Source organism: Schistocerca serialis, chromosome 9 (assembly GCF_023864345.2).
Source record: "Schistocerca serialis cubense isolate TAMUIC-IGC-003099 chromosome 9, iqSchSeri2.2, whole genome shotgun sequence".
Taxonomy (NCBI): domain Eukaryota; kingdom Metazoa; phylum Arthropoda; class Insecta; order Orthoptera; family Acrididae; genus Schistocerca; species Schistocerca serialis.
The window spans coordinates 227,437,928-227,567,347 of NC_064646.1; the positions used below are offsets into that span (position 1 = coordinate 227,437,928).

General features: G+C 43.5%; 1 protein-coding gene and 1 non-coding gene across 2 annotated transcripts; both read right to left on the reverse strand.

Moving 5' to 3' along the window:
- Positions 1-8,671: 8,671 nt before the first annotated feature.
- Positions 8,672-117,011, reverse strand: LOC126419507 (putative odorant receptor 69a). Its single transcript, XM_050086696.1, has 7 exons — positions 116,760-117,011; positions 102,030-102,170; positions 81,417-81,895; positions 74,839-74,938; positions 64,808-64,921; positions 39,127-39,282; positions 8,672-8,776 (listed from the first exon to the last, which is right to left on the reverse strand). Exons 1-7 carry the CDS (start codon positions 117,009-117,011, stop codon positions 8,705-8,707), a joined length of 1,314 nt encoding a protein of 437 aa, XP_049942653.1. The 3' UTR covers positions 8,672-8,704.
- On the reverse strand, positions 78,222-78,296 carry Trnat-ugu (transfer RNA threonine (anticodon UGU)). The gene has a single exon. It is a non-coding gene; the product is annotated as a tRNA-Thr (tRNA).
- Positions 117,012-129,420: the final 12,409 nt, after the last annotated feature.

Here is a 129,420-nt window from a genome sequence, read left to right on the forward strand (position 1 = left end):
AATTCGTTAGGCCAACGTCCTTTGAAATTGAGGATTGGATGTTTAGGGAACTGAGGATAGAAGAGGATGAACTTGAGGGACTGATGCTGGACTTCACAGTATACAGTCTTTTCATTAAATTAAAAACGCTCGTACGATGTGAAACCTTGGTGACTACCCACGGTGGCACACACTTATTGATACAATGTTGGTCAAAAGCTAAAATTTTCTCACAGTCCATAAAGACAGTCCTGATCATTTATCACAGTAAAATTACAGTGTTTTTCTCAAAGGCTGAGCAGTAAAAGAAAATGCACACGGAAGTAGTGGATTTCCATGCAGTCTTGAAGAAGTAGTGTTGTCCTTCCAACGGAAAGACAGTGCTGACTCTTGACATGCAAACAGGTAATGGTCCACAACAGAGCAAACCCACAGCAGAGTCAGTCGAAATTTTGAAGAGTATTGGTAGGTAGGTCATCACAGAGCGGACCCACTGTAGTCCTGGTAGAGATTACGGTATTGGTGGGCCACCAGAGGTGCAGACCCACTGCAGTCCTTGGAGAAATAATGGTACTGGTGAGTCAGCAAAGGTGTAGACCCACTGTAGTCCTTGTAGAAATGGCCAGCAGCCATCTGTTGTGACTGTGCAGGTGCACAATCACAATTGAAGAGTCTTGCGGATAATATAGCGAGTCCATAACCACCACTTGTGCATTCACAAAGTTTTTGGAATTGTCCTTAGAACCAGCAATGCTGTTAACCAGTCCCTTGCTGAATTATCAACACACGTCCAGACACTAACAGTTCTCTTTTTTTTTCACATATTGTGCATATACTATGACCAACAGAAATGTGTGCAGTGAAATGAATGCTTACAAGTTACTTAATTTGATGAACTGGTGTCAATTACAATATTATAACATGAGAATACAATAACAAAGGTACAAAATACATCATTAAAGAACGTAACAATACAGATAACATTTGTAGGAATACAGGCTTTACAAAAGAATAGAAATATACATATACATCAGTGTTACAGGAATTATGACATGAGTACATACATAAAAGATCAGAGTAACTTTCGAAACATCAACTTCACACATGAGCATTAAAACAGAACAGAATAAATAATGTCTAAACATCTTTACAAAGAAAATAACATATTATCAGAAAAATTCTACAACATGACTCTTATTAGCTAAACACATAAAGACAGGAAAAACATAAATATACAAGAGTACACAAACACATAGGGGGATAACGCAATGGAAAGGACAGGGTTCGTTTTCAGTGTAACATTTGTTACTGCAGTCCAACCCAAAACTTCATTCCATATATCGTCCCTCTTATTTAAAATATGCTCCAGCAAAAAAAAAAAAAAAAAAAAAAAAAAAAAAAAAAAAAAAAAAAATCCTATCCAAGCATGCTTTCTGTATTCTGTTCACATCCTCTTTCAAAAATAGTTTTTCTCCACTGTGCACTACTTTTTTTGACCAAACCATTTTCTTATAGCTTCTCAATGCATTTCTTCCGATTCATCATAGTTAGTTTCTTATATAGTCTACCCCCTCTTAAGCTAACTTAAATCTACTGAGCTCAGATATATATACCAAGGAATGAGGCTATGCAGCAGCACGTAACAAAGTAACACAAAAGCAAGGACAAAAAAAATACAAATTGGCAAAGTAAGCAACAATATTACAACTAAAATAAAGCAATGAGCAGCAAACAAGAAAAATAAATCAGTAGTAAACTGGCTTAGCAGAGTAACACAAAGTCAAATTCAGTAACACTATGCCTGGCAAACAGCAGCAGCAAATGAAATAACTTATATCTAAACATGACATAGCTCAAGCAGAAAAAATATTACATTAAAGACAACAATGCAGACAAGGGAAATGTATATTCACTTCTTAATGTCTATGTAATTAAAGTGGTGCACCACAAGAAGGTATTCTACCAAAAAAATTACCAAGTACTTGAAAAGAAAATTCCATATGCAATTCCTGTGAAGGGAAATGTCTTTTTATGCTCCTTCGTTTTTTTTTTTGAATAGATCATAAAATTATTTACTGGATCTGTAGGCATAAAATATTTATATTAGTACATCTATTAAATTTTATTTTAACCAATGCTGCAGTGCAGCTAGAAACTAGATATTAAACAAAATGAGTAAATAAATACATAAAGCAAGCCATATGGCATTTCTCTCAACTAGCAAGACAATAGCCATGAAATGTTTCTCATCGTTTCATTAGGCATTTTAGTAAATATCATAAATTAAGAGCTCCACAGTATAATCATATGTTTTCAAGTTTGAGCGTGTCGTATTTGCGATGCTTTCTACAAAGGAATGTCAATAGCGAGGGTAATAGCCTCCCCTTTTTTTTCTACCTGTGCCTCTAAAAAGGCACACACTAATGGCTTTTTCTCCAGGCGTCTGACACAGCTGGGTGCCCACGACGCATTACATGCAGGTGGTCACTTAACTTTCTTACGGAAATATTTACGACAGCAGTTTCCACTACAGTGACAGTCTCATATAAAAATATTTCACAGGTCAAGAATTTGCGTTACAAATCTGTAGAAAAAAAATCCTATTGATATAACAGGGTCCAAAAAATTTTCGGCGGCATTGTAATACATTCACGCATTTACATACATTTCATAACTCTTAAAGTACGATTCTTGGTTTCCAACAACCTTTTTCACAAACCAGAGTCCCTAACCACCACTCGTTATTCCTTACCTTATTCGTCGACACTTCTTCAATATTTCATCATAACAGATATGTGGCATAATCAAATAACACATATAGCATCAGCTTATTGATCATAAACATACCGCAACAGCATAATACACATAGTCATCGTAATAATAACATCATAACACCTCAGTCAACTCTCAAAATCGTCGTAGCTTCCCCCAATAATTTCAAAACCTAAAAAAAAATTCTCTGCTCATTTCAGTAGTGTCATCTACCTCAAACGTACTTTAAAATCATGATCCCATACCAAACACATCATTCAAAGCTCTCATAGTATCACAATGGTTCCAAAAAAATATGAACAGTTCACAAAGTACAGACAAAATACAATTTCATAAGTGTGAAATTATCCAACTGTGTAATTGCGTAAACATGTGTCACTGACATAAAAAAATTTTTGTTTCTCTGTTAAATAATCAGATAGCTGTGTAATTCTGCATTGGAGAAATATGGTACTGATGTGTAAAGTTGTATAAGCAAATACCATATTAGCAAGGGATCCTTGTGCTTGCCACACACATGGTGCACAAAGTAAGCGTGTACCCCCCTGAGGATTAATGTAATTATACCCTCAGGTGTTACAGATTACAGCAATGGAATGAAATGTATAACGGAAAACCTTTGTATCATTGTACTTCAAATATCTTTAAAAATAAATGTTTTAATTACAAAATTAATTGCTCAAATACGTGTACTGTAGCGCTAAACTGTGCGTCTTGTTGTAAGATAATCTCTGTGGAAGTGTCGTAGTTATCGTCCTCCGAAAGCTAAGTTCTGCAGAAGTCAATGTACTTACCTCATGATAAACAAAAGTGAAATGTTTTGTGTATAGATATCTTAGTTATTACGCTTACTGCCGTGATTAAAATTTCAAAATTAGTTTTTTTGTGTTACTTTGACTTCAGATGCACCAAAAAAAGCAACTGAAACATTTTTCCATTCTTTGTTTACCTTCGGGACTGAAGAGGTTAATCTCGTAATATTTCAGGTTGGACTTAGTACATTTCTGGCTGTCTTGCGTGTGATATAAGCTGCATGAACTAGTAGTAGATGTACTATCGACGTAAATGTGGGCTTGTTGACACCATAACTAAAAGACAATAAAAAAACATTAGTATCGGGAAGCAGACATTTTCAATTAAGTAAGGAAGCATCTACTTTCGCCCGTTATTACTAGAGATTTACGGGTTTATTTTGTTACCTGAGTTACACGGACTATTCAATCGTAAGTATGGACGATGGTTTTCTTCAACGCTGCTTTTAACATCGTCTACGTAGTAACTATGAATGCAGAGCAACGGATGGTGAACAAACGCTGTACGGAGGTAGGTGTACATTAATTTGCAGCTTGCTTCACTCAATGCTAGCGAACTTTCAAGTGTTCAAATGTGTGTGAAATCTTATGTGACTTAACTCTAAGGTCGTCAGTCCCTAAGCTTACACACTACTTAACCTAAATTATCCAAGGACAAACACACACACCCATGCCCGAGGGAAGACTCGAACCTCCGCCGGGACCAGCCGCACAGTCCATGACTACAGCGCGTGAGACAGTTCGGCTAATCCCGCGTTTTTGTTTTTTTTTCCCCCCCCAGCGTTACGCCGCAGGTCGGTGTATGAGGCGGTTCCTGGCGTTGAGTGGGGGGGGGGGGGGGGGGAGCCGTAAGAGATGAGGTCTGCGACATCAGGCCACAGAAACACATGAACTAAAATTTAAACCCAGAAAAAAACATAAGCAGTCGACTGTGCAGTTCCCCTTGCACACATTCAAGTCGCTGGCCTGGACATGTTGGTACACCGCACCTTACAGTACAACTGAGCTACCTGAGCACGACTCACGACCTGTTCTCACAGCTTTATTTCCGCCAATACCTCATCCCTTACCTTCCATACTTCACCGAAGTAATCCCACGAAACTTTCGGAACTATTTATTCTGGAAGCAATCTCAAAAGACAGTGGCTAAGACATGTCTCTGCAGTATTCTTTCTTCGAGAAATGCTAGTCTCTCAAGTATCATAGGAGAATTTCTGTGAAATTTGGAAGGTAGGAAATGAGATACAGACGAAAGTAAAGCTCTGAGAACGCGTCCTGAGTTGCGCTCGAGTAACTTAGTCGGTAGAGCACGGTTTCAAAAAAGGCAAAGATTCAGGGCTCGAGTCCCGGTCTGGCACACAGTTTTAACCTGCCAGGAACCTTCATGTCATTGCACACTGCTGCAGAGTGAAAATTCATTCTGGAAATTTCTTTACATATTTAGAGTTTAGTGATGAGGCTACATTTCATTTATCAGTAAATGGAAAACGGAGTCGGTATAACGTAAGAATACAGGGAACATAACAGCCACGTACCATAGTCGAGCACGAGAGACACTCTGAAACTTCCTGTGTTTTGCGCTGTTTGCAGGGCAAACATTTACGAGGCATTCTTTTCTGCACAAAAGACAGTTACAAGACTCACTTTCCTGCATATGTTGGTGATCTGGCTTTTTCCACAATTGTGAGAACACACTGAAAATTCAATTTTTCAGCAGGAGGGATCACCTCTGCACTGGCTCCTACATGTTTGGGCATTTCCGAACAATGAACTTCCCCAGTGTTGGATTGGCCATGAGGGCATATAAATCTCGAATTTCACCATTGGGCACCAAGCTGCAGGATATCACAGTATCCGGAAGTTTTGGTTTGTGGAGCACTGTGAGTGATTTCATCGACGTGCGTCCACTTTCAACAACTTTGGGTGAACTGCAATGCCGCGCAGGAACGTCAGTGAATGCAGTGGCTCCAGGCATGCTCACAAAAGTATGGGACAAGTATGACGAGGGGGGAATTAACTAAAACTTTGGTCCTAAAAGAGTGACTGTGAAGCGTACGTCATAGTGATATGGACATGCACGTAAAAGACGTACCCTTGTAAAATCGGATGGTAGTCTTGAAAATAAAAACTTTGTAGTCCTTTACATGTGGAAAATTCATCCCAAATTTCTGTCTTCATTCATATAGAAAATGCGGTGTTGAGAACTTCGATTAATCTTCTCGAGAAACCATTCATATTTAGCGTCTTGAGACAGGGCTCGTGCCATTTGGCGCTATTTGCCAATGTCCAAGTTACGTGTCGTTTAAAAAATGGTAGAGTTGTTGGGTAGGAAAGTCAGAATTTAATCTTCCGTCGACGGCTATATCATTAGAGACAGGGCTCAGGCTTGGACTGGACAAGAGTGATGAAAGAAATAGGCAGCAGTGCCCTTTAAGACGGACCATCCCGATGTTTGGCTGAAGCAATTTAGAGAAATCACTGAAAATCTAAATCTGGATATCCAGATGGAAATTTGAATAGCTCCTCCCAGATGCGAGTGCAGTGTTTTAACCACTGGGCTACCTCAATCGGGTACTCAAAGTAACAGCTGGTTTAAATAATTAGAGCATTTGATAGTTACTTGTGATAGCATGGGGACCGGCTAATTCGTTTTTACAAAGATGCTACTTGAAATACCGAACTACACTACTTGCCATTAAAATTGCTACACCACGAAGATGACTTGCTCGGCGGTTATTCCATGCTGAGCACACAGTCACTGTCTTCTACATGCTATCACATACTGATGGAAGTAAACATTGTATTTGTATTCAATTCGCCATTCCTCGCAGTTGCTTTCAACCCTGAATACAGACGCGAAATTTAACAGACAGGAACAAGAGGCTGTGATATGCAAATGATTAGCTTTTCAGAGCATTTACACAAGGTTGGCGCGGGTGGCGACACCTACAACGTGCTGACATGAGGAAAGTTTCCAATCGATTTCTCATACACAAACAGCAGTTGACCGGCGTTGCTTGGTGAAACGTTGTTGTGATGCCTCGTGTAAGGAGGAGAAATGCGTACCATCACGTTTCCGACTTTGATAAAGGTCGGATTGGAGCCTATCGCGATTGCGGTTTATCGTATGGTGACATTGCTGCTCGCGTTGGTCGAGATCCAATGACTGTTAGCAGAATATGGAATCGGTGGGTTCAGGAGGGTAATACGGAACGCCGTGATGCATCCCAACGGCCTCGTATCACTAGCAGTCGAGATGACAGGCATCTTATCCGCATGGCTGTAACGGATCGTGCAGCCACGTCTCGATCCCTGAGTCAACATATGGAGACGTTCGCAAGAAAACAACCATCTGCACGAACAGTTCGACGACGTTTGCAACAGCATGGACTATCAGCTCGGAGACCATGGCAGCGGTTACCCTTGACGCTGCATCACAGACAGGAGCGCCTGCGATGGTGTACTCAACGACGTACTTGAGTGCACAAATGGCAAAACGTCATTTTTTCGGATGAATCCAGGTTCTGTTTACAGCATCATGATGGTCGCATCTGTGTTTGGCGACATCGCGGTGAACGCACATTGGAAGCGTGTATTCGACATCGCCCTACTGGCGTATCACCCGGCGTGATGGAATTGGGTGCCATTGGTTACACGTCTCTGTCACCTGTTGTCGCATTGACGGCACTTTGAGCAGTGGACGTTACATTACAGATGTGTTACGACCCGTGGCTCTACCCCTTTATTCGATCCCTGCAAAACCCTACATTTCAGCAGCATAATGCACGACCGCATGTTGCAGGTCTTATTGGGGCCTTTCTGGATACAGAAAATGTTCGACTGCTGCCCTGGCCAGCACATTCTCCAGATCTCTCACCAACTGAAAACGTCCGGTAAATGGTGGCCGAGCAACTGGCTCGTCACAATACGCCAGTCACTACTCTTGATGAACTGTGGTATTGTGTTGAAGCTGCATGGACAGCTGTACCTGTACACGCCATCCAAGCTCTGTGTGACTCAATGCCCAGGCGTATCAAGGCCGTTATTACGGCCAGAGGTGGTTGTTCTGGGTACTGAATTCTCAGGGTCTATGCACCCAAATTGCGTGAAAATGTAATCACATGCCACTTCTAGTATAATATATTTGTCTAATGAATACCCGTTTATCATCTGCATTTCTTCTTGGTGTAGCAATTTTAATGGCCAGTAGTGTAGATACTGTGTCATTGCTGCGATTGTTAGTGACAAGTCGTATTACCTCACACCGTGACTTACTGGAAACCAGATCCAAAAAATGGTTCAAATGGCTCTGAGCACTGTGGGACTTAACTGTGGTCATCAGTCCCCTAGAACTTAGAACTACTTAAAGCTAACTAACCTAAGGACATCACACACATCCATGCCCGAGGCAGGATTCGAACCTGCGACCGTAGCAGTCGTGCGTTTCCTGACTGAGCGCCTAGAACCGCATGGCCACCGCGGCCGGCAAACCAGATCCGGAGTATGTTGTAACAGATAATATAATGGCTAACAACATTGTTTTAATTTTCCTTCCCAGTAGAAAGTAAATCAGTTGAATCCCCGCCGCGCTTAATTTAGTCTGAACAAACGTAACTGTCTAATATACCATGAGACGAAAAATTCATCTAAAAAATATGACGTATGGTGCATTTATTATTATTGAATTTACGAAACTGAATACATAATTTACGGAACTAAATTCGTAATTTACGAAACAGAAACCGGCTAAACGTGCTGCCTGAATAAAACTTTATAAATAAGTCATGAATTATTTATATCTAATTTCCTTCAGAGAGAATACAAATTAAGAGCTCTTTAAATAAATGTGACGTCTTCGTTTTATCTAGCTACACGAAAAAATACGTGGATAAAGTAATATATGCTATCAACTATTACGTTGCCTAACGAAAAACATGGATTGTAATTAATTTTACTTCAGATGTATGTTACAAATGTTGTTAAACGCTTATGCGCAACGTTTTACAAATTATTAAGGCAACAGTTTTCAGTATAGTATAGCGGCTGCAAATTACATCTGTGCACATCCATGAACATGAATTACAACAAAAATGAAAAAATCCTTGTTTCTCAATATTTCTTCTTTCTCAGAGAAAGTCCGTTTAGTTTAATGGTTCTTCTGCACCGACTGTTTGGTATACAAAGTTGAATAGGGTGTAGGCAGCTTTCAAAACCTGCAAGAGATGAGAAAGCACATATATAATTTATTACTGTTGTGACAGATGCGTCGTCAGGGCATAAATTCCTAAAATAAACTGAAGAGACAAAACGTTAGGACCACAGCCCATCGCGAATTGATGCCGCCTGGTGGCGTTCCAGGTACGTCACGTAGTGAGGAAAGTGTACAGCGTGTTAACAGTGCCATATTTATACAGGAGATAGTATTGTTCAAAACTAGTAGAAAAGTTAATGATATGTCGGGAAACCAGTAAGTACAGGATATTTTGTACTACTTTTGACCAATAACACCCTGTACGAAAATGTGACACTTTTTTAAACACCTACAAGTGGAGGAGAGACCAGTGGGGAATCAGTGTAGCGATGATACGGGTCTCTAATGGGGAAATCCACTGATTCTGACGAAGCGCACATTGTTAAGGCCTAGCCCCCTGGGAACAAGCATCTGGGATACGGCGAAGCTGTTGTGCCCTACGCTAGTGGGCATCCATGGAAAGCGGTTGAAAGACGGTGAACCTACGAGCAGGTGACAAGATGTTGTACACCCATGTCTCAACACATAATGTGGTTGTTGGAGGCTTGTTTCCTCGGTAAAACAAGATAGGCCACGATCCGGGTCATTTACGATAAAGTTACAATGCTGTTGCAGGCAAAAGTGTTACGGACCACACTGTTCAGCGCACGCCATTGGAAAAGACGCTCCGCAGCAGACGACCCACATGTGTTCCTATGTTGACCTAACTACATCGTTAATTAGGATTGGAGAGAGCACTTGATTATCGAGGTGAGGCTGTGGATCGATGGAAATGTGTCGACTGGTTGGTGAATCACGTTCTTTGTTACAGCAGGTCGAAGACAGTACCCTGATTCGCCTTCATCCAGGCGAACAGGTTCTCGAAACGTGCAGTGCACCACCGATGCTGGCTGAAGGGTCTGTATTATGCTATGGGGTGCATTCACCGGGGATGATAGCAGCTGCAGACTATGTGAACAGAATTGAGACCATCTGATTTCATTCGCGCTTCCTGTCTTCCCCGACGACTATGGTATTTTACAACTGCATAACTGTCCGTGTTACAAGGCCAGAATCATATTATCATTATTTGAGGGGCGTTATAGTCAACTTATGTTGATGCTTCGCCATCAAATTGATCTGACTGCACCCAGTGGAAGACATTTGGGGTGTGATCGGGTGCCAGCACAGCGACCACAAAACACCGGCCCGTAATTTACGGAAATTGCGTGGTCTATGCGAAGATACCCAGTGCCACATACTTCCAGAAACTTAGCAAAGGTTTGTCCAATCTATGGCACGCAGAATCGCTGCTGTATTGCGTTCCAGAGGTGGATCAACATGCTATTAAGCAGGCGGTCGTAATTTTTAGTTTTATCCGTGTAAGTTTGATTCAAAGCTGCGTATGAATGCAGACGTAGATTTACGCGGCGAATATCGGGCTGTTTTATTTCTGGGACCTCAAATGCATATCATGCAGACATTCAAAATTAATATTGCACATCGTAAAGCAATCTAACCTTTATCAATATACAGGGAGCCCCCAAAGTTCGTTAGATCTGAAAATCCACTAATTCACGGATTGTTGTTGTTGTTGTTGTTGTCTTGTGCTGTTCAGAGGAGATCTCCACCCCTTCGTTGTTGTTGTTGTTGTGGTCTTCAGTCCTGAGACTGGTTTGATGCAGCTCTCCATGCTATTCTATCCTGTGCAAGCTTCTTCATCTCCCAGTACTTACTGCAACCTACATCCTTCTGCATCTATTTAATGTATTCATCTCTTGGTCTCCCTCTACGATTTTTACCCACCACGCTGCCCTCCAATGCTAAATTTGTGATCCCTTGATGCCTCAGAACATGTCATACCAACCGGTCCCTTCTTCTTGTCAAGTTGTGCCATAAACTCCTCTTCTCCCCAATTCTGTTCAATACCTCCTCATTAGTTATGTGATCTACCTATCTAATCTTCAGCATTCTTCTGTAGCACCACATTTCGAAAGCTTCTATTCTCTTCTTGTCCAAACTATTTATCGTCCATGTTTCACTTCCATACATGGCTACACTCCATACAAATACTTTCAGAAACGACTTTCTGACACTTAAATCTATACTCGATGTTAACAAATTCTCTTCTTCAGAAACGCTTTCCTTGCCATTGCCAGTCTACATTTTATATCCTCTCTACTTCGACCATCATCAGTTATTTTGCTCCCCAACTAGCAAAACTCCTTTACTATTTTAAGTGTCTCATTTCTTAATCCAATTCCCTCAGCATCACCCGACTTAATTCGACTACATTCCATTATCCACGTTTTGCTTTTGTTGATGTTCATATTATATCCTCCTTTCAAGACACTATCCATTCCGTTCAACTGCTCTTCCAAGTCCTTTGCTGTCTCTGACAGAATTACAATGTCGTCGGCGAAGCTCAACGTTGTTATTTGTTCTCCAAGGACTTTAATACCTACTCCGAATTTTTCTTTTGTTTCCTTTACTGCTTACTCAATATACAGATTGAATAACATCGGTGACAGGCTACAACCCTGTCTCACTCCCTTCCCAACCGCTGCTTCCCTTTCATGCCCCTCGACTCTTATAACTGCCATCTGGTTTCTGTACAAATTGAAAATAGCCTTTCGCTCCCTGTATTTTACCCCTGCCACCTTTAGAATTTGAAAGAGAGTATTCCAGTCAACATTGTCAAAAGCTTTCTCTAAGTCTACAAACGCTAGAAACGTAGGTTTGCCTTTCCTTAATCTATTTTCTAAGATAAGTCGTAGGGTCAGTATTGCCTCACGTGTTCCAACATTTCTGCGGAATCCAAACTGATCTTCTCCGAGGTCAGCTTCTACCACTTTTTCCATTCGTATGTCAAGAATTCGCGTTAGTATTTTGCAGCTGTGACTTATTAAACTGATAGTTCGGTAATTTTCACATCTGTCAACACCTGCTTTCTTTGGGATTGGAATTATTATAGTCTTCTTGAAGTCTGAGGGTATTTCGCCTGTCTGATACATCTTGCTCATCAGATGGTAGAGTTTTGTCAGGACTGGTTCTCCCTAGGCCGTCAGTAGTTCCAATGGAATGTTGTCTACTCCCGGGGCCTTGTTTCGACTCAGGTCTTTCAGTGCTCTGTCAAACTCTTGTCGCAGTATCGTATCTCCCATTTCATCTTCATCTACATCCTCTTCAATTTCCATAATATTGTCCTCAAGTACACCACCCTTGTATAGACCCTCTATATACTCCTTCCACCTTTCTGCTTTCCCTTCTTTGCTTAGAACTGGGTTTCCATCTGAGCTCTTGATATTCATGCAAGTGGCTCTCTTTTTTCCAAAGGTCTCTTTAATTTTCGTGTAGGCAGTATCTATCTTACCCCTAGTGAGATAAGCCTCTACATCCCTGCTTAGCCATTTTGCACTTCCTGTCGATCTCATTTTTGAGACGTTTGTATTCCATTTTGCCTGCTTTATTTACTGCGTTTTTATATTTTCTCCTTTCATCAATTAAATTCAATATTTCTTCTGTTACCCAAGGATTTCTTCTAGCCCTCGTCTTTTTATCTACTTGATCCTTTGTTGCCTTCACTACTTCATCTCTCAGAGCTACCCATTCGTTTTCGACTGTATTTCTTTCCCCCATGCCTGTCAATTGTTCCCTTATGCTCTCCCTGAAACTCTGTACAACCTCTGGTTTAGTCAGTTTATCCAGGTCCCATCTCCTTAAATTCCCACCTTTTTGCAGTTTCTTCAGTTTTAATCTACAGTTCATAACCAATAGATTGTGGTCAGAGTGCACATCTGCCCCTGGAAATGTCTTACAATTTAAAACCTGGTTCCTAAATCTCTGTCTTACCATTAAATAATCTATCTGATACCTTCTAGTATCTCCAGGATTCTTCCATGTATACAACCTTCTTTTATGATTCTTGAACCAAGTGTTAGCTATGATTAAGTTATGCTTTGTGCAAAATTCTACCAGACGGCTTCCTCTTTCATTTCTCTCCCCTAATTCAACCACTATGTTTCCTTCTCTCCCTTTTACTACTCTCCAATTCCAGTCACTCATGACTATTAATTTTTCGTCTCCCTTCACTACCTGAATAATTTCTTTTATCTCATCATACATTTCATCAATTTCTTCATCATCTGCAGAGCTAGTTGGCATATACACTTGTACTACTGTAGTAGGCATGGATTCACGGATAGAGAGGTAAAACTCTACAGGCATGCCTCCAATGACATGGTGTTTTACTGGAACCAAAAAACAGTGCAAAACCTTGCCAACAGATGACGGTGGACAGGAACACGTCAGTGACACCACCTGAGAATCGTGTATAAAGTGAACTGTTGTGAGAGGGAGTCAGAACATCCGTAGCGTGGCTGATAAACACTTGATGGAGGTTACGACTTCTATGCAGGATTGCGCTCCGCACCGTATTGCTACACGTGTGAAAGATCTCTTGCGCACGCCCTTTTCTGAGGATCGGGTGCTGAGTCGCGACGTCTATCATGCTTGACCTCCCAGATCCCCAGACCTCAGTCTGTAGAATTATTGGTTGTGTGGTTACCTGAAGTCGCTAGTCTACCGCGGTCATCCCATTTCATTAGGGACGTTGAAAGAGAACATCCGACGGCAATTTCATGCTGTACCGTGCTGTTCACAGCATTGTCCGTCAACTACAGGTTTTGATAAGTGAAGGCCGATATGTTGAGCATTTGTTATAAAGAACATCGCCTTTGCTAATAATGAATTGTTGTATTGATTATTGCTTTTGTATCATATGCAGCATCATCTGTTCACCATTTAGTACACTTTTATTGGTTCCAAGACAACCCCATGTCATGTCAAACATTTGTGTCAATTTTTACGTGTCTACTGACATTATTCAGCGAAGTATTCGATTTTCAAATGTTAACGGATATTTGGGTCACCCTATAGACGCTAGGCTGCAATACATTTGAAGGGAAAAGCAGGGTGTTGGAGCACCGGGTAGAAGCATTATCAATCTAATATCCCGCGTGTGAAAGGATAAGCTAATGACCCAGAATATACTAATCATCCACTAATAACGAGGCGGTTGAGATCTACACCAATCGAGATTACCCTGAGGTTATTTTAACGCTATTTCGCCGTTCATGTTTCCCGTGTTTTTCCTAAACCGCTTGAGGTGATAGCCGGGGTGATTACTTCCATCTCGCTACAGTCAGTTTCCTCTTCCAAACTTGTTCAGTGGAGTCTGGGTTACGCTATACTTTTTTCAGTCTTATTTCTCACGTCGTAATGGCATCTGCACTTCATTCACGAAAATGTCGAACACAGACATTACGGCTATGAGCATTTGCACCAAGGGCGTCGATTTAATCAAGACGTTTTGCCATATCGCCAAATTTTTGTGTTGAGTTCTTAAGGTCTGTAGTTATATCCACTGTCATCGACACTGAGTGTTGCGAATAGTGTTTATGTTAAGGAAACTAAAATCTCATCTTCGTAATGCTCTCGCGTCAGCTAAACGATCCTGCGACAAAATGCGCCGCTCTTCACAGGACTGTCTCTATCTCGTCTATTAATCTTTTTCAATTAATCCAGGTTGGTAATGATCACAGACTAATGAGCAATACTCAAGAATAACTGTTTTGTCAACCAGCTCTTTCGTGAACGAATTACATTACTCTAAAATTCTCCCAATGAATCTAAGCCTGGCATCTGCTTTTTCTACATTTAGTTTTATGTGGCCATTATACTTAATGTTACTTTTGGTTACTCCTAGGTATTTTACTATATTTAACTTTTTCAATGATTTGTCGCCAATAGTGTAATAGTGCAGTAGTGAATATCTTCGCCTATTTAATACATCACATCTATGTACATTCAGTGTCAACTGTCAGTGTGTCAACTGTCAGTCCCTACACCAATTGTCTATCGTCTGAAGGTTTTCCTGCAATTTCCCACTGTTTTCTGGCTTGGCAGTTTTCTTATAGACAACACCATCGTCCTTCTGATCTGAATGCATGCAATGATCCGATTGGGAAGGGTGTCATAAAGTCATTCTATTCCCTCCTGAGGCAAGCTGCCCCACAACTCTTGTAACTGGTCCTTGATATACTGGATACTGGCTCTGGGATGGGATGACATCCCATCTGGCCTCATAGATTTTCTATCGAGGGCAGATTTGGGGATCTTGTGGGCCACGAGAGTACGTCAACACCATGAAGACAGTTCATAGAGTTAAAGCCCATGTGTGAACGATCACTGTCCTGCTGAGAAATGGTACCACGATCCTGTCGCTTGAGAGATAACACCCAAGCACGTAGGATGTCCCTGATGTACCCTTTTACCGTCACCCTCAGTCACTGCCAGGCGCCACCTGAAGCTATACCCGACGGCTCCCCAAACCATGTATTTGTGAATAACACCGCTGTGCTTTTCGAAAACAGTTGAAGAATGGAACCTCTCGCCACGGCGCTGCTTGCACGCTGACGATGATCAGCCAGAATAGTGCAAAACCACGATTCATCCCTAAACACAATGTGATGCCATTCATCAGCAGTCCATGCTTTCTGGACATGACACCAGGTCAGATACTGCCATTTGTGGCGTTAATGGCAGCTTACACATGGGGCAGTAACTGTGTACACCAGTTGCAGCAAGACTCTGACTAATGATGTGGGATGACATCGAATGTTGCAAGGAGTTTGTTATTTTTTCTCGGGTGGCAGCTACGGTGTGCTTGGTCCGAAATACGGTGATACTCCTTGTGCTGGTCAGACTTGGTCGACACGGATCTTGACCACGAGTATGCCTGTCATGTTCTCGTGCAGCCTGCAACAGGCTGTTGTCACATCGGAATTCCCCACAAATATGGGCACATCATGATTCAGACAGGTGGCCAAACATAGACCCACAGCAAGGCTTCTTCCAACTCCATCGGATCTTGATAATGTTGTCTCACACAAGTATGTGGCATCTGTGTGTCCTTTGCAGTAATAACTCAGCATCTGACGCTGTCCATTCCCTTTACATGCCCCTCCGAGCCTGGTTACAACACTAAAATCGAAAAAATGCTAATGCAGTTTGGTAGCCATTCTACATGTCACAGAAAATTGTAGTTCTTTAATGATTTACGTACCCACTGATGGTGTGTGCTTGTACGAAATTACATTGACATACGACCATGTCTTCTCGGTGCTTCATTTATTTTCTCAGGCAATGTATTATATTCACGGTATTGTTGTTCTGGCTGTAACTGAATAAATTTTTCGAGTGATGCAAATCGTGAGCATCTCACGTGCGAGGGTTGCCCAGAAAGTGACGTGCCGCAATTTTTTCTTCAACAATTCTTTACTGAACAAAATGAGAAATACACAAACAAAAGAATGGTGTTTTATCTATACACCCCATTTTTCCACGTAATCTCCATCCGTTGTATCGCCTCCCTTCGGCGCGAAACAAGGGTGTGTATGAGCGGTCGGTACCAATCTTTGTCCTGGTGGCGGAGCCAATACTTCAATGTGTGAATCACCTCCGCATCGTCCTCAAAGTGTCTTCCACGAATGCCATCCTTTAATGGCTCAAACAAGTGGAAGTCCGAGGGCACTAGGTCAAGGCTGTCGGGTGTGAGAACCGTGGATGGACCCCCAGACCTGCGACTGTAGCGGCCGCGCGGTTCCGGACTGAAGCACCTAGAACCGCTCGGTCACAACGGCCGGCTTATGAACTTACCCTCCGTGCCCAGTGACTAACTGTACTTCTGTCGACGGCAGATGCTCCATAGATTTTGCACAAGTGTTTATGAGAGTTCCCCACAGTTTCTTTCTCTGCAGTAGAAATTCAATGACGGCACGTTGCTTGTAAGGTACAGCACCTACAAACGCCATTTTGAAACTGTCCTACTGCTACGCTATCTTTCGGGAGTGACGGAAACTTGGCGCGCTCACTCAGGAGACTTCAGATAACACATACGTAACTTTTCGCATTATTAGCATTGTTTTCGGGTGAAAAAAAAATGCGGTTCATTATTTTCTGGGCAGCCCTCGTATAACTGGCTGTGAGAAAACTATCATTGCTTCAAGTTGATATCACAACACCGTAGTGATCGCCTTTGGTTTTTTGTTGTCCTACCGTAGGCCAGCTATACTAGGAATTGAACTATTTTGAAACTGAAGAGCAATTTGATCGAAATAAAAGGTTTTCACCGCATCAATACTGTTTTCTCATTTTTTTTGCGGTCGTTGTACTGACCTCGATAAAATTATTCTTGTATAGAGTCTTCTGCCATTGCGCAATTTCGACGAATTCAGATTACGCAGGAAAACGACTAGCCAATCAACCTTCACTTTGAGATCGTAGAACGGTAGTCATGGCACATTTAATGAATTCAGAAATACGGTTGCTAAGTTTACACTTTGGTTTTCATTATGACGGTGTTGATCGAAATTTATGTTTCTTTTCCATCAGGAGTAAGGTCTTGTGTAATCTTGTGGATGTCACTCGACTATTCCATGTTTCTTCTCCAGAATTTCTCGTTCGTAAGGCCATTCAGAATCGGTGTAACTTTCGGTGAATCCAGTTAGAATCTGCGGATAAACTGTTCAGGTTTTTTTAAACGTTGTTGCACAAATCATTCGTCAATACGATTTGACCGAGATTTTTGTATTGGGTAAGTGCCCTGTCCTTCCTGCAGGAATTTTCCGACAAATGATTGGGCTGCTTTCTTTCTCGAGATTTCCATTCTCATATTTCTTGTTAGTTTCATTTTTTCACGTACTGCCAGGTAGTCGAGTATTCTAAGCACGAATTTATGTCGCCGCTGCCGTCGGACTTGGAATGACAGGTAGCGCTTGACGAAAAACACTCGATAATGTTAAGGAGGCGCGTGCCACTAGACTCGCGTCGTCTCGTCAAATAGTAGATGTGCCTTGCAAAAGGTGGGGTAGATGATTTTATTTTTTTGACTTGTTCATATGGTTGGAAGGTTGGAAAACCAAGTTTTGTCAACAAAATCTCGGTTCCCTGTGCTCCTCGCACTTTGACGGGTTTTCCTCTTTAGAAGAGCACTAAATTGTCGTCATATCTGATTACTACAACTTTTTCTGCATCCAAGACGAAGGACGGACAGTTCGTCAAAAATATCACTTTTCCAAATTTTGAGGAAAATGGCAAAAACCTAGTTTTTGAGCACTTTTATTTCAGTTTCTGTTTATATATTAGTAATACGTTTCGTACGGTATTATGTATTGGAATTCAGCATCTCACTTTGTCATATTTAATTACTTCCCATGTAATCGAATACTTCCTGGGCAGCCATCTAATGATTCCTACATCACTAGTCGATGTTTAGCGCCAGGGTATTTCAGGCCTGACTCATGCACATTTCTAATACTACATCATTTACTCATTATGTTATGTGTATTAAATAAGCAGCGACAGGCCGGCCGAAGTGGCCGTGCGGTTAAAGGCGCTGCAGTCTGGAACCGCAAGACCGCTCCGGTCGCAGGTTCGAATCCTGCCTCGGGCATGGGTGTTTGTGATGTCCTTAGGTTAGTTAGGTTTAACTAGTTCTAAGTTCTAGGGGACTAATGACCTCAGCAGTTGAGTCCCATAGTGCTCAGAGCCATTTTTTTTAAGCAGCGACAGAAAACTCAACTATAATTAGCTGAATAGGGCAACCCAAAATAGGTAGCTAATTTTACTTGTATAAAGAAAACATGCACTAAATGAAACGTAGTTAGCTTTATTATAATTAAAATGAGATTAGCGTTTAGTAACACTTATTATTATCACTTCTGAATGCATAATACGTCTGTCAGTGTATTGGCAACTTAGGCACACACGAGTTGGATCTGTGAGACACTTCTGATGTTTTGATGCCTCAGATTCCTCGGTGTCACCAAAAATTCCTTGCGTAATAGAATTAATGTCAGCAAATCGAGTGGGTCCCAGAGCGATTTGTCCTTCTTACAGTGAGTCAACCTCTTCCAGTTCATTAACTTAAACATCTAGTTCCTCATTAACTTCCATAAAATACACTTCTTCTTCACTTTCTTCATAAAAGTTCTTGCACGTTTTCAAGGTTGACTCCACTGCATTTGTCACAAATGGAAGAACGTTTCAAACCCACTTTCCTGCAGGTGCACGCTCCGCCACAGCTCAGCTCATGTGAACAGGAAACAGCATGAAGAACTGACTTAGGTGCTGGCCCTTGGCTCATTACAACAGGCCTTGGACTGCATTTACTGTGAATCGCAGCCCTATTTCTCAGGAAGTTTCCAGTTTCCCATTCAGCATGGGACTTGCTGGTAGCTCCGTAACAAGTGAAGTTGCACAGCAACTTGTTGATGGCAGTCTTGAATGATTAAGTTTGCTTTTTGCGTCAGAATATCTGATGCAACTACAACTTCACACGTAGAATGTTCTTAGCACTCTTTGTGCTACATTGCTGTCCTTTGTATGGGTACCCATTAGATAAAATAGCAAGTTGAGATCCAAAATGACGTTGCAGGTAAGAATCATAACTTTGGCCTACTGATTTGACGACCGAGTTACGTTGTATGTAAGAAGCTCTAGATCAACGTGAACGTGATAGCAGCTAGGTACCAATTCTTTAATTGCAATAAAAGGTCAGTACAAAATTATCGTCAGTGGGTAACGGATCTGCAGGGTATGCAAATTCAAGTGTGCTTGTGGTGCTTTATATTCAGATGTGCTGTTGCCTGATGCGATCGTGTAAAATGTCATTGATGTCAAACTTAGAGAATAGATTTTGAAACAGCCCAATCCATCATTCCAGCACATAGTGCAAATCCTAGATCAGTATGATTCAGGTGCCGTGTCGGCCAATAAATTTGAGCAGCCACCAGTTTGTCATGTCGAGTCGTCCCTTGTTCGTGACCAGCCCAATAGGCAGCAACAGTTCGCATATGCTATGCCGCATAAACAGTTCTCCACGCCGAATACGCAGTTCTCTAAACAGGCGAACAGGATAAAGTCATGCCCTCGCTGCCATTCACGGCACAGACAGCGAAACTGCCCGTCACGACAGGCACAGTGCCATGTATGATCCACATGTTTGCAACGGAAAAAAGCATAAGAATTGTGTCCACTCATGTAATTCTCATCACAAGTCCCATGTAATCAATGCAGTGTATTCAAAGCCTGTTGCAGGCATTAGCAAAACTAGCAAGTGAACAGTTTCTTCAGTGCTACGCCAGTCCAACAAACGTTTTGTTCATTTGGATATTAGTGGAAAACGTGTGAAATTTCAGTTGGACACAGGTGCTTCTGTTACGTAGCTGAATCGTAACACATATGAACTGTTAGGCTCCCCACGCCTGTCTAAAACTGGCACGCACCTGACTGCTTATTATGGACAAGACATTCCCATTCTCGGAAAATGTTCTTTGCCTGCCCCGTATCACATGCATACACGAACTGTAACTTTCATTGTGCTCCAATCACACGATTGCGAGAACATATTTGGCCTTAATTCGTGTGATCTCTTTGGCTTTCAAATTCAGGATAATGTGTAGTCAGTGTCTGCATTCAATGCAAAAGACAATGTAGCTAGCTTGCTGAAAGAATTCCCTGAACTCTTTTCTGAAGATTTAGGCAAAGCTAAAATTTTTGTTGCACATATTACTATGAAAAGCAGTGCAAAGTCGAAATTTTGCCGGGCCAGAACTATTAGAACAATTCCCATTGCATTACGGGATAAAGTAGCAGCTGAACTTAAAGAATTGCAAGATAGCGGAGCTATTGCGCCCATAGAAGCTAGTCAATGGGCAAGTCCACTGCTTTTGCTCCCCAAACCTTCAGGTCGCATTCGCCTCTGTGTTGACTTTAAATCTACAGTCCACTCACGAACTGTCATTGATACTTATCCATTGTCACGCCCAGAGGATCTCAGGAACAGGTTAGGTTCTCGTCGCTACTTTTCAAAAATTGTTTTCCGCGACGCATATCTTCAAATACTACTAGATGGAAAATCTCAAAAAGTGTGTATTCAAAATACTCATTTAGGCTTGTTTAAATATTTGCGTTTGCCTTTTGGCAGTCCTTCCACACCCACCATTTTGGCTGGTTCAAATGGCTCTGAGCACTATGGGACTCAACTGCCGTGGTCATCAGTCCCCTAGAACTTAGAACTACTTAAACCTAACTAACCTAATGACATCACACACATCCATGCCCGAGGCAGGATTCGAACCTGCGACCGTAGCAGTCGCACGGTTCCGGACTGCGCGCCTAGAACCGCGAGGCCACCGCGGCCGGCCCCACCATTTTCCAATGGTATTTGGAACAGCTAACTGCTCAAGTACCAAACTGTTGAAACTATTTGGACGATATAGTCGTAGAAGGTCATACACCTGAAGAACACACTGCAAATTTTCATGCTTTGTTTCGTGTGTTATCTGATGCAGGACTTAAGCGTAGACTGGACAAGTGTGTTTTTTAATAAGTGAGTTGCAGTATCTTGGTCATGTCATAAACAGTCAAGGTGTACATCCTCTTCAGTCACATCTATTAGCCATACGTGACCTGCCAATTCCTCGCAATGTCACAGAATTGCAGTCAGTCTTAGAGAAAATGAACTATTAATTCGGTTCATACCAAATGCTGCACAAATAGCTGCTCCATTGCATCACTGGTGTCGCAGGAATGTCCTCTTTGTTTGGACAGATGAGTGGCAAGAAGCTTTTACTAAACTTAAAGATGCATTGCTCAGTGATCGATCCTTGGTTCACTTTGATCCTGACTAATCAGTTGTATTGCAAGTTGACGCTCCCTCTTACGGAATCGGTGCAGTGCTTTCGCACAGATTTGGTGATGGGACAGGCCTATTGCTTTAGTACCTAAAGTGCTGTCCAAAGCTCAGTGTAACTATTCACGAATAGAGAAGGAAGCATTGGCTGTTGTGTATGGTGGCACCAAATTCCACCACTATTTTTATGGCAGAATATTCTACTTAGTAACGGATCACAAGCCATTGCAGTCCTTGTTTCATCCTACAAAGTCGGTTCCCGTACGAACTGCCCAAAAAATGCAACGATGTGCTTTGTTGTTGTCTCAATACCTGTACGATACTGTGTGTCGTCCGACAGCTCAATATGGTAATGTGGACGCACTTTCATGTCTTCTGATTGCCCCTGATACAGACTTTGACGCTTCTACTGCATCTTGTTGTCACGTCGAAGCTTCAGTCCTTTCTTCCGAACTATCGGAAAATTGCACAGGCCACGGAAGCTGATTTAGACATAAACATTTTGCTAAAATACATTTGCACGTCTTGGCCTCGCTCATTGCATAGCATAAAGAACTCTGTAGTGCGCCGATTCTTTCCACCTCGGCATAGCCTCGCTATACAGCAAGGTGTGATTAGTGTTCAATACGACAGTGGACAGTCATGTGTGTTGATCCCCAAAGGTTTGCAAAAGTAAGTGTGGCAGTTACTTCACCAAGGACACTGGGGGATTGTTGGTACGAAACAGTTAGCGCGTCGACACTGTACTTGGCCGGGTATGGACACCCAAATACAACAGATAACGTCACAGTGTCACACACGTGCGGAAAATCAGTCTGCTCCACCACAAAAATTCTCTGCTTGGCCTTGGCAACGTGTGCACATAGACTTTGCGGGACCTTTTGGAGCACTCGTTGGCTGATTGTGGTAGACGCTTATAGTAGGTTTTCTCTTGCTGTGCCAATGAACTCGACAACGTCACTAGCACAGTTCAGGCATTTTCCTCTATATTTTGCCTCGAGGGGTTGCTTCAAGTCGTAGTGTCGGACAACGGCCCTCAGTTCACGTCAAATGAATTTGAAACATTCTGTCAACGTAATGGGATACAGCATCTAACTAGTGCACCGTTCCATCCTCAGTCAAACCGCGAAGCGGAACGTTTTGTCAGTACCTTCAAGCAGCAGATGGCCAAACTTCGCTCCGCACACGCCAGGGATCAAACATTGCAACTGAAACTTCCTGGCAGATTAAAACTGTGTGCCGGACCGAGACTCGAACTCGGGACCTTTGCCTTTCGCGGTCAAGTGCTTTACCAACTGAGCTACCCGAGCACGACTCACGCCCCGTCCTCACAGCTTTACTTCTGCCAGTATCTCGTCTCCTACCTTCCAAACTTTACAGGAGCTCTCCTGTGAACCTTGCAGAACTAGCACTCCTGGAAGAAAGGATATTGTAGAGACATGGCTTAGCCACAGTCTGGGGGATGTTTCCAGAATGAGATTAGAGCCTTTGCCCGCGAAAGGCAAAGGTCCCGAGTTCGAGTCTCGGTCCGGCACACCGTTTTAATCTGTCAGGAAGTTTCATATCAGCGCACACTCCGCTGCAGAGTGAAAATCTCATTCTGGATACATTGCAACTGTTTCTCGCCTCCTATCGTTCGCCTCCATGGGCTGGACCATCGCCCGTGAAACTGCTTTACGACCGCCGCCATCGGACACTGCTCCACCTGCTCCACCCGCCTCAGCATCCGGCGCCGAAGGATGGCTTCAAGTATCGCTTCGCTTCTCGTGATATTTTGTTTTTCAGGGTTTTTAGCGCCAACAGACGGTGGGCGCGAGGCGAGATCTTTCGTCGACTTGGTGCATGCATGTATCTCATTTCAGACCCAGACGGATTGCAGCGCCGATATCACAATCAAGTTCGCCATTGTCGTGTGCACAGTGATCCTTCTGTGTCTCTTCCCCCAGATCCACGGATCCAAGGACAGTGCGGCCTCAAGAGCCGCCAGACGGTGACATCGCGACACCGCGGGACGACCGCAAGAAGACGCAGTCTTCGCGTCCGGAGATGTCTACGCTGTCTACGTAATGTGTTGTGCAAGGGGGCACAGGTCAACAACGGGCTACTGATATAGCTGTTCAAAAACTTTGTTCGGGTTTCGCCGGAGAAGATTAACAAGCGGAACTGCCTGTATCCTGTTCACAACATCGTAACCCGCCGACGTGCTGCCCAGCGCAACGCTTCGTATTCAACGAAAAGTTAAGATATTTCGCCGAACGCTATCCCCTTATCTAAAAATTTTCTTTCTCTATTGGAAGTAGTAGAATTATGGACTCAATTCAAATCAATTTTTCGCTTGTTTATGTTTGCTTTCTGCTATCGAAAATAGAAGTACCATTAGTGAACTAATAGTTGCACGGTAGCCATTGTTGAAACACCCATAAATACAAACTTCTTCCTCTCATTAGAACTATTTCTCCGCGCATGTCAAAATTACTGCAGCCGCATTATTGTAGGTGAATTTATACACTCCTGGAAATTGAAAAAAGAACACATTGACACCGGTGTGTCAGACCCACCATACTTGCTCCGGACACTGCGAGAGGGCTGTACAAGCAATGATCACACGCACGGCACAGCGGACACACCAGGAACCGCGGTGTTGGCCGTCGAATGGCGCTAGCTGCGCAGCATTTGTGCACCGCCGCCGTCAGTGTCAGCCAGTTTGCCGTGGCATACGGAGCTCCATCGCAGTCTTTAACACTGGTAGCATGCCGCGACAGCGTGGACGTGAACCGTATGTGCAGTTGACGGACTTTGAGCGAGGCCGTATAGTGGGCATGCGGGAGGCCGGGTGGACGTAACGCCGCCGGCCGTGGTGGTCTCGCGGTTCTAGGCGCGCAGTCCGGAACCGTGCGACTGCTACGGTCGCAGGTTCGAATCCTGCCTCGGGCATGGATGTGTGTGATGTCCTTAGGTTAGTTAGGTTTAAGTAGTTCTAAGTTCTAGGGGACTGATAACCACAGTAGTTGAGTCCCATAGTGCTCAGAGCCATTTGAACCATTTTGGACGTAACGCCGAATTGCTCAACACGTGGGGCGTGAGGTCTCCACAGTACATCGATGTTGTCGCCAGTGGTCGGCGGAAGGTGCACGTGCCCGTCGACCTGGGACCGGACCGCAGCGACGCACGGATGCACGCCAAGACCGTAGGATCCTACGCAGTGCCGTAGGGGACCGCACCGCCACTTCCCAGCAAATTAGGGACACTGTTGCTCCTGGGGTATCGGCGAGGACCATTCGCAACCGTCTCCATGAAGCTGGGCTACGGTCCCGCACACCGTTAGGCCGTCTTCCGCTCACGCCCCAACATCGTGCAGCCCGCCTCCAGTGGTGTCGCGACAGGCGTGAATGGAGGGACGAATGGAGACGTGTCGTCTTCAGCGATGAGAGTCGCTTCTGCCTTGGTGCCAATGATGGTCGTATGCGTGTTTGGCGCCGTGCAGGTGAGCGCCACAATCAGGACTGCATACGACCGAGGCACACAGGGCCAACACCCGGCATCATGGTGTGGGGAGCGATCTCCTACACTGGCCGTACACCACTGGTGATCGTCGAGGGGACACTGAATAGTGCACGGTACATCCAAACCGTCATCGAACCCATCGTTCTACCATTCCTAGACCGGCAAGGGAACTTGCTGTTCCAACAGGACAATGCACGTCCGCATGTATCCCGTGCCACCCAACGTGCTCTAGAAGGTGTAAGTCAACTACCCTGGCCAGCAAGATCTCCGGATCTGTCCCCCATTGAGCATGCTTGGGACTGGATGAAGCGTCGTCTCACGCGGTCTGCACGTCCAGCACGAACGCTGGTCCAACTGAGGCGCCAGGTGGAAATGGCATGGCAAGCCGTTCCACAGGACTACATCCAGCATCTCTACGATCGTCTCCATGGGAGAATAGCAGCCTGCATTGCTGCGAAAGGTGGATATACACTGTACTAGTGCCAACATTGTGCATGCTCTGTTGCCTGTGTCTATGTGCCTGTGGTTCTGTCAGTGTGATCATGTGATGTATATGACCCCAGGAATGTGTCAATAAAGTTTCCCCTTCCTGGGACAATGAATTCACGGTGTTCTTATTTCAATTTCCAGGAGTGTATATTGTTACGAGTACAGCAATGTAATAGTGACTACTAAAAGTATTTTGGCGTGAAATACGGCTGTGCGCGTAAATTATGGCGACCACCATAATTGCCTGAGATCCGACCAATGACATAAAAGCTGCTACCTCACCACTGGCGTATTTCCGGCACTGAGCGCGAATCATATGTCAATTGTCAAAACACGGGGGAATGTTTACACATTATTAAAAGCTTTTATATTACATAGCTACGAGTCGTAGTATTGAGAGCTGCTGGTTATACTCAAAAGTGAGTAGATGTATGGTGAATCCTTGAATCCTCCCCCCCCCCCCCCCTCATGTGTTAATGTAATTATTAACAGTGTTGTATGCGAATCACGTAATTTTGTCACCTTTCCTAAATTCAGTCCGATATTGTCTTTGATGTTTTTGAATTTTCGGGTGGTATATAAACAATTTTGTTGATAGGTTATTTTTAGAGCAGTTCCTCGTAAACATTCAGTTTTTCAGTTCATAAATAAAGTGAGGTTTTGACCAATTGAGAAATATAACAAATAGTTTGGTTTTCCCACTAGAATTTTGGGTGACTTCACAGTTTAGATTTTGATAATTATTTTTTCAATGGGGTGAATCCATCACAATGGCCGAACGCGGAATGGAACCGTCGTGACCCTGAATGCGAATCCAGTGTGCTAACCACTGCACCATGGCGCTAAGACGGACAGAGTGCTTGCATTGTGCATATAACACTTAGAGTATATATATCTATGGAGTGAGCATAGTCTACTAAGCATTTTCTCAACATCATACCGGGCTAGTTACGTGATTTTGGAACGACGTTGATTGTCTACAATTTGCGGTAGTATCGAAACTTGAATATTGCACTATTCGCCTTGTTTCATGTACGTTTCTGTATTTTTGAGTTTTAGTAACAACTATGTATTGTCGTTGCTACGGATGTAAATAGAAGTATGTGAAACGAGGACCAGTGCCTTTTCACAGGTATGTATAACAAATGTACCACTGTAAATGTCATATTGATATGAGGCACTTGGTACGTTGAAAAATATCGAGGCATGTTATTAAAAAGCCTTGTATTGTAGAGCCAATTTCTGCGATTTTAGGGCTATGTGTTTTTGAGACAAGTGTTAATACTAGACAAATTTGGAAGCCTGTCTGAGTAAACCCAGTCAGTATGAAGGTAATGTTAATATGCAGACAAAAATTTATACATGATAGCCTGATTAATTCCTCCAATTTATGCAGGTTCTCAAATCTTGTGTGCACCTGCAGGGTGACTATTATTGAACTATATGAAATAAAATAGTCATAACTTCTGAACGGTTTCCGTTAGAACGTTCAAACTGGACGGCCGGCAGCGGGGCATGATGGGAATTAGTATCCGCATGTATGGTGTGGTTTAGCGACGAAGCCCACTTTCTTTTGGAGGGGTACGTCAGTAAGCAAAACTGGCGGATTTGGGGGACTGAGAATTCGCATTTCACCATCGAGAAGTCTTTTCACCTCGATGGGTGACTGTGTGGTATGCAATGTCCAGCCACAGAATAATCGGTGCGACACCCCTTGATGGGACCGTGACTACCGAATGGTACGTTATCCAAAGTGACCCTAATTTCGAGAAGATGTGGTTCATGCAAGGCGGAACTCGATCCCACCGAAGCACGAGATGTGTGATGACCTGGAGACTTTGAAGACCACATTCTGTTAGCCAGAGGCCATTGGCATTGGCCTCGATTGACCGTCATATTCCCCGGATCTGAACACATGCTACTCCTTTTTGGGGCTATCTTAAAGACAAGGTGTACAGCAATAACCCGAAAACCATTGCTGAGCTGAAAACAGCCATTCAGGAAGTCATCGACAGCATCGATGTCCCGACACTTTAGCGGGTCATACAGAATTTCGCTATTCGTCTGCGCGACATCATCGCCAATGATGGCAGGCATATCGAACATGTCATAACCTAAATTCGAATATCTGTAGTGATGTTTAGATGCTGAATTAAGTGTGCACGCCGCAGTTTGTAACTAATTTTCGTTTTTTCTTGTAGTTGAATAATTGTCGACTTGTTAGTATTTGTGCATGAGATAGCTTCTATATAGCGTCTTTGTAACGTAATGAATTAGAACAGACTCGACAGTATGAATCACTGCAATAGAAAACGTGAAAAAAAGTATTGATGGCTGTCAGTTCTTTTATTACTTCAAAATTCGACCATTGATCTTGTATTTTTAATTTTTTGTGTAAAGCACATGGTTTTACTTTCCTGAAGAGATGGCGGAAAAATGTTGTAGTCCAGATTGCTTACCGTATTTACTGTAACAATTTCGTACTTACAAATGCATTGTCTTTTCCTGACACTTTGGCGTCGTCTGCAGTGTCATTGTAACATAATTAATTAGAACAGAGATTCGACGATATGAATAAATAGGGCCTATCACAGAAAACGTGAAAAAATATTGTTGGCTGTCACTTCTTATTCCGTTACTGAAAATCCGTAAATAAAGTGGAATCTGATCTATGATGCGGTGACGAAAATGCGCAATACCATTTCTCTTCACATCTTTAAGGCAACTTCAGTTCCTTGTGTCAAATTGGTAAAGATGTCTGTAAAACACGTATGCAAAGTTTCACGGTACTTCTGAAGTTGATCTATCCGTAGCAACGAAGTAATAACAATCAAAATTTGCTAGGGGCTATACGGTCCCAAAATCACGTGGCTTGTGCTGCAGCAGATGTTGCGGACAGAATTCTCGTTCTGCACATCCGAATGCTCACTCCATAGATATTTATACTTTGTAGTGTGACACTCTGTATGTGTTTGTTAAGTGTGAATTTGTTGTTGTAGTTTGAATTATGTTTTGTTGTTGTACTTGCTGAAAAGGATCCACTTCTCTTGGTCCTTTTTTTTAAATTTAATTTCTGAATTGGAAAGAGACTCCTATCATATCATTATGTAGCATCTAACTTACTAAGTATATTACTATCAACTACATTTGATATTTCGCTTCCGGCTTGTGGTTGACCAACAGGCAAACACGCTACGTAATTTTGTCCATTCGTGAAACACATTACTTTTAAGTTCACTCGGCAACATTGGAATATTTGTCCTTTTATTTTACTGACATGCGTAATGTACACTAATCTTGTACGAAATTGGAACCTTTCAAAGTTGAATGGTAAGTTAGCTGAAATGAGTGATATCGTCGGTATGAATAACTGACGTGTCTTTTTCTTTTTCGGTTAATCTTCTCGGTTCTGTGATGGTATTTCGGAATTTAGTGCGAGAGCATACAGCGAAATGTGAGCGAAATCAGAAATTATTTTGGGAAATATACGCTTTCGTCTCGGTTCAGCATTGTATGAATGGATTTAAATTTTTTTTCCTCTGGTATCATATTCAGTATTCGCTGATTTGTTTTTTTAAGCTATGTCTTTTGTTTTTGTTTCTAAAACCATTCATTCACACAATCGTTCTTCTTTTACGTAGTTTCTATAAGGGGATACACTTTTTTGGGTATGTTGTACTTGAATCTTTTCTACGTTGTACGTGCCGTTTCCAAATCGTATTCTACAGCACTCGAGAATATTCCAGAACATTCGACAACAACTGGGAATATTCGTAGAAGCTCGAGAAAATTATAGAACACACTCGAATTTTTCAGTTGAAAAATACACTGCTTAACAAAAGAAGTGAAACACTCAGAAGAGGAGGAGGGAACGAAGAGGCGATATGAGATGTTATTCCAAAGATTACTAAACAGTCAGATTTGCAAGGAACATGGGTTTAGGACCACTTATCAGTATGACGATGCATCCCCTCTGGCCTGAATACATACACTGATTTCCGATGGGAAGCCGTTGTGTTCTCTTCTGAGGCAAGCTGGCCCGAAACTGTTGAAACTGGTCCCTCAATAATCCCGGATACTGGCGCTGCGGCGGAGTGGAGGTCTGAGCTACACTGAAGCGCCAAAGAAACTGGTATAGGCATGCGTATTCAAATACAGAGATTTGTAAACAGGCAGAGTAGGGCGATGCGATAGGCGACGCCTGTATAAGATAACAATTGTCTGAACATGGTGTTATAGTCGGCGCACGAGCGATGAAACACAGCATCTCCAAGGCAGGGGTGAAGCGGGGATTTTCCCGTACGAGCATCTCACGAGTGTACCATGGATATCAGGAATCGAGTAAAACATCAAATCTCCGTCATCGCTGGGGCTGGAAAAAGAATCTGCAGGAACGGAACCAACGACGACTGAAGAGAATCGTTCAACGTGACAGAAGTGCAACCCTTCCGCAAATTGCTACAGATTTCAATTTTGGACCATCAACAAGTGTCAACGTGTGAACCATTCAAAGAAACACCATCGATATTACCTTTCGGAACCGAAGGCCCACTTGTGTACCCTTGATGGCTGCACGACAGAAAGCTTTACGCCTCGCCTGGTTCAAATGGCTCTAAGCACTATGGGACTTAACATCTGAGGTCATCAGTCCCCTAGACTTAAAACTACTTAAACCTAACTAACCTAAGGACATCACACACATCCATGCCCCAGGCAGGATTCGAACCTGCGACAATAGCAGCGCCTCGCCTGTACCCGTCAACACCGACATTGGACTGTTGATGAGTGGAAACATGTTGCTTGGTCGGATGAGTCTCGTTTCAAATTGTATCGAGCGAACGGTCGTGTGCGGTTTATGGAGACAACCTCAAGAATCCATGGACCCTGATGTCAGCAGGGGAGTGTTCAAGCTGATGTAGACTCTGTAATGGTGTGGGGCGTGTGCAGTTGGAGTTATATGGGACCATTGGTACGTCTAGATATGACTCTGGTAGGTGACATATACGTAAGGTTCAAATGGCTCTGACAAGGGAACCTCCCCATCGCACCCCCCTCAGATTTAGTTATAACTTGGCACAGTGGATAGGCCTTGATAAACCGAACACAGATCAATTGAGAAAACAGGAAGAAGTTGTGTGAAACTGTGAAAAAATAAGTAAAATATACAAACTGAGTAGTCCATGGGCCACATAGGCAACATCAAGGAGCACGGGAGCTGAGGAACGCCGTGGTCTCGTGGTAGCGTGAGCAGCTGTAGAAGGAGAGGTCCTTGGTTCAAGTCTTCGCTCGAGTGAAAATTTTACTTTCTTTATTTTTGCATAGTTATTATCTGTCCGTTCGTTCATTGACGTCTCTGTTCACAGTAATTAGTTTAGTGTCTGTGTTTTGCGACCGCATCGCAAAACCGTGCGATTAGTAGACGAAAGGACGTGCCTCTCCAATCGGAACCGAAAACATTTGATCGAAAGGTCATAGGTCAACCGATTCCTCCACAGGAAAACACATCTGATATATTCTATACGACACTGGTGACGGCATGTGCGTCACATGACAGGAATATGTTGTCGACCCACCTAACTTGTACACTTTGCGAATGGGTAAAAAGATTCTTCTACCTTGCCCGATTTAGGTTTTCTTGTGGATGTGATAATCACTCCCAAAAAAGTGATGAAAACATAAGAGTTTGTCACATAAACTGAAAATAAAACATTAAAGTTTTCACTCGACGGAAGATTTGAACTAAGGACCTTTCGTTACCACGAGACCACGGCGCTCCTGCAATCCGAGTGTCCTTGATGTTGCCTATCTTCCCATAAACTACTCAGTTTGTATATTTTGCTTATTTTTTCACAGTTCCACACAACTTCTTCCTGTTTTCTCAATTGATCTGTGTTCAGTTTTTCAAGGCCTATCCAATGTGCCAACTTATAACTAAATCTGAGGGGGGTGCGATGGGGAGGTTCCCTTGTGAGCACTATGGGACTCAACTGCTGAGGTCATTAGTCCCCTAGAACTTAGAACTAGTTAAACCTAACTAACCTAAGGACATCACAAACATCCATGCCCGAGGCAGGATTCGAACCTGCGACCGTAGCGGTCTTGCGGTTCCAGACTGCAGCGCATTTAACCGCACGGCCACTTCGGCCGGCACATATACGTAAGCATCCTGTCTGATCATCTGCATCCATTCATATCCATTGTGCGTTCCGACGGACTTGGGCAGTTCCAGTAGGACACTGCGACACACCACACGTCCAGAACTGCTACAGAGTGGTTCCAGGAACACTCTTCTGGGTTTAAACATTTCCCCTGGCCGCCAAACTTCCCAGCATATCTGGTACGCTTTGAACGTACTGTTCAGAAGAGATCTTCACCACCTCGTACTCTTACGGATTTAGGGACAGCCCTGTCGGATTCATGGTGTCAGTTTCCTCCAGCACTACTCCAGACGTTAGTCGAGTCCATACGACGTCGTTTTGCGGCACTTCAGCGTGCTTTCGGGGGCCCTATACAGAATTGCTGGTGTACCAGTTTCTTTGGATCTTCAGTGTATGTTCTACCAGGGACTGATCTGGTAATCTTGCTAGCAAAGAGAGTACCTCAACATCACGCAAACAGTTCTTCTTAGATATATGCGCCACCTGTGGATCATTGTCCCATTGAAAAATGGAACCACGATACTCTCGTATGAGAGGTAGCACGTGAAGACGCAGTAAGTACGCAACGTATCGGTGTGCTGTCATAGTGCCCTTAATCACTACCAGGTGACACCTGAAATCGTACCTGGTGACTCTCCTCACCATGGCGCCAGGAGCAACACAGTTGCGCTTCTCCAAAACATTGAAAGCTCCCCGCAATACTCACTGACTATGGCCATCCACTGTAGTTCAGAATTCATCTCTGAACACGATGTGATGCCATTCATCAGCAATCCTTGCTTCCCAGTCACAGCACCACTCTAGACGCAGAGGTTTGTATTGTGATGCTGACGGCAGCCTACACATCTGACGATAATTGCCTAGTCTGGTTGTTGCTAATCTCCAACCGATAGTGCTTAGCCTTGTTCTCGGATGGCAGGCGCACATGCTTGGAGGTTACCATGTACTTGGTGCACAATATGGCGATATCCCCTTGTGGTGTCAGATGTAGTTGACCGGAATCTTGACGACAAGTATGCCTGCCTTCACATTCTCATGCATCTCAGCAGCGGGCCACTGTCACATACGAATGCCCCACAAATCTGGATACTGCACGTTTCGACCAGCTGGCCAAATAGAGATGCACAGTGAGGCCACTTTCACTCCCTCCCATGTGCTGATAACTCTGTCTCACACTAGTATGGGGCATCTCCATGTCCTTCACAGTCATTACTCAACATGTGACTCTGTTCGCGCCCCTTATATTAAACCCTACGAGGCCACGTAACAACATTATAGAAGACCAACATTAACGTACTATATTGGTCGTTCTACCTGTCACAGAGGATTGCATCATTTACGTACCCGCCGATGGTGTGCATATGAACGATGCTACACTGACATCCAACCATGTCTTCTGGGCGCTTCACATTTTTTCATCAGGCATACATCGATGTGAAAGAGACAGTTGATGTCCCAGTGACCACCACGATGTGACGACGACCGCTTCAAAAAACAGTTATTATCACCACAGCCACAACAGTTACCACCACAGAACCACTATAGTGCACAAGATGGAAACGAAGGATAGCAGTGGACACAAAAACCAGTGATTGGTGGTGGCCGGTTTTGTAGGTATCGTGAACTTCACCCACAAACACATGATGTTAGGTATCCACAGGGTGCCACATTTATCTCTGCCGCCCCAAATAACTTGTTGTCCACAAGTAAGTAAAAAATATACCAGGGGCCATGAACTCAGATGGTTAGCTTTCTTGTGACTTTGTTCTTTACGAAGATATGAACAGTAATACTTCTCTATTAAGTGACAGCCCATGTTTTTTACTCGGTTATCCACTTCGTCTGCTCGAGACCTGTTCACAGAAGTATCACATGGTACCAATCACATAACCATGACGTTATTACAAACTTAATAGAAAACTGACTAGAACGCATTGCAGAAGTAGATTACTGTTTAACGTCTCATCATCAAGGAGGTCATTAGAGACGAAGCACAAGCTCTTTCAGAGGAACCATCTCGGCAGTTGCCTGAAGCGATTTAGGAAATTACGGAAAACTCGGACCCGGGTTTGAACCGTCGTTCTCCGAATGCGTATCCAGCGTGCTAACCACTGCGCCACCTCTCATTGCAGGTACTCGCCCAAACGTAACTCGTCCACTTGCTGGAGTTGACAGTAAACAAATGGAAACAAGGAAAATGGACACAGGTTATTCAGTTAGCGATCTTCAGTTGAAGGTTTACAATGTACACCGGCGAAGAGAACGTACAAATGCAAACTCATCTATGGAGAAAGGAAGTTACCAGAACAGTAACTGCAATAATGTTTTCTCATTTACAAGACTGGCACATGTAGTAAAGTAAAAATGAAATGAAATTATCGTATGGCATTGTTGGTCGGGACGCTCCATCGGGGAAGTTCGGCCGCCGAGTGCAAGTCTTCTTCCAGTCGACGCCACATTGGGCGACGTGCGTGCGGGGGATGGGGATGAAATGAAGATGAGGAGAACACAACACCCATTCCACGAGAAAATTTCCTTCCCCACCAGGAATCGAACCCAGGCCCACTGCTTGGGAGGCAAGCACGTTAGCACTCTGCTCAGCAGACGGACTTTAGTAATATACTTTGGTACCTTCAAACGAAATTTTGTTAGCAGTAACTGCACTCCTTAACAGAGAACTGTATCATAATCACTTTTCTTTTAATGAGGCTGAAGGCAGGCTTAACGCTACTCAGGTAGAGGAACTACAAGAGAGCGATATCTTGACAAGAACCGACCTCCCGACAGACGGTTTCTTGGCCCGTTGTGACGGTTCAGGAAACGGGAAGTTTTAGCCCCAATCAACGCAATCGTAGAAACACAGACGAAACCGCCGAAGTTACTATTCCCAATTCTGTTTCAATGATTCCGCATGTGAGCTCGCATCAGCTTGAACAGGAATTTGGCGTTCCTAAAACCTATGCACATCGCATTCTAATACATCACCATTTCCACCCCTATAAAGTGCCGGATGATCAAAAAGTTGCCCGCATCTCGTGGTCGTGCGGTAGCGTTCTCGCTTCCCACGCCCGGGTTCCCGGGTTCGATTCCCGGCGGGGTCAGGGATTTTCCCTGCCTCGTGATGGCTGGGTGTTGTGTGCTGTCCTTAGGTTAGTTAGGTTTAAGTAGTTCTAAGTTCTAGGGGACTGATGACCATAGATGTTAAGTCCTATAGTCCTCAGAGCCAGAGCCATTTTGATCAAAAAGTCAGTATAAATTTGAAAACTGAATAAATCACGGAATAATGTAGATAGAGAAGTACAAATTGACACACATGCTTGGAATGAATGGGGTTTTATTAGAACAAGTAAGATAAAAAAGTTCAAAAAATGTCCGGCAGATGGCGCTTCATCTGATCAGAACAGCAATAATTAGCATAACAAAGTAAGACAAAGCAAAGATGATGTTCTTTACAGGAAATGCTCAATATGTCCACCGTCCATTCCTCAACAATAACCGTAGCCGAGGAATAATGTTGTGAACAGCACTGTAAAGCATGCCCGGAGTTATGGTGAGGCATTGGCGTCGGATGTTGTCTTTCAGCATCCCTAGAGATGTCGGTCGATCACGATACACTTGCGACTTCAGGTAACCCCAAAACCAATAATCGCATGGACTGAGGTTTGGGGACCTGGGAAGCCAAGCATGACGAAAGTGGTGGCTGAGCACACGATCATCACCATCGACGCGAGCAGGAGATCTTTCACGCGTCTAGTAATATGGGGTGGAGCGCTATCCTGCATAAACATCGTACGTTCCAGCAGGTGTTTATCAGCCAGGCTGGGGATGATGCGATTCTGTAACATATCGGCGTACCTCTCACCCGTCACGGTAGCAGTTACAAAACCAGAATCACGCATTTCCACGAAGAAAAAAGGCCCGATAACGGTAGATGTGGTAAACCCAACCCATACCCTGAGTTTCTCGTCGTGCAATGGAGTTTCCACGACAGTTCTAGGATTTTCGGTAGCCCAAATTCTGCAGTTGTGGGCGTCGACAGATCCTCGGAGCGTGAAATGAGCTTCGTCGGTCCACAACACGTTACTCAACCAATCATCTTCCGCCATCTTTTGAAACGCCCACACTGCAAATGCCCTCCGCTTCACTAAATCGCCAGGTAACAGTTCATGATGCCGATGAATTTTGTACGGATAGCATCGGAGGGTGCGCCTCAGTGCCAACCAAACAGTAGTGTATGGAATGCCGGTGCGACGTGCGACCGCACGAGCGCTGACTTCCCCGTGCGTAGACGAACCCGCTACAGTCTCCATTTCTCCCTGAACTGTCTCAGCATCATTACGCCTTGTGCTCGGTCGGCCACTACGGGGTCTATCGTCTAAACAACCCGTGGCTTCGAACTCCGAAATCATTCTCGCCACAGCTGCATTTGTCAATGGACCTTTACCCTTTCGAATCCCCTTCCTATGGCGATAGGATCGTAACGCTGAACTAGCACATTCCCCATTCTGATAATACAGCTTCACTAAAAGCGCCTTTTCAGGTAACATCAACATGCTGCGACTGCTGGCGCATGTAATTCTCTCTCTCATTACAGGTCTTTTTATACACGATTGTCATGCGCAGGCTCTGACGTTTTGTTGTCCAGCGCCATCTGTCGGACATTTGTGAACTTTGTTTTTTTTTTGTTCTAAGAAAACCCCATGTCATTCCAAGCATGTGTGTCAATTTTTACCTCTCTATCTACATTATTCCGTGGTTTATTAAGTTTTTAAATTTATACTGACTTTTTGATCACCCGGTACATTTACCTCAGTTTACCAGTGGACACAGCAGCAAACCAGAAATTTTCCTCCCATGTTCTTTTCACTGGTGAGTGTTCATTCTCAGACGAAGAACAGATAAATTCCAAGAACACACGTTATTGATCCAGCGAAAAACCACGATTGTTTAGAGAGGTGTAACTCCAAAGTTAGTGGATAGATCTTGAAGAGAGAAGGTGGATTACCGAATAAAAGTCTAGAGCATTATTTAAAAAAGACGGAGTGCTATTTATAACATCATAACGAACAAAGCTACAAGAAAGGCATCATGGTTTTAGTGTCCCCTGGTAGGTAGCAGGTAAGCGACATCTGCTTGATAATTTTTTTTTTTTTTTTCTGTGGTGGACAAAAAGCTATTTTGAGACATCAAGATGAGACAGCATATATAGATGACTTGTCTAATATTATTGTAAACTATGTTGGCGCCCGCTGCTTCGCACGAGTCTGGGTAGCAATTACAACAAAAATAATTTTATAAACATATGTTAGACCACTCAAAAATGAATCTGTTAAAGAACTGTTGCTTTTTCTATGCCAATTTGTCGTGATGACTGTTAAATGGCTTTCATTGACTTAGTTCACGAACTGCAACACCTTCTAAACGTTGTACGCTAATTAAGGCCATAGAAGCATGGTCTTTGCCGAATGTGCTTTTGACCAAAAAGTGATTGTGGTAGCTGGAATAGGAGTTTTTTCGTTAATCCTGCCTTTTGGCTTCCTGTGGCAACAATTCTATAGAAACTTTCGTCCCCTAATACACATTTCTAACAGAGAGGTCTGATACCAATTTTCATTGATTTAGCTTTAAAACTTATTCAGTATAACAATATATTTTAAAAAAAAATTTCATCACCTATTTCACCCCCCTCCAGAGGTTGAATTTCCAAAAACAGTGAAACACTTACTCGTATTTGTTTATGTTTAACTGTGAAGATACATTCGATTTCTCATATACTTAGATTCAAAAATGCTTTCATAATGATATATTTCCATAAACACTTTCACCCCTTTAATGACTGATTTCCGAAAACGCTGAAACGCGTATTTTACTTATTTCTAACCGAGAAGACAAATATAAATTTTCATAGATTCGGCTTTAAAAATGTTTTCATTCCCTATTTCGCATTTTTGGGCATTCAACCTCTAGTTGAATGCCCAACGAAACTGAAACCCTTATTTTTTGCATCTGACCGAGAAGTCAAATACCAATTTCAATAGATGCTGCATTAAACTGCTTTACTAGTTCTTTAATAGTAATTTATTTTAAAAAACTGAGTTTTGCTTCAGTAAGTATTGTTGTTGTTGTGGTCTTCAGTCCAGAGACTGGTTTGATGCAGCTCTCCATGCTACTCTGTGCTGTGCAAGCTTCTTCATCTCCCAGTACCTATTGCAACCTACATCCTTCTGAAACTGTTTAGTGTATTCATCTCTTGGTCTCCCTCTACGATTTTTAACCTCTTCGCTTCCCTCCAATACTAAATTGGTGATCCCTTGAAGCTTCAGAACATGTCCTACCAACCGATCCCTTCTTCTAGTCAAGTTGTGCCACAAATTGCTCTTCTCTCCAATTCTATTCAATACCTGCTCGTTAGTTATGTGATCTACCCATCTAATCTTCAGCATTCTTCTGTAGCACCACATTTCGAAAGCTTCTATTCTCTTCTTGTCTAAACTATTTATCGTTCATATTTCACTTCCATACATGGCTACACTCCATACAAATACTTTCAGAAAAGACTTCCTGACACTTAAATCTATACTCGATGTTAACACATTTCTCTTCTTCAGAAACGCTTTCCTTGCCATTGCCAGTCTACATTTTATATCCTCTCTACTTCGACCGTCATCAGTTATTTTGCTCCCCAAATAGCAAAACTCATTTACTACTTTAAGCGTCTCATTTCCTAATCCAATTCCCGCAGCATCGCCCGATTTAATTAGACTACATTCCATTATCCTCGTTTTGCTTTTGTTGATGTTCATCTTATATCCTCCATTCAAGACACTGTCCATTCCGTTCAAATGCTCTTCCAAGTCCTTTGCTGTCTCTGACAGAATTACAATGTCATCGGCGAACCTCAAAGTTTTTATTTCTTCTCCATGGATTTTAATTCCTACTCCGAATTTTTCTTTTGTTTCCTTAACTGCTTGCTCAATATACAGATTGAATAACATCAGGGATATGCTACAACCCTATCTCACTCCCTTCCCAACCGCTGCTTCCCTTTCATGCCCCTCGACTCTTATAACTGCGATCTGGTTTCTGTACAAATTGAAAATAGCCTGTCGCTCCCTGTATTTTACCCCTGCCACCTTCAGAATTTGAAAGAGAAAGCTTTCTCTAAGTCTACAAATGCTAGATACGTAGGTTTGCCTTTCCTTAATCTATTCTAAGATAAGTCGTAGGGTCAGTACTGCCTCACGTGTTCCAACATTTCTACGGAATCCAAACTGATCTTCTCCGAGGTCGGCTTCTACCAGTAAGAATTATGACAAGTTAAATATTTACGTGGTTGAATTGCGTGCCCAATGAACAGTGCTGCTGAAAGCAATAAACGGTTCACGAGAGGCGACGTAACTAGTCTACGGAGAGAGTGGCGCTCACCTGGAGCAGCGTCTCCCTGGACAGCGAGTAGAGGCCGCAGACGCGGATGACGAGCGCCTGCGAGGAGCGGACACAGAAGACGATCAGCAGCCGGCGGAAGCGGCCGTCTGCGGCCGGCCAGTCGCAGCTGAACGCCGACGCGGGCAGCCGCTCGCTCTGAAGCAAACGCGGTACCAGGTAACACGTGCACCAGCTCAGCCACTCAAACATGAGTTACTAGACGTTTTGTCAAACCTGCAAGATTATTACTAAATTTACATCTTAACAGCCGTGGCGGAGGGTACTATGTACTCTGTCACCTAATCGCTCTCCTGCTCCAGCCGCGAATGCTCCTCGGGAGAAAGTATGGTGACATTCGAATACTAAAGTTCCAATAAAACTAAAAGATTATACAGTGTGTAAAACCGAAGAGAAAAGAAACTGATACACCTGCCTGATATCGTTTAGGGTCCCCATGAGCAAACAGAAGTGCCTCAACACGACGTGGCATGGACTCGACTAATGTCTGAAGTAGTGCTGGAGGGAACTGAGACCATGAATCCTGCAGGGCTGTCCACAAATCCGTAAGAGTACGAAGGGGTGGCCAGCAGAAGTGTATAAATTCAGAAGAGTGTTCGTGGCTCATTGTTTTCACCAATAATCATTAAAACATGTTTGTTGTTAATAATGAATTTGGTAAAAGTTTACCATATTTTGTACTGCCTGCCATCGGGTTCCCCTAAATGGCAGGCAGCACCGCATAACAGCCACGATTTGAGGGAAACAAACCAACAGCCAAACAGGCGAAGACATCAGGTAAACACATCGAAGATTCCAGTCGATTAATAGGAACCTTTCCTTGCAGAGGTCGCCGCGACATATCCGGCCACGGATTTATACGCCGGGTTTCCATTGGCTCCACCTCACTATATACGCCCGGCCGGTCGAAGGCAGACCAGTCTTCGTCCGCTGCTAATGGCAACCGCTATAGCAGAGTCTCCGAGAAGATATCACCGAAGCCGCTGTACTGCAGCGCCGATCGAAGTACCAGCCGACCGAGAGGAACTTCATCTCCGGCTAGATCGACGGACGCCTACATCTATTGTACAGCCAGCTACTGTATTGTAGAAGAAGTTACGTCCAATAAACTGTTGGAGAATTCAACATATTTGTTATTTGATTTATCTTCTAGAATTCTTATTTTCGGTTCCCAATCAGTTTTCATTTAATCAAATAAATTTTTAATAATAAATGAGTAGAGTATTTCAATTGACTGGTAAGTCATCTGTTCTCAAAAGAAAATTTACTGAACCCATACAGGACAGCTATAGTAAAGTTGCATTAGTCGGTTTTTATTAAACTTTTTTAACTCCAAACATCACACTGAAAAATAATAAACTTTGCTGCAATTGAGAAACAACAGAGATTCCAACAGGTCTGTTTAATTTGGGAAACTTGGAAAAACTTATTCATTCGAAGAAGCCTAATATTCACATGAAAGCCGATGAAATTTTGAACAGAGTTGTCATTGCGAGTGATGTAAAATTTTATATGCATATAAAAGGTAGTATTGGCAGTGTACTAGGATTTAGTAATCAAATTATTGAAGCTAATGAAAAGACTGTTGCTTAAGGTGTTCCTAAAATTATTCCATTCGAATTAATAAATATAAATTTTAATTTGGTTTATTTGTAAAGCATACTGATCATTTTTATCAAGAAACTAATGTTATTGCCTCATTCAAGCCTAGTGATGGATTTGGTGGGCCAATAATTCACGAACCATGGTATCCTGTAAATATTCCTATTTTTGATCTGATTCAAGGTTTAGAAATTACTATAACCGATGAAAATGATAATTTGATTGACTTTAATGTTGCTTGTGTAACAGTTATTTTAGAAAGTTCTTAATTTTTTATTCTTAAATAAATCAGAGACAGCTATGAACAGACTCAAGAGTTAACAATTTTATTCATTCCCCATGAATGAGAAAACAAAAAAATAAAAAATTGAATCCCCCCAACAAGAACATAGAGATTAATATAAATATTGGAGATCGTTGGGTTCCTCCTAATCATGCCCAATTATACATGAACTTCAGTATTATTTGAACTGATGATACAGATTATCCAAATTATGATAGTAAATCCAATAAAAAAATTAATTGATTATTATGTAGCAAAACTGTTTAATGTCATCATCATAAAGAAAGGAATCAATATTGTGTCTAGATTAGAATTTCCATTTATTTCTTCATCAGCTCTTATTCGATTGACTTCGACTCTAGCCAATGAGCTAACCATGGAAGGACATATTCTTAATAATGGAAAGATAAAAAATAAGTAAAATGAAGTGCTTTATCCATTAGAACTGTTTGGGGATTTTTTAAAGATTATAAAGAAATAGTGTGGGAAGGAGAATAAACACTAATTTTCACATGGTCGTCAAGTGTTGGAGATTCTATTCTTTGTTGGGCAAACCGTACCCAAGCTGGAGTTGACGAAGTGACAACACTTCCAAAAGAAGGAAAAATTGTCGTAGAATCGATGGAAATTCGTGTTTCTGTGGTTAAATTTGAACCAGGATACTTGCTTGAATTAGAGTAAGATAGACTTAAAAATCCGAAAACTCCCATAACTTTCTTTGAACTATAAATTATAGAGATTGCTGGATTGGATGAAAAGAGAAATTTTGAGTTAGATAATACAAATTTCTATAACTATGCAGAATTTGATACGCCTTATTTCATATTAATTGTTTTCCAGACTATAAGGAGAAATAATCAGTTAGTGGACTCTTCCTTATTCGATCATGTTAAATTACAGAATATCTACGTTAAAAAAGGAAGAAATGAAATTTTTCTTCAAGAAATGTGGAATCTACATCCACCAAATAATTATCTAAAAGCGTATGACGCTTTCCTAGATTTTAAGAGAACTACGCAATTGAATGGCGCTGTTAATGCGAGTCCGTTCAATTTTATTGAAAATTATCCTAATATGTCATAAATATGAATAGGAGAACGAATGTGTTAGCTACACCGAAAACTACAAGCAAATTGAAACTTCCAGGCAGATTAAAACAGTGTGCCAGACCGAGACTCGAACTCGGGACCTTTGCCTTTTGCAGGCAAGTGCTCTACCGACTGAGCTACCCAAGCACAACTCACGCCCCCGCCTCACAGCTTTAATTCCGCCAGTACCTCGTCTCCTACCTTCCAAACTTCACAGAAGCTCTTCTGCGAACCTTACAGAACAAGCACCCCTGGAAGAAAGGACATTGCGGAGACATGGCTTAGCCACAGCCTGGGGGTGTGGCTAAGCCATGTCTCGACAATATCCTTTCTTCCAGGAGTGCTAGTTCTGCAAGGTTCACAGGAGAGCTTCTGTAAAGTTTGGAAGGTAGGAGACGAGATACTGGCAGAAGTAAAGCTGTGAGGCGGGGGCGTGAGTCGTGCTAGGGTAGCTCAGTCGGTAGAGCACTTGCCCGCGAAAAGCAAAGGTCCCGAGTTCGAGTCTCCGTCCGGCACACAGTTTTAATTTGCCAAGAAGTTTCATATCAGCGCACACTCCGCTGTAGAGTGAAAACTTCATTCTACAAGCAAATTGGGTTGCCTCTTTTAATGACAAAATTCCGAAAGACACAATGGCATATTTAGTGACGTATGGTAAGAAAAATTTGACAGCCGGCCGCGATGGTCTAGCGGTTCTGGCGCTGCAGTCCGGAACCGCGGGACTGCTACGGTCGCAGGTTCGAATCCTGCCTCGGGCATGGGTGTATGTGATGTCCTTAGGTTAGTTAGGTTTAAGTAGTTCTAAGTTCTAGGGGACTTATGACCTAAGATGTTGAGTCCCATAGTGCTCAGAGCCATTTGAACCCAAAAAATTTGACATACGATTCACAACAGAATTATGGTTGAAAATTTTTAATATTATTATTTTTTATTCTATATAAATGGGTACCCTGCTGAAGAAACCAAGTAACGCAAGCAATTCTAATTTGTTTAAACAGATTAGTGAGCTAGAAGTAAATGGATTGTATTACATTATTGATTGTGAACGTTAAAAACTAGATATGGGGAGAAAATTTGTATCGAGTTCGATAATAAATTTAAAATTATTTTACCAAGAAAGTTTAATAAAATAATAACTAACTGGGACTTTCAATTTTTTAAAGATGGTTATATTAAACTGAAAGATAAAGGAATGAAGGAAACTAATAATAATGATAACGAATTTCTCGATCTTGGGTTTGTTGTATGATTTTTTATTGATTTAATTTTTTATATCTTATTTTGCGGGTGGGTGGGTATGCTCGCTAAATTGTCTCTGCAAAAATTGTTCAAGAGTGCACCCAATGTAGCCACTAACTACTGTCGTACGTAAAAATCCCTACTTCATTGCTACCACTGAGATGCTGTGTCTCATCGCTCGTGCGTCGACTACAACACCACGTTCAAAGTCACTGAAATCATGGTAGCCTGCCATTGTAGCCGTATAGTTGAATTCTTTTATCTTGGCGGCTCGCGCATGCCCGCCCAGTCGCGGGAGATCGCTTCGTTGCCAGTTGCAAACGAAGCACGCGCCAAGAGAAGCAGCGCCATAGTGTGTAGTTCGCAAACTTACGTTTAAGGGGCGGGGGGGGAGTGCGGAGTTTATGAAGGAAAGCCACCACGGCCGCATTAACCCTTTCCCTGCTACAGAGACGTGCTTCCCGCATTCCGCGCTGTGTGCGATTTTGTCATCACTGCACTGCTCGCCTGTGCTGACACATGGTGTTCCGACTGCTTTGACACACTTATCATTCGATTTAACAAGAACTATTTGGCCCAAAAATTGGTTTATTCACATCTTCTTGACTGATACCGCCCCCCCCCCCCCTCCCCATAAATGGCTTAATTTTGTTTCGATGTTCAACGCAGTTATTGTGCAGCATTAAATGTAGTAAACCATTGCACGAAATTTTAAAGAGTTTGCAGAGGTATAAGTCCATAGCGTATACTTTCCGTATGGTCGATTTTAATTGCCACAATGTTGAGAATGAAATGTGGACAAGATACCTAAATTTCATATAAAATTTACTGTATAACAATATCTCATTTAATTTAAGTAGCAGATAGGTGTCGTATGTAATATTGTGAAATATTCTGTCTTTCGCGACTGTAATAAAAGTTTTATTTATACCAGAGTCTTTTCGCTTTTTTCTAAAAAGTTCTGATTAAAACAAAATTGGCGAAGTACACAAAACTGAATTGTGGACGTAACAAAACATAGAAACTAAAATATATTGTCAGTGAGGCGCAATGCACAAAAAATTGTTTTTGTCACGATGGACAGCAAATACTTGCCAGAACATAGATCAGTTGACGAAAACATTGAATATGATGATGTTGCCAAAGCAGCGAAGCAAAGAATTGTGTCAGATAATCAAGTAGCTAGGCAACGTACGAGCCGAAATTCTGCTCTAAATAATACTTTTAATACTGTCGCAAAGAATATATTTCAATATGAATAGTAAAACAGCGACTGCGAAAGAGAAGATATACAAACAAAACAGATAACATGAATATTGTGTGTGTGCCTTTTCATTGTTTTTAATTGCTGTAAAAAGAAATATTGGAGGACAAAATTAGAAAACCCGAAAACTTATTATGATTATAATGAAGAGACAAAGAACTAGAAATTTCAAAAAATTACATTCAAACGAATAAAATTCATGAAGACAGACACTTCGATATTGTTATTAAGCATCGAACAAGGTTTGAAATCAAAACCTTACGCTTAGCAGTCAAACACCTTAACCATTACGCTAACACTGCTCATCATTCATGTAAACTCCTGGAGGGCACTAGAATATCACGAAAAATACCGACAAACACTGTTGGTATGACTATGAATTATTCACGTTTCGTCGAAGTACAATAGGAAATAAACAATTACTGCTGTTCTTCATTGTGAAAAAGCAGTTCGTGAGAATGATACAAACACCTTTCCTTGTTATTGCCTGAATTAGGAGGCTTATTGCTTGCTTGGTTTAATTAATAAATAGAATATGAAGCAGTTGGTATAAAGAATGCTTTTTCCAAACTTTCTATAAAAGAAAGTCTGCTATCAAGACATTGCTTTTGTTCAATTACTTTATTTATGACTGAACGTTTCTAAAACCGAAGCCACTCGTCCATGGTCTGCACTGCAGTCAAGCTCTGGCAACGTCGTTCTCTGTTCATTGGCTGACTGTGTTTTGTGACGTCATATGCGCAGAATGAAGCTAAACTCGGCCGCCGTTGTAAATGAAGCGCACTTTAGTAACCGATCTAAAAGCTGTGCCAGATATTTGTATAGGAGTTGCCGACCTCAGCGCCATAGTCTGCCTGTTTACATATCTCTGTACTTGAATACGCATGCCTTTACCAGTTCCTTTGGTGCTTCAGTGTAAAACAAACGTTATTAACATTCTGCATCTTTATTCTTCATGTCCACAAGTTTATTTCTCAACAAGTAACGCTGGCAACGAGAATATTTCTCCCAACAGGAGATAAGTTTGTTGATACTGTTACTGCAGAATTTCTGACTCTGTTGACAGAGCCCCAATCTCATCTTGCTTGCACCGCTTCATCATTATGAAAGTGAAGTCCTCGAAGGTTTTCTTTAAGTTTTCGAAAGAGATGAAAATCGGACTAGGCTAAGTCAGGACAGTATAGAGGATGATCGATGACAGTGAACCTAAGGCGTGGGATTGTTGCGGATATCGCAGCGCTCATGTGTGATCTGGAACTGTCATGCTGAAGGAGAGGGCCCTCTATGTGTGGCTGAACTCTTCGAATTCGTGCTTTCTGTTTCCTGAGTGTCTCGCAGTACCTTGCGGAGTGTAGCTGGTGCCTTTAGGCATGAATTCCAAATACACAGCACCTTGAATATCCCACAACACTATGAGCTCGACTTTGCCTGCTTATGGCATGGTCTGGAACTTTCTTGGCGTCGGTAACCCTTTGTGGCGGAACTCCATTAATGCTTTCTGTTTTCGCGATGAAATGGTGAACCCAGCTTTCATCAGCTGTCACAATATTCTTAAGGAACCCATCACTCTCAGGCTCGTAATACAAAAGGAATTGTTGACAGACGTCCAGCCTCCTCTGTTTCATGTCAGGAGCATTCCAGGCACCTACTGTGCACATAGTTTTCTGTATCTGAGTTCTGCAATGATGGCCTGTGCACGCTCACGTGATATGTCACACTTACCTGAGACCTGTATCTTCGCTATCTGTCGATTTTCTCAGTGGAACCTCGATTATCTGGACCAGATCGAACCGTAGGTCATTCGGATCATCGAAAATCTGGATAATCCGAAAATTCAGAAACATTATGATAACACTGCTTAAATACCATAAACACAGACCCTGTATTTGTTTTCAGATAAATACACAAATTAGGCATTACATTCACTCTAATTTTAATAAGATATTGAAAAATCACGGCGATATTTATACACTGAAACAATCAAGTTTCTTTTCAGCCAGATTCGTGCGTCGTTTATGTGCACTACTGTCAGGCAGGCGTATCGTCAGCTTGTTGTTGTTGTTGTTTTTGCCTGGCATTCCAAATAAACTACTATTTTGTCCAGCTGCGTTGCTGCCTCTATGTGTGTCACAGTGTCTTCAGATAGAAAGCCATCCTCGTCAGTCACTGGCAGCTGACGTATTTCATGTCGATCTTTCCATGTAACCCTGGCTGGCTGGTAATTTCGGATCACCAATAGAAAATTTCTTGTTTAAACGTATCGAGTTTTCCTGCAATATCTGACCGAAATTGGGCATGCCATTCTCGCTATTTGCACTAAACCACACGAAAATTGCGCCATCTAGAAGATCAGTCTTTGTTTTTTTGGTCGTCCTGCGACTGCGTAACATCTAAACTGTCCTGTTTTACCATTTTGAAACAAAGCTCTCAAATTTTTTTCCATTTTTTCCAAAGCATACACCGTTAAGGATCAAACTCCAAATTCGGCAGCAATGTTTATCATCAGTTTTTCTTTATTCATCATATGCAGTGCATCTAACTTTTTGTCTAAGGACATTTACCACTGCCAAAAAACGGGAGGATTTCTATGCAACTCAATATTAGCGTGTTAACAGACACCAAACTACACTATGTGATCAAAACTATCCAGACACCTGGCTGAAAATGACTTACAAGTTCGTGGCGCCCTCTATCGGTAAAGCTGGAATTCAATATGGTGTTGGCCCGCCCCTAGCCTTGATGACAGCTGGCTCTCGCTGGCAAACGTTCAATCAGGTGCTGGAAGTTTTCTTGAGGAGTGGCAGCCCATTCTTCACGGAGTGTTGCGTTGAGGAGAGGTATTGATGTCGGTCGGGGAGGCCTGGCACGAAGACGGCGTTCCAAAAACCCCAAAGGTGTTCTATAGGATTCAGGTGAGGACTCTGTGCAAGCCAGTTCATTACAGGGATTTTACTGTCGTGCAACCACTCCAACACAGGCCGTGCATTATGAACAGGAGCTTGATCGTATTGAAAGATGTAATCGCCATCCCCGAATTGCTCTTCAACAGTGGGAAGCAAGAAGGTGCTTAAAACATTAGTGTATGCCTGTGCTGTGATAAGGCCACGCAAAACATCAAGGGGTGCAAGCCCCCTCCATGAAAAATACGACCACACCATAACACCACCGCCGCCGAATTTTGCTGTTGGCACCATATACGCTGGTAGATGACGTTCACCGGGCATTCGCCATATCCACACCCTGCCATCGGATCGACACATTGTGTATCGTGGTTCTTCACTCCACACAACGTTTTTCCACTGTTCAATTGTCCAGTGTTTACGATTCTTTCACCAAGCGAGGCGTCGTTTGGCATTTACCGGCGTGATGTGTGGCTTATGAGCAGCCACTCGACCATGAAATCCAAGTCTTCTCGCCTCCCACCCTGTCGTAGTGCTTGCAGTGGATCCTGGTGCAGTTTGAAATTCCTGTGTGATGATCTGGATATATGTCTGCCTGTTGCACATTACGACACTCTTCAACTGCCGGCGGTCTCTGTCAGTCAACAGACGTGGTCGGCCTGTACGCTTTTGTGCAAAACGTGTCCCTTCACGTTTCCACTTCACTATCACATAGGAAACAGTTGACCTGGGGATGTTTAGGATATGGAAATCTCGTTTACATACGTATGACACAAGTGACACCCAATCACCTAGCGACGTTCGAAGTCTGTGAGTTCCGGGGAGCGCCCCATTCTGAACTCGCACGATGTCTAATGACTAGTGAGGTCGCTGCTATGGAGTACATCTACCTCTACATCTACGTGATTACTCTGCTATTCAAAATGAAGCGCCTGACAGAGGGTTCAATGAAGCACCTGAAAGTGTCGCTCTACCGTTCCACTCTCGAACGGTGGGCGGGAAACACGAGCCCAGATTTCTCTGGTTACCTGTAGTGTTACTTAAACATCGATGATCGTCATATCCGATATTATCGATAATATTTCTAGAACTAAGGATGTATCGATGAACTATCGATTGTGTTGAGCAGGTATTTGAAATGAAAAATACATTTCTAAGAATTTTTATTGCTTAAAATACAACAATACAAAATATGCTAATTTTGTTTTATAAAAGGTAAGGTATTTAAATTCTTGTCCTTCAGTCTGTTGTTTAAAATACGACATTACAAGGTACACTTAAGGTGTTTAAATTCCTTCCTTTAGTCTGTTGTGTTCTTAAGTAATTGCTTATACTGCCATGGAGAAAACCCTCTCTGCAGCAACTGAAGTCGCTGGACACCACAAAAATATTTAAAGGTTCAAATGGCTCTGAGCACTATGGGACTTAACTTCCAAGGTCATCAGTCCCCTAGAACTTAGAACTACTTAAACCTAACTAACCTAAGGACATCACACACATCCATGGCCGAGGGAGGATTCGAACCTGCGACAGTAGCGGTCGCGCGGTTCCAGACTGTAGCGCCTAGAACCGCTCGGCCACCCCGAAATATTTAAAGGCCATTACACGCAACACACTATTAGATTTTGCACAATATTCTAATACACAAGCATGCTTGTCTATTACGGGTTTTTCAAAATATTGATGCACGTCAGTTATGAAATGACTGACTGGTGAAACGACATTGACGTTACGCTGTTGCTAATTGGCTAATTGGGCAACGGTTTAAAACTGTTGGACGTATCAGTAAACGTATTAGCACAGTTCATGGATGCTTTTGTTTCAGGTATTATTGGTTGGTTGTTTTGGGGGAAGAGACCAAACAGTGAGGTTATCGGTCTCATTGGAGTAGGGAAGGACGGGGAAGGAAGTCGGCCATGCCCTTTCAAAGGAACCATCCCGGCATTTGCCTGGAGCGATTTAGGGAAATCACGGAAAACCTAAATCAGGATGGCCGGACGCGGGATCAGGTATTATTCTTGTAGTTGATGCGATAATAGCAGCATACTCTTTCTGAAGTATTTTTGCAGCGTTCTCTGCCTCTTTAAATATCCTAAAACAAGTTTTTAAACTTAGGATTTGATAATGTCATAAGCATAATTAACAGTCAATGTGTTAAATGGTTTCACTTTTTCATTGACTGATTTAATCAAGGAATCCTGTAACACTTCGTCCTTCATTGTTAAGGTTCTTTACGACCCTGAAAACTTTGTAGAAATACCTCGTATAAGAGGTAATTAAAGAAGCGGTGATGTATGACTCCCCTGAGATTGTTGTTGTTGCTACTTCGAACGTTTCAAGAAGATCTTTTATCTCTTGTATAGCTAAGTAACTTTCTGCTGTGAGGGTAGGCAGTGCTTTGAACTTTCATTGATCGCTATCTCAAGCTCACTTCGTACTTCCAAAATTCTTTTGACTGTGTGGAACGAGCTGTTCCACCGAGTCGGCACCTCTCGTATCAGTATCAGCTCTTTTTTGTTTGCTCTTTTTGAACATTGCACAGTTTGTCGCTGGTTAGTATAGAGTTAAGAAAGAAAGGCACAATAGCCTTTGATTTCAATTAAATTTTTGAAAATGTTTCTGCTTTTAACAACTTTGTGCTTTTAAGTTGATGGAGTGGGCAAAACAGGGTGAATGTCGAATCCTTAAGATTTAGGCAACTTTTTCGTAACTGCAGCGTTGTCTGTAACCCACCACTACTGTCTTATCACGGATATTGTATTCTTGTAAGATTTGATTGATGACCTGAAAACAATGTAATGTTAAAGTAACCTGCCAATATATCCGAAATTTTACATAATATTGTCAAAAAATTTCTTTTTTCAGCGTCTTGTTATCTGAAAAATTACTTTCACATATAAAAAAATAATTTCATCTACATCTACGTGATTACTCTGCTATTCACAATAAAGTGCCTGGCAGGGGGTTCAACGAACCACCTTCAAGCTGTCTCTCTACCGTTCCACTCTCGAACGGCACGCGGGAAAAACGAGCACATAAATTTTTCTGTGCGAGCACTGATTTCTCTTATTTTATCGTGATGATCATTTCTCCCTATGTAGGTGGGTGCCAACAGAATGTTTTCGCAATCTGAGGAGAAAACTTGTGATTGAAATTTCATGAGAAGATGCCGTCGCAACGAAAAACGCCTTTGTTTTAATGATTTCCATTCCAATTCACATATCATGTCTGTGACACTATCTCCTCTATTTTGAGATAATACAAAACGAGAGGCCCTTCGTTGTACTTTTTTGATGTCATCCGTTAGTCCCATCTGATGCGAATCCCACACCGCACAGCAAGACTCCAGAACAGGGCGGACAAACGTGGTGTAAGCAGTCTCTTTAGTAGACCAGTTGCACCTTCTAAGTGTTCTGCCAATGAATCGCAGTTTTTAGTTTGCTCTACCCACAAATTATCTATGTGATCGTTCCAATTTAGGTTATTCGTCATTGTAATCCCTAAATATTTAGTTGAATTTACAGCCTTCAGATTTGTGTGACTTATCGCCTAATCGAAATTTATCTGATTTTTTTTAGTACTCATTTGAATAACTTCACACCTTTCTTTATTCAGAGTCAACTGCCACTTTTCCCACCACATAGATATATTATCTAAATCATTTTAGAATTTGTTTTGGTCATGTGATGACTTTACAAGACGGTAAATGACAGCATCATCTGCAAATAATGTAAGAGGGCTACTCAGATTGTCTTCTATGTCATTAATATAGATCAGGAACAATAGAGGGCCTATAACACTTCCTTGGGTAACGCCGGATATTACTTCTGTTTTACTCGATGACTTTCCGTCTATTACTACGAACTGTGACCTTTCTGACAGGAAATCACGAATCCAGTCGCACAATTGAGGCGATACTCCGTAGACACGCAGTTTGGTTAGAAGACGCTTGTGAGGAACGGTGTCGAAAGCCTTCTGGAAATCTAAAAATATGGAATCAATTTGACATCCCCTGTCGATAGCACTTATTACTTCATAGGTATAAAGAGCTAGTTGTGTTTCACAAGAACAATATTTTATGAATCCGTGCTGACTATGTGTCAATAAATCGTTTCCTTCGAGGTACTTCATAATGTTCGAATACAGTGCATGTTCCAAAACCCTACTGCAAATCGACGTTAGTGATATAGGGCTGTAATTCAGCGGATTACTGCTACTTCCATTTTTGGGTATTGGTGTGACTTGAGCAATTTTCCAGTCTTTCGGTACGTATCTTTCTGTGAGCGAGTGATTGTATTTAATTGCTAAATATGGAGCTATATTATCAGCATACTCTGAGAGGAGCCTGACTGGTATACAATCTGGACCGGAGGCCTTGCCTTTATTAAGTGATTTAAGCTGCTTCGCTACTCCGAGGATATCTATTTCTATGTTTCTCATCTTGGCAGTTGTTCTTGATTGGAATTCAGGAATATTTATTTCGTCTTCTTTGGTGAAGGAGTTTCGGAAAACCTTGGTTAATAACTCTGCTTTAGTGCGCTGTCATTAGTGAATTCACCGTTGTTATCGCGCAGTGGAGGTGTTGCTTGCGTCTTGCCACTGGTGTGCTTTATGTATGACCAGAATCGCTTTGGGTTTTCTGCCAGATTTCGAGACAGAAGCTCGTTGTGGAAATTATTAAAAGCATCTTACATTGAAGTACCCGCCGTATTTCGAACTTCTGTAAAACTTTGCCAATCTTGGGGATTTTGTGTTCTTTTAAATTTGGCATGCTTTTTTCGCTGCTTCTGCAACAGCGATCTGACCCGTTTTGTGTACCATGGGGGATCAGTACCATCACTTATTAATTTATGTGGTATATATCTCTCAATTGCTGTCGATACTATCTCTTTGAAAACATTCCACAACTTTTCTACACTTACATGATCAGATCGGAAGGAGTGAAGACTGTCTCTTAAAAAGGCGTTAAGATCATTTTTATCAGCTTTTTTAAATAGATATACTTTGCGTTTCTTTTTGATGGTTGCAGGTGTTACGGTATTCAGCCTAGTAGCAACTGCCTTGTGGTCGCTAATCCCTGTATTCGTCACAACACTCACTATTTGTCCAGGATTATTTGTTGCTAAAAGGTCAAGTATGCTTTCGCAACCATTTACGCTTCGAGTGGGCTCGTGAACTAATTGTTCAAAATAGTTTTCTGAGAAAGCATTTAGTACAATTTCGGATGACGTTTTATGCCTGCCGCCGGCTTTAAACGTATAATTTTTCCAGCATATCGAGGGTAGACTAAAGTCACCACCGACTAGAATTGTATGAGCGGGGTACTTATTTGAAATGAGACCCAAGTTTTCTTTGAACTGTTCAGCATCTATATCTTCTGAGTCGGGGGGGAGGGGGGGGGGGAGGGGGGGGGCGTGTCGATAAAACGACCCAATTAATAGTTTAGTCCGTTAGTCCGATTGTCAGGTATAGCCTCAACCCATGCTATTTCACACGAACTATCTACTTCAATTTCGCTACAAGGCAAACTACCTCTGACAGCAATAAACACTCCACCACCAACTGTATTTAATCTATCCTTTTTGAATACTGTTAGATCGTTTGAAAAAGAATTCGGCTTAACTTATTTCTGGCTTTAGCCAGCTCTCTGTACCTATAACTATTTGAGCTTCAGTGCTTTCTATTAGGGGTTGGAGCTCTGGTTCTTTCCCAACACAGCTACGTCAATTTACAACTACAATACCAATCGTTTCTACAACTACCTTACTGTGTTTTACCTGCCCATTTTTAGACGGACTTCCCTTCTGTGGTTCCCTGAGACCCTCTAAGCTAAAAAACCTCCCAGTCCCTTAACACAGCCCCCGCTACCCGTGTAGCCGTTTCCTGTATGTAGTGGACTCCTGACCTATTAAGCGGAACCCGGAAACCCACCACCCGATGGCGCAAGTCAAGGAATCTGTAGCCTACACGGTCACAGAACCACCTGAGCCTCTGCTTCAGACCCTCCACTCGGCTCTGCACCAAAGCACCACAGTCGGCTCTATCGACGATGCTGCAGATGGTGAGCTCCACCTCAATCTCGGAAGCAAGACTGGCAGTCTTTACCATTTCCGCTAGCCGCCCGAAACCAGACATAATCTGCTCCGATCCAAAGCGACACACGTCATTGGTACTGACATGAGCCACCACCTGCAGTTGGCTGCACCCTGTACCCTTCATGGCACCCGGAAGCACCGTTTCCACATCCGGAATGACTCCCCCCGGAATGTACACGGAGTGCTCACTGGCTTCCACATTTTCTCAAAAAAAAAAAAAAAAAGTACCAATATATTACTTGTCGATGTTACATTGAGCGTCAGCGTTTTAGAAACACGGGAAAAGCAGGAAGAGGAAGAAGAAGAAAAGAGGAAGGTTCCATAAGGAATAGGGATGCGAGAGGGAAAGTGTTCATTGGTCTGCCACGCAATGCTGCTACCTTAGGCATGCAGGCTTGCTGATGAACTGCAGCAGATACAGTATAAACTGCATATGGGAATAACAAGATTGAAACTGCATTGAAGAGATCAAGGGTGGCTTCTTCACTCATTATGTTTTTTCTCAGTTGAGTTGACACTCAGTACAAAACAAAAGGGCCATCACTCTACTGCAGTGCTACAGCTGCAACATCGCTGAGAAAAAAAAAAGTTCGAATGTGTGTGAAATCTTATGGGACTTAACTGCAAGGTCATCAGTCCCTACTACACACGACTTAAATTATCCGAAGGACGAACACACACACCCATGCCCGAGGGAGGACTCGAACCTCCGCCAGGACCAGCCGCAACCATGACTGCAGGGGCCTCAGACCGACATCGCTGAGACTGGCAGCACTTGTGATATTAGTGCAGTCGACATTAAGTGTGTAGCTTGTAGACGTTTTGTTGGGTGTTTCGCCCTTCGTCAGGGGAAGCGCACGAAGCGGTATAAAGAGCACAATATGGTATTAATTAAGTATAAGGAAACGTGCGGCGAGGGACAGCATACCATCATATTGTGAGAGTGGAGTTGATCTTAGATTCTGTTATTCTGCGCAACGGATTAATCTAAGATGTACCCTTTACCCTGTGGCTCCTGCAAGATGCAATTTCCACCCCCACACTACTACAGAAGTCAGACAGACGCTCCTAACGTTCTAAAGAGAAATGCCTGAAAAACTTTCAGCAATAAATATCTTCTAGAGTCATCCGCTGTAAGGAAATGACACAAAAATTCACAAAATTTCTTATGTAACTAGTTGGATACTTGGGTACTGGAGTAGTGCTAGTTAGAGTAAGAAAAACATGAAACTAACGAAAATTATTATTTATTTTGCACAAATTCTGAGAAATCACAATGGCACTTTTAGTTATGAATTGAACAAGCTATATCCTGGTTCTTTTCGGAATGTGAAGTTACCTCTCAAGGATAGGGTTCGCTAATGAAATTTCTATACAAAGTTTAAGATTGACTTGGCAGAATGGCTGAGAGGCGCGCCTACTCAACTTGAATAATTATCCTTTAGAATGTTGCTAGGTACGGTCGAGGCTGTCGCATGTGAAATGCAGTGAAGTGTACTGTTGTGGAGGAAATATGGGGCTCGCAATAGCTATAGCACACAATACCGTAAGCTGCGATGACTGCTGTCTGCACCGCTCGCTGCTGACAAATAAGATAACTCTCGTTCTATCTGGATTGACCTTCGCCAATCAAACTCTCCCTACGCCTTGATGATGTCAAGGATTCCTATTCGCCCCTAGTCTAACTATTGGCGTGGTACACCAGTCAGATAACCAGTCCACCATGATGCCACTTAAAAATTCGCTCGCAGGCGTTTAACTACAACTCTGTCTGTTCACACCGCACAATAAGTGTGTTGGCCAACACAGTGAACAACGCTTAATCGCAAGGACTCAATACAGAGAGTCGCCCTTCGATTCGCTCTCGACAGAGGTGCTCTCCCAGTGAAGTACTGAGGGAGACTTGTTCCTCGCTCCAAGAGTGACAACGGAACAGCGCCTCTCCACGCCAGAGGTGAAGGGGTATATCTTTTGGTCTCTTCCATTACTCCTTCAGCTCAAGGCGTCAGAAATATTGTCTGCCAATCAGCATTTCTCTTCTAAAATGGGAGAATGACGTTTCGTTTAAGGCAACCAATCTGGAAACCTGTGGCATTGGCGTTTGGCGTTTGCTGTCTCCCTGTGAAAATCTCTGAAACTGCTTGCTATGTGTAAAGAATGTGTAGACTGGCTCCTCCCACACAATGTGCGGAATTTGCTTTTAAGCCGAACATGGGGTCGTTCCCCCTTTTCACTCCGGCCCACGGTGTCCGCTCCACGGGCAGTCACCGGCCGACATAGGGTGGGTCTTGCTCTGAAGGGACCAGCATCCCGTTGTGCGGTTTCTCTCCCGAACTAAAAGCACCTGTGACCATCGTGTCTAGAATGTATGTGTGTACACCAGCCTTGAGTATTTCAACCATGGTGTGCTTACTTGTTATTTGCATATCGTTTACATAAATTCATTATCTTATCGAGTTTGGGTTCGAATGAAGCGTCTTGATGTGCGAAATATGATTGTGAGGGCGGAATATGTAAGCAATGAAGGTCAGGAGACCACGACGTCTTACAATATCAATATATTCCTATAATATACCCGCACCACTCAAGTTTGCACTTGACAGAAACTGACAGATGGCTTTTCGTCGGCTTCACTGTAGTGGCGATACAACAGCTTCCATTAGACAATAGCTGAGAGTTTTCCATTACCACTGGAAAGTTCCGATTAGATTACTAAGGAATATATTTACAACTTGCTATGGTTAGTCATTTTTTGGCAAATCTATGAATTAATAGAGATACTGTTCTATAAGCACCGAAAGATTTAATTTTGTTCCGAATCGCTAACACAATGGAAGTACGTCCTCAAAAATCGCCACAAAAGCAAGTTGTTTACATACTCGGAAGACAGCAACACAGTAATTGTAATGCTACTGCCAGCTGATTTTGCTGTGCTGTATTAATTTTGGTTCAAACGGCGTTGGGGTTCGCGTTCGTTTCTCCCTTGCTTGTCTGCTATCGCACATACTCTCAAATGAAAGCTTTGTTCGCGGAAGTAACGATGTTTTGAGGAAGCACATCATAGAGACATCTATGTTCAAATGTGTTGTTTATTTGTAGTAATGAATAAGAAAATATATTAAGCCTGTTGTAACGCAATTATTCAATGATCTGTTACGGTTGGCAGTGTCCGTAAACAGAACACAAATGACACGATGGCTTAAGATTTCTATCGATAAGAAGGGGTGAGGGACAGTGAGGGCGGGGAGGGGAGGGACGAAATTGTCAAGTAATACCTTACAAGTTATGCCGACTTGACTTACACCGACGTGTACCGATCACAAGGACGAAACGAAACTCATCAAGGCATTGACGAGTTAAAGAAAGAAACATTACAAAAAAAAATGTTAGTTACATGTGCCTAAATTCTGCGTTGTGATGAAAAGTTTTTGTCAGTTTTAACACGGGTGAAACTAATTTTTCGTCTGTAATAAAGCGGCAGCTCAATGGCAGTATGCCTTCATTCGCGTTGTTTTACCTCATGTCCGTTGTAACAATAAAAAAAGTTACATTTTCTAAGGGCTTTCTCTAACTTATTTTTTATCTCTTCCTATAGTTTTGAGATCAGTAAACAATTAAGTGTGATTTTATCTCGGAATTCGTATTTGCTGTCTAAGGCATAAACAAATTTTTTCAAACTTTGATGTCCGGAAGTTCTGTGCATTAGCATATCGATAGCAATAAAGAGAATCAAGTTCTTTTCTTACATTTGAACGGGCATCGTACAACTGACTTGAGTTAAAATAATTTTTTATAGAGTTTCTCGACTCTTTTGGTTGCATCTCTTGCACTTGTTCTAGCTCACAAACTGATTCCTCCGCTTTCAGTTCTTTTACTAATCCCTAGTTCCTAGTTTTTTACCATGCTCATTTTAGTGGTCTCTTAAGTTACTCCTATTCCCGACCATGTTTGTAATCTTTAATGCAGATGGTACACTTTACGAACTGACTACTATCCCCCCCTTTCTTGAAAAGATTCCACACAGATGATTGATTTTTCCAATTCATTTTCAAAAGAATAATAAAAAACTCTATTTACGCAGAACTTACACAACCAAAATAACCTTGGACGGACGGATTTTACTCAAAAAAAAAAAAAAAAAAAATGGCTCTGAGCACTATGGGACTTAACTTCTGAGGTCATCAGTCCCCTAGAACTTAGAACTACTTAAACCCAACTAACCTAAGGACATCACACACATCCTTGCCCGAGGCAGGATTCGAACCTGCGACCGTAGCGGTAGCGCTGTTCCAAACTGTAGCGCCTAGAACCGCTCTGTCAGCCCGGCCAGCGGATTTTACTCAGCCAACGGAGACTATCGGTGGTGTGCGGAAAGTACCGATCGTTTCTTGTCGGCACCATTCGGTACAATTCTTCGCTTATTTGCTGTTTGTCTCAGTGCTGCCAACAACATCGATTCAACAGCTGTGACACTATGCGTGATGAAGAGTAATCCTGTTGTTGCGTGGCATTTAACTAACGAAATGAGTGACGAAGAAGCCCCTGTGGGCTCATTGACGGCACCTCCTACGGTACCCCGTAGAGCTAGAAGCTTTAGACGCAGAATTTTTCCTCGTGACGCTCGAAAAATTGTTAATCAGGCTTGCAGAATGATGTAAACTCGAAAAAATGAAAAAAATAGTGGTGAGCTCATTTACCTGGTTCACAAGTTTCAAAGAAGGGGTTTCAGTATTAACGGCCAAGAGTTTAAGAAATATCTACAGGCTATGGAGCAGCAGCCTTTTCAGTAGTTGCAAGGGCAACAGTCTGGATGACTGACTGATCTGGCCTTGTAACAATAACCAAAACGGCCTTGCTGTGCTGGTACTGCGAACGGCTGAAAGCAACGGGAAACTACAGCCGTAATTTTTCCCGAGGGCATGCAGCTTTACTGTATGGTTAAATGATGATGGCATCCTCTTGGGTAAAATATTCCGGAGGTAAAATAGTCCCCCTTTCGGATCTCCGGGTGGGGTCTACTCAAGAGGATGTCGTTAGCAGGAGAAAGAAAACTGGCGTTCTACGGATCGGAGCGTGGAATGTCAGATCCCTTAATCGGGCAGGTAGGTTAGAAAATTTAAAAAGGGAAATGGATAGGTTGAAGTTAGATATAGTGGGAATTAGTGAAGTTCGGTGGCAGGAGGAACAAGACTTCTGGTCAGGTGACTACAGGGTTATAAACACAAAATCAAATAGGGGTAATGCAGGAGTAGGTTTAATAATGAATAGGAAAATAGGAAAACGGGTAAGCTACTACAAACAGCACAGTGGACGCATTATTGTGGCCAAGATAGATACGAAGCCCACACCTACTACAGTAGTACAAGTTTATATGCCAACTAGCTCTGCAGATGACGAAGAAATTGAAGAAATGTATGATGAAATAAAAGAAATTATTCAGATAGTGAAGGGAGACGAAAATTTAATAGTCATGGGTGACTGGAATTCGAGTGTAGGAAAAGGGAGAGAAGGAAACATAGTCGGTGAATATGGATTGGGGCTAAGAAATGAAAGAGGAAGCCGCCTGGTAGAATTTTGCACAGAGCACAACATAGTCATAGCTAACACTTGGTTTCAGAATCATGAAAGAAGGTTGTATACATGGAAGAACCCTGGAGATACTAAAAGGTATCAGATAGATTATATAATGGTAAGACAGAGATTTAGGAACCAGGTTTTAAATTGTAAGCCATTTCCAAAAAGGTGGGAATTTAAGGAGATGGGACCTGGATAAACTGACTAAACTAGAGGTTGTACAGAGTTTCAGGGAGAGCATAAGGGAACAATTGACAGGCATGGGGGAAAGAAATACAGTCGAAAACGAATGGGTAGCTCTGAGAGATGAAGTAGTGAAGGCAGCAAAGGATCAAGTAGATAAAAAGACGAGGGCTAGAAGAAATCCTTGGGTAACAGAAGAAATATTGAATTTAATTGATGAAAGGAGAAAATATAAAAACGCAGTAAATAAAGCAGGCAAAATGGAATACAAACGTCTCAAAAATGAGATCGACAGGAAGTGCAAAATGGCTAAGCAGGGATGTAGAGGCTTATCTCACTAGGGGTAAGATAGATGCTGCCTACACGAAAATTAAAGAGACCTTTGGAAAAAAGAGAGCCACTTGCATGAATATCAAGAGCTCAGATGGAAACCCAGTTCTAAGCAAAGAAGGGAAAGCAGAAAGGTGGAAGGAGTATATAGAGGGTCTATACAAGGATGGTGTACTTGAGGACAATATTATGGAAATTGAAGAGGATGTAGATGAAGATGAAATGGGAGATACGATACTGCGATAAGAGTTTGACAGAGCACTGAAAGACCTGAGTCGAAACAAGGCCCCGGGAGTAGACAACATTCCATTGGAACTACTGACGGCCTTGGGAGAGCCAGTCCTGACAAAACTCTACCATCTGGTGAGCAAGATGTATGAAACAGGCGAAATACCCTCAGACTTCAAGAAGAATATAATAATTCCAATCCCAAAGAAAGCAGGTGTTGACAGATGTGAAAATTACCGAACTATCAGTTTAATAAGTCACAGCTGCAAAATACTAACACGAATTCTTTACAGACGAATGGAAAAACTAGTAGAAGCCAACCTCGGGGAAGATCAGTTTGGATTCCGTAGAAACACTGGAACACGTGAGACAATACTGACCTTACGACTTATCTTAGAAGAAAGATTAAGGAAAGGCAAACCTACGTTTCTAGCATTTGTAGACTTAGAGAAAGCTTTTGACAATGTTGACTGGAATACTCTCTTTCAAATTCTAAAGGTGGCAGGGGTAAAATACAGGGAGCGAAAGGCTATTTACAATTTGTACAGAAACCAGATGGCAGTTATAAGAGTCGAGGGGTATGAAAGGGAAGCAGTGGTTGGGAAGGGAGTAAGACAGGGTTGTAGCCTCTCCCCGATGTTGTTCAATCTGTATATTGAGCAAGCAGTAAAGGAAACAAAAGAAAAATTCGGAGTAGGTATTAAAATCCATGGAGAAGAAATAAAAACTTTGAGGTTCGCTGATGACATTGTAATTCTATCAGAGACAGCAAAGGACTTGGAAGAGCAGTTGAATGGAATGGACAGTGTCTTGAAAGGAGGATATAAGATGAACATCAACAAAAGCAAAACGATGATAATGGAATGTAGTCGAATTAAGTTGGGTGATGCTGAGGCAATTAGATTAGGAAATGAGACACTTAAAGTAGTAAAGGAGTTTTGCTATTTGGGGAGCAAAATAACTGATGATGGTCGAAGTAGAGAGGATATAAAATGTAGACTGGCAATGGCAAGGAAAGCTTTTCTGAAGAAGAAAAATTTGTTAACATCGAGTATAGATTTAAGTGTGAGGAAGTCATTTCTGAAAGCATTTGTATGGAGTGTAGCCATGTATGGAAGTGAAACATGGACGATAAATAGTTTGGACAAGAAGAGAATAGAAGCATTCGAAATGTGGTGCTACAGAAGAATGCTGAAGATTAGATGGGTAGATCACATAACTAATGAGGAAGTATTGAACAGGATTGGGGAGAAGAGAAGTTTGCGGCACAACTTGACCAGAAAACGGGATCGGTTGGTACGACATGTTCTGAGGCATCAAGGGATCACCAATTTAGTATTGGAGGGCAGCGTGGAGGGTAAAAATCGTAGAGGGAGACCAAGAGATGAATACACTAAGCAGATTCAGAAGGATGTAGGCTGCAGTAGGTACTGGGAGATGAAGAAGCTTGCACAGGATAGAGTAGCATGGAGAGCTGCATCAAACCAGTCTCAGGACTGAAGACCACAACAACAACATGGAGTTTTGCAAAGACATTCCTGGACATTCACAGTTAACTCTTGGCAAGAAGAGATTAGTTTGGTCTCACATCCAGTGAAACATCAACATTTCGCCCGAATTACTTATGAATATGCACTGTAATACTGCGAAAGCAGATAACATGTAAATACAGCTGTATATTTTAATGATTATGTCCAGCCACCATAAAAATAAAAAAGTTTGACATTTGACGGGTTGTACTTTTGCTGTATTAAGTTTTGCGGGAGCTGGTGTGTACTTGCAGGAACAAGCTCCGCTAATCGACCACAACACGGGCGCCCAACATACTAATGATATTTGTGCTTCTGCAAAATCAGACGTGACGCATGGGCATTAGGATTGCGTCAGTGCTTTAGAATCGCTTTACCCATTAACATGTTCAAATAAAAACACTTGTAAGTACAATGAGGACTGAGAAGCAGAAGAGGGCAGTAGCAGCTGTGTTTAATTAATAACGACAATGAGTGTACTTATTTTAAAATGCATTATAAGTACAATCAGAAACACTAAACAAATCTTTAAAATATCAGTTTTACCTCTACTAACAGCGTTGCATTAGAACACCCATATTTACATTTGTATTCCTTGCTACAGATAAGCAAGATCATACATTTGAAGATGAAAATCTGTGTAATGCTCATTCATGAATCCATGTTATTTGCGTGTGAAGTTTTTACCATAAGCATCTGATCAGTACGAGATGTGCGCAACCGTGAGTTGTCATCACCGGAAGACAAACAAAAAAAATCCCTCTTTCACGAACCGTCCCCCACAGCGACCAATCTATTAACAACATAGTTTATAAACAATTTAGACTGGTTAAGGTGCCACCATATTTGTTGTTGATTAAATACCTCCATACAAGCTACTTTCCCTCTGCACTGCAAACACATGGAGGTAATATGAACCGACAATTTTTCAGGCGCGAATTGAAAAAGAATTACATTAAAAACGATAGGACTATCGATAGTTAAACCAGACTACCGATGGAGACGACAGTGCATATGCTATCGATTAATCGGTAGTTTATCGATGTTTAAGTAGCACCTGGCAGTAGGTGGCAGCACAATGCACGTTATATGAAAAACGTAGGTTTTTGGGGGTGTCCTGACACTTTTGATCACATGGTGTATGTTCCGTTGTTGGCGGTTGGCTAAATTTAAATTTAATAATCGAAGTCGTCGACTGTTGTTGCTATTACTTCCGGGGTATCAAATAATGTACAACTGCTATACTAAAGAAATAAAAGCCGGATGAGTAGATCCGGATTTATGAGGACCAGATCAACGAGGTTTCACTGCATTTGTTTTACTTTAGGCTATTCCAACAAGTTACAGTCCCAGCAGCGCGTCTCTGAATTTTTATGGCGTCTGTTGTCATGCCTACTTGAAAAGTACGCTAACGGTGGAGCAGTATTAACTCCACCTGTTTGAATCAAGAATTATTGATACTACGTATACAGTTCCCCTCACAGATGAACTGCAGCCCCTCAGAACTTTTCCAGTAAAACTAGGCCTTCTATTCGGCTTCCGTTATACTGATTTTCTTATTTGTCCCATTTCATACAGTGTCATAGTTTTCCACCTATATATTTCTTACGGTACCCGGATCCATAGCTGACGCACACTTGTACTGTGGCGCTCGACACGGAGGTAAGCGTGTTCGAATCCTGGTCGTCGAAAATTTTCTCTGGCAGTATTTGGCCGCAAGGGGAGAACAGGTGGTAGTGTAAAGTTACTGATCACCAGTCTTTCCACTAATACTCTTGGATTAAATTTCAATCCTCTCCTCAGCAAAGTGAGAGAATCTGACACTCTTGGTGATGATCCGTCCTTCGGATGGGGAAGTTAAGCTTGGTGGCTCCATTGGTGTTATTCAAGAGGAGTGGGCTCCTTGCTGGCACCGAGTTTCACCCTATCGCTTCCTTCACCCTTAACAACACAAATCCAACACTACGTGGTAAAGCACTCGTCGCAGTCATCCACACGACGCACACATTTGACACTGAGTGACATGTCGAAGGAAGGCATCCCCATGAGAGGTTTTTCTAGAACAGCAATACACGATTCCTGCATTTGATACCCTACGCTCATTCCCCGAGTACTTAACTTCTTCGGCTTCTACGGAAAGACGTGCTCAACGTATTCGCCATTAATCTTGTAATCAGATAGTATTTGATTCTTTCCGTTTGTTCTAGGCATTAGAGGCCTAGTTTAAGCGCGCCCTTACACCTATCGTAGAATTCCGTTGAATGTTTTAATCTAGCATGCCGTCTCATGAAACTCCAGAGGAACTGAACGAACTTTCTCAATATATCTGCCTTGTTACATCTTTCATCAAACCAATCTCCTTTTCAGAGAATACCGCATTTATACTATGCTCATAATACTGTACACACAGGCATAACTTTTAACTGAATCCAACCGCAACAGAAAAACTTCTGTCCGTCACCTTAATAGACCGAAGAACTTTTCACAGGTGATCAATAACGATATACAAGAGGATAGAGATTTTTTCCTCGTGAGAAATGCCAAATAGAATAGAACATTCACAGACATTAAAACATTAGAACCTTTCGAGAAAGGAAAACGTAAATGACAAAGAACGATGATGGCACGATGACTTTGCAGTATGAATACAGATGTCAGTGAGTGAGATCGTTCACAAAAGCTTCTCTCCAGTTGTTACAGATCGCCGGCCGCGGTGGCCTAGCGGTTCTGGCGCTGCAGTCCGGAACCGCGGGACTGCTACGGTCGCAGGTTCGAATCCTGCCTCGGGCATGGGTGTGTGTGATGTCCTTAGGTTAGTTAGGTTTAAGTAGTTCTAAGTTCTAGGGGACTTATGACCTAAGATGTTGAGTCCCATAGTGCTCAGAGCCATTTGAACCATTTTTTGTTACAGATCAGCCTAGATAGAACATAATTTTCACAACCGCCACCAACAAACGCAGGAGAGCTTCTGTAAAGTGTGGAAGGTAGGAGACGAGGTACTGGCGGAAGTAAAGCTGTGAGGACGAAGCGTGAGTCGTGCTTGGATAGCTCAGTTGGTAGAACACTTGCCCGCGAAAGGCAAAGGTCCCGAGTTCGAGTCTCGGTCCGGCACATAGTTTTAATCTGCCAGGAAGTTTCACAAACTAAACAAACGGCGTTACCCACGCAGCTTAGTGGCGCAGATCAAAAGCAAGTACTAGATGAATAACGAGCCCAGACCTTTTTCCAGCTCCCTCACGGCAATGAGCACTCGAATAACATTGAGCTAGTATGCATTGAGGGATGAAATAGCGTGCTTCGCTTCAGGCATCGCACGGCTATAGCAGATTTCGTATGCTTCGCACTTACCTGTGTAGTGATCCTTTGCCCCAACAGACACAAAATCGCTGTCTGGTAAGCATACAGGGTCGACCCCAGCACCATCTTGGTCATCCCAACAGGCTCAATATCTTCCTGCAGCAACTGAAACAATCACCACATGTTGCGCTTTTATCTGAAAAGAATAAAATTGGTTTCTAACACCAGACTTTTAAACTATACATTTCAGTAATCAGTACGTGTGTTATGATGTACAAATTGCTCATCAAATTAGCTCGTACGTTAAGCATCCCGCCATCAAAGAATGGCCTGGAACTGCAACGGCGTCGTATACTTGTCTTTGTGATTAGAGCATAAAGAAATGTTTCACATTTGTTCGTGTCTCATGTAGTTTTGAGGAGTTTTTTCAGTAAATAAACCAAGAAGACATTTAACTGTCTTTGTCATAACGTTAATATTACAACTGTATCACATAAGAGTGTTACCTCACCATCAAAGGTTCCTTTTAGAATTATAAAATATTTTCTGCATAAATTATTTTAAAATGTATTGTTTCATTGAAAGACAGGAACGAAGCTATTGCTCTGATGCAGTCCCAAATAATATCCGAACTGAATGAAACTGCATAATTTACGCGTGCTAATTTTTTACGTTTCATTTCGTAAAGGTATTTCAATGCAATTGGTAATCAGAAAGTTTATATTTTTAGGGCATTTATATTAATTCGTTCACACAATGAATCTTTCTGCTTTCCATGGGAAAACGCTTTTCTAATTGTTGAAGTGCAACAAAAATTTACTTTACCATGTCAGCAATTTTATATGCAATGTCGTGATGTAAATGAATTAGGTAGAAGGAGCTATCTCTCATCAGACCATGCAACGTTCTGCCACTGCGCCAACTTCTAGTGCCGATGGTCACGCTCCCATTTCAGTCGTAGTTGCCGATGTCATGGTGTTAACATTGCCACGTGCTTGGGTAGTCGGCTGCTAAGGCCCATTGTTAGGAGTGTTTGGTGCACTGTGTGTTCAGACACGCTTTTACTCTGCCCAGCATTAAAGTCTGATGTTAGTTCCGCCACAGTTCGCCGCCTGTCCTATTTTACCAGCCTGTCCAGCCTATGACGTCTGACATCTGCAATGAGGCGTAGCCACCCAACCTCACGGCACCTGGACGTGGCTCAAAATGGTTAAAATGGCTCTAAGCACTATGGGACGTAACATCTGAGGTCATCAGTCCCCTAGACGTAGAACTACATAAACCTAACTAACCTAAGGACATCACAAACATCCATGCCCCAGGCAGGATTCGCACCTGCGACCGTAGCAACCGCGTGGTTCCGGACTGAAGTGCCTAAAACCGCTCGGTCACCGCGGCCGGCCTGGACGTGGTTTAACCTTGTTTTCGCCACGTGTTGAAGACACACACCACGGCGCTCCTCGAACACTCAAGTCGTGCAGTTTCCGAAATGCTAGTGTCGAGTCTACGGGCCATCACAATCTGCTCTCGGTCAAACTCAGGCGCACCTTCCCCATTCTGCACTCAAACAGCACGCTTACTGTTGCTACATGCACTGTGCGTGTGTCTGACTAGCAGTCTTTCCTAGCCAGGTGACACTGCTGTCGTCTGGATCGATCTATTTCGATAATAGGTCGGTGGTCGTTATGTTCTGGCTGACCAGTGTATGTCATTAATGGTAAGTGACAAAAGGCAAGGACAGGACTAGCAGTGCGAGAGTAGCTATCGTCGTGCGAGGACCAGATGAAACAGAGTTGACATTGTCAAACAATGGAAAATTCTGGATGGAATAATTTCAATATTATGAGAAGGATATATTGGTACTCATCATATAGCGGCGATGTCGAGTCGCAGATAGACACAACAAAAGGACTGTTAACAAGTAAGCTTTCGGCCAAACGCAGACGCACACGTACATTCACTCAAACTGAACCGACCCACACTTGGGTATTGTCTCTGGGTCCAGCCTCAGCAGCCACAGACAGTTGTCAGATGTGTGAGTTGCGTTTTCGTGAATGTGTGCGTATGTTGTCTAATTTGGAAGAAGTCCTTTTGGCCGAAAGCTTACGTGCTAACCGTCTTTTTGTTGTGCCTATCTGCGCCTCAACATCTCCGTCGTAATACTGACAGAGTTGACATTGTTGTAGTGTACGGTCTGAAGAGAGGTGTGATGGGTACGTTCATTGAACCTGCTCACTATATTTAGATCATTCCATTGCTCTACAATTTTTACTCTCTGCACTTCCCTCTACTGGCAAATTTATTCTTTGATGCCACAAGATGTGTACCATCTACAAAACCCTTGAAAATCGACAATTAGGTGAAAATAAACCTCAGTGGATTACATTTATGAGCAACGGACCATTCGGTTTTGGCAATGATGATAGTGGGTTTTCGCCATGGACCTCGAGGCATTTAGTTGGTGATTGCAGGTGTGTTCGTTGGCAATTGACCTGGAAGGAGTATAGGGATTGTGAAACAATGACTGATCTACAATTTTGCTTTAAGCCATGAGAACACATGCATCCAGAATGCCTGATTGCTGCCTAACGAGCGATGCGTAGGGAACAGTCCAGGTGATGGCTGCAACAGACAGATCTTCTAAGCCAAAACGAGACCCATTCTGATATATCTTCTTAAGATCTATCATCCTAAATACAGCTTCATAAATTAATTCTATGGGTTTTTGGGCTTGCAACCAGGTGAGATCGATATCTTGACACGATGTTTCTGGACACAATCAATAACCCACCTGTTGGTGAGTCTTACACTGCAAATGGCTGGTGCAAATTGGTGACTTCATACTGAAACAACAGTGATGTCTGCACGCTCTCCGTTGAATTGCGGGCCCACGAAGTTAAATTTTAGTGCTCAAGATGAAAAAAAAATTGCTGTCACTGGACTTGTTTTTACTTGTAATTTTTTTTCTTTCTGATACCTATACACGTACGATGGATCATTTTATCCATAATGTAGAATAACTCGAGATGGAGATGAAACATTGCACAAAGGTTTAGACAAAAGTTGTAGATAGCAAAGAAGATCACACATTGCTGCTAATAGCCGTGACCTTGAACGTGATTTTCAAGGTGATTTATAGGTTGAAGTGATTTCTTTAATGGGAACCGTAAAATTTGATTCATGATTTGAAAAGCGCGGAAAATTTTACGCGTAAATGATTCGTTATTCAAGATTATAGCTAATTCAGTGAATATAATAAGCAAATATGTTTTTAGTTCTAAAGTGCGCGTCATTTATGACGGTGGCCGAGTTTAGGTTCGTTCTGCGCATCTGACGTCACAAAACAGTCAGGCAATGAACAGAGAACTATGTTGCCAGAGCTCGACTGCAGTGCAGAGCACGGACGAGAGTCTTCAGTTTTAGAAACGTTCAGTCATAAATAAAGTAATTGAACAAAAGCAATGTCTTGATAACAGACTTTCTTTTATAGAAAGTTTGAAAAAAGCATTCTTTATACCAATTGCTTCATATTCTGTTAATTAATTAAACCAAACAAGCAATAAGTCTCCTAATTCAGGCGATAGCAAGGACAGGTGTTTGTATCATTCTTACTAACCGCTTTTGCGCAATAAAGAACAGTGGCAATTGTTTATTTCCTATTGTACTTCGACGAAACGTGAGTAATTCATAGTCATACCAACAGTGTTTGTCGGTATTCTGCGTGACAATTTAAAGTCTTCCGGGAGATGTGTTGAACGACGAGCTCTGTTAGCATAATGGTTAAAGTGTCTGACTGCAAAGTGTAAGGTTTTGATTTCAAACCTTTTTCGGTGTTTAATATTTTCTTTATTTAAAAACAATATCGAAGTGTCTTACTTCATGAATTTTATTCGTTTGAATGTAATTTTTTGAAATTTCTAGTAGCAAACTAAAATCGACCATATGGAAACTATACGCTATGGACTTTTACCTCTGCAAACTCTTCAAAATTTCGTGCAATGGTTTACTACATCTAATGCTGCACAATAACTGCGTTGAACATCGAAACAAAATTAAATCATTTATGGGGGGAAGGTAACAGTCAAGAAGATGTGTAAAAATCAAATTTCTGGGTCAAATAGTTTTTGTGAAATCGAATGATAAAGCGTGTCAAAGCAGTCGAAACACCTTGTGTCTGCACAGGCGAGCAGTGCAATGATGACAAAATCGCGCACATCGCGGAATGCGGGAAGCACGTCTCTGTAGCAGCGAAAGGGTTAATGCGGCCGTGATGGCTTTACTTCATAAACTGCGCGCTCCCCCCTAAACGTAAGTTTGCGAACTATACTATGGCGCTGCTTCTCTTGGCGCGTACAACTGGCAACGCGGCAATCTCCCGCGTCTGGGCGGGCATGCGCGAACCGCCAAGATAAAAAGAATTCAGCTATAGTAGGGATTAATTAGAATAGAGGAGAGATACAGAAAAATACAATGTTAGATACAAAACGGAAAGGACATCCCGAGGCACGAGCGGCGAGGGGACTCATTCAACGACTTGTAAGTCAATGATCTACATTTTATTTATGTTCGTTGTGTCTTGCAAATGCCACAATAACATTTAAAGCCTGTGACGTATTTATTTTTGCCAATAAACACGTTAATTAAAACTTTCAAAATGCGACATCACAAATAGGGCTTTCCATGAAACATAACTTACCCTCCCATTGACCTTCGGAAATTACATTTAAAATCATAATTATTGGTGATGATACGTGCCATTATGCCCCTTCCAATCTGCTTCTTACATTGTCTTTTGCTTTAGCCCTCCTCTATTCCGATTTAATCCCTACGAGAACTAAAAATATATTTGCTTACTTGTCCTTCATTGAACCTTGCCATGACCTTGAATAATGTACGTTACATACAGTATAAAATTTGTCGCTCTTTTCAAATCTTAAATAAAATGATGAGGTTCCCATTTTGAAAAATCACTTTAACCTCCAAATCACCTTGAAAAATCACATTTAAGGTCATGACCATTAGTAGTAATGCGTGACCCTTTTTTGCCACCTACAACTTTTATTTAAAACATTTTGCAATATCTCATCTCAGTCCCGATAAATTCCCCATTATGTATCAAAAGTCTGATTTTCCAGTCTCATATTCTACAGACTGTGCGTTTCTTTTGTTTGAGGATGTAGATAAATTTTAAACTATCTGTCTGTCTGTCTGTCTGATTCGACACTCCCGATCCTAGGCGCACAAAGAGCAATTCAGTTACGACTCAGGTGAAACTAATTGTGACAAGATCTTATGATTCAACTCGCCGAATAAGCAAACGGATATTTAATTAGAACTGCTAATGTTTTGGCCCTGGATCTGCGTCTGACTGCGTACTTAGACAAATTCTCCCCTACATCAAACGTAAACTTGAGCATTTTCAGAGTTTCTACCGGTTCCAAAGAATTACTAGGATCTTTAGTTTTCGTAAATATATTTCAAATTAATCAAAAACTGCACTGTCCATTACTATTGCACAACTAAACTCAGTCTACTACTAATAACAGAGAACTACTAGAACATATTTTAAATATATTATGAAACTTTTCATTATACATGTAACGTACTTGTCTTTTTCCTATCCATCCTTTTAAATATTCAGTCAGTTTTAGCACAAGACTGTTACATCAGTCTGCAAATTATACAAAACAGCGACTGGCGTTTTACACAGTTTCTTGAACAGCAGCAATGGTGTAACGATGCTTCTTGGTGGCCAGTGCATTGTTCGACCTGCTGTTGCCACACGAGCACATATGGCCTGGTGTTTCACTCCCAAGCGCTTCCGACTACTACGTGGCGTCGTAACAGTTGGTTCTCGAACATGTTTAGAACAAATTAATATATGGTTTATGCCTCATATGTGACTTATTCTTGTTGCTCTGGAATTTTTATTTTAACGTTCTTCTAGCTATAATGTAAATTAGAAGAGCAAGATAACCATATGAACGGTCGAAATAGGCGGAACGTTGCAAGACTAAATTCAATAGTAGTTCGGTTTTCTCTTACCCCAATAACTTTTAGAAATTTCGAATGCTATCTATTCCTTCTGCTTTATTTGATCCAAAGTTAAACTCTATTAAACTCGGACTCTAGTGTTGGATTCCCTACATATTCTACATCTTCTTCTATAAATTCATCAGATAAGTCCTCCCACTCGTAGAGTTCTTCAGTGTGCTCCTTCTAACTATCCGCTCTCTCCTCTGTGCTTAACAGTGGAATTTCAATTGCTCTTGTAACGTTGATTCCCTTGTTTTTAACTTAACCGAAGGTTGCTTTAACTTTCTATGTACTGAATCAGTCCCTTCTACAATCATTTCTTTTTTGATTTATTCACTTTTTCCAGCAGCCATTTTGTCTTGTGTTTCCTGCACTTGCTTTTTACTTTATTCTTAAGTGACTTACATAGTTGTTTTGTTATCATTATCTGCACAGTTTTGTAATCCCTTCTTTCGCCGGTTAGCTTAAGTATTTCTTCTGTTATCCACGATTTCTTCGCAGTAACCTTCACCTTAAAATATAGTATCTGATTTTGGAATATCTGTCTGACTCTAATGTAATCCAGTTGGAACCTTCCTGTGTCTCCAGGCCTTTTCGAGGAAAACTCCCTGTGATTTTTAAATGTTTATTCGCTATTATTATCTGAAATTAATTGCAGAACTCAGTTAGGCTTTCTCCTCTCTCTTATCCCTGTTGTCAAGCTCATATTCTCCCGTAACTCTGTCTTCAATTCCTTCCCCTACTACCACGTTCCAATTCCCTAGGATTGTTAGTTGATCATTTTCCTATACATCCCAAATCATCCCTTCCACATATTTATATACTTTATCTGTTCACAGTAACTCTCTCTCTCTTTGTGCGATACCTTCTTTTGTACAACAAATCCTACTCATGATTTACTATTTTCTGCTGTTTTTGATATTACCTTATATTCGTATGACCAGAAACCGTTACTTTCCTTCCGTTTCACTTCACTGACGCCCACTGCACATCGATTCAGCCTTTGCATTTTCCTTGACAGATATTCTAGTTTTTCTACTACGTCCAGGCTTCTGATCTTGGAAGCTCCAACTAGTAGAATGTTATCCCGTCGTTGGTTATTCCATCTTTTTCTCGTGGTCACCTCCTTCTTGGCACTCCCTCCCGGATATCCGAAAGTGGGACTAATCTGGAATCTTTTGTCAATGGAGAGATTATCATGACACTTTTTCATTTGCAGACCATATGTCCTGTAGATACACATTATGTGTCTTTAATGCAGCGATTTCCATTGTCGTCTACAGCTTTATATCATTGATCATCCGTGATTCTTCCGCCTTTCAGGGGCAGTTTCCCACGTCAAAGGCAAGAGGTCGCTGTGAAATTCTGTCTGCTCCTCTACACTCTTTGACAAAGTCATTGACAGAACAAGGGTCACTTCTTATAGGCCTACCGAAAGTAGTATTATGAAGTCCTCTTTGTGTATTTCAAAAATATGCAATTTAAGTGTTACATAGGAATAAAGATCGCGTCAAAACAGCTTGCTCCTTCCTAAAACGCTGTTTGGTGAGTTTGTATGTCTCTGGCTATATTGTGTGTTTTCAAATAGCGTATTTTGGTTAGATTTTTGATATTATTTAGTGGTTGCTTATAGGGCAGTCGGTCTGTAAACGTTTTAAAGGGACTTGGCACTAATGTTCCGATCGGTGAATATTGCAAGTTTGTTTAAAAGTTATTTTCGTACATAACCTCGAGTGCGCCTGAATCATTTGTTATAAAAAGCAATAATTGCCAACCAGTATCATTGATCATAATTTTTCTAAAGTGGAACATCTGGCATTATCTTCTTCCCTCTAAAATGGTGCCTGATAAGGTGAAACATTACTGAAAAACTTGTAAAAAAACCAGCTGATGGCATTTATTCTATGAACCACCAACAACATATACTCAGACTGAAATACCAGTATAGTTTATGTACTTTAGACGTGGAGATGTATTGAAGCACTTGACAAGCATCACAGAAAAATTTAGATGTGGAAATATTTGAGGGTAAATTGTGGTTTACACCAATGTAGTCCTAAAAATGGAATTAATTTCATTCCTCAAGTAACTGTCAGTAATTCAGACTGTCTGTTTGTGTGCTTGCCTTCTTAGCACAGTATTTTAGTGGACATGTGCTCTTTTCAGTTACAAGCTTGGTCAGGTTAGTTTTACCATATCACCCCAGTTAGGCCCAACCTGAAATGTCAACTATCTGTTTAGCATGTTGTTCGTAACTATTTAGGCATGAAAACAGCGTTGGGGACTTGCTTTGTGAGTTCACGGTCATGTTTTACGCAGTAATGTTGATAGATATATCTGTGTGTATGCGTGTATGTGTTTTTGTTGCTGACGTATTTAGATGTGGAAATATTGCAAGATACACCCTCCATGCTCCTGTGAGAAAAGGTATCTCGGCTGAGAGAACTTGAAGTGCAGTGGAGGAAACTTCGTTTTTACGTTGTGTAAGAATTTTTACTTAGGTGGAACTAATGTGGTTGACTTATATTCAAACAGCAAATTACCATGATTTTTAAATAACAGACTCAGTCAAAGTCATCTAGCACTACCCATTGTAACACTACAACATTTTTATTGATCGATGATTTAAGTCACTCCAAAGCAGTGCACAGATAGACTGGTTCTAGTACAAAGTTAGAATGGACCCATCTCAGGAGTGGACTGCATTTTTAAATTTCTATTTTATTTTCATTCAGGTGGAGTGACTGTGATCATTTATGGAGTGGCTGTAAGATTTTCTGGCTGTCAGGAACATTGGTCTGGATCAAGTTTCATACTTTGCGCTATTGGTGAAGGATTATCAGAACGTGACTGTATGAATGATCTGAGTCCGATAGCGAACCGAACAGCCACATCCTCTTCTGTTTTAGACTTGGTTTCAGCGCCGGCCGAAGTGGCCGTGCGGTTAAAGGCGCTGCAGTCTGGAACCGCAAGACCGCTACGGTCGCAGGTTCGAGTCCTGCCTCGGGCATGGATGTTTGTGTTGTCCTTAGGTTAGTTAGGTTTAACTAGTTCTAAGTTCTAGGGGACTAATGACCTCAGCAGTTGAGTCCCATAGTGCTCAGAGCCATTTGAACCATTTTGAACTTGGTTTCAGCCTCCTTCGGTGAGGGGTTACAGTTATGGTTCTATGTATAGGAGTGTTGGTTTTGCTTGCAACTTGTCTGAAGACTAACTGATTCTATAGAACATTGTCGACACGATCTTGCAATGTTTTCTGATTTAGTAGAACTGTGGACTTTTCCGTGGGTGCCCTCCTGCAGATACACTTGCAGAATCCAATACTGCTGCCTCTGAGTAGAAAATAGGTATAGAAAAATTTGTACGAAAATCTGTATTCTTCTTGATTAAGCAAACGATGTTGAGGAGATAGATACTGACATGAGGTTGTAGTCTGTCTTGGCCCCTACATATGAAATTCTTAGCCGGCCGCGGTGGTCTAGCGGTTCTAGGCGCTCAGTCCGGAACCACGCGATTGCTACGGTCGCAGGTTCGAATCCTGCCTCGGGCATGGATGTGTGTGATGTCCTTAGGTTAGCTAGGTTTAAGTAGTTCTAAGTTCTAGGGGACTAATGACCACAGATGTTAAGTCCCATAGTGCTCAGAGCCATTTGAAGCCAGCCATATGAAATTCCTCTCACTGCAGCCAATTCCTGCATTACGACATAACGAGGGTACCCCCTACTCAGGACAGTTCACTCACACGGAAGGTGCAATTTGGTGTGTAGGCTGCCCGCGTCTACCACAGGCAAGCAGGAGTCGGATGGACGAAGTACAAAAGAGGGTGGTTTGTAAACCTGGAAAAGCCCACTTTGGGGCAGGGAGTATACTTACTGAAAATTATTGCACTAAGTTCACTGACCCGACGGGGGATAAATTAGAGAAGTACGTGCTTTTTGACCTGAAAGGAGTGGTTTTCCACTTCCTGGCAAAGAAATTTTCTCCTGGTAAACGTATTTTATGTGCACTTGTAATTGTGTTGCAATTTCTAATCCTTCTCTACTTACTGCCACTGTCGCTACGATGTGGAAGCAAATGGAGATGGTGTTGCAGATGAGTAACACAGATATCCCGCGACTGAGAAGCATCTGCAGCAGGTGCATGTAACTGGAAACAAACCAAAACCACACGCCTTTCAGTCTCATTGACGTCAGGATGTAGATGCTCTAAACATTTGTTTATCAATTCACAAAAACTGTTTGATGAACTAAACATGTATAATCTATTAATCCATACGGGCTACATAACTTCTCATGTTCAGTTAGTTTCTGTATCATTTACCTGTTCTGTTTCTGTCCACCAAAAAGAATCTAACCCCTTTTTAAAACAGTAAAGATTCATAAAATGATAACAAGACAAATGGTATTGCCCACGATTTTTGTAAAAATCAAGTGCGTTCCATAATTTTAGAAGTATGTTTCATTCGCAATATCAAATATTTTCACGACCGGTTTCGGATACCGACTAGTAATCTTGACATACGAAAGATACATACTACATCGGAAATACCCTGAACCGCCAAAGAAACTGGTATAGGTATGCATATTCAAATGTAGAGATGTGTAAACAGGCAGAATACGGTGCTGAGGTCGGCAATGTCTATATAAGACAAGTGTCTGGCGCAGTTGTTACATCGGTTACAGGTGCTATAATGACAGGTTATCAAGATTCAAATGAGTTTGAACGTGGTGTAATAGCCGGCGCACGAGCAATGGGACGCAGCATCTCCGAGGTAGCGATGAAGTGGAGATTTTCCCGTACGACCGTTTCGTGAGTGTACGGTGAATATCAGGAATCCAGTAACACATCACATCTCCAACATCACTGCGGCCGGAAAAAGATCCTGCAAGAACGGGACCAACGGCGACTGAAGAGAATCGTTCAACGTGACGGAAGTGCAACCCTCCCGCAGATTGCTGCAGATTCCCATGCTGGGCCATGAACAAGTGTCAGCGTGCGAACCATTCAACAAAACATCATCGATATGGGCTTTCGGAGCCGAAGGCTCAGTCGTGTACCCTTGATGACTGCCTCGCCTGGGCCCGTCAAAACCGATATTAAACTGTTCATGACTTGAAACATGTCCAAGATACTACTCCAGGCGGGTGTAAAATGAATGTGCGCAACGGAAAAACTGAACGCGAAAATGGAGATTTGGCTCTGTCTGACTACCCCCTGAAGCAGATCTTAGGATCTCTTAATGGTGATATCTCCTCCTTGCTCTTTAACATAAAAATTACAACATAAACATAAATGAATGATTAAAGGAACTAGTAACTATAAAATGATAAATGCTGTTTCTTCTTGTACATTTATTGTAGATTAAAGCCCCTTTATATACTACAAATGTTTATATAGCAATGTCTAATAGACATAAAGAGACACAAATGAATTTCCTAGTCAATATCAGTGATCAATTACCCAAATCTGCCCCTTTTTATGGCTACGCGATCTAATATAAATAACGCGACATAACTGTCATCATCTACGTACCAAACACTAGAAGACACTACTTTCAAAGATGATCTACAATGGTGTGTAACCTCAGTGGAAATAAAACTTACGTGATCACAGCCTTATAGCCCTAATAAGCCGAAACAATTAGCAATATCACCGTATGTACTGCACCCGGTGTGTCGGAGTGACGGTTCTCGTATACGTCTGCGACGATGGAAGAACTTCTGCCACAAAATAAACTCTTTCAAACACTAGACTGGCAGAAGGCGGTCCTCTGACTAGTATACTCTAAAACTGTCTTCTCCTCTCTGTGTTCTACAGACGAGAAACGCGAACTCCCAGCCACAAGGGCGGAGTTCAGGTAACGTCTCAATGTGATTATAGGCAGAAGTGCTCTCAATCACTGAACGCTGCATACTCAACGACGACTCCCTACCCAGAGGCGAAGTCCAGAATCGTATAAGTTCGAAACAGTACAGTGCCTAACAGTTTTAACTATAAAATCTCTGAGAGCAAAGACAGCAAGTCCGTCTGTACCAACAAAACCTGATGCTGAGCGACCGCCAAACCCGGGCACTCAAAACGGAAGACCTCTTTTCTCCACCGCTGGTTTCCCAGCAAAACTCGGCCCCCCGGCCTCGTAACTCAGAAGGCGAATCATATTCTCGAAACCACGGAATATTCACCCTCTCTACAGATTATTCCGAACGCTGACCAACCATATTTTAGTCTTTTGTCGTCCAGCACGGAAAGTTTGCGAGGAAATACCTATACTCATACAATGGTACGCTTCTCAAAGTAAAAATCCTCGTAAATAACCAAGCCTGCGATTTCCGAGGTAACGCTTCCTCGTTTCTCTCTGCTACGTCCAAGATTTTCAGAGTTTCCGAAGTATTATCCGGTTTTTTTTCCTGGCCCCGCTACAATACGGGCCGGCCGCCGCTGTATTGTGCTTCCGAGCTCAGGTGTCCAGACCGTCCGTCTTGACACTTCCAGTGTGAAGCAGGACCAACACACCTGTGTGGGCTTTTCACCCAGGGCTTGAGTTACGCCTACCGTTACACTTCCACTGGCGTTCCAACCTCTACTAGTATAAGCAGTCATTCATTACGCCGATTTGATAATAAAGACACTCCGTCATCTTTCATGCAATAAGCGTTAACAACTATTTACAAGGTTTACGTGACAATGTCAGTCTTCTTTAAATATTCACATATACGATACACAACCTATCAAATGATACCAAATTGCGGTTGTAAATAACGGCAAAATATGTAGGTGAGTACTTGCAAGGTGGGAAATTATAGCCATCTTACACATGTTGCCTGGTCTGACGTGTCTCGTTTCAATTTACATCGAGCGAATGAACATGTAGGGGTAGGGAGACGACCTCATGAATCCATGGACCCTGCATGTCAGCAGGGGACTGTTCAAGCTGCTGGATGTTCTGTAAGGGAGTGGGGCGCGTGCAATTGGAGTCTTATGGGACCCCTCATACGTCTAGATACGACTCTGACAGGTGACATATACGTACACATAAGTAAGCATCCTGTCTGATCACTTTCATCCATTCATGTCCATTATGCATTCCAACGGACATGGGCAATTCCAGCAGGACAATGCGACACCCCACATGTCCAGAATTGCGACAGTGTGGTTCCACGAACACTCTTCTGATTTTAGACACTTCTGCTGGCCACCAAACTCCCCAGACATGAACATTATTCTCCGTATTTGGGATACATTGCAACGCGCTTTTCAGAAGAGATCTCAACCCCTTCGTGCTGTTACGGATTTGTGGACAGCCCTGCAGGATTCATGGGGTCAGTTCCCTCCAGCACGACTTCAGACAATATTATATTAGAATTATATATTAATACCTTCAGCTGCTGACAGGCGTTGATATATATCAACGGGGACAGGTGAAAATGTGTGCCCCGGCTGGGACTCGAACCCGGGATCTCCTGCTTACATGGCAGGCGCTCTATCCATCTGAGCCACCGAGGGCACAGAGGATAGTGCGACTGCAGGGACTATCTTGCGCACGCCTCCCGCGAGACCTACATTCTCACCTTAAATGTCCACACAGTACATGCGTAGTGTGCCTATGTCCCTACCCGACACACTCATTACTCGTGGAAGATATTCTTACCAAGTCCCGAAAGAACAGACGCCATATCCATATAGGTGTATAGTTCTGGCAATACCGGCCATGACCTTCTTCTTCTGTGCGTATGCACACATATTACCCGAACTCTTACGGGACTTGGTAGAATGTCTTCCACGAGGAATGAGTATATTGGATAGGGTCACTACGAATGTAGTGTGTGGGCGTATAAGGTGAGAATGTAGGTCTCGCGGGAGGCGTGATCGAGATAGTCCCTGCAGTCGCACTACCCTCTGTGCCCTCGGTGGCTCAGATGGATAGAGTGTCTGTCATCTAAGCAGGAGACCCCGGGTTCTGGTCCCGGTCGGGGCACACATTTTCACATGTCCCCGTTGATATACAGGGTGTTACAAAAAGGTACGGCCAAACTTTCAGGAAACATTCCTCACACACAAATAAAGAAAAGATGTTATGTGGACATGTGTCCGGAAACGCTTAATTTCCATGTTAGAGCTCATTTTAGTTTGTTCTTCCACCTACGCTCAATGGAGCACGTTATCATGATTTCATACGGGATACTCTACCTGTGCTGCTAGAACATGTGCCTTTACAAGTACGACACAACATGTGGTTCATGCACGATGGATCTCCTGCACATTTCAGTCGAAGTGTTCGTACGCCTTTCAACAACAGATTCGGTGACCGATGGATTGGTAGAGGCGGACCAATTCCATGGCCTCCACGCTCTCCTGACCTCAACCCTCTTGACTTTCATTTATGGGGGCATTTGAGAGCTCTTGTCTACGCAACCCCGGTACCAAATGTAGAGACTCTTCGTGCTCGTATTGTGGACGGCTGTGATACAATACGCCATTCTCCAGCGCTGCATCAGCGCATCAGGGATTCCATGCGACGGAGGGTGGATGCATGTATCCTCGCTAACGGAGGACATTTTGAACATTTCCTGTAACAAAGTGTTTGAAGTCACGCTGGTACGTTCTGTTGCTGTGTGTTTCCATTTCATGATTAATGTGATTTGAAGAGAAGTAATAAAATGAGCTCTAACATGGAAAGTAAGCGTTTCCGGACACATGTCCACATAACATATTTTCTTTCTTTGTGTGTGAGGAATGTTTCCTGAAAGTTTGGCCGTACCTTTTTGTAACACCCTGTATATCAACGCCCGTCAGCAGCTGAAGGTATTAATATATTATTCTAACTTCGTTATAGAGGGCTGCAGGTCATCAATGGTGTCTGTTCTTTCGGACATGTCCGAAAGAACAGACACCATATCCATACAAATATATACCGGATGATCAAAAAGTCAGTATAAATTTGAAAACTTAATAATCCACGGAATAATGTAGATAGAGAGGTACAAATTGACACACATGCTTGGAATGACATGGGGTTTTATTAGAACAAAAAAAAAAAAAAAAAAAAACCAAGCTCACAAAATGTCCGACAGATGGCGCTGGACAGCAAAACGTCAGTGACTGCACACGACAATCGTGTATAAAAGGAGCTGTAATGAGAGAGAGAATCAGTTGCGCCAGCGGTCGCAGCATGTTGACGTTACCTGAAAAGGCGCTTTTAGTAAAGCTGTATTATCAGAATGGGGTATGTGCTAGTTCAGCGTTACGATCCTATCGCGATAGGAAGGGGATTCGGACGGGTAAAGGTCCGTTGACAAATGTAGCTGCGGCGAGAATGATTTCGAAGTTCGAAGCCACGGGTTGTTTGGACGATAGACCCCGTAGTGGCCGACCGAGCACAAGGCGTAATGCTGCTGAGACAGTTCAGGAAGAAATGGAGACTGTAGCGGGTTCGTCTGTGAACGGGGAAGTCAGCGCTCGTGCGGTCGCACGTCGCACCGGCATTCCATACACTACTGTTTGGTTGACACTGAGGCGTACCCTCTGATGCTATCTGTACAAAATCCATCGGCATCATGAACTGTTACCTGGCGATTTACTGAAGCGAAGGGCATTTGCGGTGTAAGCGTTTCAAAAGATGGCGGAAGATGACGATTGGTTGAGCAACGTGTTGTGGACCGATGAAGGTCATTTCACGCTCCGAGGGTCTGTCAACGCCCCAACTGCAGAATTTGGGCTACCGAAAATCCTAGAACTGTCGTGGAAACTCCATTGCACGAGGAGGAAGTCACGGTATGGGTTGGATTTACCACATCTACCGTTATCGGGCCTTTTTTCTTCGAGGAAATGCTTCTTCTGGTTTTGTAACTGCTACCGTGACGGGTGAGAGGTACGCCGATATGTTACAGAATCGCATCATCCCCAGCCTGGCTGACAAACACCTGCTGGAACTTACGATGTTTATGCAGGATGGTGCTCCACCCCATATTGCTAGACGCGTGAAAGATCACTTGCGCGCGTCGTTTGGTGATGATCGTGTGCTCAGCCGCCACTTTGTCATGCTTGGCCTCCCAGGTCCCCAGACCTAAGTCCGTGCGATTATTGGTTATGAGGTTACCTTACGTCGCAAGTGTATCGTGATCGACCGACATCTCTAGGGATGCTGAAAGACAACGTCCGACGCCAATGCCTCACCATAACTCCGGGCATGCTTTACAGTGCTGTTCACAACGTTATTCCTCGACTACAGCTGTTGTTGAGGTATCATTGTGGACATATTGAGCATTTCTTGTAAAGAACATCATCTTTGCTTTGTCTTACTTTGTTATGCTAATTATTGCTGTTCTCATAAGATGAAGCGCCATCTGTCGGACTTTTTTTGAAGTTTTGTATTTTTTTGGTTCTAACAAAACCCCATGTCATTCCAAGCATGTGTGTCAATTTGTACCTCTCTATCTACATTATTCCGTGATTTATTCAGTTTTCAGATTTATACTGACTTTTTGATCACCCAGTGCTTCAGACATTAGTCGAGTCCATGCCACTTCCTGTTGCGGCACCTCTGTGTGCTCACGGGGGCCCTACACGATATTAGGCAGGTGAACCAGTTTCTTTGGCTATTCTGTACACGTGGAAGGAGACTCACTTTATAATGATCTGATGGTGATTTATGTTCTCCACGAGGCTGCGGAACATCTCATCACGTGAATACAGAGGACTTTGGGCCTCAGCCTCAGCTGCGGCGGCAGATTTTCCTTCAGAGTTGTACGACGATTTTGCTGGAGACGTGTCCTTGTAGCAGGTGGGGAGCGCGGCACTCGGGGCCCCGCCAGCTCCGACGCCGGAGAGCCTGTCGTTGAGGACGGCCAGTTCGGCGGCGGCCTGCAGCATCAGCGCAAGCATGGCGCAGTCCAGCAGCACCGATGTCTCCGAGCAGATCCAGCAGCACGGCACCTGCACGCCCAGCAGGATCTCGTACGTGGGCGACGACTGCGTGTCCAACGGCAGCCACAGCGGCATCATGAAGCCCCGCTTCACCGGGCGTCCGTCTGCTCGCGCCTTGGCGATGGCGCCGGCTACGATAGGAGCGACGGTCCACATGGCCGAGTTCATCCTGTACGACACCTGCAACGCGGTACACCTGGACAATAACACTGCCAAGCTTATGGTGACAAAACGTGTAAGACACACCTAAGCGCATTAGTACTATTATGGAAATCCGGTCTGTGATGCTAGTTTTGGTTATTCGTAATTGTGTCCAAGTTGTTGTAGCCATAAAGTTTGTGCGTCACCTTTACTCGTTGCAAGTTTTCAGCACCTATCTGCTGCAAGCTTAACGCTGAAACTTGAGGTGGCTGTATGCACTACATAGGGACGCATGTATTGGACTCTGCTAATCGAAAAAATCTTCAGAAAAAAAAAGAAATTCAAAGCAACGAACACTAAAGTTTGATAGTTACGTATTATCCATCTTTGAGCATAAAGAGCTATACAAAAATTACACAGCTTCTGTAAAGGAACTGCACAAAAACTTAAAGTAGTAGAGAGGTATAGTACTGCCAGTACTAACTATGGAGACATGAGGCACCACAATGAAATTTCTACAGCACTGCAATCGGCGATCACAGGTTCGGAGCACCTATGACTGACGCCAAGGGAACTGTCTATTAAAAATGCAGTTTTATTGGCTAGAATCTCTCTTTTTCACTTCTCCCTGAGATGGGGGCAGGCGGCTAATTCCACGTGAGGCATTTCTGAGAGTATCCTGGTGAAAGTGGGACGTCTCTGATTCTACTGTGTACATACACAAACTCTGAGTCTGAGATATTATTGTCGCGAGTAGTAGCGAACGAGGATTTGTCGAGGGGAGTCGGAAGTGGTCGACGCAGGTCGTAGTGGAGAAAGGCGCGCGACGTGAGAGGTCGCAGCCTGTCGTGATCGTGATAGTAGCGTCGGAGGAGACTTTGGTATTAATTGTGGATTTCTGGTAATTTGCCTTTTTGCTGCACTTAAGCCGGCCGTTGTGGCCGTGCGGTTCTAGGCGCTTCAGTCTGGAACCGCGTGACCGCTGTGGTCGCAGGTTCGAATTCTGCCTCGGGTATGGATGTGTGTGATGTCCTTAGGTTAGTTAGGTTTAAGTAGTTCTAAGTTCTAGGGGACTGATGACCACAGATGTTAAGTCCCATAGTCCTCAGAGCCATTTGAACCTTTTTTTCTGCACTTAGTTGTTGGTTGCTTACGCACTGGAGGAATTCTAAAAAAATGGCTCTGAGCACTATGGGACTCAACTGCTGTGGTCATAAGTCCCCTAGAACTTAGAACTACTTAAACCTAACTAACCTAAGGACAGCACACAACACCCAGCCATCACGAGGCAGAGAAAATCCCTGACCCCGCCGGGAGGAATTCTGTCAGATTTGTGTATGATACACTCAGAGTAATAGTCGTATCTTTGTTGTGTTCAGAAACGTGTTTATTGAGTATAGATATTGCGGAATAATTAAAAATCTGTGTAAAGTTGGTGTTTAAATCATCAGTTTTCTAAATATAGTAAATTAAAAGTTTGTATTGCTTTCTTTCATTTTTCTGTACATCGATTAAGGTTAGTTGACTAAACCCTCCTGATCATTCGATTTCTATGTATAAAAGTATGGCAATAATTGTAACAATTAGTCCATGCATTGCACTCGGCATGGATTGCAGTACTGCTTTTTGAAATATTTTGGCATGTTGCTGATCACACAGTTGCAGCGGCAAGACGAGGTAAGTTGTCTGTTGCGTACAGGCACATTGCAGAACAGTTGTTAGGAGACATTAAAGGATAGTTTAAATCTCGCAGTCAGATAGTTGTGAACTGGTATTTTCATAATTCGTGGGGGGAGTAGTTAATTTTGTGTTTCTGCTTTTCTTCTATTCTAAGTCAGAATTCCATTATTATCACACACGTATCTTTTTGAAGATAATTACGAACGGGTTTCAACAGAACAATCCGCAGTGTGCTCGTTGGTCTTCTCCCTTCGAGTGTCGTTGCGAGGGAGGTTTCTTTGCGGTTTTTGGATAAATAATGTTAACAATTGTTGACTGTACGGTGTTTGGTACAGGAGGCGCTGACTGCTGTTACTTCTTTGCCGAAACGCGTACCCCATGCTTGAGTATCTTTGTTCAGCTTTCCCAAGTTTAGAAGACTGCTGGGGTATGAATTCGCACGAGTGGTGACCAACAACCGTGTTTGACAGTTGACGTGAGACAACTGCGTCATTGGAAATCTCGTCGTGACCAACAGGCGCCCATCATTTAAGGTAACAACTGTCTTCAGCACCCCTAGCCGGGGTACCAGCAGGCATGAAATTGTACCCGGTGAGACTTAAGAGAAACAGCGTTTCCTTTTCTACTATTTGTTCATCCGTATCAGTTTGCGCTTCTGGTTTCGCCTCTTGGCTACTGCCACATTAACGCTGGTGGCTGTGATGCTAATTTACGACAGAGCTCACCATTCAGTCAGATCCTACACTTAACTGTTTTCCATTCTTCTCTTCATTGATAACATTCGGTGCCAACTGTGGGCTGTGCGATAATGAACTCCAGTGGCACAATATCTGGTGTAAGTCTTTTCTAATTATGCCATTCAGGCGATTTCATAGCAGGTGTATTGAGTGTAGCCGTCTCATGATGGTGACTGTAATGCGTATGTGTTGAAAAGTGGCTACACTGAGCCACTGCGCCAGAGATTGCGCCAAAGAGTATTATTAAGCCGCCTACACAGTGCCTGTCGAGGACTCGTGGTAGCCAGGTCTTGGGGAGAGCTCGTAGTAGAGTGTTTGTTGAGATGTGCTAGTAGGCAGTGCTTGCTGAGATGTGATATTGAAGAGTTCTGGTTGAGATGTGGTAGTAGCGTGTCGGTGTGGAGAGATTGTAATGTTTAGAGTGCTTTTCATCAATATAAATTAAGGTAACAAACTACTTTTCTTTTTTTTTTCTCATTATTTCAGTTTCCTAAATAATGCGTCATTACAGGTTCAGTCAACAAAGCATCTGGCGTGTGTTCTTGTATTAGAGTGTAATTCTGGTTTTCTTGCGCAATTATAGTATTTTTAATTTTCTTTTTTCACGTCAGTATAATTGGTATTTAAAAATTCTTGTCTTGTTGAAGAAGAACCGTGCCAGATGTGCGTTGAGTCATACTTCCACATACAGAACAGTTATACTTGTGCTTTGGTTTCGTAGGTTTCATAGTTGCTGGGGACTTAATTAATTAATTGTGTTAACGAAAATTTCATTTCATTCTTTGTTGTTGTTCTTTGCAGTCAGATAGCGTAATAATACTAGTCAGGGCCAACCGTTTACGAAACAGCGTAGTCGGATAAACAGCTACTAAAAAATATTTGCATTATAAATAATTAAGCCCCCATGCAGTGTATAATGTAAAGTTGTGTTTGTGTTGTTGACGGTGATAAAAGAGTGTAGAGAGGGAGTAACCAGTAACCGTGGCTTGCTTACTTCTCTCGAATAACGCCGAGACGGCCTCCGAGCTTTACATTCCCAATCGACGGACGGATCGCCATCAGGAGCGTCCCATTAACAAGCTTGACATGAACACGGATTAAAAAAACCTAGAATAAATTTCTTTTTGATTTACGTCAATGATCACAAAACTTGTGGTCTGAGACTACCGGTATCGGTCAGCAATGATCATCTTCAGATCTGTAGCAAAACAATGTAAAATGAAGAAACAAAACTAGTCTACAGTTTGCATATTAAAACAATAAAATCTGCCATAATGAAAGTATTACTCTTATAGTGTGGAAACATGCGCTCAAAATATGACGAGCCGTACCTGTTGTACAACATGTCCTAATAGGATGAAGCTAAAGTGGCATCGTCACAAAACACACACACAATCAGCTTACCATCGGCGCATTTATTTAGAATTTGGTCTAAACTAGGCCACAGTGCCGGTGGAATCATACTGTTAATAGCACTACTGCTCATAAACAAACAGCAGTACAGTAGTCACAACAGGTGTTCGTGTTGTAAACTCGTTAGATATCGTTTGCTGTAAACGTACGCATATTCGTCGATTATGAAATTGTACAGAATGCAATAAAATGAAGAATAGAATAGGTAAAGTCTATAGTGGGCTTAGCAAGTATATAAGTTATTACAGCGATAAAATGTAATAATTAAAAACACGAATAAAACTAAATTTGAAACTGTTAAAAAAATTGGTTAAGTGAGAAAGTGTGATTCTCAGACACTCTTGTGATCATTTTAGATAGAAAGAATAACATATACTACAACCAGGTTATGGAGCTAATAAAATAATATAAACAGGGAAAGAAGCAAAATGGATAGAAAGCAAAGACTGAAGTATATAATTAGTGCCCTCTGTTGGCGAGACCGCCGTAATGCAACAAAGGCGAGAAGTCGGAGAAACTTAACTGTCAGAGGGCCTCTCGTACCCTGCGACATACCGTCCCAAGAAAAGGATCTAGGGGCTAGCGTTGCCGCCTCTGGATCTTGCGGTCCCGGGTTTGATTCCCGGCCGGGTTGGATATTTTTTCTGCCCGGGGATTGGGTATTTGAGTTGTCATGACTTCATCATTATCATCATCATTCGTGATCTTTGCTAGATTGAACTGTGTAAAAATTGGGACTTTTTACTGGCGCTGATGACAGTGCAGTTGAGCACCCCACAAACCGAACAACATCATCATCATCCAAGCACAGTATAATAAAATATTGAAGCAGCCATTTGACAAGATTATTTGTTAATGAAATATATTATATAAACAGAGAAGGGACAATCAAACACGAGAGTAATACGAATAACGTCAAAAAAAAACAAAAAAAAAACGGAGCAAATACGTGATTCAGTCTATACTGGTTAACGGTAGGCCAAGATATACATACGACAGGCGTTCAGTGATTACTACACACATCATCACCAACCGACTAGAGATCTCTGCCCGTAGCTTTCGTTTGTTGCTACTCTTGTGCGTAGACTGGCAGGGACCACTCCCCTGTGCTTTGTGTCTGTGTCTGTTTATCTACGTAGTTTACATGTGTCGTCGAAACTGTCTTTGTGCGTGTACATGGTCTCCTTGCATGTCATCGTTTTCTTGTCGCCGTGGCGGTCGTTTTCAGCTGACTTTCCATCGTCACAGCCGCCTCTTTCATAGCTATTGCTGTCGCCGTCATCGTCATTGCTACCGCCACCGTCGCATTCCACTCGCTGCTGCCGTCACCTCCAAATCCGTCTTCGTCATCATCGTCGCGGTCGTCGTCATCCTCATCTGCAGTCATCACGTCACATCTGCTGTTATCCCCCACCATCTCTGAGACGCTCTGCCGCTGGTAATTATCATGGAACTCCTGATTCTCTCGACACACCAAGGGTATTCCAGCCACCTCCGTCATTTGCACCACTACGTGAAGCGCTACCTCTAGCCCACCACCATATGTCCACCCGCCCCCTCCCCACAATTTCTTCCCACCTGCAGTCACATCAGCTGACTACACTCTCCTCCCTGCAACACCTTGCCTACCCTCCATTTTTTCATTTGCATATCCTCCACTCCTAACCTTTCCTACACTCACCACTGTCCCTGCAACACCTACACAAGTTACATCTCACCATGTCACTATCGCTTTGCCAGACACCACAACACCATCCACCAGCGTCCACACTGCCTCCAGCCATTTGGAAGGACAAGCTTAGTGAGACAACCCACCCTCTCCAATTCCTCAAATTCCACCCGATCCGATAGTCACCAAAAACGCCAGAAGCGACCCAGTGCAGACAACACAGCCAGAACTACCACCAAGAAAGCTCAAACCAACCCCGACACAACTGAACACATAGACACTGCTCCCTCCCCCACACCCTCTCCCCTGATGTCCACTCCTTCCTCCTATCCCTTCCTCACCCACAATCCCTAAACGCCAAATCTCTCAAACACGAAATCATAAAGTATGCCCCCCTTATTCCTATCACACAAATATTCCCTGCAAAGGCTCATTCCACATCAAATCGACAAATCCCAATTTCCACACAGACCTTCTCCTCAAACTCCTTCATGTTACCCTTGATCCTCATACCAATCTCACTCCCTTCATTCCCCCTCCACCCACCCATCCAAACAACCCCAGGCTCCTCACCATCCCCACACCCTAACTTTCATGATCACGAAGCTTGGCCCTGAGAAAACAGCAGAGGAGATGGTAGCAGAACTCAGTTCCAATCCTTCTATAGCAATTATAAATGCACACCGCCCACTGTATCTATAATGACTCTGGTCCCCCCTGCCTCATGTGAGTAATCACAGAACATGTTCCCACCACTGATTGCCTCCTCACGGAGTAGCACTTATCTGCAAGCATTGACACAAGATCTAATCCTCTAAATCCCCCCTTCTCCCCACAATCCTACAGATGCCAAAAATGCCTCCTATATATCGATCACCTTACTGCTCGTAGTAAGAATCTTCCCACCTGCTCCAACTGTAAGCAATCCCACTTCCTTAAACAATGTCCCAACCTAGGTCCCCCCTCCCCACCTGCAACACATGCAATGATGCTCAGCCTACTTACTCCACCAAGTGCAAGGTCAAACTCCCATCCATCAAATCTGAATTAACTGTCCCTGTCCATCCTATAGACCATCTGACTCATCCCAACAACTCCCTCTGCTAACCTGTTGAGGACATCATCCGTTTCATTACCATCATCCTACAAAATATCCACCCCTTCCATCGAGCCTACACAAATTTACCAAATCTCCCTTGCTGCCTGCACAGTATTTCACCTGAATACCCAAGCCACATACTCCTGAACAAGGTACATTTTGTTTCCACCTGTCTTGACATCCTTGTATAAAACTCTGTATGTTAAACCCCGCAACCTGCTACCTAGCCTCTCATCAAGGCACAACAGCACTATAGCACCCTATACAGCAACATCCGCTCCATACCCACCAACAAGTCGCTTTTTATGCATACCTTTTCCCAACACAACATCGATGCCTCACCCTCAATGTAATGTTCCCCAAACCACACCATCCATCCCTCTCCCTATATCCTCCACTGTACTGATAAAACTCACCCCCTGGCCAGGGATGGAGTAGCAGCTCGCCATCACAGGAACATCCCTGCTCAGTCACAACTCTTACTCAACAGTTCCACCAAATACTTTATCCTTAGCCTCTTCTTCGAAACCGTCATTGTTACCTGTGCCGGCCGCACAGGGTAGCTGCACGGTCTAGGTTGTCTTGTCACGGTTTGTGCAGCTCCTCCCATTGGTGGTTCGAGTCCTTCCTGAGGCATGGGTGTGTGTTGTCCTTAGTGTAAGTTAGTTTAAGTTAGATTAAGTAGTGTGTAAGCTTAGGGACTGAAGACCTCAGCAGTTTGGTCCCATAGTACTTACCACAAATTTCCATTTTTTTTGTTACCTGTGTTGCCATCTACATCTGACCTAACAATCCCATCCCCTATGATTTTGTCACCTACACTGCCCATACCTTTGCCACCTACATTGTTGCCTCTGATCTCAACACTCATAGTTGATCTGCTGCAGAACCCCGGTGGTGGTGGCAGCTACCAAATACCTCCAAGGTGATGTCATCTGCATCCCACAGCACACCTGATCTTAAAGCAACACCACCCTCAATTTCGTCCTGACATCTCCCAACCTCCTTGGACACCTTACTGTAGAACTCTTTGATCCAACTGAAAGTGACCACCTACCTGTCCTCTTCACCACATCCTGCACACTATCGTGTCCCCATGCACCCCATCCCAATCTCTGTCCAAAATTTGTCCACGACTACTACTGTGCCAACTGGAATACCTTCCAGATTGGAAGCCAATCCCTAGCCTTCTAGCATCATGATGATATCCCCCAAGCCACAGCCTTCCTGCAACATACCTCACATGTTATCTACACCTGTATCCCTTCTGTAGTCATATATCCACATCGCCCCACTCTCCCACCACAAGCTGTACTCCTTTTCGGTGAATCCTATGGCTTATATCGCTCCTTCCTCCGAACTTGTGACCATATTACATTCACACACCGTAGCACATTCAGCGACACATTTGAAATTTACTCACTGCCAAAAAAGGGTGGGACTGGCACCATACATGCACCAGACCCAATGCTACACTTCCAGTTAACTCTTCCAAGTACTGGTAAGCAATACATCGACTTACTGGCACCCATCTCATCACTCAGTACCGGATCCTTTACAACAACCTTCCCGTACCTGTCGACCTGAGTAAAGTCAATCACTTTGCATCCTATCCCTCCAACGTCTTCTCCATCGCTGACTACCCTCACTTTAACTACTCCCAATTCCTTACTGTCCATGAATGCACAAATACCACAGTCCCACACCTGGCTCCCTGCTTCTGGTACTTGAACAACATACCAGACAGAATTAAACACCCCAATCACAGCATATGACATAAAACAAATACTTCACAGATAACACAACACGTCTCATGGTAATGACCATATTACCTGTCACCACCTCAAAGAATGCCCTATCTCTCTTCTCATCATCTGTGCGACTCTGTATACCACTATCCTCTCCACAGGCTACTATCCTGACCTGTAGAAAACCTCCAAAATCCTACTTTTCCTCACACCAAACAAACCCCCCACTGTTACCTCTTTGTATCTCCCCATCTGCCTCACCTCATTGTTTATCAAGGTCTTTAAACCTATCCTCTCCCATAGCATCTATCGCCATTTGCACCAGCATGATCTGCTCCCTGTTACCCAGTATCTGGCCGTGCGGTTAAAGGCTTTGCAGTCTGGAACCGCAAGACCGCTACGGTCGCAGGTTCGAATCCTGCCTTGGGCATGGATGTTTGTGATGTCCTTAGGTTAGTTAGGTTTAACTAGTTCTAAGTTCTAGGGGACTAATGACCTCAGCAGTTGAGGCCCATAGTGCTCAGAGCCATTTGAACCATTTTTACCCAGTATCGGTTCTGTCCCTCCTCTGTTGATGATCAATTCCTGAACCTCACGCATCTCCTTTCCCAACAGCTCAGCAACCGTAAATCCGCCATCTTTGTCTCCCTTGACCTAGGGAAAGCAGACTAGTGCAGACTTACGCACTTCTAATCAACTATGTCCACCTTATTGTATCCCTCCTCTCCCACCGCCCATCCTATATCACTGTTAACGACAACAATTCCCATATCTTCCACCCCACTGCAGGTTTGCTCCAAGGTTCCATTCTCTCCCTCCACTTTTACCCCATTCTCTCCCTCCACCTTTACTTCTTATATACTGCTGATATCCCCAAACCACCTCCTCCCATCTGCCTCGTCCAATATACTAATGACACCGCTTTCCTTGCTCTCTGTTCTACACTCCAGAAATCGCAATGTTCCCTCCAAATCAACCTCAATCAGTTTACCTCTTGTTGTGACCAATTGCTCCTTAACATTAACTCCTCCGAAACCGAGACAATGATTATAAGATGCACTACCCGCATATTCTGTTCTGGTGTAACATCGAGCGCCAGTACATCGGCCCGAAACGATACAGCAGAGAAGGCTGTGAGACGACGTCAACCAATCGAACGCTGACTAGGACGACACCACGACAGGAGCGGCCTCTACACGAAGAGAATGTATGCGCCGCTCCAGATAGCCTCGGCCGCACTAGAAGAGCCGCACTAGAAGACGAGCCGTCATCCTAACTCTTTATTCGTGACTTATGTTTTGCTTGCATGGAAATTGTATATATCAAAGGACAGCGATTATTTGCGTGTCGACAATTGCTTGCGACACTTCATTGCGAAAAGACAAAGTTAAGTATTGTTAACACAATGCACCGTAATAAACTCCATTAATATGACTTGCTAGGATGTTGTCTAGATATCCAGGAAAACAGCTTCCTAGGCACTCTGAGTTAGACGAGTGGGCAGGATCCCACAAATTCCGTCCTCATTACTTCTACCTCACCACTTACGATGTCCCATCCAGCTAACAAACACACACTAAAATACCTTGGACTGATCTTTGACTGGCAACTAACATCGAAAACTCATCTACTAACCATCCAACAGAAAACCCACACCAAACTGAAACTACTAACTGGCTGAACATGAGGGCTACATCCTTCACACGTGCAAATCTCTGATCCACACCATTCTTTGCCACCCATATATTGCATGGATATCCACCACTCCTAAGTCCTATAAGTCCCTCCAGATCCTTACATGCCAAGCTCTCCATCTCGCTTTCCACTTCCGCTTACCTTCCCCAACAAGGATCCTTTACCATCTCGTCAGATTCCCAAACTCTGTTCACTCACATTGAACACCTCCGAATAACCTACACCATCCGTAAACTCGACTCCAACAATCATATTGTGCCCCCTCTCCTTTCCAATCCTAGTGCGCTGCCGTGTCTCTACCTACATATTCCATCAACCCTTCACCTCATAACCTCCAAGTCCTCTCCCAAAGAAATTTCAACTGCCTCCCTCTCCTGGACTGTGAACTCCTCTCCACACATACCCGACTTACCAACACTGAATCCACCCTACCCTACTAACCCCCACCAAAGGCTCCCTCCTCCACCACCTCTCCTCCAACCATACCTCCTCATTTCCTCTTTCCTATCACCCCTCACCACACTTTCCTCTGCTATCATAGATGCCAATATCAGTTAACCTTCTTTCCTTGTCCATCACAGTCACCTCTCTCTCGTCACCACCTCTTACCAGTCATCATCACCACCACTCTCCTATCTACTTCCATACTGACCATCTATAATCTACCGTCCCAGGGCAGGTCCTTTTCCAGCCCTAGTGAAAGTGCATGATGTTCCGTTGGTTGGTTGATTGATTTGCGGAAGGGAATCAAACATCAAGGTCATCGGTCCCATCGTATTAGGGTAGGATGGGGAAGGAAGTCGGCTCAGCCCTTTCACAGGAATCATCCTGTCATTTGCCTGAAGCGATTTAGGGAAATCACGGGAAACCTAAATCAGGATAACCGGACGCAGGTTCGAACCGTCGTCCTCCCGAATGCGAGTCCAGTGTGCTAACCACTGCACCACCTCGCTCGGTCCCGTTTTTAATGGTCAATGTATCTTCTGTCGTGATCCATGTTTTTCAAGTGTTTTTTTCTAGTGTTTCTCAAGTTTTTTTAACTGTGCTGTCTGTCCACATTTTTGTCACTGTTTTTAAATAAGTCATTAAGACAGCATTATATTATTTATATATCTCCCATTTACATCACCTTTTTAAATAATTTATGTTCTTAGTAAAAATGTCTTCAAGTATTTTCCTTTTAGCGTCTAAGTTTGAGATTAATGACTACTGGCTGAAGAGCGGGTTATTTGTACCGTTGCCAGCCCATCCTCGCAACCCTACCTCCTCGCACCCCTCCTACATGGGGCGAGGGGGGGGGATGAAATAGCAATAAAGAAAAAAAAGTCTGGCTGCCCATTGATTACGTTTGCTGGCTCTTGTTTTCTGGCTTTGTAAATTTCAGACTCTTCCAGTAAATCGAGAATATGGGCTTTTGCGCTCTGTGGAGAATACGCATACTTTTTTCACTGTTCTCTATGGTATGGTCAGTAAAATGCAATCCAAAGACCGTAAATGCTCCTTAAAACTTACATTAAAAGAGCGGCCGGTTTGGCCGATCTAATACTTGCCGCAGTTATTACATTCGCTCTTGTGTACACCACAGCCATTAAATTTGTCGTGTGCACTTCTCAACTTATGTTTTACGTGAAGTTTTAGAGTATTGTTAACTTGAAAACCATATCTAACTTTAGATTTTCTGAAACATGTATCTATTTGCTGGGACATATGCCGTAAAACTGCATTGGGATGGTATTCGTTCTTCCTTTATTATTGCTCTTTTCTGGCTGACTGTGCATTTGCCTACTATTTGCTTTTTGTTTATTTAGTCAATTGTACGGGCGCATAATATCACTTACAGGAAAACCATTGGCTATTGCACTCAGCTTTAAAATACTGGGTCCTTTGCGTATTTGATAAACGGACAAAGGTAAACGAAAGAACCGGTAAATCATTGAGGTGAAGAAGGCTTTTTTATATCGTTGGGGATGGCATATCTCATTCCCCCACACCACGAAACACCGCAAAGACCGACAGAACTCAATCGTTTGCGCAAATTTATGGTGATAAAGAACTGTAACCCATCACATATTTCTATCTGCCCTGTCAAAGATTGCCAATGAAACTGGTGTATACGATCAGAGCGCCCCCTTCACCTGGGCCATGTTGACGACATGTGACACGACAGTGAAACTATCACAATCGAGTAGGTATACTGAGAATAGGAAAAATTCTCGTGTGCCCTCTATTGATGTATCCTGTCTCGCTCTGTTATAAGCGTGGCGCTGAAACAAGAAAGGCAGTTTGTGTTACGTGACCATTACTGCGACGCGTTACTGCTGTGCCACGTGGCTCTGTAACAAGCCGGATGGGATTGTTGGCACTAGGTCGGATTAAAAGAAGACATCGAAACACTGCAGAAGCCGGCCGAAGTGGCCGTGCGGTTAAAGGCGCTGCAGTCTGGAACCGCAAGACCGCTACGGTCGCAGGTTCGAATCCTGCCTCGGGCATGGATGTTTGTGATGTCCTTAGGTTAGTTAGGTTTAACTGGTTCTAAGTTCTAGGGGACTAATGACCTCAGCAGTTGAGTCCCATAGTACTCAGAGCCATTTTTTTTTTTTTAAACAGTTCAGACCCGGGCTACTAGATTTGTTACCGGTGGGTTGGAACAACGCGCAAGTATGATGATGTTCCCTCCGGAACTGAAATGTGAATACCTGGAGGGGAACACTATTGAGAAAATTTAGAGAACTTGGATTTAAAGCTGACTGCAGAACGATTCTACTGCCGTGAACGTATATTTCGCGTAATGATCGAGAAGATAAGACAGAAGAAATTCGGGCTCCTACGGAGGCATATGCACAGTCATTTTTTCCTCGTTCTATTTGCGAGTGGAATAGGAAAGGAAATGACTAAAAATGGTTCAAATGGTTCAAATGGCTCTGAGCACTATGGGACTCAACTGCTGTGGTCATAAGTCCCCTAGAACTTAGAACTACTTAAACCTAACTAACCTAAGGACATCACACACATCCATGCCCGAGGCAGAATTCGAACCTGCGACCGTAGCGGTCGTGCGGTTCCAGACTGTAGCGCCTTTAACCGCGCGGCCACTGCGGCCGGCTAGGAAATGACTAATATTGGTACAGAGTACCCTCCGCTACGCACCGCACGGTGGATTGCGGAGAATCTGTAGACGTAGACGTTTTCTCCAATATACACTCCTGGAAATTGAAATAAGAACACCGTGAATTCATTGTCCCAGGAAGGGGAAACTTTATTGACACATTCCTGGGGTCATATACATCACATGATCACACTGACAGAACCACAGGCACATAGACACAGGCAACAGAGCATGCACAATGTCGGCACTAGTACAGTGTATATCCACCTTTCGCAGCAATGCAGGCTGCTATTCTCCCATGGAGACGATCGTAGAGATGCTGGATGTAGTCCTGTGGAACGGCTTGCAATGCCATTTCCACCTGGCGCCTCAGTTGGACCAGCGTTCGTGCTGGACGTGCAGACCGCGTGAGACGACGCTTCATCCAGTCCCAAACATGCTCAATGGAGGACAGATCCGGAGATCTTGCTGGCCAGGGTAGTTGACTTACACCTTCTAGAGCACGTTGGGTGGCACGGGATACATGCGGACGTGCATTGTCCTGTTGGAACAGCAAGTTCCCTTGCCGGTCTAGGAATGGTAGAACGATGGGTTCGATGACGGTTTGGATGTACCGTGCACTATTCAGTGTCCCCTCGACGATCACCAGTGGTGTACGGACAGTGTAGGAGATCGCTCCCCACACCATGATGCCGGGTGTTGGCCCTATGTGCCTCGGTCGTATGCAGTCCTGATTGTGGCGCTCACCTGCACGGCGCCAAACACGCATACGACCATCATTGGCACCAAGGCAGAAGCGACTCTCATCGCTGAAGACGACACGTCTCCATTCGTCCCTCCATTCACGCCTGTCGCGACACCACTGGAGGCGGGCTGCACGATGTTGGGGCGTGAGCGGAAGACGGCCTAACGGTGTGCGGGACCGTAGCCCAGCTTCATGGAGACGGTTGCGAATGGTCCTCGCCGATACCCCAAGAGCAACAGTGTCCGTAATTTGCTGGGAAGTGGCGGTGCGGTCCCCTACGGCACTGCGTAGGATCCTACGGTCTTGGCGTGCATCCGTGCGTCGCTGCGGTCCGGTCCCAGGTCGACGGGCACGTGCACCTTCCGCCGACCACTGGCGACAACATCGATGTACTGTGGAGACCTCACGCCCCACGTGTTGAGCAATTCGGCGGTACGTCCACCCGGCCTCCCGCATGCCCACTATACGCCCTCGCTCAAAGTCCGTCAACTGCACATACGGTTCACGTCCACACTGTCGCGGCATGCTACCAGTGTTAAAGACTGCGATGGAGCTCCGTATGCCACGGCAAACTGGCTGACACTGACGGCGGCGGTGCACAAGTGCTGCGCAGCTAGCGCCATTCGACGGCCAACACCGCGGTTCCTGGTGTGTCCGCTGTGCCGTGCGTGTGATCATTGCTTGTACAGCCCTCTCGCAGTGTCCGGAGCAAGTATGGTGGGTCTGACACACCGGTGTCAATGTGTTCTTTTTTCCATTTCCAGGAGTGTATTTTCACTTCTTATCTCATTTTTTACAGTAATTAATTGCATTCTGTTTCTTCCGTACTATTTTTTAGTTCTGGTGATGAATGCTTAGTATTTGAAAGCCGTCAACATAATTACTAATTTTTTGCAATAAAGACAATTTCAGTAAAAACATTTGTTAGTTTTAAATGACATATGCCACAAACAGTGCACGAAGTATGTAGTAAATAGTGAAACGAAGCACTTTTACTTTCATAATTGCTCGTTACGAAGCAGGGGTATAGTGCCGGCACTACAGGATGAAGTTCTTGTCTGTGCTTTCTGTTTTCCCCGCAGCATTTTGTGTGTTAGGCGGTTGTGCGGATCTTGCTTCCTCCATTCCCTGCAAGCAATCGACAAAAGTCTAACAAATTGTACAGCAAGCTTCAAAGTGATTGAGTATCTTTTCTGTATCTCCACTGCTGTCCACTATGATTGCGTTGTTCCGGAACTGAAAACTTACGTGAGACAAGGAAGAGATACTACGGTGGCTATGAATATCCCCAGGTGCTAGCCCTTTTCCCTCTAATTTTCTTTCTAAACAATGCTAACTTAAGTTGTATTCTCTAAATATTTTGGCGTATTGGATGATGGAAAATATATAAAAAATTCTTTCACTAAAAATTTAATGGGAAAGCATCTAATAAAATCGATTGGGTCAGAGTTTATTTCAGTTTATTTGTTCTCTAGTAACATATCTGATATTTTGAGGAACAGTAACAGATGAAACTTTGTTCTGATTCTATTTTTATTTACTAGGAATGCTAGCAGAGTGTTACACCATTTACGTCTCATGCTCTATATCATAAAAGTCTATTAATCATAAAGCATGGTGCAGACTACTTCACTTTTTGTGAAATAGTTTGAAATAATCCTTTCCATTTCCAAGATAAAGGTACTGGTTGCACTTTATGCACTGTATTTTAGTTCACCTCCTGCAGTGCTCATGTTGACATACCTGTTACAAGATCTCTTCTGCTGTGGACTGTAAATCGTACCCAGAGTATCGCTTGTCCAAGCCTGATTTTTGGATGAGGTTTGTATATATTTGCCTTTATTTGAGGTGCTTAATAACAGTGACTCAAATTCTTCTGCCCTTCTCTTTCTGCCCGGACAAAACAAAAGAGCCTCTGCCAAGAACATCCTAAATTTCAGAAGATCCATAATTTATTTACTTTTTATTATTTTTATATGTTTTCGGACTGGCTATCACGAATAGGCTCCTTGAACAGAAACCAGCAGTTGACAACTGAAAGATCAGTGAAGTGCAGTAAACATTTGTGTACCCGTTTTCTGGTTATGAACCACATTCGGTAACACTTAAGCTGATGCTCATGAATGTCTACTCCAACCGTGTTGCCACTGTAATTTTGGATTACAGAAGGACATTGTACATCTAGGTATCGATTCCCTTCCTAACACTACCAGATAACTTTACTTTTTGGCTTAACGTCAACACTGATCAATACACTTTCTCGTCTTTTGTCTGGCGATTTCTGTGACACAGTGTGAAATCTCTGCGCTTCAGGAACTTCTTCGGCGCGAAGATCATTATCTAATGCTTTGCCTACTTGGTCATTATTTGACGAAGAAGGCAGAAATGTATCTGACGAAACGTCATCAAAATCAGAACCTTCTAAGAGAGAACGAATATGTCTTCTGTTAAACCCACATACAACCATGCTAATGAGTACCAAGGCCTTCCCATAAAAATCTGTACAAAAATCAGCGAGATAGAGAGAGCACACAACTTTGCCCACCAGCACAATCGTGCAAATACATGGTTGAGAAAAACTGCTATGAATAGAGGTGAGATTACTGGTAATTATATACTGCTTAACATTATTTAGTACTTTCGAAACAACAATACCCAGTAGGTCTACATCCATACACCACAAGCCATCTCACGGTACGTGGCGGAAGTTACTTTGTGTACCAGTCTGCCTTCCCCTTTTCCTGTTCCAGACACGTATGGTTTGCGGGAACGTTTGCAGGTAAACCTCCACCTGCGCTCGAATCTCTCCGATATAATCATCGTGGTCTTTTAGCGATATGTAAGTAGGAGAAAGAGACTTTAATGTGATGCTGAACGGCTCTCTTGCAGAATCTGCCACGGGAGTTAGTTAGCTAGTTACGTGTTCCATTGATCACTCTCACGGTGACCTTTATAATGTGGAACGAGTCAAGTTGGCTCAGCATCTTCGAGATGCTTTCGGGCTTACTAAATGAACCTGTAACGAAACAGTCTGCTCTTCTATCTGGTACGGATTCCAGACTAACGAGAAATATACAAGTATTGGTTGAACTAATATTTTGTAAGTTACTTCGTCTGTAGATCGACAACGTGTTCCGAGGATTTTTCCAACGATTCTCAGTCTGGCATTTACCTTACCCGCAACTAATTTGATGTGGTCGTTCCGTTTCAAATCGCGCCGTAAGCCTACTCCTAGATATTTTATGTAAGTAACTGTGACCAGTGTTTGTCCTGCAATTGTGTTATTATACAAAATGAAATGAAATATTCGTATGGCATTGTTGGCCGGGTGGCCCCATGCGGGGAAGTTCAGCCGACGTATTGTAAGTCCTTTTTTAGTTGACGCCACTTCGGCGACTTGTGAGTCAATAGTGATAAAGGAGACACAACACCCAGTCATCACGAGCAAGAGAAAATCCTTGACCCCGCCGAGAATCGAACCCAAGACCTCGTCCGCGGGAAGCGAGAACGCTACCGCAAGACCACGTGCTGCAGACGTTATTATACAATTAACGGCCTTTCTGTCTACGTATTCGCAATGTGTTATATCTGTTTATGTTGAGGATCAGTGGCCATTCTCTTAACCAAGCGTCGATTATCTACAGATCTTCCTGCATTTCGCTATCGTTTTCTAGCATTGCGACTTCTCTGTATACACCAGCATCATTCGATAAAAGCCTCGCGGAACTTCTGTCGTTATCTACTAAGTCATTTACATATAGTTTGAAAAGTAATGGTCCTAGAAGACTTACTTGGGGCACACCCAAAGTTACAAGGGCCGGTCAAGTGAAAATGAGAGACATGAAAAAAAGTAATTTGTCTGTTCATTATTTCAAAAGTATTCGCCATAACTTTTAATAATTTACCCTATTGCTATACAAGACGGCCAGTGCCTTCCTGGAAAAATGTGTGAGGTTGCCCACGGAACCATGATTGTACCCAGATGTGCACCTCTTCGTCTGAAGCAAATTGACAGCCACGAGTATCTTCCTCCAGGGCTCCAAAAGTATGGAAATCGTATGGTGAGAGATCGGGACTGTATGGAGGATGTGTGAGAACTTGTCAACGAAACTTCGTCAGCGTAGTCGAATAAATTCTCGAAACACGTGGGCGGGTACTGTCCTGCGACGGAATGACGCCGTCCGTCAACTTTCCTGCGCGTTTCGACTTGGCGCGCTTCGGCTTTCGCAAACTATTCAGGTACCGCCCCGGACCAAGAGGCGCACACCTGGGTTCAATCATGTTTCTATAGGCAACCGCAAACATTTTTACATGAGGGCATTGGAACAGCTTGTCTCACAGTGGAGTTAACGTATCAACAAGTATGCCGTTTACTTTTCAGATCACAAACAGTTTACTTACTTTTTTCAATCTGTCTCGTTATCATATGACTGGCCCTTATACTTTAACATCTGAAGACTTCTCTTCGTTCAGAATGACTTACTGTGTTCTGTTTGTTAGAAACTCTTCAATACAATCACACAGTCGGTCTGATACTCCGTGCGCTTGAAATTTGTTCATTAGGCGACAGCGACGAACTGTATCGAACGTCTTCCGGAAGTCAAGGAGCGTGGCATTTACCTCGGTGATTGTATCTGCTGCTTTCTGGTTCCCGTGAAGGAACGGAGCGAGTTGGGTTGCACGTTGTTTTCGGAATTCATGTTGATTCCTACAGAGAAGATTTGTGGTAATACGTAAGCATAAAAGATGTTCCAAAATTCGACAACAGGCCGACATCAAACTTTCGTGCGTCTGTTCGACGAGCTTTTTTGGCAACGGGGATTACCTGTCCTTCTTTCCAAGCATTAGGAGCCCTTCGCTCCGCAAGAGACCTCCGGTACACTGCTGCTAGAAAAGGAGAAAGTTTTTTCGTATACTCTGTGCAGAATCGAATTAATGTCCTATCATGTGTAGTGCCCTTTTCTCTGTTGAGCGATTTAGGTTTCTTTTCTATCCCTTGGGCACTCCGTGGTTCGTGTGGCGATTTAAAGGAGGAACGATAACGCAGTCTTCCCCTGTGAAACTGTTTGGAAAAAGACGTTTAGTATTTCAGCCTTTTCATCTACATCTACATCTACATTTATACTCCGCAAGCCACCCAACAGTGTGTGGCGGAGGGCACTTTACGTGCCACTGCATTACCTCCCTTTCCTGTCCCAGTCGCGTACGGTTCGCGGGAAGAGCGACTGCCGGAAAGCCACTCTAATTTTACATTCGTGATCTCCTCGGGAGGTATAAGTAAGGGGAAACAATATATTCGATACCTCATCCAGAAACGCACCCTCTCGAAACCTGGACAGAGGGCTACACCGCGATGCAGAACGCCTCTCTTGCAGAGTCTGCCACTTGAGTTTGCTAAACATCTCCGTAACGCTATCACTCTTACGAAATAACCCTGTGACGAAATGCGCCGCTCGTCTTTGGATCTTCTCTATCTCCTCTGTCAACCCGACCTGGTACGGATTCCACACTGATGAGCAATACTCAAGTATAGGTCGAACGAGTGTTTTGTAAGCCACCTTCTTTGTTGATGCACTACATTTTCTAAGGACTCTCCCAATGAATTTCAACCTGGCACCCGCCTTACCAACAATTAATTTTATATGATCATTCCACTACAAATCGTTCCGTCATCATCATCGCTGACACAGCGCAGTTTAATTTAATTACGAGCTGCTAACCTGACAACGGCGTGGATACTTTCGCCTTGAAACTCGATTACAGATTCTGTGACATATTGGCGCTGAGTGGCAGTAAACAAGAGAAGCAAATAGCGCTGAACGTGCGCAATCGTTCTAGGTCGGATGCAAAAAAAAGGTTCAAATGGCTCTGAGCACTATGGGGCTTAACATCTGAGGTCATCAGTCCCCTAGAACTTAGAACTACTTAAACCTAACTAACCTAAGGACATCACACACATCCATGCCCGAGGCAGGATTCGAACCTGCGACCGTAGTGGTCGGGCGGTTCCAGACTGAAGCGCCTAGAACCGCTCGGCCACACCGGCCGGCAGGTCGCTTGCAAGCAACTGTGAGTCATCCCGGCAGAAAGAAAGTAAAAACCGAATACGCGTATCGTTTTGGTTAGGATGAAATGGGCTACAAGAGATTTCCGAGAAAAAAAAAAGTTGCCAGGTGTCAGGAAGGCCAAACAGATGCAGCAGCTGCACGGCACCTTCACTGCCGCACTGACGGGTATAACCAGCTCAGTCGCTGAGCTGCTCCAGCAGGAGAGAGGAATACCTGCAGGAAGCGATGCAGCCTGAGGGCCATGTTGTGGTGGTGGTCGCGGCGGCCCTCGGAGTCGGGGAAGCGCCGGCGAGCCTCGGCCAACAGCTGCAGCATCCGCGACAGCCGGGCGCCTTCCAGCGGGAAAGACACCACCTGCACAGCCGAGGGCGCCAACTCAGCGCGTCGCTGGCCAACACCTTAACGCGGTAGCACGCGTTTACAACATAAGCAGTGAGACATTTCTCGATGGAACGCCAAGTCTGATGGACACTTAAACGCAGGGCTGTATTTGGGATCTGTAAAAACCAGACAAACAAGGTTTAACCTCTCGTCGACACCGAGGTCATTAGAGACGGAGCACAAGCTCAGATCAGGGAAGGATGGGGGAGGATTAAAACTGTGTGCCGACCGAGACTCGAACTCGGGACCTTTGCCTTAGGCGGGCAAGTGCTCTACCAACTGAGCTACCCAAGCAGAGCACTTGCCCGCCAAAGGCAAAGGTCCCGAGTTCGAGTCTCGGTCCGACACACAGTTTTAATCTGCCAGGAAGTTTCTTATCAGCGCACACTCCGCTGCAGAGTGAAAATCTCATTCTGGATGGGGAAGGAAATTGGCCGTAGCCTTTGCGAGGAAACCATCCCGGCATTTGCCTTAAGCGAATTAGTGAAATCATGGCAAACCTGAATTTAGATGGCCGGTTGGTGATTTGAACCGTCGTACTCCCGAATGCAAGTTAAGTGTGCACTGCGCCACCTCGCTCGGTTTAGGGAACTGTGGGCACAGGGGCTGAGCCTGTAGTGCGAGCCCCAGTAGGAGAACTTCGTGATAATTGTCCCTAAAAACAGCATTTCACAGCAGTTTTCGAGTTAAAACCCTGTAACGCAGCATTTGATGTTTATTAGTTAATTACACGAAACATGTCCGCCCCGATAGCTGAGTGGGCGTCAGTCGGCTTTTGGTGGCCGTGGTGTGCGGACCTCCGGCGTGTGCTGTGCGCTGCGGTCTGCTGCGCTCCGCTCGGTAAGTCAGGCGCCTGTTGCAGTAGTTAGCTGCGTTATTTAAGACTCTTGATGGATTCATATTAGAAGGAGAGATGGATCAGCCTAATAGAAGAGACACATTGAAATTTGTTTTTGACCAGAAAGGGCAGAGACCGAATTCGTTCGAAATTGAGACATGGTTAGAGGAAGTTGTGAAAATTTCGTTTGAGGATATTATAGGTATCCACCTTTCAATTGTGAGTAGCATTGTGTATGTCAAGCTTAAAAACACGGAATTGTGTGACAAAATTGTTGAATCTAGTGGCGGAACATTTAAGTTGAAACATCACGATGGCAATGTTAGTGAAGTTCGTGTTACGCATGCTGGCTTTGGATTAAGGACTGTCCGTATCTTTGAGCTACCATTTGAAACCACCGCTGAGCAGATCAATTCCGTGATAGCTCCTTATGGGAGAATAATTAGCAATTTTGCAGAAAAGTGGTCTCCTGCTCACAAGTTCCCCGTCTGGAATGGTATCAGGCAACTGCGAGTTGATTTACACAAGCACATACCCTCGTATATAAATGTTTGTGGTTATCGGGCTATAGTAATATATGATGGGCAGCCAAGAACCTGCGCGTCTTGCGGCGGTACAGGCCGTGTCCGCTCGCAGTGCATACAACGCCGAGTGGCCCAGCTACCTGCGGGCGACGCAGTGAGACCCCCGGCCATGTCAACGTTGCCTTTAACTCATGTAGCGGCAGCCGCTGGACAACTCCATACGCGTGACGCTCCTGACGCTTCTCGGGACGCTACCCAGGATGATGCAGCTCGCGACAATGAAGTGATAATGGAAGTTAGCGACTCGATGGTGACAACACAGCCAAAGAGTCAAGAAGAAGAACCAAATATATCTGTTCAGGCCGGCCGAAGTGGCCGTGCGGTTAAAGGCGCTGCAGTCTGGAACCGCAAGACCGCTACGGTCGCAGGTTCGAATCCTGCCTCGGGCATGGGTGTTTGTGATGTCCTTAGGTTAGTTAGGTTTAACTAGTTCTAAGTTCTAGGGGACTAATGACCTCAGCAGTTGAGTCCCATAGTGCTCAGAGCCATTTGAGCCATATCTGTTCAAATAGAACAATCTCCTGAACCGGTTATAGTCCTTCAGAATGAGCAATCTCCAGAAACCCACAGGGAAACCAACCCATCACTTGCCAGCGAACGGGACCGAGCGCAAGAAACCCAAGAGGTAATGGAAAACGATGAAATCTCCCCAAGAGTCAGTCCTCCAAGGAAACATAAAAACAGGAGACTAGCTCGTAAGGGCGCTGAACAACTGGCACCGCCTTTGCGAGAAAAAGCAAAACAGATTAGCAACAAACTGCAGGAAGAACAACATAGTAATCCGGTTCTGAGTATGCAGGCACCTGACCCCTTGCAAGCCAAATCAAATACACCATGCCCCATGTCAACGGACCATTCGTCACACGAGAGGTTGAAGCTGCTAGCAAATTTCGATGCAGACAAGGTTTTCCCTGATACTAGAAATGCAGAAAAAGAGACATCGAAAGCTAATCAACACAAAACCTGGGCTGATGAATCGGATGAAATGAATCAAGACGAAGAATTGAATGAAACTGGAGGAACGGAACAGACTCCTGCCCTAAGAGATCAACTGAACACGATGGATACATCATTGCCGGAACATACATGTGAAAAAGAATTTTCCTCCGACAGCACTTCGTATGACGAATATTGACTTCGGTAATGAATAGGACAATATGAACGCAGCACAAGCCTACAAAATCGCTACGTTGAACATTATAAGATACGCTCCTCCCTGCATTTACAACATCTGCAAGACTTTCTATACGCAGCTGACGTTGATATACTACTGTTACAGGAAGTAACAGATATTAAATTAGAAAAGATACGTGGATACAACGCCATAATAAACCCCGGTATCGGTGCAGAGCTGGGTACGCCGGCCGAAGTGGCCGTGCGGTTAAAGGCACTGCAGTCTGGAACCGCAAGACCGCTATGGTCGCAGGTTCGAATCCTGCCTCGGGCATGGATGTTTGTGATGTCCTTAGGTTAGTTAGGTTTAACTAGTTCTACGTTCTAGGGGACTAATGACCTCAGCAGTTGAGTCCCATAGTGCTCAGAGCCATTTGAACCATTTTTGAACCAGAGCTGGGTACCGCAATTCTCACGAAAGAAGGCATCCGTGTCACACAAATAGCAAAACTTGAAAACAGCAGAGGGGTTGCAGTGACTGTTAATAATGCTCGCATCATCAACGTTTATGCACCGTCAGGCAACAATAACAGGCGTGCTAGAGCGGATTTTTTAAAAAGTGAAATCGTTCATCTCTTCGGTACACGTCAAGATTATATAATCCTAGCCGGCGATTTTAATTCTGTACTTAGCCCGAAAGACCAGACACCGAATTTCAACAAGTCCTTAGAACTTGAAAGAATAGTCGACCAAATGCAGTTAACCGATACCTGGGAACATACCCATGGCGCACAGGCCGGTTTCACATATTTTACCAGTCACTCAGCAAGCAGGATAGACAGAATTTACGTCTCGTCCAATCTTAAGAACCATGTACTCCAGTCTGAGGTCTGGCCCACTATGTTTTCTGACCACGCCGCGTACATCACCACAGTAAATTTAGAAAAACAAGAGACTTACCGAGCGAGGGGCATATGGAAACTCAACATTACACATCTACAAGATGAGGAATGTCGCGTAGCATTTACTAATGTGTGGCAAGAATGCGAGAAACGATTCCCGCTATACAGTTCTGCCATAGCTTGGTGGTTACAATGTGCGAAGACTAAAATAAGAACAATGCTGATCGATTACTCACGACAGAAAAGTTTCTGGAATAAAAAGACGACTGAATTTTATTTTAGCTGCCTTAGAGACCTGTACACCTTGGACACACGATTAATGGAGAACTTTAGCCGGATTCAGAAAGTTAGAGCAAAACTTTTAGCACTGAAGTGGCGACAGTCAGAAGGTTTTAAAGTCAGAGCGAGAATACACAACATTGTAGAAGGGGAAGAAACAGCTATGTACCATGTAATGCGTGAGAATAAGAGAGGAAACAGAAAAATATTGACAGAAGTTAAGTTACCTGATGGGACCAGGCACACAAAACAGCATGAAATTCGAAACGCTGTTCATAAATACACTCCTGGAAATGGAAAAAAGAACACGTTGACACCGGTGTGTCAGACCCACCAAACTTGCTCCGGACACTGCGAGAGGGCTGTACAAGCAATGATCACACGCACGGCACAGCGGACACACCAGGAATCGCGGTGTTGGCCGTCGAATGGCGCTAGCTGCGCAGCATTTGTGCACCGCCGCCGTCAGTGTCAGCCAGTTTGCCGTGGCATACGGAGCTCCATCGCAGTCTTTAACACTGGTAGCATGCCGCGACAGCGTGGACGTGAACCGTATGTGCAGTTGACGGACTTTGAGCGAGGGCGTATAGTGGGCATGCGGGAGGCCGGGTGGACGTACCGCCGAATTGCTCAACACGTGGGGCGTGAGGTCTCCACAGTACATCGATGTTGTTGCCAGTGGTCGGCGGAAGGTGTACGTGCCCGTCGACCTGGGACCGGACCGCAGCGACGCACGGATGCTTGCCAAGACCATAGGATCCTACGCAGTGCCGTAGGGGACCGCACCGCCACTTCCCAGCAAATTAGGGACACTGTTGCTCCTGGGGTAACGGCGAGGACCATTCGCAACCGTCTCCATGAAGCTGGGCTACGGTCCCGCACACCGTTAGGCCGTCTTCCGCTCACGCCCCAACATCGTGCAGCCTGCCTCCAGTGGTGTCGCGACAGGCGTGAATGGAGGGACGAATGGAGACGTGTCGTCTTCAGCGATGAAAGTCGCTTCTGCCTTGGTGCCAATGATGGTCGTATGCGTGTTTGGCGCCGTGCAGGTGAGCGCCACAATCAGGACTGCATACGACCGAGGCACACAGGGCCAACACCCGGCATCATGGTGTGGGGAGCGATCTCCTACACTGTCCGTACACCACTGGTGATCGTCTAGGGGACACTGAATAGTGCACGGTACATCCAAACCGTCATCGAACCCATCGTTCTACCATTCCTAGACCGGCAAGGGAACTTGCTGTTCCAACAGGACAATGCACGCCCGCATGTATCCCGTGCCACCCAACGTGCTCTAGAAGGTGTAAGTCAACTACCCTGGCCAGCAAGATCTCCGGATCTGTCCCCCATTGAGCATGTTTGGGACTGGATGAAGCGTCGTCTCACGCGGTCTGCACGTCCAGCACGAACGCTGGTCCAACTGAGGCGCCAGGTGGAAATGGCATGGCAAGCCGTTCCACAGGACTACATCCAGCATCTCTACGATCGTCTCCATGGGAGAATAGCAGCCTGCATTGCTGCGAAAGGTGGATATACACTGTACTAGTGCCGACATTGTGAATGCTCTGTTGCCTGTGTCTATGTGCCTGTGGTTCTCTCAGTGTGATCATGTGATGTATCTGACCCCAGGAATGTGTCAATAAAGTTTCCCCTTCCTGGGACAATGAATTCACGGTGTTCGTATTTCAATTTCCAGGAGTGTATATCTCAGATATACCTACCGTCGACGAGGCGCGGATTGATCTTGTTAGACACGTATCAGGACGAATTAGTACAGAGCGAGTAGAAAATCTCACGGCTGAAATAGAAGAGGACGAATTGAAAGACGCAATAGCACAGAGTCCTCAAAATAAGTCTCCAGGACCAGATGGTATCCCCGTGGAATTCTACCAAGTGTTCTGACCACAAATGAAAAGCAAGTTGCTATGTATGTACAACGAAATCATGAATGGCACTGTTGCCGCTCCCTAAGAATTTCCTGAAGGGATCATAGTTCTAATTCCTAAAAACTCACTTAGCAAAGCAATTGAAAAACTTCGCCCAGTAACATTACTCAACAGTGATTACAAAATCATGGCCCGAGTATTAGCAAGAAGAATAAAAATGGTTATTAACTCTGTAACTGGCACGTACCAAACATGTGTAGGCAAAGACAGAAACATCTATCAGAATACATGCGAATATAGGGATATAATATCAACCGCAAATGTATGCCGAATAAAATGTGCTTTAGTGTCATTAGACTTCGAGAAGGCGTCTGACAGAGTAGATCATAAGTATCTCCTTGGTATCATGGAAGTAATGGGATTCCCACCACGATTCGTGAGGATTATTCAACAAATTCTGAAAAACAGTGTAGCACGAATAAACGGACAACTAAGTAGAGAGACTGAATTGACTGGATCCGTTCGTCAACGTCGCCCAATGTCAATGGCCCTTTTCGCAACAGCAATAGAACCTCTGCTCGCGACACTCACGCATCACCTGCAATGATTGTGTATAAACGGCAAGAAAATAGTGTGCAACGCCTACGCAGATGATGTGGGCGTCCTGGTTATAAATGAAGATGAAGTGGCGAAAGCTCTTCAGATTGTACACACATATGAACTTGCTTCTGGCGCCAAACTAAATAAAAGGAAGTCAGGCATCATGAACCTAGGCAGAGGAATATGCATGCAAAATCGGGGACAATTGACGGAAGTATCCACATTGAAATGTTTGGGTATTGAATTTAGGAGCAACATCCAACACACTATTGCCGTCAATTATAAAAAGCTACTTGCAAGCATACGAGTATCTGTACAAGGAAACAGTATGAGGCAACTGGATGAGATACAGAAAACCAAACTAGTAAATGTGTATATAACATCCAAACTTAACTATGTTGTCCAAGCTTTCCGATGCCATTAGAAACAGCCAGAAGAATTGTATCCGCGATAGGAAGCTTTGTAAGCCAAGGCAACATTTTCAAAGTGAAGTTCAATACACTAACACTCCCAACAAGGAAAGGAGGTTTAAACCTTGTTGATGTCAGTTACAGGTCACGAGCGTTATATGTGTGTCGAATGTGCAAGCAATGGAAACAGATGCCCGACAACTTAACGGCCCACTTGCTGAATGAAATTGCTCCAGCAAGCATGCAGCCGCCAATAGATGTGAAGCATATACCAGCTGGTCTTTGTCATCTAAAAACTTTTCTCGTTGAGTGCAGTTATATCTCCTCGAGGCTCTCTGAACAGCAGTTGAAGAGAGTAAAGGACATCTATACATATTTGATGGAAGCTAAGGAAGGAAATATTATCGAAAGAAAATACCCCAACAACGACTGGTCTGCAATTTGGAAAAATATCCACGATCGGAACTTACCCTCTAAGGTGAAAGCAACTTGTTATAATGCAGTCAACAGGAAAATATCAACTAATTCCAAATTGCATGCTATACATCTTACAAATTCGCCCTTGTGCGCGTCATGCATCCTTCTTGACACTGGAGAACACCGATTCGTGTGTGAAAGAGTAGGAGACATATGGCATATAGTTAAGCAGAAATTAGCGACCGTTAACAGAACATCTCCAACCGTTTTCACCGCCGCAGATTTTCTGACTCCAGACGCAGTGCCATATCCTAATACGAAAAGAAATGCTGTTAACTGGCTAAAAGGGCACACAGTGCACTATATCTTGAAGGCAGAAAATAAAAGCAAAGAAGATTACTGGGTGTATCTAACGACTCAGCACCATCATCTCATGCGGACAAAAGACTACAAAAGAAAATTACTCATGCTTCCTAAATAGAATCATGGAATAAAATTATACAGGGAACAATAACAGATTAAGATTGGTGCGGAATTCAGAGATGTCAGCCTTGCACGATTACAGATAACTAGAACCCGAATGTCTTCGATCCTTTCACGAGACACTACAGAAAAGGAATCAAGTCCGTGGCAAGACTCACCGGACTACATCCGCCTAAAGAAATTAGATATCAAGTTTTATGTATTTTATTTTTTTTAATCGTCTTATGCCATACGCAGAGAAGTTTTAAGTTATAAAAAACGTTTTTCAAGGGGATGCAAGATTTTATGTTTTCCTTATGAAGATGAGAGACTTCACGTTTCAGTTTATTTTAATATACTTGTCTTTCCATTAGCAAGAGGAAGATTCATTACCTTTGATTAATATTAAGAAGAAATATTTATTCTCATTTATGTTAGCTAAGGTAATTTAGGCATCCAGCTTACAGAAAAAAATAAGAAGCCGAAATAAAAAAAAATTTACAAAAAACGAAAAAGTGGCCGAGCACTCGCAAAAAGTAAGAAAAATGAGGATTTGGCACCAAAAATATGAAAAAGTACATAAAATAAAAAAGTAAAAAAAAAGTTGGTAGAAGGATGGACTCTTAATAATAATAATAATAATAATAATAGAAACGATAAAAAAAGTGGTCAGCGCGGCGGTCTGTCACGCCAAGGGGCCCGGGTTCGATTCTCGGCTGGGTCGGAGACTTTCTCCGCTCAGGTACTGGGCGTTGTGTTGTCCTCATTATCATTTCATCATCATCAGTGGAAGGTAACGGGAGACCACCATTGGAATCACTTCCCTAGACGCTCATGCGGTGGACCTCTCTGACGCGGCTTCCCCCATGACAAGACCTGCCGTCGGGCAGTACACAAAAGTTAAGTTTACATAAAACATTATGACATTGCAGAAATGTATGACGAGATAAAAGAAATTATTCAGATAGTTAAGGGAGACGACAATTTAACTGCGATGGAGGACTGGAATTCCATATTAGGAAAAGGAAGAGAAGGATAAACAGTAGGAGAATTTGGACTGGGGAAAAGGAATGAAAGAGGAAGCTGCCTAGTATAATTTTGTGCAGAGCATAGTTTAATCATCACTAACGCTAGGTTTAAGAATCCTGAAACGAGGTTGTATGCGTGGAGGAGAAATGGAGACACAGGAAAGTTTCTTATTGATTATGTAGTGGTAAGATAGTATTTAGGAACCAGATTTTAAATTTTAAGACATTTACCGGGGCAGATGTGGACTCTGAACACTATGTATTGGTTATAAACTGTATATTAAAACTGACGAAATTGCAAAAAGTTAGAACATTATGGAGATGGGACTTGGATAAGTTGAAAGAACCAGATATTGTTGCTAGTTTCAGAGGAAGCATTAGGCAACGATTGACAGGAGCAGAGGAAAGGAATACAGTAGAACACGAGTGGGTAGTTTTAAGAAATGAAATAGTCAAAGCAGCAGAGGATCAAATAGGTAAAAAGACAAGGCCTAGTAGAAATCCTTGGATAACACAGGAGGTATTCAATTTAAGTGATGAAAGAAGAAAATATAAAAATGCAGTAAATGAGGCAGGCGAAAAGGAATTGAAGAGTCTATAAAATGAAACTGTCTGGAATTGCAAATCAGCTAGGGAGCATTATAGAAGTGGTTGAGGACGTAGACGAAGGGACGTAGACGAAGTGAAGATACAACTACTGATAGCCTTGGGAGAGCCAGCCATGACGAAACTCTTCCATTCGATGTGCAAGATGGTGAGACAGGTGAAATACTCTCAGACTATGAGAAGAATACAGGAATTCCAATTACAAAGAAAGCAGGTGCTGACAGGCGAGAGTATTACCGAACTATCAGTTTAATAAGTTATAGTTGCAAAATGCTAATACTGATTCTTTACAGAAATCAAAAACTGATAGAAACCGACCTTGGAGAAGAGCAGTTCGGATTCCGGAGAAATGTAGGAACACGCGACACAATATGGCCAGACGACTTCTCTAGGAAGATGGGTTAAGGAAAGGCAAACCTACGTTTACAGCATTTGTAGCCTTAGAGAAAGCTTTTGGCAATGATGACTGGAATACTCTGTTCGAAGTTCTAAAATCAACAGGGGTAAAATATAGGCAGTGAAAGGCTATTTACAACTTGTACAGAAACCAGACGGCAGTTATAAGGGTCGAAGGACATGAAAGGGAACTAGTAGCTGAGAAGGGAGCGAGACATGGTTGTAGCCTATCGCTGATGTTATTCAGTCTGTATATTTAATAGGCAGTAAAGGAAACCAAAGAAAAATTTGTAATACGAATTAAAGGCCAGGTAACAAGTACAAAAACATTGAAGTTTTTCGGTCACATTGTAATTCAGTCAAAAACAGGAAAGGATGTGGAAGAGCAGTTGAAAAGAATGGATACTGTCTTGAAAGGATGTGTGTGATGTTCTTAGGTTAGTTTGGTTTAAGTAGTTCTAAGTTCTAGGGGACTAATGACCTCAGAAGTTAAGTCCCATAGCGCTCAGAGCCATTTGAACTATCTAAATCTTGAAAGGAGGCATTATTTTGAGCACTCCCTCAAAGAAATCGACAATTCCACAATGTGGTCGATCTACGGGATGCACCGCCCAGTCACGTTAATATGACCACATCTCAAAAACTTGAATAACCACCTTTTGCAGTGCGAACGTGCAGGAAGAGAGTCAGTGAGATTCTGGAAATACCGACAGGGATTTGGTGCAGTGCTGACTCCTCTTTCGAGGCCTGCTGTGCTAGATTTGCAGCTGAGAATCCATGGCATGAACAGTTCAATTGAGGTAGTTACACAGATTCTCCACTGGGTTTAAAAATGGTTCAAATGGCTCTGAGCACAATGGGACTTAACATCTGAGGTCATCAGTCCCGTAGAACTTAGAACTACTTAAACCTAACTAACCTAAAGATATCACACACATCCATGCCTGAGGCAGGATTCGAACCTGCAACCGTAGCAGTCGCGCAGTTCCAGACTGTGGCGCCTAGAACCGCTCGGCCACACCGGCCGGTAACTGGGTTTAAATCAGGGGAGTTTGTCGGTCAGGGGAGTACGGTAAACTCATCCTCGGTCTCTTCGAACCAAGCACATCCAATGCGAACTGTGTGACGCGTTCCATTGTCCTGCTGGTAGATGCTATTGTTCCAAGGAAAAACAAACTTCATGTAGGGTGGATTGGTCCTCATGGTTAGATGCACACTTGTCTGGATCCATTGTGCCTTCCAGTACGACGAGATCACCCAGGGAATGCCACACAGACATTCACAGACCATAACGCTCGCTCCTCCGGCTTGGAACCTTCCGACAATTCTTGCAGCGTGTTTGCTTTCAGGTGTTTCAGGCCAATGAAGAATACAGCTATTTAATCTGAAAAGGTCACCTTTCGCCACTCAGTGGACGTCCAACTGCGTTGCAAATTCGAGGCTCTGTCGCAGATAAACAGCTGTCAGCATGGGTGTGTGAACCAGGCGCCTGCTGCAGAGGCCCATGAGCAGCAAAATTCGCTGAGCAGTCGTTGAGAAGATACTTTTGATAGCCCATTGGTTCATTTGGGCAGTCAGTTGTTCAACAGTCTGTTGGCCCATATACATTTCCATAGCCGTTATTCAGCCCTGTCGTCTATGGTGAACCACAGTTGCCTTAGCACCAATTTTAGATAGTGTCATTTTGCCATGCACGGTATACTTTGAGCACGGCGACGTACGACCAGTTTAAAAACTAAGCCGTTTCGGAAATTCTTCCATCCTTGGACCGAAGGCAAATGATCGTGTCCTTTTGGACGCCAGATAAATCGCTCCATTTCCACATTACGACAACGACTGCACTGTTTTCCGTGTCCCCGAGACACGATTTATACGATATTGACTGCCAGTGCTGCCACCTGTCGTCTGTGAGTGGTTATAGCAAGTTAACGTCGAACTTAGGCGGTGGTCACATTGAAGTGATAGGGCTGTGTATAATCATCAAAAGTTTTAGATGTATATTGCATACCTGAGGAACCAGTGAACTCTCTTCGTCCCCAAATTGAGGTCATTATTTAGATTAGTGTCGATGAGAACGGTTACAAGCCGACTGGCTTGACTCCTACCATTAATTAACTACCACTGTCTGCTCGTTGTCAGGAGTGGAGATATGTGGGACACATGATTATCTTTATTTAACTCTGATTACCGTACTTGATAAAAAATGCAAGGGTTGCTTGTATGAACTTATGTGGCTTCAGCCGAGGGAATTTGTGGGAACCCTGTAGTTCGTTTCTCCAGGAGTTGGGGAATGGCCGAGGCACACAGCACCGGCCAGTCCGCTCGCCACTCAGAGGATACGTCCATGGCTTACGTGGGTGGTGGAGACACTCGAGAGAGGCTTGCAGGACACTCACATCACTCAAAGAAGGACGGCATTTTAGGTGTTATAATGTACGGTACTGCCCGTGCCCGGTTAGCGGGGTTGGGACTTAATGGCTGGCCCACCACCTGAAAATATTTGGAGAGAACTCACTGTTCTTGAAGAGGCCTGCCCTGCTGCTGTGGTAACCAGACCTGGCGGAGATCCCTCGCGTTCGCTTGGCGTCTTTGAAATTTGGAATTGTACAACGTTCTGATTCGCCTATCGCATCTTGACGTCAAACTGGAATTTCCGCAAGAAACTTTTAGAGGAGAATGTGCCTGATTGATATATTCCGTGATGGGAAATTATTTAGCACTGTAGTTTCATGTCAACGGACAGAAGTAAATATCATTCTTCCTGATCGGCGTATACAGCAGTGCTGGCGCAGACGGGGGAGTCGTATGCAGAAACGCATGATCGTGAACACTCTGGAATTGGTCGTCTTAGAGGCGGCTTCACGTGTCGAACGCTGAAGTGGCTATCATTCTGGTGTACTGCGCTGGGACAACGTCCCGCTGACTTAGCGCGGTCCCCAGATTCCGGCTTGGTGCAGATGTTGTGCTGACCCATATCTTCACGTCCATTGAGATGACAAGAGATTGGTGAGCATATTGTGCAACACTGCCAAGTTGGGTGAGAGTTTGCAACTTTATAAGAGCACACCGACGCCACAGTGCCGTTAGATTGCAGTTAAGAAGATAGGTTCTTTCCATTTTAGTTTGGACAACCAACCACTGCATAATAAAATTCAGATTCATTGGGTTTATTCACAACAGTGGGGGAATGTGCAGCTTGAATCCATTATCCTTCCCTGGACATCATACTTGTACTGATTAATAGTCTGTCATGTTACATTTGTGTTGTTAATCTGTTGGCCTTCTTCTGTATGAAGTCGAACTCTTGTAATAAATCACCAGTTTATTTTGATTTGGAGTCCATTTAAAGTAGGTAGCGTTCCCTTCGTCACATTTTCGTTATCAGTTTTTAAAATATAGTTGATTTGATAGCAATTCCCCACCTTGGGATATCATGTTATGGCCAAATTTCAGACAGTGTATTTCCATGATGTTAAGTGATCAACATCAGGTTATAAGAGGTGTACCGGAGTCCAGATAGTCTCTGATTCTGGAACGATTTCTAAGTTTACACATGCGGTATATTGCGTGATGTCTGCTTTGGGTGACTTACGTTTCTCATTTTTATCACAAGCGTTAAGTCTTTCGCACACTTCTGTGACATTTGTCTGTAAATAAGTGAGTGGAAAGGAAAGAAATCATATACACTGAAGCGTCAGAGGAACTAGTATAGGCATGCATATTCAAATACATAGATACGAAAACAGGCAGAATACGGCGTTACGGTCGGCAACCCCCATATAAGACAACAAGTGTTTAGCGCAGTTGTTAGATCGGTTACTGCTGCTACAATGGCAGGTTATCCAGATTTAAGTGAGTCTGAACGTGGTGTTATAGTCGGCGCACGAGCAATTGGTCACAGCATCTCCGAGATAGCGATGAAGTTAGGACTTTCCTGTTCGACCATTTCACGAGCGTATCGTGAATATCAGGAATCGGGTAAAACATCAAATCTCCGACATCGCTGCGGCCGGAAAAAGACCCTGCCAGAACGAAACCAACGACGACTGAAGAGAATCGTTCAACGTGACAGGATTTCAATCATGGGCCATCAGCAAGAGTCAGCGTGCGAACCTTTCAATGAAATATCATCGATATGGACTTTCAGAGCCGAAGGCCCACTGGTGTACCCGCGATGACTGCACGACACACATTTTTACGCCTAGTCTGGACCCATCAACACTGACACTGCACTGTTGAGGACTGGAAACATGTTACCTGGTTGAACGAGTCTCGTTTCAAACTGTATCGAGCGAATGGACGTGTACGGGTATGGGGAAAACCTCATAAATCCGTGGACCTACATATCAACATAGGACTGTTCCAGCTGGTGGAAGCGATGTAATGGTGTTGGGAGTGTGCAGTTGGAGTGATATTAGACCCCTGATATGTCTAGATGCAACTCTGACAGGTGACATGTACGTAAGCATCCTGTCTGATCACCTGCATCCGTTCATGTCTATTGTGCATTCCGACGGACTTGGGCAATTACAGCAGGACAATGCGACAACCCACACTTTCTGAATTGCTACAGAGTGTCTCGAGGAACAGTTTAAACACTTCCGCTGGCCACCAAGCTACTTAGGATGAAAATTATTGAGATATATGGGTTTCCTTACAACGTGCTGTTCAGAAGAGATCTCCACTCCGTCGTACTCTTACGGATTTATGGACAGCCTTACAGGATTCATGGTGTCAGTTCCCTCCAGCACCACTTCAGACGTTAGTCGAGTCCATGCCATGTCGTGTTGCGGCACTTCTGCGTGCTCGCGGGTGCCCTACACTACATTAAGCAGGTGTACCAGTTTCTTTGGCTCTTTAGTGTACTTTCTTGTTGGTGCTTTACTTGACATTCAGAGTAAGAACACGTGCATCAAAGTATAGCTCTCTAAGACCACTGACAGAACTGAAAAGAGTGCAGAAAATTCTAGGCGCCAATGCAGAGTTTTGCTTCAAAGGTGATTGGCGTGCTGCAGATAGCAGTGCTCCAGCGGCCGACCTTTGCCGTGAGACCGATGACGGTGAGAGAGTTGTAGGCGGTGAAGGAGAGCTGCGGCAGGTCCGACGGCGTGTCCATGACGAGACTGCCATTATTAGTGAGCAGCAGGAAGGCGTGGGCGGCCAACACGCAGCACAATGCCAGCAGCTGGGGGAGCCGCCGGTCCTGGGACGGGGACCAGAGACCCAGAAGCCTCAGGCCGCTCTCCACGGCGCTCAGCGGCCACACTGTGTCCTTCTGGCTGCACTCCATCTGGCTGCGGCTCTGGGAACATGCGTATCTGAGCGCACAGAGCCGGTCGGCGTGTGGGCAGGATGGGAAGGAGGTTCACGTCAGAGGCGACAGAAACTCTAAACACACTGTAAGACAAAGAAACGACACACCACAGAGGGATATTCCAAATGGGATGGAATTCGGTAGGCGTGAAGTATATGTACAGACAAACAAACGATTAGTTTCAGAAAAATTGGATGATTTATTCGAGAGAAGGAGCTTCACAAGTTGAGCAAGTCAATAACGCTTTCGTCCCCATCCAGCCCTTACGCAAGCAGTTATTCGGCTCATTACTAACTGACGGAGATGTTAGATGTCCTCCAGAGAAGGTGAAAACTAATAAAACTGACAAACTGCAGGGACAGATACAGATTCATGACTGGAAACGGAGGAAAAAAATGTTCTGTGAACATGTGTCTGGAAATGGACAGTGTGCGTGCAACAACAACAAATAATCCCAGAACACAAAACAGACCTGCATTGCATCCATGTCACAACAGATGTTCAAAGAGGCCTCCGTTGGATAGTAATTGCACTGTCGTTAAGCTGGCGCCAGCACACCATGCAGCATAGAGGTCACAAGAAGATCGTCCGAGCCCAGCGACAGACTTGCTGGAACGCGCCGCCAACTCCCTGTCGGCCACCAGTATTTAGGGTCGCCTCCGCGGACTGGAGGACCACTTAGTTCAGTTAGTTCCAATTGGCTCGAAATAGTATAAGTCTGTACTAGAGATGGGTCGTTCGCGAACTAACGGGTCCAAAGGAACAGTTCACTAAGATTAACGGAACGAACGAGGAACGAATTCTAAGGAATGGTCTTTCGTAGTTCACTTCGGTCACGGCTTTCTACTTATAGTTCCCGGGAACACGAAACGGTCGGTCTCGTTCCCGCAATGGCACGTCAGCCGGTCTCGTTCCAGCCCCGTTCCTTTTCCAGTCTGTCTCGGTCTCGGTCTCGCTCGGCCGGACTCGTCCTTCTTCGCGTGGCCACTCTTCGCATTTCCACTGCCGACTGCTCATAGTTCAGTATTGAGTTGTTGTTGTTCGTTTCGTACGCTTCGCACGCCCATTCTAGGTCTGTTTCAAACCTTTTTTGAACTCTGAACTTCTGGATATTTTCGTATTCTATTCAAGGTCCACGACCGTTAATTAAAATGTATTTTATAATTACGTAAATTACATAAAAATTACGTGGTATGTAATACATACATCTTTTCACGTAACAAAACGGCGTATCAGCTTACTTCACTATTTCGATAAACAGCAGAAGAAATACTTGCAAAAAGGCAAGACTTTTTTGTTGTTACACATGCAAAGGACGTCGGCACGGCACACACGAGTGGATATTTTCCGTATTTTTTTGATCTAAGGTAAAGGAGCATGTTCATTGTTATGGAAAGCATACCGACTTACAACCGAATGAAGCCCGCGCTTCGTAATCGAGTGTGTGGTGTCACATTCTGTAAAGAGATTATGATAACTCCTACAATATGATTTCAGTGACCCAGGGTGGCGCACGAAAAATCGGCCCCAAGTACTAGACTGCTCATTGTCGCTTACCAATCGTCATCTATTGTTTCGAAGTTGTTTGCATTAGCTTATTTGTTATTTCTTCACTTCCTAATTATTAGGTGTTTATCTATCCTGCTCGTAGCGGTCAACAAATCGTGCGCAATTGGAGATCAGTTTGTACTCGGGGCCGGTTTTTCGTGCACCACCTTATATTATTTCACTGCGATCAGCCACATAAACGCTACAGTTGGCTAAACGAGATATTTTTGCAGAATCACGAAAATTACAAGTGTGTGAGAATTCTGTTATGAATAATAACTTTGTACTCCAGGGGGGAGGCAAGTCTCCCTCTTGGCGCCTTCCATCTTCAGTCACCTATGCCACTAACTTTTAGTTTTTCATAAGAACCATGTACCAAGCACCATGAACGGTGAGCGAGTAAAAATGGACGGTTCCCAAAAAAGAGCGATCACCAGTGAACTAGTTCCCAAGGACGAACGACTTTGCTCACCTCTAGTCTGTATGCTGTGTGAGTTCTAGCATGTCACCGAGACGGAGCTGCAGTCACAGTCTCTAGCTTAGAATCAGGCAGCCTGTAGCGAACATGATCCTCACTGCTGTTGAAGTACAAAATCCGCCATGAAGGGGACCACAGAACGTAGAAGCTTAAGTTAAGTAGCTCTTTGTTTATGAATAAAGAACCCAGTTAATAATTGGGTGCAGTTTGTGTTATAGAACGAGGATAGCGGCCACCAACCAACATCCTCTCCTAGCTTGCCATGGTACAGCTCTACAGAGACAACGTGACGACGTAAAAGCGGCTAACGAGGTTTCAACAGGGATGGTGGCGGTTGTCATACAAGGTACACGTAATGATACTTTAGCTTACACAATGTTGGTGGACCACTTGCCTGGAGTCTGCTTTATGCTTCATCTCAATATCCTGTAGAACCTGGTCCTCCTGATCTGATGTACGCAGTGTCTGCCACCTCCCTGCACATTCGTTTGTGTGAAAGGACCCATGATCACATAAACCCCTTGAAATGTGTGATGTGGTTGGTGTCTGTGAGTGTACTTGTTTTGGTATCGACATGCTGCATTTTGACCGTGTATATCTGCTTGGGCCGGCCGATGTGGCCGAGCGGTTCTAGGCGATTCAGTCTGGAACCGCGTGACCGCTACGGTCGCAGGTTCGAATCCTGCCTCGGGCATGGATGAGTGTGATGTCTTTAGGTTAGTTAGATTTAAGTAGTTCTAAGTTCTAGGGGACTGATGACCTCAGATGTTAAGTCCCATAGTGCTCAGAGCCACATCTGCTTGGTGGTACACAAACACCATTTCGACCTGTTCTCGACATGAATGCCGGACCATTCTGCTGCTTACACTATACTGCGTCAATCACACAGAGTGCAACACACAAAGAACCCAGAGCAAGTGGTCAGAGGAACTTTCATTCGTCAGAGCCATGTACCGTGACAGCGATGCATTTCCGGACACATCTTCATAGGACCTTTTATCCTCCATTTCCAGTCAGCAGGAGTACATTCCTGCAGTTTGTTGGTTTTATTAACGTTCATGCACGCGTGTGTGTTTGTGTTTGTACATTTCTGAAAAAGAGCGGACGGCTTCCCCACCGTTCGTTTCAGGAGAATCAGAATTTGCGAGTAGTGAGATTAATGAACAGATGACGCCACGTTGCAGCGTGTGATCAGTCGGTCAGGAACTGTATCCTGATGACCGAAGCGGTTAAGGCAAATGCTCCTAAGAAGCAATAAATCCGCATTCAAATCTCGATGTGGCACAAATTTTTCACGTTTGCGATTGCTTTACCACAACGCCCTGTGCGGATAGCCTTCACGATTTGGCACGCATCCTTTCCCTTTTCTTTCCCTTCCTACATTTTGTGTTTTCATATATATACCAGCCTCATCACCACGAGTGATGTTTGATCTATCGGACATCCTCGACAAAACAGGCACCACTCGCATAGACATACATTTAACGATTATTTTGATATTTCTAATGCAATGTGTGTACTGTTTGTGAAGAACTATCGAAACCGGCGATACTTCGCAGTTGCAAAAGAATGTATGGGAATTGTATATATATCTTAATGTCCTTGTCCTCCGTCTCTGTTTCCATCTACTCCTGCCCATTTTCTATGTCCATCTCATCCTCTTCTCCCCTCATAGACCATCTTCTCCACCTCCTTCTCTGTCTCACCGTCCATGTCCTCCTCCCTCCCCCCACCCCAGTCTCTCTCCAACTCAAGCTCACTCGTTTCTCTGTCCATCTCCTCGTACCCTCTCTCTCTATGACCTTAAGCCTTGTTTATTGTTATCACAAATGAAATCCTGATTGAGAAATGAAATCACTTAAAATGAGTGGGTAACTCAGAAGGGATCATTAGTGTAAGAGGTGCAGGAAAGATCTCTTCAACTGTTGGGTATCTGAAGACAATAGCTCCAGTGACTATTTCTCATATTTTTAATCTGTGACTGGGTAGGATTATGAAGGTTCGGATGATACGTATTCCATAGTAGTATTCTAGTCATAAGTCGATAAGTCATAAATATAACTTTCCTCTTTCATCTTAAAACTGACCGTCAGGAATAAAATAAAACAGCACATTGTTCAGTATACGGTTTTTGTACAAAACTGTATATAAAGAGAAAAAATATTTGTGTAAGGAAGAATCTGTCTAATGATTTAAATGCCCTGCCATATAAGTTAAAACGAAACCACACACTTTCATAGCACAGCATTTCCGTTCTCGCAGTCGGTTTTAACAGAAAACTGTACATCATTGTATAAAAAAATATGTTCTAATATACTGGCTATGTCTAATCCGAATTTCATTAGAGCGCCGTGCGAAAATTTCAGATAACTAGGTCAAGAACTTCCGATGTCTGTGCAAACAATGTTTCCCCTTTACGTATTGCTTACATATTTATGTTTCATATAAAAATATGTAGCCTATGTCCTTCCGAAAATTTATTAGAGTATCGCGTAAAAATGTCAAGTAACTCGAACAAAAACTGTTTGAGCTTTTTGCTAACAACGATACCCCTTTGTGTATTATACACTGCAAAAAAAAAAAAAAAAAAAAAACAGTACACTCTTCTGCAGGTCTCCAGTTCACTCAAGATTTATTATTGAACAGCTCATATGTAGTACATGAAATGACTACATTTACACATTAATAGCACAAGCGGATGTGAGGTACCAGATATCGATCGACACATGCTGCAGCACACCTATTATTAAGTACGTGGCGTAGCGTCAACGAGCAGCAATGCAGGCGCTGACTGTGGCATCCAGTCGACCGTACAGCTGGCGAATACTGTCCTGGCCTACGTTATGCCACGACTGCTCGACCTGTTCACGTAGTTATGTAAGTGTTGTTGGTTGGTGAGTCGTGCGAATCACTTCTCGACCCAAAATATCCCACACGCGCTCGATTGGAGCCAAATCCGGAGATCGTTCTGGCCAGGAAAGTTGTTGCCCGTCTTGCAGCGCACTTTGAGTTCCACAGCAGTGTGTGGGCGAGCATTATCCTGGCGGAGCAAGACATCACCATCCAGCTGCAGACGGCAGAAAAATGGGTCTAACAACATTCATCACGTACTGAGCGTTCGTTAGTGTCCCCTCCATAAACACCAAAGGTGTACGAGAGTTATACACTATGTGTTCAAAAGTATCCGAATACCCACAAAAATATACGTTTTTCATATTAGGTACAATGTGCTGCCACCTACTACCAGGTACTCCGTATCTGCTACCTCGGTAGTCATTAGACATCGTGACAGAACAGAATGGGATGCTCCGCTTAACTCACGGACTTCGAAGATGGTCAGGTGGCTGGGTGCCACTTGTGTCATACGTCTGTACGCGATATTTCCACCGTCCTGAACATCCCTAGGTCCACTGTTTCCGATGTGATAGTGAAGTGGAAACGTCAAGGGACACGTACTGCACAAAAGCCTACAGTCCAACCTCGTCTGTTGACTGATAGAGACCGCCGGTACTTCAAGAGGGTCATAATGTGTAACAGGCAGACATCTATCCAGACCGTCACACAGGAATTCCAGACTGCACCAGGATCCACTGCAAGTACTGTGGCAATTAAGCAGGAGGTGAGAAATCTTGGCCGGCCTAGTGGCCGAGCGGTTCAGTCCGGAACCGCGCTGCTGCTACGGTCGCAGGTTCGAATCCTGCCCCGGACACGGATGTGTGTGATGACCTTAGGTAAGTTAGGTTTAAGTAGTTCTAAGTCTATGAGACTTATGACCTCAGGTGCTAAGTCCCATAGTGCTTACAGCCATTTTTGAGAAAACTTGGAGTTCATGCTCGAGCGGTTGCTCATAAGCCACACATCACGCCGGTAAATGCCAAATTATGCCTCGCTTGGTGTGAGGAGTGTAAACATTGGACGATTGAACAGCAGAAAAACGTTGTGTGGAGTGACGAATCAGGGTACACAATGTGGCTATACGATGGCAGGGTGTGGGTATGGAGAATGCCTGGTGAACGCCATCTGCCAGCGTGTGTAGTGCCAACAGTAAAATTCGGAGGCGTTGGTGTTGCGGTGTGATCGTGTTTTTCATGGAGGGAGCTTGCACCCCTTGTTGTTTTGCGTGGCACTATCGCAGCACAGGCCTACATTGATGTTTTAAGCACCTTCTTGCTTCTCACTGTTGAAGAGCAATTCGAGGATGGCGATTGCATCTTTCAACACGATCGAGCACCTGTTCATACTGCACAGCCTGTGGCGGAGTGGTTACACGACAATAGCTTCCCTGTAATGGACTGGACTGCACAGTGTCCTCACCTGAATCCTATAGAACATCTTTGTAATGTTTTGGAACACCGACTTCGTGCCAGGCCTCACCGACCGACATCGATACCTCTCCTCAGTGCAGCACTCCGTGAAGAATGGTCTGCCATTCCCAAGAAACTTTCCAGCACCTGACTGAACGTATGCTTGCTGGAGTGGTTCAAATGGCTCTGAGCACTATGAGACTTAACTTCTGAGGCCATCAGTCCCCTAGAACTTACAACTAATTAAACCTAACTAACTTAAGAACATCACACACATCCATGTCCGAGGCAGGATTCGAACCTGCGACTGTAGCGGTCGCGCGGTTCCAGACAGTAGCGCCTAGAACCGCTCGGACACCCGGCCGGCTGCTGGAGTGGAAGCTGTCATCAAGGCTAAGGGTGTGCCAACACCATATTGAATTCCAGCGTTACCGATGGAGGGCAGCAGAACTTGTAAGTCATTTTCAGCCACGCATCTGGATACTTTTGATCACATAGTGTAGTTTATCGCACCCCAGATCATGAGGCCTGGGGGGTACGTCTTCGTCGTACACGCAAACGAACATCATTTGCGTGCAGGCAGAATCTGCTTTCATCACTGAAGACCACGGTGCATCATTCCATCTTCCAAGTGATTCTCTGATGGACCCAGACGAGCCGAGCACGTTGCCCCTGTGGCGTGTGTGGAGAATGGGGCAGAGATGTGTTTGCTCGTAGTTCCACTGTTAATAACCGTTTCGCAACAGTTCGCGTTGACACGTCTGGACTCACAATCCCTCCCATCTGTGCTGTGGTAGCTGTACGATCTGCCACTGGTATCCTTACGACGATCCTGGCGGGTTGTATGTGCTGCGTGCGTGGACATCCAGAACCTCGTCTGTGGGTGTGAGAACGTTCACGTGACCACTGATGCCAGCATCGTCGCACAACTGACGAAGCACGTCCAACTTGTGTGACAATTCTCCGGAAGAACGATCCTGCCACTTGGAAGGTCACAATTTGTCACCTTTCAAACTCGCTCAGTTGGCTGAAGGAAGCACGAAATCGTCTCTGTGGCATGGTTGCCTGTTTTCACCACACGTACCACACTGAGGCTCCTGGCTATGAGCATTCCCTGTTAGAGGGTAGACACAAACGGCGCTGTGGTTGTTATTCCTTTGCGCTATCTTTTGGCGGACGACGTTGAAACCATTATTAGTACATCCACTATACACCCGGTGGCATATGCTATCATCAGATTAAAATCTACGTCGCCTCCCAGCTGTACTAATTTTTTTCTGGCAGTGTATATACATTTTTAGACCACATATATTAAAGAAACAAGTAATCTATGTCCAGCCGAAGGTATATTAGAGCATCATGTAAAAATTTTAAATGGATTGCTCAAGAACTTTTCGAGATTCTCGTTAACTTTACCCCTTTATATACAGGGCTATTACAAAAGATTGAAGCGATTTCATAAATTCACTGCAGCTCCATTCATTGACATATGGTCACGACAAACTACAGATACGTAGAAAAACTCATAAGGTTTTGTTCGGCTGGAGCCGCACTTCAGGTTTCTGCCGCCAGAGTGCTCGAGAGCGCAGTGAGACAAAATGGCGACAGGAGCCGAGAAAGCGTATGTCGTGCTTGAAATGCACTCACATCAGTCAGTCATAACAGTGCAACGACACTTCAGGACGAAGTTCAACAAAGATCCACCAACTGCTAATTCCATTCGGCGATGGTATGCGCAGTTTAAAGCTTCTGGATGCCTCTGTAAGGGGAAATCAACGGGTCGGCCTGCAGTGAGCGAAGAAACGGCTGAAAGCGTGCGGGCAAGTTTCACGTGTAGCCCGCGGAAGTCGACGAATAAAGCAAGCAGGGAGCTAAACGTTCCACAGCCGACGGTTTGGAAAATCTTACGGAAAAGGCTAAATCAGAAGTCTTACCGTTTACAATTGCTACAAGCCCTGACACCCGATGACAAAGTCAAACGCTTTGAATTTTCGGCGCGGTTGCAACAGTTCATGGAAGAGGATGCGTTCAGTGCGAAACTTGTTTTCAGTGATGAAGCAACATTTTTTCTTAATGGTGAAGTGAACAGACACAATGTGCGAATCTGGGCGGTAGAGAATCCTCACGCATTCGTGCAGCAAATTCGCAATTCACCAAAAGTTAACGTGTTTTGTGCAATCTCACGGTTTAAAGTTCTTCTGCGAAAAAAATGTTACAGGACACGTGTATCTGGACATGCTGGAAAATTGGCTCATGCCACAACTGGAGACCGACAGCGCCGACTTCATCTTTCAACAGGATGGTGCTCCACCGCACTTCCATCATGATGTTCGGCATTTCTTAAACAGGAGATTGGAAAACCGATGGATCGGTCGTGGTGGAGATCATGATCAGCAATTCATGTCATGGCCTCCACGCTCTCCCAACTTAGCCCAATGCGATTTCTTTCTGTGGGGTTATGTGAAAGATTCAGTGTTTAAACCTCCTCTACCAAGAAACGTGCCAGAACTGCGAGCTCGCATCAACGATGCTTTCGAACTCATTGATGGGGACATGCTGCGCCGAGTGTGGGAGGAACTTGATTATTGGCTTGATGTCTGCCGAATCACTAAAGGGGCACATATCGAACATTTGTGAATGCCTAAAAAAACATTTTGAGTTTTTGTATGTGTGTGCAAAGCATTGTGAAAATATCTCAAATAATAAAGTTATTGTAGAGCTGTGAAATCGCTTCAATCATTTGTAATAACCCTGTATTACACTGAAGCGCGAAAGAAACTGGCATAGGCATTGTATTCAAATACAGGGATATGTAAACAGGCAGAATACAGCGTTGCGGTCGGCAAAGCGTATATAAGACAAGTGTCTGGCGCAGTTGTTAGATCAGTCACTGCTGCTGCAATGGCAGGTTATTAGGATTTAAGTGAGTTTTTACCGTGGTGTTATAGTCGGCGCACGAGTGGTGGGACATCCCATCACCGAGGTAGCGATGAAGTGGGAATTTTGTCGTACAATCATTTCACAAGTGTACCGTGAATATCAGGAATACGGTAAAACATCAAATCTCCGACATTGCTGCGACCGGAAAAAGATCCTGCAGCAACATGATCATCGACGACAGACGATTATCGTTCAACGTGACAAACGTGACAGAGGTGCAACCCTTCCGTAAATTGTTGCAGATTTCAATGTTTGGCCATCAACAAGTGTCAGCGTGCGAACCATTTAACGAAACATCATCGATATGGGCTTTCTGAGCCGAAGACCCACTCGTGTACCATTGATAACAGCACGACACAAAGCTTTACGCCTCGCCTGGACCTGTCAACACTGACACTGGACTGTTGATGATTGGAAACATGTTGCCTCATCGGACGAGTCTCGTTTCAAATTTTATCGAGCGCCTGGACATGTATGGGTATGGAGAAAACGTCATAAATACATGGACACTGCATCTCAGCAGCAGACTGTTCTAGCTGGTGGACGCTATGTAATGGTGCGGGGCGTGTGCATTTGGAGTGATATGGGACCCCTGATACGTCTAGATACGACTCTGACAGGTGATACATACGTAAGCATCCTGTCTGATCACCTGCATCCATTCATGTACATTGTGCATTCCGAAAGACTTGGGCAATTCCAGCAGGACAATGCGACGCCCCACACGTCCAGAATTGCTACAGAGTGGCTCTCGGAACACTCTTCTGAGTTTAAACACTTCCGCTGGCCACCAGACTCCCCAGACATGAACATTATTTATCATATCTGGGATGCCTTTGCAACATGCTGTTCGGATCTCCTCCTTCACGTACTCTACGGATTTATGAACAGCCCTGCAGCATTCATGGCGTCAATTCCCTCCAGCACTACTTGACATTAATCGAGTTCGTGCCACGTCCTGTTCTGCACTTCTGCGTGCTCACGGAGGCCCTACACGATGTTAGGCATGTGTACCAATTTCTTTGGCTGTTTAGTGTATTTCTATATTTATATATCTCATATATTGAAAAATATGTACCCTATGTGTGCCTGAGCGTTTAAATTTGATATAAAACGTTAAAGAACTTACAGAGATGTTTGCTAACAACTTTTCCGTTTTGTGTATTAGATATGTATTTATACACCATACACACTAAAAGTACGTAGTTTTATAGAGTATTGTGTACAATTTTGAAGTACATCAGTAAAGTACTTTTCCAGATTATTGGTAACAATGTTAATCGATGACTTGCTTTTTATCTAGCACTACCGACTTCGCACGGTATCGACGGTCTTGCGACTTAACCTGCGTAGCCTATTTTGTGTGGTGTCAACGAATAAAGTTCAGAGAACAATGTTGAGTAAATAAATATCACTTTCGTATAATTTACACGATGTAAGCAGACCACATCAGGAAAGTTGTCTGGAGGTATGAATGTTATGTGTTCCATACTGACTTGGAGTTTTGGGTGACATCTCATGGCAATGACGGAAGCACAGGTGATGTAAATATTTTATTTATAGCCAATGAAAATATTGTATACGAATCATTGGTGTATATGTGTGCGTAAGTGATTTAGTGTGGAACGGAAGCTGGCTGAGGTGGCACAAATAAAAGAAAAAATAAGAAAAAACACGCGTGATGTGCAAGTTCAGCTCGTGTTATACAGTAGCACTGCTCCTGGGAAGCTTCACGATATCCATTATTGAGGCTTATCGCCGCGTCGGGTAGCCGCGCAGTCTTGGGGCGCCTTACCACGGTTCGCGATGTTTCCCCCGTCAGAGGTTCGAGTATTCCCTCGGGCATGGGTGTGTGTGTTGTCCTTGCGTAAGTTAGTTTACGTCGGGTTACGTAGTGTGTAAGCCTAGGAACCGATGAACTCAACAGTTTGGTTCCATAGGAACTTACCACAAGTTTTCAAAAATTTGAGACTCATTGCCACAGTTCTTTGTCGTAAACACTTAATGGCAGAATTCTTTGCCGTGCCATGCAAAGAATCGTGTTCACATCTAGGTTTGATTCAAGGAAAGCAGACAGCTGAAAGCTGAGTCATCTGTTAGGCTGTTGAAACGACGTACCGTACGTAAACGGAGCGAAGTAGGTGAAGCACCTTTTAGGGAAACGTTTCGCTTGAAGCATAGAAGATAAAAAGCACATATTTTAGTTTAGTAAGTTTTTTGACTGTGCTATTTGTTCCCAAACGAATGCAGGTAAATTATTCGTTTAGAATATTTGATTATTTCAAATTGTAGGTTCATATCACAGTCTGATGATAAGGTGGCTATCCTTTCGATATTGGTCATATTTATTACGATACTTCAAAGCTCAGTAACTCATTGCTCCTTCTTAGAAGAATCTGCAGTGAATTAAGAGGGCGAACTGCGACTAGCAATGTGAGGAAACCAGAAACCTTGTGTATTCATCGGCAAGAAATTTTTGAATTCCATGATGATCTTTACAAGGCCTAAATGTCTTCCTCGCCAATGTTCATTCGCTTACCAGTCTCCTGTATAATTTGAAAATGTCGAAACAAGTAACATCTGTCACATCATGTTCGCATCTCTGTTTGACTCAAGGAAAATAGGGAGGCCAAAGATGAGTCATTTGCTGCGCTGCTGCAAAACTTTTTTTATATAAACGAAGTTAAGCCGCATCTCATGCAGCGTCTTAATCTATACATAATTGATTAAATGCCATAGGTTTTGGACTGTCGGGTTTTTTCGCTAGGCAGTTGATGTGAAACAATTGCAATCAGTTGGATGTCACTTAGGCGATTTACGTATCCCTAACCAGTTATTAAATTGAGGAAAGGGAGGCTACAGTGTAACGTGAAATCCGAGGGACGTTTAATTTTTGGGAAATCTCCACATCATTGTGACCTGAATGCAATGTTAAAAGGCAAAATGAGAAAAAATGACCTAAACAGGATTCGATCATGCAATCTTTCAGTTTATAGTCAGACACTCTACCACATTTTTATAAATTTTTATTTTTATATCCCAGCCACTTTTGTTTTTTGTGTTTTTTTCTGTTTTTATTTTTTTGTATTTATTTTTTTATTTTTAGGATTCCAAA

Bases quoted from the DNA above. Each gene is read 5' to 3' on its own strand.
- LOC126419507 (XM_050086696.1), bottom strand. From the start codon at position 117,011: ATGGAGTGCAGCCAGAAGGACACAGTGTGGCCGCTGAGCGCCGTGGAG. The intron at 102,171-116,759 runs GTCGGCCGCTGG...TCGGCTGTGCAG, and splicing joins TCATCGGTCTCACGGCAAAG to GTGGTGTCTTTCCCGCTGGA. The intron at 8,777-39,126 runs GTGAGCGCCACT...CATCTCTTGCAG, and splicing joins CCAGGGAGACGCTGCTCCAG to GTTTTGAAAGCTGCCTACAC.